At 36.2% G+C, this 131,389-nt stretch overlaps 2 protein-coding genes across 3 annotated transcripts; both read right to left on the reverse strand.

The window, feature by feature from the left end:
* Positions 1-6,093: 6,093 nt before the first annotated feature.
* CDK17 (cyclin dependent kinase 17) lies at positions 6,094-121,250 on the reverse strand. Of its 2 annotated transcripts, none has more exons than XM_047739410.1 (17): positions 121,126-121,250; positions 46,984-47,130; positions 40,565-40,729; positions 36,313-36,446; positions 32,980-33,105; positions 23,326-23,382; positions 22,161-22,275; positions 21,325-21,419; positions 21,006-21,068; positions 19,876-19,999; positions 15,929-16,049; positions 13,778-13,875; positions 13,038-13,143; positions 11,087-11,129; positions 10,033-10,123; positions 8,366-8,443; positions 6,094-7,839 (listed from the first exon to the last, which is right to left on the reverse strand). In XM_047739410.1, exons 2-17 carry the CDS (start codon positions 47,099-47,101, stop codon positions 7,802-7,804), a joined length of 1,572 nt encoding a protein of 523 aa, XP_047595366.1. In that variant the 5' UTR covers positions 47,102-47,130; positions 121,126-121,250; the 3' UTR covers positions 6,094-7,801. The 2 variants fall into 2 exon arrangements, with proteins under 2 accessions (XP_047595366.1, XP_047595367.1); XM_047739411.1 differs by having other exon boundaries at positions 6,094-8,193.
* Positions 82,883-83,110, reverse strand: LOC125106003 (60S ribosomal protein L38-like). The gene has a single exon (XM_047739414.1). The coding sequence runs from the start codon at positions 83,108-83,110 to the stop codon at positions 82,898-82,900; it is 213 nt and encodes a 70-aa protein (XP_047595370.1). The 3' UTR covers positions 82,883-82,897.
* Positions 121,251-131,389: the final 10,139 nt, after the last annotated feature.

Genomic DNA, 131,389 nt, shown 5'->3' on the forward strand with positions numbered 1-131,389 from the left:
TCTTTTAGCTGCAACTAATATCATACTCAGTGGTGAAAGATTGAAAGTGTTTTCCCGGGCGCCTGGGTGGCCCAGTGGGTTAAGCCGCTGCCTTCGGCTCAGGTCATGATCTCAGGGTCCTGGGATCCAGTCCCGCATCGGGCTCTCTGCTCAGCAGGAAGCCTGCTTCCCTCTCTCTCTCTCTCTGCCTGCCTCTCCGTCTACTTGTGATCTCTGTCAGATAAATAAATAAAAAATCTTTAAAAAAAAAAAAAAAAAAAAAAGAAAGTGTTTTCCCTAACATAAAGAGCATATTGCCAATTCTACTTCAACATGGGACTGAAAGTCCTAACCAAAGTAGTCAGGCAAGAAAAATAAAAGAAATTCAAATTAAAAAGGAAGTAAAGCTATCTCTATTCATAGATGGCATGGTCTTATATGTAGAAAACCTTAAAGAATCCACAAAAAAGTTAATAAAGTCAACAAAATTGTAGGATACAAAATCAGCACAAATATTTCTATTTCTACACATCAGCAAATGAAAAACTCAAAAAATAATAATTCCACCTAGAATAACATCAAAAGGAATAAAATAAGAATGAATTTAATCAAGGAGGCATAAGACTTATACAATGAAAAACTATAAAACATTGCTAAAAAAATATTAAAGCTATCCTGAATTCATGGACTGGAAATCCCAATAGTCACAAAGGATCTACAGATTCAATGCAATTCCTATCACAATCCTAATGGCATATTTCCTAAGAAATAAGACAACCCCATCCTAAAATTTAAATGGAATTTCAAGGGACCCTGAATAGCCAAAACAATCCTGAAAAAGAACAAAGTTGGAAGACTCACTTCTTGATTTCAAAACTTAGAAAGCTACAAGTCATCAAAACATTGTGGTAGTGGCAGAACGACAGAGTTGTAGACCAATAAAATAGAATCGAGAGCCTCAAAATAGAACTCTCACATTTATGGACAACTGATTGGCAACAAGGGTGCCAAGACTATTTAAGGGGAAAAGGGCAGTATTTTTAACAAATAGTGCTGGGAAAACTAGACATTCACCTGCAGAAGAATGAAGTTAAGATCCTTACTTTACACCATATACAAAAATTAACTCAAGATTGATCAAAGCCCTAACTGTAAGCATTAAAACTATAAAACTCTTAGAACAGCGGAAAATATTCATGACCTTAAATTTGGCAGTAGTTTCTTAAATATGCCACCAAGACCAGAAGTTAAATAAAAAAGAAAAGATGTTGGATATCATTAAAATGAGCAACTTTATGTATTAAAAGGACACCATCAAGAAAGTAAAAGACAACCCACAGAATAGAAAAAAATAACTGCAAGTCATATACCTCATACGCATCTAATATCTAGAATATATAAAGAGGAGCACCTTGGTGGTGGCTCAGTTGGTTAAGCATCTGATTCCATTTCAGCTAAGGTCATGTCACGGTCATAAGATTGAGCCTCTCATGGCGATCTGTGCTCAGCGGGCTTGGGATTCTCTCCCTCTGCCCTTCCCCCACCCCATTCCTGCACGCCTCTCTAAAATGAATCTTAAAGAAAAAGTAGAATATGTAAAGAACTATAGTTTAAACTCAGCAACAACAATTTAAAAATGGGGAAAGGACTTGAATAGACACTTTTCCAAAATGGATAAACAAATGGCCAATAAGCACATTAAAAGATATTCAATAAACTACTCACTAGGGAAATGCAAATCAAAACCACAAAGAGGTACCATGTCATATGTATTATAATGGATAGAATTTTTTTCTTTTTTTTTTTTTTCCACAGAGAGAGACAGATCACAAGTAGGCAGAGAGGCAGGCAGAGAGAGAGGGAGAAGCAGGCTCCCCACTGAGCAGAGAGCCCGATGTGGGGCTCGATCCCAGGACCCCGAGATCATGACCTGAGCTGAAGGCAGAGGCTTAAACCACTGAGCCACCCAGGCGCCCCTAATGGATATAATTTTTTCTAAAAAGGAAAATAAGTGTTGGCAAGGATGAGAAATTAGAACTCTCATACTTTACTACTGGGAATGTAAAATGGTGCAGTTACCATGGATCATCATTTGACGGTTCCTCAAAAAGGTAAACATAGAATTACTAAATGACTCAACAATTCAACTCCTCAAAGAATTGAAAACAAGGACCCAAACAGATGCTTGTACACCCATGTTCATGGCAGCATTATTCACAAAAGCCAAAAAAGCTCATGTGAAACCAACAGATAAATGTTTAAATGAAATATACATTTGAAGAGTATTATTCAGCCATGAAAATAAGTAAAATTCTGATACATGCTACAACATACATGAAACTTGAAAACATCCTTCTAAGTGAATGAAAAAAGCCAGACACCCAAGGATGAGTATGGTAAGACTCTATTTACATGAAATATCTACAATAGGCAAATTCAGACACAAGAAATAGAGGCATATCAGGGGTACCTGGCTGGCTCAGTTGGGAGGAGATGCGACTCTTGATCTCAGGGTTGTGATTCCAAGCCCCATGTTGGGCGCAGAGATATACTGAAGTAAATAAATCAAAATAAAACTTAAAAGAAAAATTACAGGCCTACCTTGGAGATACTGCTGGTTTGGTTCCAGACCATTGCAATAAAGCAAATACCATAATAAAGTGAGTCAAATGAATTTTTTGGTTTCCCAGTGCATATAAAAATTATGTTGATACTATACTGTAGTCTTGTAAGTGTGCAATTATTTCTAAAAATATATATATATTTTTGTTAAACACTTTATTGTTAAAAAAATGCTAACCCATCTGAACTTTCAGTGTGTCCTTTTGCTGCTGAAGGGTCTTGCCTTGATATTGATAGCTGCTGAATGATCAGGCTGATAGCTGCTGAAGGCTGGAGTGGCTGTGGCAATTTCTTAAAATAAGACAACGAAGTCTGCAGAAAGGATGGAAGAGTCTTTTCATGCTGTTATTTGATAGCAATTTACTCACAGAACTTCTTTCAAAATTGGAGTCATCTTAAACCCCAATATTGCTTTATCAACTAAGTTTATTTATGTGATAGTCTAAATCCTTTGCTGTCATTTCAACAATCTTCATAGCATCTTCACCAGGAGTAGATTCCACCTCAAGAGACCACTTTGCTCATCCATAAGAGGCAACTTCTTGATCATTAAAGTTTTATCATGAAATTGCAGCAATTCAGCCACATCTCCCAGCCCCACTTATAATTCTAGTTCTAGTTCTCTTGCTAAACACATCTGCAATTATTTCTTCTGCTGAAGTCTCAGAATCAGCTTCTTCCAAACTCCTGTTAATGTTGATATTTTGACCTCTTCCCACGAAACCTCCATGTTCTCAATGGCACCTATAATGGTGAATCCTTTCCAGAAGGTTTTCATTTTACTTTGCCCAGATCCATCAGAGGAATCACTACTATGGCAGTTATAGCTTTACAAGATGTATTTCTTAAAGAGTAAGACTTTAAAGTCAAAACTTCTTGATCTGTGGGCTCCAGAGCAGATGTTGTGTTAGCAGGCATGAAAACAATATTAATTTTAGCTGTCCGTCTCCATTAGTGCTCCTGGGGGATCAGGTGCATTGTCAGTGACCAATAATATTTTGCAAACCTTTTTCCCTGAACAGTAGGCTTAAAATCTTCAGTAAATCATGCTATAAAGAGATTTGCTGTCATCCAGGCTTTGTTGTTTCATCAACAGAGCACAGGGAGAGTAGATTTAGCATAATTCCTAAGGGTTTTCAGTATGGTCAATGAGCACTGGCTTCAACTTACAGTCATCAGCTGCATTAGTCTCTAATAAGTCAGTCTATTTTTTTTTTTTTAAGATTTATTTTTTCATAGAGAGCGGGGTAGAGGGAGAGAGAGAGACAGAGGGAGAGAAGTAGACTCTTCACCAAGTGTGGAGCCCAATGCAGGGCTTGATCCCACAACCCTGAGATCATGATCTGAACCAAAAATCAAGAGTCAGATGCTCAACCAACTGAGCCATCTGGGCATCCCATTCAATCTTTTGAAACTTTGAAGCCAGGAACTGACTTCTCCTTTCTAGCTGAGAGAACCTGATGGCATCTTCTTCCAAGAGAAAGCTATTTTGCCTACATTGAAAATCTGTTTAATGTAGCCACTTTCATTAATTATCTTAGCTAGATCTTCTGGATAACTTGCTGCTTCATCGTGCTCTTTTATGTTATGCAGACATCTTCTTTCCTTTAACCCCAGGAACCAACCTCAATTAGCTTCAAACTTTTCTTCTAGAGCTTCTTCACCTCTCTAAGCCTTGACAGAACTGGAGAGAGAGAGGGCTTTGCTCTGGATTAGGTTTTGGCTTAAGGGCGTTTATAGTTGATTTGACCTACCCACACCAATAAAACTTACTCCGTATCAGCAATAAGGCTGTTTCACTTTATCATTTATGTGTTCACTGGAGTAGCTCTTTCAATTTCCTTCAAGAACTGTTCTTTTGCATTCACAGTGTGGCTAACTGGACCAAGAGGCCTACCTTTCAGCCTATGTTGGCTTTTGACATGCCTTCCTAACTAAGCTTAAATTATTTCTAGCTTTAATTTAAACATAGAAATGTGTGACTCTTCCTTTCACTTGAACAATTACAGGCCACTTTAACTTCAGGGTTATTAATTGGCCTAATTTTAGTATTACATCTCAGGGAATAGAGAGGCCTGAGGAGAGGGAGAGAGATGGGGAATAGCCTATTGGTATAACAGTCAGAACACACACAACACTTATCAATTAAGCTCACTGTCTTGCATGGGTGCGATCTGTCGCACCCCTAAGACAATTACACTGGAATATAAAGGATCATTAATCACAAACCACCATAATAAATATAATAATAATAGAATCTTAAGTACTGTGAGAATTGCCAAAATGTGACACAGAGACACAAAGTGAGCAAATGCAGTTGGAAAAATGGTGCCAGCAGGGTTGCCACAAACCTTCAATTTATTAAAAAATGCAGTATCTAGGGCACCTGGGTGGCTCAGTGGGTTAAGCCTCTGCCTTCGGCCCAGGTCATGATCTTGGGGTCCTGGGATCGAGCCCTACATTGGGCTCGCTGCTTGGTAGGGAGTCTGCTTCCCCCTCTCTCTCTGCCTGCCTCTCTGCCTACTTGTGATCTCTCTCTCTCTGTCAAATAAATAAAACCTTAAAGAACAATGCAGTATCTGCAAAGCACAATAAAGTGCAGCACAGTAAAATGAATTATGCCTATACATTAGAGGTTACTAGGTGCTGTGGGGAGGGGGAAATGAGGATTTTTTAATGGGTATAGCATTTGTTTGGAGATGAAAAATTCTGGACAAAGATAATGGTAACTGCTATACAAAACTCTAATGCCACTAAACTGAATACTTACAATGGGTAAAAATGGCAAATTAAAACAAAACAAAACCGTAAAAACAGAAGCATACCAAAAACAACTTCATGAATTTTCCTGGATCCAAAAGATAGATTATTGAAACATGTTAACAAGTAGTATTCCAAGTGTAATAAAGCATCAGATAGAATGGAGCCACTTCTATAGACCTAGAGTGACATATTCAATGTGTGTTAACAACATCACTTGGAAGGAAAACAAAAAAGGTATCCTCTCTTACCTTTCAAACCATGTCAGTTTAAGTGTTCAAGGTTCAAAATTTCTGAGATTCAATTCTCTTCACTGCAAAGTTTTCAGGATCTGAATGGTGGTGCTCAAGTATCAAAAAAAATATCAAATTCCTTAATAAAATGAAGAACCATCCCTAGGACTTCCTAGGAAGAAGAATTTTATATAACTACTGGATGTATTTCTTCACCTTTTATATGTAAGAATATCAAACTTATGGATAGCTATATGAAATTTGTAAAGTATCATTTATATAACCTATGAAATGAAAAATCTCACAGCTTTATAACTGAGTACTATCCTATAAATTTACAGTGAAGATTTCTAAATGAATGGCCAGCACAAATATAAATTAAATATCGAAACTGGCACAGTGAGACTTCATGATCTTAAAAATGAAACCATAAAGGAAAATGATCCCATTCTGCATAGCTTTCTTCCCCCAGAAAGAACTGTGACTCAACAAAACCACATTTTAACAACATGAAGATCTTGTTATAAATTTCAAAACAAAATGGAGGAATTTCCACATAATATATATAACCTTCAAAGTACAATATTAATACATGTCTGTCAGTTAGAAATAACAGCAGTTTGTTAGGCTACAGGGTTTAACATAAAACCAATTTACAATTGTGAAAAGCAGTAGTGGTCTAATATTCACCATTACACATGAATCTGTTTCTTCCAGAAAATTTTTTTAAAAATTAAAATTTCTGTATCATGAAATATTAAAATAACACCCAAACATGCCACAATCACTATTCACAAATAAAGTTAAAATGAAATATACAAAAGTTCACTTAATACTGTTAAATAGCAATAAACTACAAGATTTCCTGAACAGAAATGGTAGGACCCCTGAATGTTTTACAGTGAATATCAGGAAAAAAAAATTAAGTTATGATTATTTTCATGATATATAAGCCAAAAATTTACATGACCATTTCAAAATATACCAATTAAGATTTGTAGTTTGTAAGATGCACTAAATAAACAAACGTCCTTAAAAGTTAACACAAATGCTTAAAACACTTACCAACACCAAGGTGTGTCTATGATGTTCAAAGAGATGCATAATTGAAACTGTAATATTTACTATCTCTGATAAACACATTAATACCCACAATGCTTTAAAACAATCCTCTAAGTTCTTGTTTCTCTCATTTGTATTTATCATGGCTCATTTCAAAGACATATTACAGCTTTTAGCTGATTCCAAGTGAAGGTTATTAAAACATACAAATACACACAGAGCACCCCCCCAAAGGAAATAAATGGCTCCCCAAAAAAGTATCATCCCTTCTAATAAAAGAATCGTATTTAAGATGAAAACAAGACCTCACATATTTCAATGGACTTGTATGGTTTAGTTTTAACTAAATTAAAACACAATGGAAAATAGGTAAGTGTATTAGTATACACATATCCAATAATATGCAGTAAATATATCTAAAATGAGGACAGGTAAAAATAAATAATTTCGGTGCTTTAATTTACTGGTATCTAATGTGAGATCCCCAGAAAGTCAGGTATTCACTTGCTTGAATCAACTTCTGCATCACATGCTTTCCTAAACATAATGTGCTCATCAATTTCTTAGCTACTCTACTTGCAGATGTTCAATAAAAAATTATATAGCATGAACTTAGAGTGTTCAAGATGGCTCACTTATTTTACTGTTAAGCAAAGCTAAGTTTACATTCCAGGAAACACTGCAGTTTAATTTTAAAAACAAACAAGAAATGCAGCAGTAAAACAATTCGTGAGGAGAAACAGATGCATTCACATCTAATAAAGCCACTGCAACTTCTTCAGGCATTTAACTGTTGTGTTAAATAAACAGACAGTAGTTATTTAGCAGCAATGATTCCGCAATAAATAATGCACTGTGTTTCTCAGTCCTGCACAAAAATTGCAGCTACAGTTACATCAACAGCTGTAACCTACTGGCTCTAATGGCAGAGAAGACCTTAAAACCAACTGTACAAAAAAATTGTCACACTGTGACAACAAATATAAAAACAATCTGTAGGTCTGAAATAAAAAGACTCCACTGTGAAGAGGACAGTGTAGACAAACGGAGATTCCAAGTCCACCAAAAGAAATAATTGCCTTCAGATCTGAGTCCTTGATTGATAAGAAAGGCTGGGGGCTGGGCTTGAAATCATTTTATCAGACTTAAAAGAGCATGCTCTGTCTTCTGTTCTTCCCATGTCCTAAAATATAAAGTCATTTTATGAGGCAGTTCAAGGTTCAGTTTTATCCCACATACAGTATTTGATGACTCTAGGAAGCTAATGTTCCCACCAGCAAAACTAATGTTCCACGATAAGAGTGATCAGCACTGTCTTAAATGACCCTTTTGTTGATGGGGTCAGTCTACAGCTTCTATGCTTCGAAGTGATGAACCTGAAGACTAGGGGAGCACAAGATGTGTCTTCTGCCTCAGGTACCAGGGATGGCGTGTGAAGTGATCAAGCCAGGCCACTTGTAAAAGGTCTTTGTGCCATCTGCAGCTTTCAGGATCCCTGACTTGACTGAGTCAGCTTTCTCTCTGAAGAATTACTGAGCTGCCCACATCATACAGAAAAGTGAGTACGTGCAATGCTAAACATACAGTTGTGGAATGCACTGTACATTAGTTTTTACATCAATAATTTTACTGATCAATTTATAAACCAAAAACTTGTTTCCACGCAAAATTTCATGATCGACACGTGAAATGGTTTATGACAAACACACCTGTCTCTGGATAAGAAGAATTTCGAAAACCCGGGTCCTTTTGCAACTGAATCTCTTTCAAACTGAATATTGATACACCTAAAATGCATAGACAAAAACTGTCAGGTGAAGGTCTAACATTATTAAAACAAATATAACCCAACTACACAAAGAACGTTTAAAAATGTACATTGATTCAACATGAAACATTTATTATACATTTACAATGTTACGGCACTCCTGAACTATTTTCCCCTTTGTGCCAATGTTTTGAGAAGAAAACCAAACAAAATAATCTCCCCTCAGAACATTTTCTCTCCAACTCTGTAGGTCTGAAATAAAAAGACCTGTCAATAATGCTTCTAATATGTTTCTTCTCAAATATGTACATACAGAGAATATACGCTGTCTCTTTATAGGACTTACTGGGGTTGGGAGACCTAATCAAAAGGTATTTCTTGATTTTTACTCTCTCTGTCCTTTATCTGTCTTCCTATAATGGCACAAAGGTATCAGGGTGTCAACATAATGACAGACTTTCAGAAAAAAACAACAGGAGGGTTCCATACAACCCTAACTGCCCACCTCAAACTATGAAACTGAGTACTAAGTAATGAAATGTAAATACCATCTTAAAAAACACTTGTAATTCATCTTTCTCCTTTCCATCTCTGCCAGAGAAGTAATCTTTCATTAAAAAAATCCATGTAATTTCTAAGTGAGAAATCTTAAGGATTCTTGATTCCAATTAGCAAAACTCAATGAATCAATATTCTTGAGTTATAAATCAGAATGGGAAATTAATGAAAGCTTTTGGAATCTCACTTCCTAAATATCCTAACTCCCCATTTACTTTACTTGGTTTTAAAGTAAAATGTTGGAGTAATCTTTGAAAAGGAGGTTATGAGTAAAACGAAGCAGTTAACTCAGGCATGAGAAATCAGCTCTTTTAGTGACTGACAATATACTCACCACTATCATGAGGATAGTAAAGTCAGAGTGACCATAGCAAAGAAAAATCATCTTTATATCTTCAAAAGAAAATACTTTCACAAGAAAGCAATTTTATGTTTCGGCTATGCTTCATTACTCTTTGCCTGAAACCATTTTTAGAAACTGAATCAAAGCAATCCAGAATGGGCCTAATGACAATGTCTATCATCAGATGGCATTTTCCAATTTACGTCCAGTAAGATTAATAACCCATGCCTAAGTACTAATGATTTCTTACAGAGTAGTGGCAATGTGCTTAGTGTTAAAAGAAACAAATTAAGGGGGTGCCTGGGTGGCTCAGACGGTTGGGTGTCTGACTCTTGGTTTCAGCTCAGGTCAAGTTCTCATGGGTTGTGAGGTCAAGCCCCACTCCAGCCCCACATTAGGCTCTGAGCTCGGTGGGCAGTTTGCTTCAAGACTCCCTCTCCCCCTTATTCACAGGGGCACATTCTCACTCACTCACTCTCTCTAAATTAAGTAAGTCTTAAAAAAAAAAAAAGAAAAGAAAAACAAAAACAAATGAAAACATATGCAAATGAGACAGTTCCCTTCAAGGAATTCTGATCTGTTTACAAAAAGACTAAAATTTTATGCTTAAAAACCAACAACAATCTCTTCCACCCCTAATTCACCACAGTCTCCAACACTGAACAAATGAAAATGAGGAGGCAAGGGGAATTTAGAATTTCTCTTACTTTCAGGTAAAGTATGTATTCTTGGTCCCAGACTTCGAAAGTATACATGTTTCATGGCCTCTTCTGCTGAAATCCTTTTCTTAGATTCGTACTGTGAAAAAGCAAAGAACTGCTTCATTAATGTTTTCTCCACACATATGAAGGGAGGCAGATTAGCATTTAGAACTACAATGACTGCTTTTTCAGAATCAATTTGGAGTACACCAGACACACACTAATGTGAGTTGTTACTGAGATTATGTAGTAAAGACTGTATCTCAGTTCCAAATTTCCAAGATGAAGTCGGATCTTCACTAAAAATTTAGATTACCTGTATTTTCTGAAGTGATAAAAAAATTAAAATATCTCACCTTTGCTGTTCCTTTTCCTCATGAACACCAAGGGATCATTGGAAATATATCCAATACTTTTATGACATATTATTAAATTACCTATTGGATACTCATTTCCCTTTTTTCTTTGATGAGATAATCTAGATTTGTTTAAGGTGTCCATGCTTCCAAATCTAGCAGATCAATCATGAATCATGACTGTTTTAAATTTAGGCTAATTATGATAATCTTGCTCCCCAATTCCCAGTCTCTCTTACAATTAATGTTCTGGCCAATGAGACTTAGGAAGAAGCTTTGCAGGGGTTCTGGAAAAGCCTTTGCTTTCCAAATACAAATGGACTATTATGGCTGATACCCTTATCCTCTCTTCTTACTGCTTTGAATAGAAGATATGAATGGTATTTGTAGGTCCAGCAGCCTATTAGGCTGTAAGTATAAAGAAAAGAAAAAGAACCTAAGATACTATGAACTGCAGAGAACATGGCCTTGACATAGTTGATCAATGCCAGGAGGGGACTACCTCAGACTGTTCTGGGTCACAATGAGAGACCCATACACATTAAGGGAAGCCATCATTTATTATTATTATAATTTTACTTAAGCATATGCCTTAAGCATGCCAGATACTACCATAAATAATCTTATTTAATGGTCATGACAAATACTTATTATTGACCCCATTCTATGAGGCATAGTGATTACAAAGTTAAGATGTAACTTACCTGAAGAAACTTTGTTATTAGCTCGATTCCCTCAGAGTCTAATCTAGAAACAACAAAAAACAAGTAGCAATTTATTCTTTTATCTTAGCCAATAGCAACTTTTCAAATAAAACTATTTTCCAAGGTTTTAATCTGCTAACTTCAAGTGCTCTTAAAACAGCCACCCTTACTACTTTCAAATAGACTCAAATCTGTTTTATCCTTAGAAGACTTATCTTGACATTTGTTTCTTAAAAACTGGGCTTCAACTCAAATTTTCAATAATGAAGAACAAATTATATAATTAAAATAATTTTTTAAAATCACCATCTGTCTCAAAATAACCCCTATTATCACAAAAGCTTAAGTTAAGTGTATCGTTTTCATAGTGTTCCACTATAGGCAAGATATAAAAGCATCATTTTCTTACTGTATAGGTGAAAACAAAGAGACAAGTGACTCCAAATGTATCACTGTGGTTCACAATAAACACAGATGATTCATTCAGTACATTTTTATAGGGTAGTCTACTGAGAACTGGGTACTAGACCCTATAAAGTTCAATTTAAATATGTCACAATGACATCATAAAACTTAATTAAAAATTAGGGCTAGAAAATCAATGAGGTAGTCAATAAAGATAAATAATTATAGTGATGAAATCCATTTAATAAGTAGTAGAGGGCTTAGGGACTATTTTAAAGGGATAACCTCTTGATCAGAAATCACAGGTTCTATTTTGCATGCTTTTCACTGGAAAAAAGCACAACTGTGAATAAAGAAATATTTCCCAAGTGCTCTTAGTGGGTACTGTGGATGCTGTGGCCTAGACATTCTCCAGACTCTTTTAATTCTTTGTAGTTTGCCATCTGACAAATATCCAGAGCTCCTTGGACACAGACAAACTAGGGGTTAAGGTCATGGAGAATCTGCTTTAAAGAACAGCTTCAATTTTCTGCACTGGACACTACAATAGCAAGCATTATATAAATGACAAAAATAGGATTTATGCTACTTAGAAGGAAGAGATATGCACAAAAAGCCCCGCACATAGTGTTATTCTTCCTAAGAAAGTCTACTTAGAATGTTATTAGTTGCTATAGTAACAATAAGAACATCAATTCACATAAATATTTGGAAAAATATTTTTGGTATCAGAACTGTTTTTTCTACTCTCTTTAGCTTGAGAATAAATGGAACTAGAGCCAAGTGTGTTACATCATGAGCAATGTGAATGGCTTTTGATTAAAACAGAGATTGACCTTATTTGGTATGTATGACCTTATTTGGGTGTACTCTATTTTTTTAAGGGATCATGAAAAAACACAAAGGGGTTAGTTATTCTTTGTTACTTATTGAAAATATAATAATTCTATAGCAGAAATGTTCTGACTGAAATTTTAATGGGGGTTTTAAACGGATCTGGGGGTAGATTTGAGAAACTTTAATGAAATGGCCAACATTAAGGATATGAGGGGTCAGAGAATTTACATCCCTCAAATACAAATCATGTCATTAACACTGGCCAAATACTGATGGGTTATCTTGGGTCAGAGTCAAGATTTCACTTCTAACACTTAGGTTTTTTAAGAAAATACAGAATAATTCTGTAGGAAGCAAAACAAAAATTTCATCATGGTCTTTGTGGTATTGGTACTGAATACGGCATTAACCAATGTCTTCTTTCTGACAAAGTGAACAATCTACATAAACTCTAGAATTCTAATATGGATGTTCTATATTCATTTTATTTATAGCTCAATTCTGTGAGTTATGTACCCTGGTCTCTGAATTATAAAATTAATTTGACAAAAGGAAGAAATTCATTTAAATTAGATCCTAAAATATTTAAGAACTCTGTATGTGTATTATATATTTTTCCCTGAATCCTTATTGTGGCTAATGTTTCAAGACACTGGAAAGAATCATGTGGGTTTTCCCCACTTTAACTTAAAGATAAAGAAAAAAATACCTGGGTGCATGGTTAATTAGAGGCTGTGGTTTGTATTTTGGGAAGTTGTAGTTCTTGAACTCATCATTTGAAGAAACACCTGGCCAAGTTTCCTGAGATGGTGTTCCTGAATTTAAAAAAAAAAAATTTCTATTTGTAAATATATAAAAATTTATATATACACAAATATACATAAATAAGGAGAACTAAGAAAGTATCTTAAAGAACAATTTACATTTAGTGGCTGATTTGACTATTTCAACTGAAAGCAAAATGAAAGAGATAATAAACACATACTGACTTTTTTGGGGACTATGCAATGATGCCATAAAAATGATAATGCCTAATTGATACCTAACCTAGAAATACTTCCTAATAAGCTAAAGATCAATTTTATAGTATTTCTCTTCTCTGTTCTTGCATACAATTTTTAATGCAAAGGCAGAACTTAGTAAATGAAAAGGAGAAGTTACACACAAGCCTCTATAATTACACAGATTTTAAGTCTTTTCTTCTTAATCAGTTTGTTTTTTAAAGATTTTTTAAGCAGTCTCTACACCCACCATGGGGCTCGAACTCACAACCCAGAGATTAAGTGTCCCATGCTCCACTGAGACAGCCAGGTGCCCCAACTAATTATAATTCTTGCGACAGCTATCCTAGTCTCAGTACCAATTTTAAAAAAATTTTTTTAAATATATAGTCTTATCTAGCTAGTCACAAATGCAGGAAACAAATTACTGGGAAAATATTTCTATTACCTAGCAGTCGGAAAATCAAGTGCAGTTCATCTTCCACCGTTGAGCCTGGAAACAGAGGTCTTCCAGAAGCCATTTCAAAGAAAATGCAACCAACACCCCTTTAAGAGATATCATTAAAAAAAAAATAAATAAATAAGCAATCCATTTACATATTATGAAGAAAATTATCTTTTCCTTAAGATTGCCTCTGGAGATGGACAATTTTGTATTAGCCAGCTAGAAAACCTCCTACAGAGAGATTTTTTTCAGCTCGAACTAAGCTAGTTTGTTAATATGTAGCCTTTTTATCTCAACTTCTATATTGCTTTGTCCATTCCTCCATTTCCCCTCCTCTGTCCTGCCTTAAAATGTCCAGCTCTCTTCTGCATGACCCTTAAAGAAAAATATCGCTAATAGCGATTTAATGCCTATTATGTATTAGATAGTAGGTAGCAGGGATAGGAAGAATCATATGATTCAAGATACCTCTATGCAGGAGCAGAGATAGAACATTCAGGTGGCAGGATGGGGAGTATGTTCGTGTGTGTGAGAAGGGAAAAAAAATGGATGGTGTTCAGTGGATGAACACTATCTTCAAGAATCCATGTCAGTACCTTTAATACACAGTCCCTTCTGTTAAAGGACTCACAATCTAACCACTATATGTAAAATTTTACATATTAAAACGGTATACAAAAAGTTATGATTATGGAGCCACTATGTAAAATAGTATGGCTGTCCCTCGAAATAATTTAAAATAGAATTATTATATGATCCAGTAATTCTACTCCTAAGTAAATACCCAAAAGACCTGAAAAAGTCTCAGAGACATATTTGTCACTCATGTTCATAGCAGCATTACTCATAATAGCCAAAAGGTAGAAACAGCCCGTACAAATGGATAAACAAAATGTAGCATTCATGTATCATGATTATTCAGTCTTAAAGTCAAATATCTCTACAACATGGATGAAACTTGAAGACAATTATGTTATGTGAAATACACCAGTCACAAAAGGACAAATGCTATATCATTTTTCTCCTATGAGGTGCTTAGAAATGTCAAATTCACTGAGACAGAAAGTAGGAATGGTGGTTGCCCGTGGCTGGAGGGAGGAGGAAATGGGAAGTTGTCTAATGGGTATGGAGTCTCAGTTTCGCAAGATGAAAAAATTTCTGGAGTGTAAGGTTGCACAACAATGCGAACGTACTTAATGCCAAAGAACTGTACAACTAAAATGGGTTAAGATGGTAAATTTTCTGTTATGTATATTTTACCACAATTTAAAAAATAAGTTTAAGATGTTACATAAAATTATATATAATTGTTCAATGTAAGACAACAGAAGAAAGCATATGACTTATCATTGCATTAGTCAATAAATGCAACCACATTTCAGAGCAAGGGATTTGTCATTGGATGCTAGGTTGTATTCAGGAAGGATTTATGAAAAGCTGCATTTTTAAGGTTCAGACACAGAGATGCACAGCAAGCATTCTGGATGGGTGGATTGGTATGAATGTAAGTGCAAAGGTGGGAAAGCCCAGGTTATTTCTGAGGGAATATTCATATAGACGAACAGTCTAATGTAAGTTGAAAAAGATAGTTTAGAGATGTCTTATGGAGATCATTAAGTATCAGATTGATGAATTATACACCTTACTCTATAGGTAATAAATGGGGAGGCAGCAAAGGTATTTGAGTAAAGAAATGTCATGATCAGAGTGGGATATGAGGAAGATAGCTACAATATTTTATTATTCTTAGATTAATTTAAGGCCAAGTGGATTTTTATGAATATTAAATGGTAAGAATAGTTTTATTTTAAACTACAATGTACTAAACATTCTTCTAAATGCTTTATATGTATTAGCTCATTTGGTCTTAACATTATCCACAGAACAGCCTTTTAAAGTAGTTATTATTATTATTCCCATTTCTTTAAATGAGGAAACTCAGGCAAGTCCAGTAATTTGAGTAAGATTATTATATAGTTGTAAGTGGTAGAATTGGTAAACCTAGGTAATCTTACTCATGTGTCAAAACTTTTAATTATTGCTTATATTGTCACTCTTTAAAGTAATATCTCCTTAAAAGTCAAATATCTATTAGCATGCCCTATGTTAATGGCTACATTCTTTCAAATGGCAATAACATCTGCATGTATTTACCACATGTCAATCTGTGTTGAGTACTCTGAGGAACCGAGAAGCACATCAGGTGGCCGGTACCACAGTGTGACGACTTCATTGGAGTAGGTCTTTGTGGGAACTGACTTGGCTCTGGCTAGCCCTTCATAGGGAAAAGAAAAAAATTTAAAAATGTCTATAATGGACTTTCCAACCCATATCTTTTCCATGACTTCAGTCAAAAGGATGTTTGAGACAGCTACTGTCTAGTTTCCTAAAGTTTAAAAAATCAGTTTTATGAATTTTTTCCGAATGTGCATAGTTTTGTGTAAGCAAATCCTTATGTAATTAAATAATAACAATTCCACAATCAGAGACTATTTTTATTTTTATGCATGTGACTGTACCTGATATAGTGCCTGGGTTAATCTAAACTTAAGATACTTGCCTTCTATGAATCATGGTGCCAAAATTATTTCCAAGTGGAACTTAAATTAATGCTAAATAGGCCAATGAGACAGAGATAAAGAGTTTTACTTCTTATACCTACAGGCTTCTGTTACCTTTTTTTAACCTGATTCCAACTTTCACTTGTTATACCAATTTTAGTTTTCTTAGACTAAATTACACTACTATTGTGTACTTTAAGTTATATTTAATGATAATTTTAAATAAAACGGACCACACTGCATTTGGCTAACTGATGAAAACCATGTGCCATTCCTTTGCAAATTTAAAATGGAATTCTCTGATTATCCAGAAATAAAGGCAAGAGTTACAACTTCATCTCTTGAGCCACTGGTGTGAGAGTTGTTTTTACTATCTTTAAGCCTCCAAATTCTGATCACCTGAAGAAGTAACTATGAAAGATACCTGAATATGAATTTATTCTAACATATAATCTATTTCAAATAACAAGGAATAATTCATTTTTAGGCTGTGATTTGTTATGTATAACTTTTAATATTTGATTAAAATATTAAATATAAAAAATATCAGTAAAGAATAATTATTTTATTAAACTGGATAAAGGCACTCAAAACCAGAAACTGAAATAGTTAGGCAGCACTCATACTATTTTTGTTTAGTATAACAGCTAAATGGTGTAACTGGAACAATGCTGACATTATCTTATTTAATTACAAGTCTTACTCAACCAACCCAACTTGGTAAAATAAGTTCAACAAATTATTTTCCTACCAATTTTGGTAGCAAGATGTGGATAGCTTTCTAATATCTCTTCCTGATATTAACAGTGGGTTTTGTGGGAACAAAAGACAAGGCCACAAGTTTGCTTATTGTATAACAAAATAAGCATAGCATCAAAGCAACTACAAGTTACAGTTTTCACAGTACCTTACTCTCTTGCTCCTGAGAGATTCTGAACTAGGGTGCTTGTTCAAACAGACTCCTGGTTCACAATTAGAATTTCAATATTGATATGAAATGAAATAATCTCTTCCAAACCAAATTAATTGTGATACAGCATATTTACAGAAGCCATTTTCTATTATTAATGAAAATGTTTGTCTATATTAGTACTTCCCTAGATCTGAATTTCATCAATCACAGCAAAAAGGATAAAATTTTCATAGAGATCAAGAACAATTTACAATAAAATACTCAAAGTTATATGACCCTCCATTACTTGCGGTCAAGTATATTTACTATGTAACCAATAAAAAATAACTAAAAGCAGAGTTGAAACCGATTGTACTATCTCATGGAATAATCAGAATTTCCCGGTGGCCTGTAAAAGGTAAGATTTGCGTGGCTTGCTTTGTTAGAAGCAAAATTTAAAGCACTCATAGCATTCCCTCCAAAAAGTAAATTTTTGCATTTCTAATAGGCAAACAGGGTTTCTCTATCACTGCTATTCATTTTAGGATTTAGGAATAAGGAGCAGTAGTAAATGCAGCTCAGCAAACAAAACAAAACAAAAAAAAACACAGAGCGAAATAAAATAAAAATTACAAGGAAAGTAACATCAACTGTGCTCAAAAGACTATATAATATACGTGAACATATGCAAATATGCTACTTTATAGCATACTTTCAAACAAACAGTAAAGTTAAATGAGTAAAAGTTAAGAATTTCCTGAACAAATTCACCACTTAGTGAATTTTTAATGTTATTAACCAAGCAATACTTGAAACACTTATATTTTCAAATGTAATGCAATATTCCATAAGTAAAACTACTATTATCACTTACGAAAAAGGATTAAGTGCTAATTGTGAAAACTGCACTGGCTTTTTAAGACCATGTTCTATTACAGTACTGAAACTCTCAAAATGTAGAATATTAAAAAAAACAAAAAACAAAAATTACTATACAGTTTCAATATAAAAAAAATTTACTTCCTAGAAGCAAAAAGAACATGTAATCTCATTAAGATTGGGTTACCTAAAAAGACAGATAAACAGCATTAATTAGTTAATAAGCATATAAATACAAAGTCTTGGTGGCCAGCATATTAAAGAAACAACCTTTCAGTACTGACATTTATACTCTTTAGTCTCAGGACCCTTTTATTAAGATTTAAAATTACTGAGGGCCCAAACAGCTTTCATTTAAAATCACCAATTATATACTGACATGAATTTTTATGAAAAAGATTTTTTCTAAAGGAAAATAAAAATTAGTACAAATGGTCCTATTCATATTTTTGCAGTCTATTTTAAAAGATGACTCTTATATTCCCACAACTGCTTTTGCATTCAATCTGTTGTGATATGCTGCCTTGACTGAATTATACAAAGAGAAGCAGATCTCACACAGATCACACAGGCATGAAGCTGGAAAGAGGAAGAACATTTAAAGAGCCTTTTCTGAAAACTGCATATTCTTCTCTGAAACTACACCAGTTTTAATTTCTTAAAGATTATGTGGCAACTGAAATTATATTAGTAAACTTCTCATACTCTTGTTTCATTCAAATTCATTGGTCTATCTTGCACTTTAAGTGGATCTTTTACCCAAGCATAATTCTGTAATATCATATAAGTACTAGTCATTTGGGAAATATTGATTCCCTATGTTATACAGGTATTCCAAATGCTTAGATTTCTAAACATATCAAAAAAACCGTATTTGTTAGTATCACCACTGATCTTACTAGTAAACTCTTCAAGTAAGGGGAAAATACTGAGCTCAAAGGGGCAGATTCAAATTTCCAAAATCTGATTTTTGCTTGAAAACTCAAACCTTCCTATTGGCAAGAAATACTTTCAGTTGTTTTCCTTGAAGTGACAGGCTCACTTCATTTCCAAGAAAACGTGTACCAAATATACCTAAGTCTGACACCCCAGTTTGTCCATCAGTCATTTTTGTCAAGTAAAAATAATGTTCCTTAAAAAAAAAAAAGGTTAGTTCAGTTTGCACTCACACAAGCACTATTCCTAGAGATAACCGTAGTATTACCATGTATAGTAGATGGGTTTTATGTATACTTCTCATTTCATCACATAAAATACTAAAAAGACATGTACTTAAAGATGGAAATTTAATAAACTTAATGAGTTTTACTGCTTCATCAAATACCATTTTATATGTAACTGACACTTTTTTCCTCCAAGTGTATACAGTGGTGAAGAACACAATGACTACTAAGTACAATTTGGTGCCCCTGTCTTAATTTATACTAATGTTACCTACCAGTAGCTTTACCCCTTACTGCTTTTGGACCATCACGGCAAATATTAACACAGTGAAAAAGTCAAGTAAACATTTAGTATAATTTTGGTAATATATACCTTTGGAGATGCCCTGAAAGGGTGTCAGGATGCTTAGGGGTCTAAAGACCATACTTGGGAATTAGTGCCTTCTGGCATCATGAACGTAACTCACCCACCAAAGTTTTATCAAGCATCTTATTCAGTGGCCTACAGAATTTCCAAACCACATAAAAGCAATCACACAGTGTCAACAGTTGTTCTTATAAATGTAACCACTTGGAACTATTTATAAATATCTCATACATCCATACCAAAATCTGCTAGCTTTAATTCTCCTTTTTCATTAATGAGTAGATTCTGTGGTTTCAAGTCTCGGTGTAATACCTTTCTTCTGTGGCAATATGCCAAACCACGTAGAATTTGGTATAAAAACAGCTACAGAAACAAATGAATAGAAATCAGTCTTAGAAGTAATAAGATACACTTTGGTAAGCATGTTATGGTAAACAAAAAGCAACTGGCCTAGAAGAGTCAAAGAAAAAACCTGCATTCTTAAGTACAAAGCCTTTCCTTATATAGTTGTTCTCCAAATTTTACAATTTATTATTCTATTTGAAGCATCTATCTATTTTTCTAGTCTGACAATTTCTACAAAAATAAACACTGAAAATGAACTGAAATGAAACTTTGTATAATAATAGTCCATTTGTTATAGAAAATGATTTAAAATAAATATATCCTGGTAAGTTTATAGGCCTACTAAGGCTTACAATTTATGATATTCTGACAAAACAACTAACCAAAACTCCCTCCCACCCCCCCACCCCTCACCAAAAAAAACCTGTTCTGGGACAGTGTTGTTAAAATAAGGCATTGGAACTGGTGGTTTTATAAAGATTCTGAGGTGTCAAAGAGAATGGTGCTGCATAGCTCTGGCAAATTATGTGCTATAAAAATAACCTAAACCAGCTTCTATCACCCACCCTCTGGGTACTTTACTTTCTGCACCTCCTACGCAGCCTTCAAAATCTGCTATGATTCAGAAAAGGGAATTAGCACTGTAGAGCTCTGAATGACTCTCTGAAAAAAGCAATTCCTATAAAGCTAATGGTAGACTTTTTTTTTTTTTTTTTGGTAGAAAAAGGGATGTGGAACACAGAAGGTCTTCGATTCTATGGAGTTGACAACAAAGAGCTTCAAGTACAGAGGATTCAAGAATGTATCTCCAGTTTACTTGTAGGTGAAAAGTAGAGCATTAGGACATTAATAAGCCAAGGCAGGAAGCTGAACAACAGGCCTGAAGAAATTCTAAGCAGCAGTTTCCAACACACTACATATTTGCATGTTTTGAAAACTCTAAAATTACTATTTCTATATATTCCTGTTACTTTCTATGTTTGAAAAATATAAGGGCTATTTAAAATGACACACTAAAACATACCTTTACATTGTGCATACTCATGATGTTTCCACAGTCGTCCATGTACTGTTTTAGGTCCTTATCCTGAAAAAATACAGTACTTTACTATGTGATACATACTTCTCAGAAGGCATGGCTGATTTACTCAATACTATTTAATTTTTAAAAGCATTTTTTCCTTTGAGTAAAGATATTAAATGTGCAACACATAATTCAATTATGTGCAACACAAAATTAATTAAATATCAATAACTCAACAGCTATGCCCTGGAGCTGTTAACTCAATTTCCTATGTCTTATTATTGTAAAAGTACATACTGAATTTTCGTTAAATGCTTACCAGATACTCAAAGACCAGAGTCAAAGATTTATCTGTATGAACAATGTCATGTAAGGTTACAATATTTGCATGTTTTAGATCCTTTAATAGTGAAACTGCAAAAAAAAAAAAAAAAAAAGTCAATTACTCAGTCTGTGGTAGCCATACTATAAAAATCTGAAGTTTAGCACATGAAGTGAGTTTAAGATTCTCTTAAGTGTAAACTAAAACTTCACCAATGCGATCTATAGCATAAATTATACTATCTATAGTATAGTATAAATTTTAACAGAATCATTTTTTTTCTTTCATTTTATGGCTTTGGGTTTATTTTTAATACTTCAAACTGTTCCCAATGTTACAATAATATTCTCCATAATATCTTCATCTGTTTTTTCCTCAAATATTAACTTATTGAGACATATAAGATTAATTTAGATGTAGTTTAGGATACCATTTTTTCCCTCCAAACTGCTCATGAGTTGCTTCAAGCCATTTTCTGGATAATCTAGCTTTAAAAAAAAAAAAAATGGTATCCTGGTATTTACGTTCTGTGTATATTAATTTATAGTTTCCTTACCCCATAGATAATACATAACATTTCCCAATGTCAAATATTTACCCAGGATAATAATTTTTAATGACTTCATAGTATCTTACTATATGATAATAATTAATACTGTTAAATATTTTGACTTTAAATATTAGCTTTTTAAATGTCTAAATATATCTCCCAGTTATCTATCTCTGAGCTCTTTCTACTTACAAAAAAAATGAACTCTTGTTATGCAGCTTTGGTTTTAAAACATTCTATATAAATTCTTTTATTCATTTTGCTCACAAAGATCAAATTTTACCTTCTCTTATAGCTGTGCAGGGTGCACCTTCTTCATGTTCCAACCGGATCTCTTTTAATGCCACCAAATTCTCTGTCAATTTACTTCTTCCTTTATATACTGTCGCATATGTACCCTGTAAAATATATTTTTGAAAGACACATCAAAATATCCTGAGTCCATCTATAGCATCTACACAATAAAGAGCCCTAACTAAATTCCTAATTTGTAATCATACATTAAAGTCCATTTTGCAAGGAAAACTCTACAATGTTTTGTCTTGGTTTTCTTATAGCTAAGAGGACTTTCAGTACCATATGCAGAGCTTTCATATTCTTAGAATCCTATGGAGTGCCTCAAGGTATGAAAACCTAGAGAGAATATCTGATTAGCAACTGGATCAGTAGCTTTAGAATCAAAGGTACTTTACCTGCAGTGGTATGTGGACTTTGAGGCAACTAAGTGAACATATTAACTGAAAACTGAAAATGTAATTGACATAATGTTAAATTAGAAAAATTTAATCAGTTCTCAGAATTCTCAGAATTTGTGTACATTCACTCTCCTTTAAAGAGCAAGTATATTCAAATATATTCTACAGGAGATTTCTTCTATCATTGCCAAGATAGCCCACAAATTCTCTTAAGCTTCTCCTATTAGCTAATTCCATTATCTTCTGCCTGGCCCTTTCTCAGCCTAGGAGGAAGACCACTTCGAAATTAGTCAGGACTACTATCAAGTTCAAGAAAACCAAGGTCTTCTTAGCCAAAAATTTCCTTAACTTTCAATAAGATGTGTCTTCATCTTTAGAGATAAAATTTTGATTTCTCATAGGTTTGAACTCATTTAATTTTCCATATGACAGCACAGACGACAGACTACCAGGAGGCTAACAGATAGATGTCTATTTTGTTACCAAGAAAGCACAGTATTTTTTGCTTCAATAAAAGATTACAAACTAAAAAAACTCATTTCCTTTCAAATTGATGCCATAATTTCAAGAATTGAAGGTTTTCTTCCTTCTAACATTCTGTGGCCTTTTCTGTACAAGATATAATCTTTTAGACAACAGTGCTTACATTTTTTCCCCCCTAGGTTGTAAAAATCTGTGGACTAACTGTGGACTTTGGATAATGAACAAGAAAAAAAAAGGTGTTTTATATTATTGAAATAAATATTTGCTTACCTCTCCAAGCTTTTCCAATTTGATATAGGTTTCCATTTTTCCAAACCCAATTTCTGACTGAAAGCAAACAATTACAAATTTAGTATTCTTTTTTTTTTTTTAAGATTTTATTTATTTATTTGACAGATAGAGATCACAAGTAGGCAGAGGCAGAGAGAGAGAGGAGGAAGCAGGCTCCCCGCCGAGCAGAGAGCCCGATGTGGGGCTCGTCCCAGGACCCTGGGATCATGACCCGAGCCGAAGGCAGAGGCCTTAACCCACTGAGCCACCCAGGCACCCCACAAATTTAGTATTCTTAAAATTTCAATCTGTTCCTTCCCCAATTTTTTTTTTAAATATTATCCTTTTTCTTTTTAAAAGAGTGCACTTTATTTTTATTATTTCTTCTAAGGTAAGCTCTACACCAAACATGGGGCTTGAACTCATGACCCCAAGATCAAGATTCACATGATCTACCAACTGAGCCAACCAGGCACCCCTCTTCCTCAACTTCTGAAACTTTCCTGATCTAAAGAGTGTCTTGAAATAGAAAAATATGATTATAATTAAATTGTTGAACATCTGTCAAGTTTTAAAATACATCCAATGTTGGAACATTCAAAGGTTCTAAAACATCAAAGTTCACAATTAAAAAAAAAATCATCTTTTTAAATAGATTGGTTAACATTCTGCTAAGAAAAAAATGTTTTCATTTAAGGCCCTGAGATTTTAAGACACCACAGGCATTTTAAGATACTAAAGAACTTTATAAAAGACAACTACATGATTTCCTTTTTAGCAAAACTGCAAAGTAAGTAATTTTCCTACATATTTTCCTTCACTAATCTTCGACTTCCCTAGGAAAGACTGCAAACAACAAAATACTACTTGTTTCAGGTTTCCTAACCAAAATGCAATGAAAAAGACAAGTGCAAGTCACACTCCATTATGGATCAGGAAACTAACGCAGAAGTAGTAAGTCTAAATCTGACACCCCTACCCTTTCTCAAAAAGTCCTTAAAAATAAGTTTGTAAAACCACTGCTTTTAAACCTTGAGCTTGTTTGCCTCATTTCTGTATGGAGTCAATAAACGAAGTAGATGGAATACACCCAAATATGTAATGGAAACTTAGTATTTAAAAACTAAAAACAAAAAGCCTCAACAAAAAAATTTAAGGAAAAAGAAAAAAATGCAGAGATGAAAACTCAGGGATTGAGAGAACAGCAACAGATAAATTAAGAATTTTCTTAAAATTGCTTTCTCTTACTCCTTTGTAGGTCCTAGAAAAGGCAACAGTCTAAAGATTCACTTCTCACTGAGAATGGTGATCATGCCCTTAAACAAATAGCCAGTGAAAGGAAACAATATTTTTTTTATACACAATCTCAGCTCTCAAAGTTGTATAAATAACACTGGGTCCTTAAATACTATGTTTTAGACCAATTCTAAAGGTTCAAATATGCAATTTTTCCACAAGTGTTGAATAAAATAAAAACAGTACTTGACAATTTGACTTAACATCACTTACCATGTTGGTAGGGTAAATTGCCCAAAGTTGAAAGGCCAAAAATAGCACAGGTCCCCCAAATAAGCTGTTATCTTTTTAAATTAAATTTTACTGTTTTTAGTAAAGCATAATTGAAACGTTTTTAATCCTTTTGTTACAATGATTTATATCATGTTAAAAACCATGAGGAAAACTGTATGTCTAATAGTACTTAATTCAATTTTGCTAAACTAATAAAAACTTCAGTCACAGGTGGTATTAATGGATGACTGCAAAACTTTTTGCCCTCTCTAAAATTCTTCTCACTATGTGGTATTTTTAAGCAATTTTATTTTTTTTAAAAAAATGAGATTTTGGAACCGTCACACACCATCCACCTATGTACACTGTCTTATATGTGATTGAGAGATACTAAGTCCTTGCTTTCTATTATCAGTAACTGCAGAATAATAAAAACTACAATAGGTAACACTTTCCAAATACAAATGGAGTTTTTTAACTTTAATAGGGAAAATGTGGCAAATCGCCCACTATCTGGTACATGAGAGCCTGATCCTGAATAGTCTTTTAGTGTTATCTATTGCCTATTGAGCTAGGATCACAACTACTTTGAAAAAAAGCTAATTGCTAGGGTCACATAAATTATGGTAGAATGTGTTTATTTTCTTAGACCTATCTCTAGAATTCATGAAACTCACAAATATGGAACTACTGCACTTCTGCTATGAATTTTAAGTTTTGTGTCATATCTTACATGAAGGGGAAAAAACTATTGATAATAAATGGAAACTAGTATAAACAAAACAATGAATGACCCTGAGAAAAATAAAAATATCTTATAATAATAAGAACCATGAAGAAAAATATGACTGCAAGCTAGAAACTTTTTCTTAACAGGAGTTGGGAAATTTTCTTGTTCACTCTTTTATTTTAGGTAAATAAATACTAGCACTCCTTTAAAACATTAAATACACTTTGGTCCAATGGTCTAGTGGCTATGACAAAAATGCTGATATTTGCTTTAAAGAATATGTAAATGGACTACAAATTCCCTGTAAAGATAAAAATGTTATAGAGATTACTATATTATATGAAGTATATAAGGAATAAACTAAGGGATAATCAAATACTGACATAACAAAGTCATTCTTCAGAGAATGACATTTAGTGAGATCATTAAAATATTCTGAAAGTCTGCTTTTTAAAAAGGTAAATACTGTACTATAATTATAAAGTTGAATTTAAATTTGAATAATCAATCTATAAGATAAAGAGCATTACTGAATTTCATCATGCAGGCAGGCAAGGAATTCAGACAAAAGGTACAGTTACACTAGTGAATTATCTGCCAGAATAAAGTGTAACCACCTCATTTAATAATTTCCAGCCTCAAGGCTTTAATAATTACATGTCAATATTACTTACTGAATCTTTAAATGGAATTTTTAGAAAATTTTGCTTGCATTTTTATCTGCTGAACATGACAAGATTAACAATAGATATAATGACTAGCTTGTTGACATGCTCTCCTACAGAAATTATTCAGAGGACAGAGGACAAAGCTCATTTATTCAACATTTACCAAGTACAATGTTAGGTACTGGGGATACAGTGAAGACGACAGAAATGATTCCAGCTTTCCTGAGTTCACAATCTAGACTGAGTTCCGTCATTAGATTACTTTATGATAGTTTAAAAGTTTCATAAAAACAGAAATAGCTAAAGGAATCAAACAGCAAGTTTTATATTTTATTTTTTAAAGATTTACTTATTTTAGAGAAAAAGAGACAGAGAGAGTGCCACCACAAGCTGGGGTAGGGGCAAAGTGAGAGGCAGAGAATCTCAAACAGACTCCCCGCTGAGCACAGAGCCAGCGTGGAGCTCAATCCTAAACTCTGAGATCATGACATGAGATGAAATTAAGGGTCAGATGCTTAACTAACTGAGCAACCCAGGAGCCCCAACTTTATATATACTAGTAAAATATAAAATCTCCTTAATTCTACTTTCCAAACAAACAAAGAAAATTTTTTGTTATTTCATTGCTCCACGAGAATAGCTGGCTTTCTTGGCAGCCCAAATCAAATTCCTGTTCAGATGACTCCATAAGCACATGAAAACTTTTTAAAAATCCAAAATAAATTATATAGCCTTTCTATAATTAAATATAACCTGTAAGTAGTATTGAGCATTATGGGAGATTTCCAGATTACTCTGGCTCTGCCAACATAATCACCATATCATAGCTGTAAATATTTTTTTTTCAAGCTTTTATTTAAATTCTGGTTAGTTAACATATAGTGTAATATTGGTTTTAGGAGAATTTAGTGATTCACCACTTACATGTAACACCCAGTGCTCATGACAAAAGTGCCTTCCTTAAGAGGTATTAACATGCTAGCAATGTAGTCTGAGCTTAAAAACAAATGAAGTATGTGCAAAAGTTCTACAGATGCCATCCTAAAAGTGAATGCATATATAAGAAACACAGGGGACAAAGGGAGATTTTTTTCAAACATCCTATTCTCTCCTTGTGAGAATTATGGAACTACTGTTACTGATAGAAATGTCCGGGGCAGAAAAGAGATTGAGAACCTTTATTCTACTTGCTAATTTTGTCTTCCAAAAATTAATGTTACCATCAGTATGGTACTATCTTAATTCTGTTCATAATATACCAAAGGTACATTAAATTGTGAGTGGACTTTGAGTCTCACTTCCACACTCCATGATATATTTACTATTTCTAAGAGACATCAGGACTTGATACACTACTTTTTCACCTACTCTTACAAATAAGAAAGGACATAGGATATATATTGCTCAAGCCATAAACGAGGAGTCCAAATCATTGTTAGGAAGAGCAGATTCTGTGAATGTGTAAAACCTATAATTTAAATATAATGAGGCATATTTTCATATGTAGACTTTCAGTGTACTAGAGCTGCACTTAACAGTTTCACAAAAATTCCACTGAGCATGCCATCATTCTAAGCGAATCAATGCTCTAATGAATCTTGTCTACTGGCACGTGGGCTTTCCATTCACTAATCTAATGTGTAACTAAATATGTTAAGAGTTAGAACAGCTCACTTCTACTTAACCATAAATGAATATTGAACAGCACTTCACCAATCCAATACACAAGATAAAAAAAAACTAAACGTAATGTGGTATCTTAGATGGGATCCTGGGACATAAAAAGGACATTAGTGGAAAACTAGGGAAATAATAAAGTGTGGAATAGCAGTAATATAGAAAATGCTGATTTCCTTAGTTGTGACACACTAAACTAAAACGTTAGTAACAGTAGAACCTGGGTATATGTATGGGAACTCTTTATATAATCTTTTAAATTCTTCTATAAATCTAACACTCTTCTAAAATGAAAAGTGTATTTAAATAAAAATAGGGAGAATTCAGTCAAGAGAAGGAAACTGAATATATATGAGTATACAGGATGGCAAAAATATTCTAAATCATCCTGAGGAGAAGGGATAGGAAGAAAGACAATTCCTCAAAATTAAAGGGAGGAAAGAGGGTGCCCGGGTGGCTCAGCTGGTTAAGTATCTGCCTTTGGCTCAGGTCACAATTCTGGTATCCTAGGATCTAGTCCCACATCCGGCTCCCTGCCCTGTGGGTAGCCTGTTTCTTCCTATGACTCGCTCTCTCTCATGAATAAATAAAATCTTTAAAAAAAAAAAAAAAGAAAAGGCCAGAATGTGTACAAGTGGAGACAGATTTGCATGTTTGTTATTCAAAAAAATGAGGGCGGTTTCTGGTTAATGGCTTCTCTCTTCTTTATCATATAGGACATCTGTGTAGAGTGAGAGGGGAAGGATTAACCAGAGAAAGACAACATAGGGCAACCAAGCAATACTGAAGGTTCATTTTAGGCTGCTGCTACTGCTGATGATGATCATACACTTATAGAAGAATCAATTAGCTCTACTATAGGTCTCTCTTCATCAGAAATTGTGATTTGTTTCTTAATTGCTACTCAAAGGATTTATATTATTTTTACTACTCTATTGGTTTTACATTGCTATTAAATATGCAAAAATATAAAGTTTTATACTTTTAGAAAGACAAGGTTAAAATTTTATATTTTATCTTGAAAATATATTTTTTTAGATAAAGAGTGTATTATCCAGGGATGCATGGGTGGCTCAGTCAGTAAAGCATCTGACTCTTAATTTTGGCTGAAGTCAGGGTGTCTGGGTGGCTCAGTGGGTTAAGGCTTCTGCCTTCGGCTCGGGTCATGATCCCAGGGTCCTGGGATCAAGTCCCGCATTGGGGTCTCTGCTCAGCGGGGAGCCTGCTTTCCTTCCTCTCTCTCTCTCTGCCTGCCTCTCTGCCTACTTGTGCTCTCTGTCAAATAAATAAAAAATCTTAAAAAAAAAATTTTTTTTTTTTGGCTGAGGTCATGATCTCAGAGTTGTGGCATTGTGCCCTGCGCTGGGCTCCGTGCTCAGCACAGAGTTTGCTTGAGATTCTCTCCCTCTCCCTCTGCTCCTCCCCCAACTTATGCACACTCTCTAAAATAAATAAATTTTGCAATAAAAGGAGTGTATTATCCATGGAAACATGCTCTAACACAAGTGAAGAATGTATTTCTTCTCCCATCGCCTTTCCATCCATTCCCTAACCCTTCCACTTCATACAAAAACCTAGCGAAGAATAATTTCCTAATATACTTCAAAAGAAACCACATGGTTTAGTTCAGCAAGGTAGATAAATAATGAAAAGGGTGCATTAGTAGAAACCAACTGGCATAATTAATCTGAAATCTATAAACCACTTTGGATCAAAAAGCAAGGAAGATGAGTAGGAATACTCAACCACAATAAAAACTCCATCACTTAACATTCATTAGAGGGCACTGTTCTCCTTAATTTCGTGGAGACTGGAAAAGATAGCTCATAAAGGACAGCTTTAAGAATTATGTGGTAATTAAATCATACCTTTAGTCCCAATGTGAACATTCAATAACTCAAAAATTTACCCTAAGTACTAATCTTTGATAAAAATCGATAGCCAAAGAACACTTTCAAATGGGTACTCAAATGGCAAAGCTACTTTTTAAAAAATGTCTCAGGCAGTGAAACAAAACTACGGTGATCATAAACCTACATACCAAAATCCAGCTGGCACTATACTTTTACTTTATTATACAATGATGAATGTCAAATAACAATGTGCTCATGTGAGACACAGCATAAGGTAATTTTATTCTTTAGAATATGTAATCAAACACAAGTTTTTGGTGGATAAAAACATTTCATGATATAATATGCAAAAAGAAAAATAACAACTGCTAGCAATCCAGGAATCCTCACCAAATGCTCTTCCTTCAGACACAAAGTTCAGCTGACTACCAGAGGTCCTACCTATTTTATCTCTATGGTCTGAGGATCTGGGTTCTACTTCCCATTTCCACATGACTGCCACATCATCCCAAATTTTGAGTAAATTCCTAATCTATCTCCCTGCCTCTAGTCTTTCTGTCCTTCTACTTCATTTACACTTTTCCTGAAGCCACTGTTATGAAACAAAAATGTGATTACGTCAGCCCTTCTTTAAATCAATACCTCTGAGGTCCATTACATAGGATGAATGAAGTTCAGACTTCCACCTGGCCTGATAGCCAAAGCTTTTTACAGTTTGGATTTATCCTATTCTTTCAAGCCCTATTCTTTAATCTTATTCCACATTTACCCTTCATATCAGTTATAATTTCCCCAACATACATACATTCATACTGTGGGTATTAGTACATCAAGTTTCCTCTGCTTAGAACACCCTTCTACCTGTTATCAACCTGACAAGTTCCTACCCATACTTCTAGAGCCAGCTCAAGCACTCTCTCCTCTCTAAGCGTGTGATATGCAAAGTCATTTTACTTGCTTTCTCTTCTGTTGTTCTACAGCACTTTAATATGCACTCATTCTATAGGACTATAACCATCTGAAAGAGATCCTTACATATACAATCACCTGAACTTATGTCAAAGGTGACACCGCAACAGGGAAAGCTGACCTTTCAATCAGTGACGCTTAATGCAATTGCAAAGGTCAACAGCCATATGCTAGAAGATACCTGCAAGACCTACAACTCAGTTTCTTTATACAGAATGTATAAAGAATTTCCATAGATCAATAAGAAAAAGGCAGAAAAACCAGAAGAAGAAAGATGACAGACTTCAGCAGTTAAATAACAAAATACGGTACGTCTAAATGGCCACTAAATACTAAAAAGGTGTTCAGCCGAGAGACGCCTAGGTGGCTCAGTCGGTTAAGCCACTGCCTTCGGCTCAGGTCATAATCCCAAGATCCTGGGATAGAGTCCTACATTGGGCTCCTTGCTCAGCGGGGAGCCTGCTTCTCTCTCTGCCTCTTCCTGCCACTCTGCCCACCTGCTTGTGCGCTCTCTGACAAATAAATAAAATTTTTTAAAAAAATAAATAAGGGGCACCTGGGTGGCTCAGTAGGTTAAAGCCTCTGCCTTCGGCTCAGGTCATGGTCCCAGTGTCCTGGGATCGAGCCCCACATCGGGCTCTGTGCTCTGCAGGGAGCCTGCTTCCCCCTTCTCCATCTGTCTGCCTCTCTGCCTACTTGTGATCTCTGTCTGTCAAATAAATAAATAAAAAATCTTAAAAAAAAAAAAAAATAAAAAAATAAAAATAAATAAATAAATAAATAAAAAGGTGTTCAGCTTAGTCATCAGAAAAATGCAAATAAAACCACAATAAGGTAACACTACACACTCACCAGAAAAGCTAAAACTTTTTTTTTAAAAAAGAAAGACAATATCAAAAATTGGCTAAGGAGAATAAACAGAACTGTCAAATAATGATGCGAGTGTAAACTGATATGACCACTTTGGAAACTCTTTTGACAGTGTTTAGGAAAGCTGAATATATGAACACAATCTGATCCAACAGTTCCACTCCTAGGTATGTACTCAACAAAAATGCTTACATATATTAACCAAAATACATGCACAAGAATGATGATAGAATCACTATTTGGTAATAGCCAAAAACTAAAAACAGCCCAAATATTTAAGTGTCCATCAACAGTTTATTAGTTTATTAGTTTATTCAACTAAACTGAATAAAGTATAGTATACAATGGAATACCATGCAATCATAAGAACAAATGAACTATATGCAACATACTAGATGAAACATGAGCATAACATTCAGCAAGAGGCCAGCCCAAAAAAAGAATACAGTCTATTCTTCCATGTATATTGTATAATATAAACGTGAATATACACTTTTATATATTTGTATAAAATGTATTTTAATAATTTATATAGCCAATTAAAGTTCAAAAGTTTAAATATGAATAATCAGAAGTAACAAAAGCATCTTTTAAATAAGAATGTGAATGTATATGAAGATTTTAAAAAGTCTTGAGATATTAAAATATACTATAAGCATTATATAAACAAAACAATGGAAAACATAGGTAAACCTAATCTTTGGCATGAGAAAGCAGGGATGTGGTTACAGATGAGGAAGTGGGAGGAGAAAGTGAACAGACAGGTGGCAGGAGGGAGTTTCTCAGATTTGGGTTAATTTTTTTTTTTAAGATTTTTTATTTATTTAGTTGACAGAGATCACAAGTAGGCAGAGAGGCAGGCAGAGAGAGAGAGAGAGAAGGAAGCAGGCTCCCTGCTAAGCAGAGGAGCCCAATGCAGGGCTCAATCCCAGGACCTGGGGTCATGACCTGAGCCAAAGGCAGAAGCTTTAAACCACTGAGCCACCCAGGCGCCCCTTAGATTTGGGTAATTTTCTTTTATTGATTTGGGTACTGGTTACAAGGTATATTAACTTTGCAAAAATACACTGAGCTATACAATTATGGTTTATGTACTTTTCTGTATTCCTAGTATACATTTATATATTCAATACTTATTCTTTACTTCTAGCATATATCAATAAAATTTTTCCAAAAACTAAAATAGACTATAGCTTAAATTATATTTCAATATATATCTTTTAACCCTTAAGAACTGGAAAGCAATAAAATCCAAAAAGGAATGTAATAAAATTTAGTTATTCAAAAAGTAAATATAAAAATTAATGTAAAATGTTTACACCCAGAAAAATCAAATGAACAGATTTGATAGCATAGATATAGGAGACTGAAAACTTACTAAAGAAGCTCTACGAGACCTTCGGCTCATTGGTTGATCAAACGGTGGACTGTTTATCTGCAATTTTTCAAGATATCCATCAGGTATTCTGATATCTGCAGGCAGTGATAACCGCTTATTTAAATCCTTTAAGAAAAAAAAGGAGAAAGAAGGTATTTGTAGGTAATCACAAATAGAAGAGACAAGAGCATTTCACTTTTGAATTCATGGGCTACTATATTATTTATTAATGATAAGTAACTAAGTCTTATTACAGTTTCAAAGTTATCCATGTTGACTTTATATAATATCTGAATGTAAATGCATTTACTGTAAGCAAAAGTATACAACATAGTTCTACAGAAATGGTACTCTGCAACCCAGTTATTTCTCAGTCCTTTCACTGGTAAATTCCACATGGAATTTACTTAGACATTATTATACCATATAGGAAGATGCAAAGACTACCACAAAATGTGACCAGTTTAATAACTAACCAAGCAGATACTGTAAGGTTTTGTACACAACATAGTGAGACAACTGAAATCTTTTATTATAGCTGTATCAATGGAAAGAAGTAAAAAGCAACAAAAATCTCAACTAAACAACCTAACTTTACACCTAAGGAAGCCAGAAAAGAACAATGTCCAAACTTAGTAGAAGGAAATGATAAAGATTAGAGTAGAAATAAATGACATAGAGGCGCCTGGATGGCTCAGTGGGTTAAAGCCTATCTTCGGTTCAGGTCATGATCTCAGGGTTGTGGGATTGAGCCCCACATCAGGCTCTCTGCTCGGCGGGGAGCCTGCTCCCCACTCTCTCTCTCTGCCTGCCTGTCTGTCTGCCTACTTGTGATCTCTGTCAAATAAATAGATAAAATCTTAAAAAAAAAAAAAAAAAAGGAAATGAAATAGAGACTCCAAAAAAAAAAAAAAAACCAGATCAATGAAACTAGGAACTAGTTTGTTGAAAAGATCAACAAAATTGGGGCACCTCGCTCAGCTGGTTAAGCATCCAACTCTTGATTTTTGGCTAAGGTCAAGAGATGGAGCCTGGGCTTTGTGCTCAGTGGGGAGTCTGCTCCAGATTCTCTCCTCCCTCTGCCCCTCCCTTGTGTGTGTGTGCATGCTCTCCCTCTCTCATATAAATATTTAAAAAAGGAAAGATCAACAAAAGTGACAAACCATTACCCAGACTAAAAAAAATTAAAGAGAGAGAGGACTCAAAATCATAAAGGAAAAACAAGAAATAACAACTGACTCCACAGAAAAGCTAGGGATTGTAAGAGAATATTATGAAAAATTATAAGCCAGCAACTGGACAACCTAGAAGAAATGGATAAATTCCTAGAAACATGTAACAACCTCCCAAAACTGAATCAGGAAGAAACAGAAAATCTGAAAAGACCTATTACCAGCAATAAAATTGAAGCAGTTATCAAAAAACTCCCCAACAAACAAAAGCCCAGGACCAGACAGTTTCACAGATTCGTCCCACCAAAAATTTAAATAAGAGTTAATACCTATTCTCAAACTATCCTAAAAAGAGAGGAAAGCAAACTTCCAAATTCATTCCATGGGGCCAGCATTACCCTGATACCAAAACCAGATAAAGACAACACACACAAACACACACAAATAACTGCACACCATTATCTCTAACATAGACATAAAAATACTCCACAAAACATTAGCCAACCAGATCCAACAATACATGAAAAAAAATCAGGGGTTCCTGGCTAGCTCAGTTGGTAGGGCACTAAACTCTTGATCTGAGGATCATGCGTTCAAGCCCCACGTTGGGAACAAAGCCTAATTTAAGTATGAATATTAAATTTAAATATATATACACATGTCATTCACCAAAATTAAGTGGAATTTATTCCAGGGATACAAGGGTGGCTCTTAAAAGGCGGGGGGTGGGGGGCACATTTCTATTCTACTCTATTTACTTATAAAATGTGAACTTCGGAGAAACTTAAAAGGGAATCTTGCATATACGGTCACACGGAGAAACATAAATCCTATAAAACATAAATCCCTATTATCTATAATATAACCAAACTATAAAACAAAGCTGAGATATATAGGAACTATGTAAATGTTTACTGAGAGATATATGACTCAAGTACAGAAATATATACCATATTCCCAAATTGTAAGACTAAATAATGAAAAGATAATTGTTCTCCCATATTAGTTTTACATTTTAGATAATCCCAAACAAATCACAATAACATTATTATTAGAATATTTAAAATCTATCTAGAAGCATACACAGAAAGTAATATCCAAAACATTCTAAATAAGAATACATATGTGTATGCAAGATGTGGAGGATGTTAAGAAAGAAGTCTTTTCTGCTATAATAATAAACAAAAGTAAGAATATCATCAAGAGACTGTCACCTTTGGGGCAAAATATAAATACAGTTCAATGGAAGAATGAGAAAGTTCAGATAAAAATCTTAGTAATAAAAAAACTTTTAAACCTATGATTAAATTATATTTTATATAATCTGATAAATGTATTCAGATATAATTTACAGTGATATGAACAGATATCAAGTTGATCTCAAGAGCTGAAAATATTAATTTATCATTTAGAAAGCTGATACTGTTTTTACTGCTCTTTATCTGATTTAGAAGCAATATTTTATCAATGAAAATGCAAATCAACCAACAGGACAGATACCCCAAGCACTATAATCTCAACTCAAAAGCACCAAAAAAATTTAATAATATTCTTAATTCAAAACAAGCTCAACTGTTTTGGAGAAAACTATTTTAATCTATAATATACACTGAAATAACATTCATAATCAATTTCGATATTAAGGTTATACATGAGGTATTAATTCTTTTATATGAAGACATAACTTGTATGTTCTATAGAAATTAGTAGGTATAATAACCCATAAAGGAAAGGAAACCTATATTTATAATATAAAGCAAAAAAAAAAAAGCTGGTGCTTATTTTATGTATACATTTTAAAATCTGAAATATTTATAAAATATTAAGTATCCAGATGAACCTAAAGAATATAATTAAAATCCTATTTTCTGAAAAGAAAAAAAAAAACATTTTGCTAAAGTATCATTCTGAATTTCCAGTATTTTTGAAAATTCACATTTCCCTTACAGGGACCCTACATGTGTTTTGCAGACTGTTAAATACAATTAACGTATACTTGCCTTGGGATAGTAGATAATTAGAACAAAGGAAATATTCACAAGACTATTCTTTACTAATACAAAGAAACAATTTTCTTACACTGTCATGTGCCTTCATATTTACTATTAGATGTATATGTGTATTCATATACACAAACACACATACGCAGGCATATGGTTACCTCCATTGAGATCCGTCTATGTATACGATTTCTAAGACAAACACCCGTAGGTGACTGTACTTCATCAGATGATGTTCCAGAAGCTTGGTCACTCTCACCATCTGATCCCATTTTTAGATTTTCATGAACAATATCTGTATCACAAAATGAAACATCATTTATCTTCAAAGAGAGGCATTATACCTTACTATATCACAATTTATTATCACTATAATAGACAGCCAACACATAAAATCATAAAAAAGTTTTTTACATTCTGGTTGCTCTGTGTAGCTAATAGATCCAAATGTAACTCAGATGTCTTGAAACACTAGTTAGAAACCTTTCACACTCTGATTATGAAAAACTATGCAAACAATTAACATCCAAGTTATTATTAAGAGCTGAATAATAAAATTACAGACTAGAAATACCACAAGGATTATTTAGTCAGTTCTCTCATTTTCCAGATCCTGGAACTGAGACTTTGAAAGGTTAAATGATTTTTCAAAGGTTACACAGCCTAAAGGCAGAGCTAAAATAGAAACCTGGTCTTCTGCCTTTTATTTAGCTTAGTATTTTTTCTGTAAAATAATGTGCCACTGGGTCTACAGTCAAATGATCTACTTCTTTGAATATGCTTTAAAAAAAAAAAAAAGTTTTCAAAGCCACTAATGCAGCTTCCCCTCTCCACAGTGTTAAAAATTTAAAAAAACTTAAAAATTCAAAAATTATTTTCTAAATATCTATTTAATTATAGAAATAAGTTTGTGACCACCAAAAACCTGTTTGGAGGAAAAAAATACATTTAAATTACAATACAAAGTGTCATCATTCTTTTATTATTATTAAAGATAAAAGTTAAATGGGAGAAGAGAGGAGGAAGATTAATTCCATCTGGTAATATTAAAAACAAACTTATATACACGTATATACCTGCTCCCTATTTGCATCTGTCAATCATCCTGTAATTCATCTAGCAAGAGTTCCACACCAGAAACAAATGCTAGATATCAAACACATCTCTCACCACAGTTTTCTTTATACAATTATTCATCCTCCAAAAAGTATCATATTGCTTCATGCTAGAGTGCTTGGACACAATACACTCCCCCCCCTCTTTTATCCATAAGAGATGCCTTTCCCCAATTTACCAATTTAGTGAACTCATACTTATTTTTCAAAACTATGTTCATTTGTCATCACTCAGTGATATCCTTTCTACTCTCAGACACAGATGACTATTGTGTCCACACTTACCACATCCACTGCACTGAAGTGCATTTTTTGGTTTCAGATGATTTTGTACCAAGTTATGAGATCCTTGGGGGCAAGATTTAGCTTATTCACTTTTATATTCCCCAAAATGAACAAAGTTCCTGGTGTTTAGAAGGTGCTCAACAAATAATCCAATAATGAATATTAACAAAAAATCAAAGAATGCACTAGGTAAGTGTACTTCTTCTTTCAACGAAATGTTATATGAAATACCAGTATGTAAAACAAAATAGTATTTTATAGTTACAAATTTGTATTTTTAAAGAATACATGCTTTATGAAAATGAGAACTGTTTAACAGAAAACTGAACTCAAGGATCTTATCAAATCAGACTTAAAATTCCTATATTTTTGTTTTTTGTCTTCAAACCATTATGGTTTTTTTTTTTTAGAGAGAGAGAGTGCATGGGGGGGCAGGCAGAGGGAGAGGTAGAATCTTAGGCCGATTCCACACCCAGTGCAGAGCCCAACAGAGGGCTCGATCTCGCAACCCTGAGATCATGACCTGAGCTGAAATCAAGTCAGATGCTTATCCAACTGAGCCACCCAGGCACTCCTTGATAACCCATTATTGAAAAAATTCTTACACTGATAAGCAGTTGCAAATATGATAGTTTATAATAGACTGATACGTAATTTCAGAATATACTCCAATTACATAAAGATCTCTAGAGAAATTTTATGTGAAGATTTGAACAAAAAATTAACTTGGCAATAAAATGTAATGGTAACTGATTCCTAATTTGATGGTATACAACACATAGGAGTCCAAGTATTCTTTTCTGTCACACTTTTAAAATGTTAAAGATAATTTAACCATGCCTTCTATTTCCTTCCTCAAGGAAATGTTGAGTAAAATGTAATAATATTTTAAAATGTATAGCTGAGTTTGCGAGCATTTGTGCATAATACCAAGGAAGAAAAGACAAAGAGAACTGAGAGTCAAAAGCTGTTATGTATAGATTAACTCTTGTTATTCTCTCAGGGAGGGGTCGTAGATCTTGGTAAGAAGGTGTCCGGGTTTAGCTGCCAAACTGGGATAAAAGGGGAAGTGTCAGATGTCCCAGGTGCAAGTGAGAGTTTCCTAAAGAAAGGCATGAGACTCTCAAAGTAATAAAAGGGCAGACTTAAATCTGTTCTACTGCAAAAGGACTACAAAGGAGCATATGAACCTCAGACTATGAATAAATACTTGAGTACCACCTGACTCAACCAAGAAACTGTTCAAGTCATTAACAAACAAGTATAGTTCCAACATGATTATCAGTATTTTAATTTCCATTAATAAGAGAAAAGTGAAACAATGAAGGCTTATGTCAAAATTTCACTCATTTGTCACTGGTGTGAGCAACTTCTTCGCTGAATCAGGTAATAGTTTTTGAGTACTGAAAGAATATTTACTTCTCAGATGGCTCAATTTTGTGCCATTCACAACTGTAAAAGCTACAGATACAACAAACACTTTCAATATTATTTTCTTAAATTCAGAACCAAAATCAGCAAATATGACCTATTTTTATATAGTTCCTAAGCTAAAAATATTTTCTATATCATTAAAGAGTTATTTTAAAAAGAAAAATATGCAACAGAGACCATATGTGGCCCACAAAACCTGAAAAATTTTACAATCTGGACCTTTGCAGAAAAGTATGCCAATCTAAACAACATAACAAGAAATCAAGTCCTGATCTGAAGTATTATCCAATTTCGGTAAGGTAAACACTCCCTTCATGGCCAACTTCAAGCTACAATATGACCATCCCTGAGTATGGAGTTGGGAAGAAATGTATAAACCATTACATAAAATTTTCACTATTACAGATACAACAGAAATAACCCCAAAAGTAGCGGTATTAGTAAAGTGTAGTAAAATAATTTGGAAATAGTGACTTTTAAAGATTCATTACTTTTGTTTTTAATTAGTTTACTTAATTACAGGTTTTTAACATTTAAATTTTAATAATGGCTATATTTAACAACCAGCTTGCAAAATTCCTGAAAATTTAACAATCATCCCTCATGAACCCACTGTGAGCTAACTCCAGCACACCATTCCATAGGGTTAAACCTATAGGGCTACATACATTTCCCCATAGGTGAAACCCCACTATAAATAAAAGCTCATATTCCCCAAATTAACAAAACACATGAGGAAATAACCTGCCATTGCAAAGGAAGCAGATAAAGCAAGGAGTAAAATAAAAACCTCAGAAACTTCAGTAAATATCAGGAGACTATAAAACCATTATTTTAAAATGATTTTAAAAATCACAAGGTGATAGTAAAATGCTATCAAAAAAGACCAGAGAGATAAACAGAAACTTGCAGGTATGCATTTTTCCTAAATACTTAGAATAGAATAGTGACTTCAGAATAGCAACTCAGGGGACAATCATGTATACGAATCATTGCACTGGGCTATTGTACGGTGATAATCTGAAGTTACTATGGTATGACCCTAAATTAAGTACCATCTTGAGATGCCATTCATCTTGAAATCTGGCATCCATCTCCTAGGGGTTTTGTTTTCTTCCTGATGGACGGGTTTTCAAATATTACTCCTCTGTAGTGTCAATACTAGTACCTTTCTATAGCCTTCCATCTTTCTGCTATCTCTGTTATTTTCCACTTGATCTTTATTTTACAAAAAGAAAAAAAAATCAGATAATGAAGGCTGGATGACTTCCATACAACCGCAACAATAGCCGGGTGCCTGGGTGGCTCAGACATTTAAGCGTCTCCCTTCAGCTCAGATCATGATCCCAGGGTTCTGGGATAGAGCTCTGCACTGGGTTCCCTGCCCAGCGGGAAGCCTGCTTCTCCCTCTCCACTCCCCCCTGCTTGTGTTCCTTCTCTCACTGTGTCTGTCAAATAAACAAATAAAATCTTTAAATAACAACAACAATAAAAAAAAAATAGCTACATTCAGTAAATTCAGAAAGTTTAAAAAACTAGAGTCAGAAAGTTTAAAAAAAAAAAAAGACCATTAAATTACCTAATCTGCTTCCATTTCTGGGCATTGCCATGAAGGATCCAAGGCTTCCTCCAATAACGCTATGTGGTCTCCGCAATGGGGGCTTCTTGAAGGACCCTGTGTACTGGTGGAGGAAGGAATGCATACTGTGAGAGGTTGGAGGCCTGCCATTCTTCACAATAGGCTCTGTGGTTCACAGTATCCAAAATCATTCCATTAACAGCCCAAGATCCAGGATCACATGAGAAGGATTGAGAAAGCAAAACAGAAAACAAAAGGTTTATGAGATCAGTAACATTTAAGAATTCTTTGGCTATCTATACAAAGAACCAGAATTAAAATAATTTCCATGAAAAAATACTTAGAGAAAATGCTTTAATATTTGAAATTGGTTTAATCACTTAAGTATCCACTTCTTTTATAACCAAAATTGGTTAGCATTCAAAACTAACACAGCCCATAGATTTTATCCATTTGCTTATTTTAATATATCCCAAGCTTGTTTCCAAACTACCCCCACATTTACTAACTGCCTCATATATGCCTTATAATTAGGCATGCTATAGAATATAAAGACATAGTCATGACCTAAAGGCATTTATATCCTTCCCTTCTAGACATTCAAAAGGTATATCAGTTAATAGATAAACACAGAAGTACTTAAGCACATATCAATATAGAGGTTCTGAAATTTATTACCCAAAATGTGGGACTTTTAATATAAAGTTTTTTTTAAGAAATTACAGACTTATAAACAAGCAGAAACATTTACAAAATATATAATACTTAAAAGTTAGTTAATTATAAATGGGAGAAATCCCGTTTTGTAATGCTTATGAGGAATTTCATGATTGCTTTCCACCTCTAAAGAAGAGCTCTAATATAGGTTAAAGACATGATGAAGTCTTCTATTACAAATAATTAGCCTTTTGTATTATAATTATGTTTTATTGGTAGTAGCTAAGGAATTTTAAAAGGAACTAGGCTTCTCTGAATATCTTTTCTCTTCTAAAATGGAGCCAGCTCTTCTTTTGTAGCTGATCATCAGAAGTAGGAATATCTCCTGATGTGGGTATTTCCCTACCTGTAAAGCTTTATCAGACACCAAGAACAAGACGACGAAGTGGCCTGCACCTCTACTGATAATGGCTGCATAAAAGAAAATGGGAAGAAGAAGATGGGGCCAAAGCATCCTTAGGGCTCAGATAGAGCCCAAATTATCTAATTTGTGTAGAATACCAGACTGGAAAAAAGTACCTAACTCGTAATAGATAACATCTGTCCAAAGCATCCCATGGTTTATATGTTCCTTGGCAGTTGCTGGCTGATCAAGGATGTGGGGGATCTTAACTTAAGCCTAGTAAAATAACCAATGATTTAATAATGAATGGGGAAGGGGCATCTGAAACAAATGCAAAAATTGAATATTCAGTGTAGGATACAAGCTAGAATATGTAAGAAAAAATTTTCTCTTTCTAGGTTATAGTATTTCACATTGGGAATCATAATAAAATACAGAAATAATCTGTCTATAGACATATTTTAGTTGCTCTATAAAGTTATCCTGGGGATTAGAGCTTTACAGTCTTAAGGAATATAGGAGGAAAAAAAGGAGAGCATAAAAACATTCAATTATTAAGGGGACATTTATTTATTGTATGCCTACCATTCCAGGTCCTGGGCATTAACAAGTGAACAGAACAAGCAAGCTACTACTCTCTAAGATTATAAGATCTTATGGAGGGGAAACAAATAAGAAACTAATGAATAATAAAAACATCAGATATGATAGGTAATATACAAAAGAGGTATAAAATATATAAATATAATATATATATATTTATATATATAAATATTTTATATTTTATATAAAATATATAAAAAATAAAGGTGTAGCTATTTTACACTGGATACTGAGTAAAGTTCTCTCTGTAGAAGTATTTTTGACAGAGATAGAAATGCAAGAAAGAGCCCATCTTGGGAAGATAGGTGATGGTGAGTTAAAAGATATTCCAGAAGATAAAGCTACTGCAAAAGTCGACATGTGGCAGGAGTTTGACTTGCTAGATCCTCAAACTTAAGCATGTTTCAGTATCACCCTCAGAGACCTGTTAAAATACAAGACTGCTGGGCTCTACCCCCAGACCTCCTGACTCAGTATATCTGACACAGAATCCAAAAATGTGCATCTCTAACAAATTCTCAGGTGACGCTGATGTTGCTGGTCTGGGGATCAAACTCTGAAAACACTGTGTTAGAGGAACACAAAAAAGGCAAGTGTAGCTGTACTACATATATTTAGTGAGGTCAGAGAGATAAGCATGTTTGTATGTAACCATAAAAGTTCAAATTTTATTCTGAAATTGGAATCAGTTACGGTAGCTTTGAAACAGGCAGTAATATGATCTCATTCACGTTTTAAAAACATCATTCTGAGAGGTCAGGGATGGTGGGAGGTAAGAGGTGGTATAACTATAAAGAGGTAGCGTGAAAGGGATCTCTTTCTGATAATGGAATACTTCCTTTTCCTGACTGCAGTGATGGTTATACAAATCTACATTTGATAAAATGACAAAAACTATACTCCCATTTATTCCAGTATTAATTTCATGGGTTTGATAATGGTCTACAGTTAAGAAAGATGTAACTAAGGGAGGGAACTGAGAGAAGGGCACAAGGAACCTCTTGATACCACATTTGCAACTTACTAGTTGTTTAAAGTAAGTTGTTTAAACTTTTAAATTTTTGAAATTTAAAAATTTTAAACATCACTCTTGCTGCTGTTGGAGAACAGATGAGAGGGAATCAACAGAGGGGAAATGGAAGGAAGAGACTATTATAGTCTGGCCTGGCCTAGAATGGAGAGAAGTAGGCAAATTTAGGATATATTATAAAGATAGAACCAAACGGCTAGCAGACATGGCTGCAAAATTACTTTCATACATACTCTCCCATCCAGCTTTTAGTGAGGATCTATATTAAAAAACATCTATCTAAAGAAAAATTTTAAAGCTGCAATAGCTGGAAACATGTTATCAAGCATATAAATGACTATCATTAATAGTTTTTAAAAATTATTTACGTAGTAAATACAAAGGAAAGTAGAATAGCAGAAAAGGGGAGAAGGGGGAACAGAACAGTGAAGGAGAGAGAAAAATCAAGGATAATTACTGATTTTTTAGTTTTAAGTGGTTTAGGTTAAGTGAAGGAAGTTGGAAAAGAAGCAGATTTGGGGGGAAGGAAATCAAGAATTCTGGTTTGGTAGTATTAAGTTTGACTCTTATTAAACACCTATGTGGAGAAGTCAACTAATATCTGGATATGAATCTAGAGATCCAGACAAAAGTCCTGACTAGAAGTATAGATTTAAAGTAGTCAGTATACACATATTATCAGCAATCATGGGACTGAACAACATCAGCCTAAGGAGAGTGTATAGAAAGGAGAAGGGGGTCCACGAATCATAAAATATCCCAACATTTCAAGAGTATGACAGCAATGAACTGGGCAATTCATGAAGATAATATGTTGCATTTTAAAAAATGGAAATTTAGGGGCGCCTGGGTGGCTCAGTGGGTTAAGCCACTGCCTTCGGCTCAGGTCATGATCTCAGAGTCCTGGGATCGAGCCCCGCATCGGGCTCTCTGCTCAGCAGGGAGCCTGCTTCCTCCTCTCTCTCTGCCTGCCTCTCTGCCTGCTTGTGATCTGTCAAAAAAATAAAATAAAATAAAATAAAAAATGGAAATTTTTAAGACATCATGCTAAGTGAAAGAAGTCAGACACAAAAAGACAAATATTGTATGATTCCACTTATATGAGGTACCTTGAACAAGCAAATTCACAGAGACAGAAGGTAGAATGTTGTTACCAGGGACTGAGGGAAGGAGAAAACAGAGAGCTATTATTTAATGGGTACAGAGTTTCAGTTTGGAATGATGAAAAAGTTCTGGGGATAGATGGTGGAGATGTGATGGTTGCATGACAATGTGAATGTACTTAATGCCACTAAAACCAGAAACTTCGAAATGGTTAAAATAGTAAATTACACATTATGTAATTTAACATAATTTTTTAAAGTAATGGAAATCTATATGAAAAACAGCAGATCTTTCTTATTCTACAAAGTAGTTAGTTCAAAGTAAGACTTCCCAATGATTTTTTTAACATCATAACATGTCAATCACTATGATTTTATGCATCTTATTCACTTGGATCTTTTGATTATGTGAACTACTCTGAGCAGGAACATACAATTTAGTAGCCCATCCTGTACTCTTTAGTAGCCCATCCTAATCCTGCTCTTACAAACACTATTAATATCAGATCCTAATCAGACCCTACACACATCCATAGTCTGTGTTTTCAACCTCATCCTCTCATGGACCTCTGCTATTTGTAGCAGTTAGGCACTACTTAGAATTTATATGTCATCTACTATCGTAAAAAAACCTGTCACTGCTATCATGTATCAGATCAGAAGAAAGGAAACAAACTGGGAGTACAACAAAGTTTCATAATATCCATCAATTAGGCTTGTTGACTCTAAACATTGTAATAAACTGACCCAGTGCACAGACTGAGTAATAAAGAAAAGAAACTGGACTATCTGGAAAATTACATTTCAAGCTTTGTTTGCCTTTTAAGGTTTCTTCAGATTCTAAATAATCATGAGAAGCAGCATTCTGTTAAGTTTTATTATACTTCCTAATAACATTAAGATGCAGTTTTCTTAGTTGAAGAATTTCAGTTGAAAAAAAAAAAGTAATTTTTGTTGTAGCTGCAGTTGAAAGCCCCAAATAGTATATATAAAACAAAACACTTTTTTTTAGTATAACTGTGATTTATTTTCCATCTCTTATTTAAATTGTCACCTATTCCCCTCATCAAATTCAGTAATTTTAATATATCTTCTCATCAGAGTAAGGTTAACTACTTAGACAAGATCCTGAAATGTCTTAACTTTCTAAGCTATGTCTAAAATACTATTAAGACAATCACTGGGGTGGCTGGGTGGCTCAGTCAGCTTAGGCATCCCACTCTTGATTTTAGTTCCAGTCATGATCTCAGGGCAATGAGACTGAACCCTATAGATTCTCTCTTCCTCTCCTTCTGCCACTCCCCCCACCCTCTCTTAAAAACAAACAGACAAAAAACAAAACAAAAAAACCCCACAGGGCTTAATAAAAATACCAAGAATTCAAAGGAGGTTTGAAGGAGAATTAAGGATTTTGCTCCTGGTACAAAAAGTAAGACATAAAACTGTCTTTTGAGTTTTGACCCAAATGCAAGATGTGTCCCCCTCCTACATGTAAGTTATATCCAAATTATTATTAAATTTTCTACTGAACTCATCATCTATTTCTCCTCTCCCCTATTACAACTAGCCAGACAGACTTGAGTAAATAATGATCCTCTGAGAAAAGAGATAAACTGAGGCTTGAGTAAGGTAACTTACTTACTCAGTCAGAGTCATACAACTAATGAGGGTATAAGTGTATTAGTGTACCCCAAATTCTAATCCATGACTTCTAACTTAAAGTCTAGAGCCCTTTACATTGTATCTTTCCCTCTCTCACAACAAAGACATCTACATTCAGCAGAAATGGGTAGGGGTATTCATTCATGTTTTCACCCACAGGCCACAAATTTCTAACAGAAGAATTTCAGGTACAGGCAAGAAAGGCTTGCCAGAGAATGTGTACTTCATGACATACTGGCAGTCATTCCTGTAACTCCTTCCTTGTTATTATTAGGACATCCCTAGGGTTATTTCAGTTTTGAATATGCAGCCTTGTTCTATAAATTTCATCAGGATTTTACATTTTAATCCACTCAAAGAAGCTCTTTTCATTTTATATCAACATCTGTGTACTACTACAGAACTGCCAAGCATGTGAAATATTGTATGTTGATCTACTATTAAGTGTGCTAAATATTATGGATAGACCCTGCAGTAAATATAAAATAAGAAGAGTAAGATTCATTCACGTCGTGAACCTTGTCTTCTATGGTCCACATGCATATACAATGTTAAAAAGCTGCGATGAAGCCTCAAACAGGAATTTCACAAACTTACACTTTTAAGCTGTATTAATTTAAATAACTATTTTTAAGTTAACCTAACAGCCAGGATAATATTATAGAAATTATCCTTATTTAAGAGACAATACAAAACAAAGATAAACAGGATAGGAGAATCCATAAGGGTTAGAGACTAGGTATAGTAACACTCCTGGAGTAAAAATGAAACACTCCAATAAGTAAGTAAGCAAAAGTCACAGTCTTCTGTTTCCTAAGTGAACCAGAGAACAAGACAAAGAAACAAACAAAAGGAGCTATTGAGAACTTATCGGGAAAGTAAATTCACATTCAATTTATAAAGTAATTAAAAGGGGGAAGCATCTCTCCTTCCCTCTCCTCCCCAGCCCCCAAATACTTACCATTATCCTTGCTACTGTTTTCTTCAATAGTCATTTGCTCTGCCAATTCAGACAATGATTCATCAATAGTCTGGCTTCCTCGAAGAGTGAGGGATAGCCTTCTCTTAAATTTTTTCATCCTATCAACTGAATGCGACTTGAAATATCCTAAAAGAACAGAACAGAATGAAAACAAAATTAAAGCTCTTAAATATTTTAAAGCTTAAGAAAAATGTCATTCTGAGTTTACTGAGAATCTTCCAACCAGGAATATAAAAAGAAATTCTCATGCCCATCAATCACCACAAAATCCAACCCCGTCAAGATCTAGTCACTTTGATTAATGCTATATTTATGCCATATCACCAGTAGAGCAGGGGATTTTACAAAACTAAATTAAAATACAGGTTTACAGCAACACAACCGAATTTAGAAGGGTTAGAAATTTTCCTAAAATGTGTTTTTTAAAAACCAATATAGTTAAAATATCAATACTATTTTGATGCGTAGGTCCCATCATTATAAATGTCAACCATCACATTGGAAGTAGTGTTATCTTGATATATAAATGGGGGAATAGGAGAAGTGAAAGGGGCTGGAAAGAGAATAAAGAATGATGTTTGATACTTTATTAAATAGTATAAAATTCCAACAGGAATTTTCTTTTTTAAGTTCTTATGTAACCAATATATTGCATTTCCCCCGCCTTGGTCAGCTGTTAGGAACCTCTCTTCCTGTTATCCTAACAATGCCAAGTTTTAGAAGGAAGAATAAAAGCCAAATTCATAGCACTAAATGCATACTCATTACTATATACACTTTCATAGCGCTTAATTCATTAGGTCTTCTTAACTCTGAAGAGTAGACTATCTATAGCAGCTACAATACCCAATTTTCACAAATAAACTAATAACTTCAAAAAAGTTCCCTGGCTGAAGTCAAATGGACAATAAATAATAGAGCTGAGATTTAAAACTAGGATTATATTTTCCTCCACAATTTAACCTCTCTGAAATTAGGATATAAAATATAATTGGGGGGAAAAAAAAGACAACCTCTTTTTTTCTTAGTGGTACATACAGCAATGGTACAATTCATAGTAGTAGAGTCTCAAATAAAATCAAACAAGGATTTGCTGCCAAAACAAATTCCTCAGTAATTTACTTGCAACTTCTTTTCTAATTTACTATTTCTCACTTGGGATAAGGAACTTTACCAGATTGCAAACATAATATAACCATTAGCCCAACTAAAAGTATGAGCCTTTTAACTCCTCTGTACTAAATACATGTTTTACCATCCAGCTCTGGGCATCTACTTTGAATCTCTAAATATTTTGCTTATTTTCTCACTCTAAGGTCTACAGAAGTAGCTAAATATGCTGAACAAGTGAACTCTACATAAGGTGTTATATGAATAAATTTTATTGGCTCTAAGGCTGAGGGGAGGGTACTGAGTAGAAATTTGTAAGTGACAATATTATATTTTACCAACTTTTTACATGCTTATTAAAAAAATTCATAACAAAAATATAAAAAAAACACACACACTAAAATAGCAATAGTGTAGTATAACTACACTCTAATGAGGACTCTTTTTATCCTTAAGCACTAACACAACTGCTATTTTTTGGTGAGATACTGAAAAACCCCTCTTCCTTAGAAAAGGACAAATCCATAGTACTGAGTATGATATACTAAGTTATCTTCCAGTTGACTAATCCTCTTTTTAGCGTCTCTAATCAAGTTAAAACCATCTATAGTTACTATATTTTTCAGTTCTAGAATTTCAATTTGATTTTCTATAGATTCCTGTTCTCTAGTTACATTCTCCACCTTGCTATCTATTTTTGCGGATAGATTTTCATACTCTGAAGCTCTTGTCTGTAATGTGGAGTCTGCATAACCTATTTCTATTGTTGACTTATCTCTGTTGGTCTTATGTATGCCTAGTAATTTTTAATTGAAGGTTACACATTGTATGTAATGACTGCATGAAAATATGTATGAAAAGTATAGAGGCTCTAGATTATGTTACCTTCTTCCAGAGATTATTTAATTTTTTTCTAACAAGCAGTCAGAGTAGGAGCAGATCACCTTAATCCAATCAAGGACTGAGCTGGCATAAGACTGGGTTTCAAACACCATTAATACTGGTCTATCTCTGATTTGTTCCCACTCTTAGTGTGTCCCCTTCAAAGGATTCCAGCTACAATCCTAGGGCTAGAACAACAACAAAAACAAAAAACTATTGAAAGCGCCACTCAACTTCCTCAGTTGCTTTTTATCCCTTCTACAATGTTCAGCTTTCATTGTCTTACCCAAAATAACTTAGTTAGAAAACACCTCAAGAGGGAAACCAGCATGGAATATATCTCCCTTCCCTCCTGAATCTTAACTCCTTAAGGTGTGACTAACTTCAAAGCTTGACAATGCCTTCACATTTTTTCCCTACATGTCAAATAGTTCTCTGCAGGGCATGTAATATAATACAAGTTGCTCTATAATAGGCAAAATGGAAGTGCAGGTGTGGATTAAAAGAGATAATATATTTGTGACAGCACCATACTGTTTTGATTATTACAGCTTTGTAGAAGATCTTTAAATCTGTAATTGTGTTACCTCCAGCACTGTCCTTCTTCCTCAAGACAGCTATCGCTATTAAGGGTCTTTCGTGGCTCCATACAAATTTTACAATTATTTGTTTTAATTCTATAACAAAATGGTATCGGTATTTGGATAGGCATTGCACTGAATCTGTAGACTACTCTGGGTAGTATGGATATTTTAACAATACTAATTCTTCTAATTGATGAATATGGAATATCTTTCCATTTATTTGTGCTGTTGTCAATATCTTTCATCAATGTCTTATAATTTTCTGAGAACAGGGTTTTCACTTCCTCGGTTAAGTTTAACCCCAGGTATTTTATTCTTTTTGGTGTATAGTTTATTATTTACAATAGCTGAGAGCTGAAAGCAGCCTAAGTGTCCATCAATAGATGAATGGATAAAGAGGATGTGGTGTGGAATATTACATAGCCATAAAAAAGGATGCAATCTTTCCATTTGTAAGAACAATGGATAGACTTAGAGGGTATGGTAAGTGAAATTAGTCAGAAAAAGATAAATGCTGTTTAACTTCACTCATATGTAGAATCTAAGAAAACAAATGCATAAACAAACAAAAAGCAGAATCAGACCTACAAATTCAGGGAACAAAAATGGATAGTTACCAGAGGGAGAGGGGGCAGTGTGTGCAAAATAGGTGAAGGAAGGATGATACAGATTTCTAGTCATGGAATAAGGTTGTATGGTGACAGATGGTAGCTATACTTGTGGTGAGCATAACATATCACAGAGATACTGAATCACTATGTTGTACATGTGAACCTAATATTGTGTGTCAACCATACTCCAATTAAATTTTTAATAAAAAATAAGATAATATATGTATATCACCAAGCAAGGTGAATTTATAGGAGGCAGTCCGTAAAACATAAGAGTTGATTCCAACTAAGAAAACTGTTACTGTAGGGCTGTCCTACATGCTAGATTCTTTACTTCTCAGTCAGCCCTTACATAGTTCACCTTGTTAGTAATTCATGCCATTTGTTTAAAACATATTAGATATTTAACATAAATTGAACTATGGTCAATCTCATCTACCCTTTTGTCACTGTAAGAATTTATACTAAAGACACTCTCCTTTGTAAGGATCCAGGTCACCCTGCATAGTAAAGAAGTACTCTATATATAAGCTTGGTGCAGTGTTGGGAGCAAAGGAACTCAAACTTCGCGCCTTCCAAAGAAAAGACTTAACGGTGATTGACTCCTGAGAAATAACTTCGAACCCTTGGAATATACTGCCTGGTAAATCTCTTTGTTTGCCTAAGATCTTGGGCCACACCAGGCAATTCATGTTAACAATGTAAATTATGGTAAATGTCTGCTTTTGTTATGCCTGGGGGTTGAGTCACACTATCAGATGGACCTTGGAGGAGAAGGATAAGGGAAGCTGGTGGAGACAGGGTAGCTAAGATAGTCATATAGGTACTTGATGCCTCTGTAACTCATCCCCAGTGAAAATCCAGGACACCAAGATTTAGGTAAGCTTCCCTGGTAGACAACACCTTGCACATGTTGTCATACAAGGTAGCTGGAAAAAGGAAGCAGTTTCCATATAACTCTACTAGGAGAGGATAACTAAAAACTTGCACCTGGTTTCCCTTGCACTCCACCCTACACACGCTTTTCCCTTTGCTGATTTTAATCTATATCTTTTCACTGCAATAAATCACAATCATGAGTTTTTTTTTTCCTCTGCTTTTGTCTGATTTCTGTGTCCTTTTAGCAAATCACCAAGCCTAAGGATGGTCTTAGGAACCCCCAACACACACTCCTTCAAGAAATCTGTATGCCCAAACAAAAACTCTTAAGAGCTGATAGCTCACAACTACCAAGTTTTCAACTCCAATATTCTCAAACATAGTGGCATAATCACTGACGTCTATTGAACTATACAGACATCACCACTTTTGAATCTTGCACATCATGTCTAAAAGTTTGTGCCTCTTGTTTCAGATGACAAGTAAGGCCTAAACAACAAACTACAACAGAAATGGTACTACAGAATTAATTCACATAATATAGTAACATCCCATTCTGACCACTTGAGAAGTGGTCAATTCAAACTGTCTTATACTATAAATGTAAAATACAAACTGGATTTTTGAAGATGCAGTATTTTAAAAAAACAAAAAATACTCAGGGAAGCCTGCGTGGCTTTGTCATTAGAGCATCTGCCTCAGGATCCCAAGGTTCTGAGACTGAGTTCTGCATCAGGCTCTTTGCTCAGTGGAGAGCCTGCTTCTCCTTCTGCCTGCTGCTCCCTCTGCTCGTGCTCTCTTTTTCCCTCTCTGACAAATAAATAAATAAAATCTTTAAAAAAAATTCGTTTTTAAATACTCAGTATTTTAGAAGAATGTAAAAATTACTCATTAATTGTTGTATAGGTAACATTAAGAAAATCCCAGACATATCTGGTTATGTAAAATGTATTACTAAAATTAACTCTTTTTAAAAAAAATATTTTTAAATTAAGTATGGAATCCACATATTTCTATTGGACAATGCTGGTATAGAGCACTTAATTGATCTTGGTAGTTCTAAGTGGGTACAATGTAAAAAAGGAGTCACATAACTTTTCATCTTTTCTTCATAAAATGCATTTGAACAATATATCAAGGGACATTCTATTTTTATAACTCAGAATATTTTCTATCAAAATAATTCTGGTCTATAAAATAACTTTGGGTATTTTCTATCCTATCAGCTATAAGAAAGCCATTTCCAGTTCATATTAGCAAGAGAGAAAAAACACTATTTTATAAAGCTAAATCCTACTACAAAATTTTCAAAAACCACATCCTCAAATGCAGATCCTTTTTTTAATCAGCCACAGTATAACTGTAACATTTTAATTGAGTCAAAATGATCAGTAAAGACAGAAGTTAAAGAAGTTAAAGAATTTCATTGTCACAGTCTAGATCAGTATTAAAGAAAAAATACTCCCAAATTAAATAGATTCCTTGACATTTCTAATTACCTTTAAGTAGAATTACACAGGTCAACATTTTTCCTCATTAGGTGAGGACAAAAACACATAAAATGCTATAATAAAAACACCCTTTAAGAAGTAACAATTACTGGGACGCCTGGGTGGCTCAGTCAATTGGTTGCCTGCCTTCGGGTCAGGTCATGATCCCAGGGTCCTGGGATCAAGCCCCAAATTGGGCTCCCTGCTCAACAGGGAGTCTGCTTCTCCCTCTGCCTGCTCTCCTGCTGCTCCCCCTACTTATGCTCCCTCTCTGGCAAATAAAAATAACATCTATTAAAAAAAAAAATTAGGGGCGCCTGGGTGCCTCAGTGGGTTAAGGCCTCTGCCTTCGGCTCGGGTCATGATCTCAGGGTCCTGGAATCGAGCCCCAGTTGGGCTCTCTGCTCGGCAGGGAGCCTGCTTCCCATCCTCTCTCTCACTGCCTGCCTCTCTGCCTACTTGTGATCTCTGTCTGTCAAATGAATAAATAAAATCTTTAAAAAAAAAAATTAATGGGATGCCTGGGTGGATCGGTTGGTTAAGCCGCTGCCTTCAGCTCGGGTGATGATCCCAGGGTCCTGGGATTGAGTTCCAAATCAGGCTCCTTGCTCGGCAGGGAGCCTGCTTCTCTCTCTCCCTTGCCTACCACTCTGCCTACTTGTGCTCTTGCTCTCTCTCTCTCACAAATAAATAAATAAAATCTTTTTTTAAAAAAATTTAAGAATTAACAATTGTTTACATTACCTTTATGGTTGATTAATCTTACTGTAGTGTAATAAAGCAGCACTGAATTACTGACTTCCTGAAATCTAAAATATTTTACCTAGTTTAGTAAAAACTTTTATTTGGGATTGTTGGGATCTTAACCTACCTTAATATTCCTGAAAATGATAGTATAAACAATGTGATTTATGGTAAATGCCTAAATTTTTAGTTTAATGTTTAATTCATGCCATTGAAAAAGCTATTTTTCACCTTAAAAGTAAATGTACCATAATTTAAAATAAACCCTAAACAAAAACTCCAACTGTTTTGATATTTTAAAGACTTAACTACATAGTAAACCATTATAAATTCTCAAATTTCAGCATGTTAATCTTCAGAGAACTTTTTCCTGACTCTGACCCTCTCTATTCCTTTTTTTTTTTTTTACTCACTGCACTTATCATGTATACACATGTACACATATATACTGCATATATATACACACACACATATATATCCCATATATATACACACATATATATCCCCAAATACGTATATACGTATGTGTGTATACAATGCAAAATGTTTATGCTTTTGTAGCTTTTAAAAATATCTCAAGCTTTTTGTTGTAGCTAGATCAAATTAAAAAGGTAAAAGGGCAATAAATGATACTCAGAATGACAGCATGTAACATGCTTTATACACAGATGTATATATATAACTGAAAAAGCTTAGTATCACTTTCCAACTACAAGTGCTTAAAAAAAATCCTTCTGGGCGCCTGGGTGGCTCAGTGGGTTAAGCCGCTGCCTTCGGCTCAGGTCATGATCTCAGGGTCCTGGGATCGAGTCCAGCATCGGGTTCTCTGCTCGGCAGAGATCCTGCTTCCCTCTCTCTCTCTCTGCCTGCCTCTCCATCTACTTGTGATCTCTCTCTGTCAAATAAATAAATAAAATCTTAAAAAAAAAAAAAATCCTTCCTTTATCACCTGGGGCTAAACTGGATCTGGGGCTGTCTGCTGTCAAATTAAGAAAATTTTTTCACGGTTTTTTGGTTTTTGTTTATTGTGGAAATGTAACCATTCTGTTTACTTACAGAATACAGAAAACCATTCGGGAATGCCAACTCAGTTTTGTCCTAAGGATGGGACACACACACATACACACTTTTTTTTTTTTTTTTTTTTTTTAGAGACAACAGCTATATAGCTGTAAACATTCCCAAACTAGATCCTCTACTATGCATATTTACCTGCAAAAATGGTGTCAGATGTGGCTCTTCTGGCACTTGTGGTAAGAAGTTCTTCAGACGTAAATATACATTCTAATTCAAACTTCTCTAATATTAAAGGATTTATAAGAGTTGCAATTATCTGTTTAATGTCTTTGAGATATTCTCAAAATAATTTCTTGTTAAAACTACAGAAAAACTTGAGGAGAAAGCTGAAGATTGTTTATAAAATGCCTAAATTACTTTTCTTTAGGTAAGGAAGCAAAATTTACATGCAAAATACTTGGAGCATTTAAAGTTTGGATTAAAATCCAATCTTTCCCCCCTCTCTGCCTGCCTCTCTGCCTACTTGTGATCTCTCTCTGTTAAATAAATAAATCTTTAAAATAAAATAAAATCCAATCTTAAAAAGGCAGATCAAAGTTCTTAAGTATCAAGTAGAGTAGCATGACTTCACAATAAAGACAGTTTTGTTTATTTCTTTATAACCTTTTCTGTAGGGACTATGGCTTTAAATTAAACCTGTTGTAAATGAGGTAAATTCATTAAGTGGTTTATAAGCAAATTTTTTATTATTTTTCCCTCAACAATCATAATGAACATCTAATGCTTTCTAGAAATGTAAGCTAACCACTCAGTGAGGAATAACTAACATTTAAAAATTAAGTTTTTTCAATAGAGACACAAATTTCTTATTTACATAAAACAAAGTTACTAAACAAAACACCAACAGAGCACTGAAATAAAAGTTCCATAATGCTTATAGGAATGTTCCCCCCCAACACTTAAGTATCTTAATCCTTTATGTGTTAAAATCTGAAGATAATTCTTTTCTTTTCCTTTTATAGTATGAATAATCACACACACAAACCAGAAAAAAGAAACCTACGAAAGGATATTCCTCTATTCATAAACACTACATTAGAAAGCCAATATAAAACCACTGTGACACCTGAGATGAATAGTAGGAAGCTATGGGGATTGGTCCCTCCACCCAAAACAACCAGTAAACTGGAAAAAAACAAACAGAATCAACTATTTCAAAACTCTGGAGCCTGACTGGCCACTCAAAACTACCATTAGTGTTTGCTAAAAGGGACGGACACAGGCTGCTAGGAGAATCTCGTGTGCAAACCAGCTAACATTGCCCATTCCTCAGCCCTGTCCTGCATTCCTGAAGCAGCTGGTTGGTGCCGGAGCAGGCAATGGGAACCTTGATATCAAAAAACTGGGGGGTTACATATTTTCATAAGTCTGGCAGATCAAAGACTAACAAAACAGACACTTCCCTTTCTTAAGGCCTTTGCAGGCTGCAGGGGCTTCCCACAACATCTACTGGAAGATTTAGAGACAGCAACATTTTTTTGTTGTTTGAGCCAGATATTAAAGAAAATCTTCATCAGGGCATTAGCTAACTGCAAAGGTAATGGAAAAGAAACTTCAATGACCACACACCACCAAGAATACATATGTGCAAAAATAGTTTGGGAAAGTCACAAACAGATGGCAGCAGCCTCAACAACAAACACATACCTGCGCAGTCAGAGAATCTAGCTTTTGGAGTTACCACACTGTAATACAATGTCCAGGTTTCAACAAAAAATTACAATGCATACAAACAAACAAAAAAACATGGTTCATTCACAAGAAAAAAAGCATCTGACAGAAACCATTCCTGAAGAAGTACAGAATTTGGAATTAGTAGCCAAAGACATTAAATAAAGTGTCCTAGATATGCTCAAAGGGCTAAAGGAAACCCAATGACAAAAAATAAATAAAATAAAGGAAATAAGGAAAACAATGTATGGGGAAAAAGGAGAAAATCAGTTTAGAGACAGAAATTATAAAAAGAACCAAACAGGGGCGCCTGCATGGCTCAGTCAATTAAATATCTGCCTTCAGCTCAGGTCATGATCCCAGGGTCCTGGAACTGAACTCTGCATCAGGATCCCTGCAAGCCTGCTTCTCCCTCTGTTAGTTGTGATTCCCAAGTAACCATTAAGAAGTTAACTAAAGGGGCGCCTGGGTGGCTCAGTGGGTTAAAGCCTCTGCCTTCGGCTCAGGTCATGATCCCAGGGTCCTGGGATTGAGCCCCACATCAGGCTCTCTGCTCAGCAGGGAGCCTGCTTCCTCCTCTCTCTCTCTCTGCCTGCCTCTCTGCCTACTTGTGATCTCTGTCTGTCAAATAAATAACTAAATAAAATCTTAAAAAAAAAAGTTAACTAAAAAGTATTACAGAAGAGGAAAAGGGGGAATCCGAAAAGTACACTAGAAGAAAATCAACTGTGTAAAAAAAGGCAATAACAGAGGAACTGAGGAACAAGAAACAAGACATATATAGAAAGTAACTAAATCAAAACAGTAAATCCTTATTAGTAATTACTTTAAATGTGAATGGATTAACTTCTTCAACTAAAAGGCAGAGATTGGCATAATAGATTCTAAAAATATCATCTATCTACATACTGTCTACAGAAAACTTAGGTACAAAGACACAAAGAGATTGAACATAAAGGAGTAAGGTATTCCACACAACAGTTAACTAAAAGAACTGGAATTACTATATTTTTGTCATACAAAATAGACTACATAGGAAAAAAATGTTACTGGAGACAAAAAAGGGCTCTCTATATTAGTAAAAGGTTAATACATAACAATTATAAACATATACATACCTAACAACAGAACCTGAAAATATATTAAGTAAAAAGTAACAGAACTGAAAAAAGAAACAGATGGTTCTACAATAATAGTAATTGGAGATTTCAATATCCCATTTTCAACACTGGATTAAAGAACCAGACATAAGATCAATAAATAAAAGACCTGAACAACAAAGATACCTACTGTACTAGACCTAACTGACATATATAGAATGTTCCACCTAACAACAGAAGAATACACATTCTTCTCAAATACAAACAGAACATTCTCCATGACAGACATTAGTAAGACCACAAAAAAAGTCTTAATACATTTTAAAAGATTCAAATCATGCAAAGTATGTTTTCTGATCACAATAAAATGAAACTGGAAATCAGTAACAGAAAACAAAACAAAACAAAAAACACTGGAGGGGCACTATATTCAATAGTAAATGTGGAGGCCAAGAAAAACAAGGCTGTACCCATCTTGAGTCTAGCCCTGACAAAAGTGCAGCCATCTTGATGTTCCAGATTATCACAGAATATTTCTTGGGTTCTGACCTACTCAGGTTAGCACTTTAAACAGTCCCTTTCTCCTTTAATGATTGATTTAAACCCCTGGACTCAGCTGCCTCTGTCTTTCATAACTCCCCTATACATTCCCCAACTGATTAATGTTGACCCGAGTAGGTAGTATAACTCTATGCCCCTACTCAGCAGGAAGAAGTTACAGAAGATGAGACCTTCCACCTTCAACAACCTTAAAGATTTAAGGGTCAAAATTGTTCAGGGGGAAATGTGGAGGCCGAGAAATTTAAGGCCAACCCACCTCAGGTTTAGCTTTAGCATAAGTACAGCCATCTTAGCTCCGGCAGCCTTCTCAGACCCCTGTGCCCAAGGGCTGAACTTTATCCTACTTCGCTTTAGTAACCCCCACCCTGCTTTAGTTCAGAGACCCCCACCCTGCTTTAGTAAGCCCCACCCTGCTTTGGTTCCAGGAATCCCCACCCTGCTTTAGTAACAGGAACCCATAAATACCCCTGCCTTAACTAAGCTCGGGGTCCAAGTCCCTACTCCGCTGTGTCGGTTATACTTGGGCCCAAGCTTAAGCTTGTCGAATAAACCCTCGTGTGATTGCATCGGTGCTTGGCTCCTTGGTGGTCTCTCGGACATGAAAACTCGGGCACAACTGTAAAAAAAAATTGGAAACTTTTCTTCTAAGATCAGGAGCAAAAAAGACAAGGATGCCTATTTTCACCACTCCTATTTAACACAGCTAGAAGTTCTGCCAGAGCAATTAGGCAAGAAATAGAAATAAACAGCATCATAATTGAAAGGAGAGACATAAAAACATTTCTATTCATAGATGACAGAATCTTATATGTGGAAAACCCTAAAGACTCCACATATAAAAACCTGTGTGAGCTACTAAACGAATTCAGCAAAACTGAAGAATGCAAAATAAACACACAGAAATCAGTTGTATTTCTATAAATTTACATGAACAAATGACAAGGACATTTAGATGGCATAAAAAACAATGAAACACTTAGGAATAACTTTAAACAATGAAACACAAGACTTGTACTCTGAGAACTACAAAATGATGGCTTTAACAAAGAAGACCTAAATAAATGCAAAGATATCCTATATTCATGTACTGGAAAATTTAATATTAAGATGACAATATTACCCAAAATGATTCTATAGATTCAATACAATCCCTATCAAAATCCCAAAGGTGTTTTTTACAGAAATAGAAAAACACATAGGTCACCTGGGTGGCTCAAGTCATGATCCCAGGGTTCTGGGATCCAGCTCCAAAAGGACTCAGTGGAGAGCATGCTTCTTCCTCTCCCTCTGCACTCCCCCCACCTGACTTGTGTGTGTTCTCTCTCTATCTCAAATAAATAAAAACCTTCAAAAAAAAAAAAGTGGGATGCCTGGGTGGCTCCGTTATTAAGCATCTGCCTTCGGCTCAGGTCATGATCCCAGGGGCCTAGGACTGAGCCCCGCATCAGGATCCCTGCTCAACGGGAGACCTGTTTCTCCCTCTCCCACTCCCCCTGATTGTGTTCCCTCTCTCACTGTGTCTCTGTCTCTGTCAAATAAATAAAATCTTTAAAAAAAAAGAAAAAAGAAAAAAAAACACATCCTAAAATTTATATAGAATTCCAAGGAACCTTGAATACCCAAAACAATCTGGAAGTAAAAGAACAAAGTTGAAGGACTCATATTTCTTGATTCCAAAACTTACTACAAAACCACAATAATCAAAACATGGTACAGGCATAAGGAGAGACATAAATATAAATGGAACAGAACTGAGCCCAGAAATAAACCTTCATCTCTATAATCAACTGATTATACAAGACCATTCAGTAGGGAAAAGACAGAGTTTTCAAAAATGTTGCTGGGGTGAGGGGAAAAGTGATGCTGGGAAGGGGTGCCTGGGTGGGTGGCTTGATTGGTTAAGCATCAGACTCTTGATCTCAGCGCAAGTCATGATCTAACAAAGGCAGTGTGTGTGTGTGTGTGTGTGTTCACAGATCAAAGGCCTAAATCTAAGAGCTAAAACTATAAAATTCTCAGAAGCAAGCATGGGAGAAATATTCATGGTGTTGGATTTAAAAATCATTTCTTAAATATGACACCAAAAGCACAGGAACAAAAAATGAAAAATAGACAAATCAGACTTCATTAGAATTAAAAGCTTCTAGGCATCTAGAGATAGCATCAAGAAAGGGAAGAAACAATGTTCAGAATGGAAGAAAATATGTGCAAATCATATCTCCGGGTAAGAATTTAACATCCAGGGCCCCTGGATGGCTCAGTTGGTTAAGCGACTGCCTTCAGCTCAGATCATGATCCCAGGGTCCTGGGATCGACCCTCCACGGGGAGCATGCTTCTCCCTCTCCTTCTGCTGCTCTGCCTGCTTGTGCTCTCTTTCTCTGTCAAATAAATAAAATCTTAAAAAAAAAAAAAAGAATTTAATATCCAAAATATATAAAGAACTCTTACAACTCTGTAACAACAAACAAAAAACACAATTAAAATATGGGCAAAGGACTTGAATAGACATTGCACCAAAGAAGATTTACAAATGGCCAGTGAGTGCATGAAAAAAGGGTCAGTGTTACTACTCATTAAAGAAATGAAAATAAAAACCACAATGAGATTACACTTCACACTCACCAGGATGGCTACTATAAAACCAAAACCGAAAACAACTATTGTTCAAAAAAATAAAGAGAGAAAGCAAATAACAAATGTTCATGCGGATGTGGACAAGTTAAACACTGGTGCATTGCTGGCGGGAACATAATATATGCAGCCACTATGGAAAACCATCTAGGGATTCCTCAAAAAGTTAAACTCAGAATAACCTTTCGAACCAGCAATTCCACTCCTAGGGACAGATCAAAAAGAAGTGAAAACAGGGACTCAGACACTTGTATATTTGTATAGTCATAGCAGACTTAATCATAATAAACAAAAGGTAAAAACATTAAGTGTCCATTAACAGAGGAATGGATAAAATGTAAAAGATGCACAGACGGAAGAAAATACATTTCTACAATAAAAAGAAGTTCGGAAACATGCTACATGAATGAACCTCGAAAACATTATGCTAAATGAAGACAAACACAAAAAGAACAAATATGATATTATTCTACTTATGAAATATCTGGAATAGGCAAATTCACAGAGACAGTAGAACAGAGGTTACCAAGGGAAAGAAGGTAAGAGCAATGAGGAGTTGTTACCCAATGGCTGAAGGTTGTTTGGGATGATGAAAATGTTTTGGAAATAGACAGCAGTGGTAGTTTCTCAACATTCTGAATGTATTTAATCCCAATTGTACAATTTTATTTGTCTATATATTCTACCATAATAAAATTTTTTTTACTGTGTCAGCACACATTTAGTATCGGTTTTTCATCAAGACTAAATACGGCCAATACCTTATTTTAGTAAAATTTTATTAAAAGAACTGGCTAAATAATTTCAATGTGAACTGTCAACCAATACCAATTATTTTGAACACAAGAGAGTAAATCCTTGGATTACTATAGTTAGGATGCAGAAACTCACGAAAGACTATCATTGCTCCCACCTCCTCAACAGTAAGAACAAGCCAGAGAGACTATAAAGTCATAGTTTTTTTAAAAAAAAATTCAGAGAGCTGAGATGCAAAGAAGCATAAGTGAACAAAATTCCTGCAAGAACAAGCCCGTGGCTGCGGTCATGGTGAAAATAAGAGTGAACCTACTACAAAAGGGGAAAATCAGCCCAATGTTTAACAGATTTTTAAGGGGAGCATAAGGACTGGCAAGACAGATTTAGCAGACACATTCCCAAGGCAAATCTGCACTTTTTCAAAAGGTTGCTGGAGGGGAGGAGGGTCAGGGTAACTGGGTAATAGACAGTAAGGAGGTCACAGGACATAATGAGCACTAGGTATTATATAAGACTGATGGAATTACTGAACTCTACCTCTGAAACCAGTGATACATTATACATGTTAATTAACTGAATTTAAATTTTTTAAAAGAGCAGAGAAAAAAGGATGCTTTCCAAGTACTAGAGGTGCAAGAGGGGAATAGGGAGGTAGGACCCCAAAATGCTGGGGACAGGGATGCAAAGCTGAAAGAAAAATGTCCCCAAGGGGCATAGGGCCTTCAGGAAGTACAAGGCCACACACTACAGGATGCCTTGAGAGTATTAGGTAAATGCTTTCCCCCAAAGAGAGAAAGCCGGGTGGGGCTAAAGAGAAAAGAAAACGTCTCAGTTGCTCAAAATCCCAGCAGCTGGGCTGTGAAACAGAGATCTCTTACAGTTTTATGAACTGTTGGCTGGGTTATAAAGCATGAAGAGATTTCTGGAGTCTCACAAGTGCTCACATCCCAAGACATAATGAAGGGAAAGTCTTGATTCTGCAATAAGAACATCTGATACCAGTGGTGTACTAAGTAAAACTAAAGCTGTAACAGAGTCGGGACCCAAATTAGGCTGTTTTCCTAATAATAGTGTATTTCAGCTCTTCTCCTTCAACTACGTCATAGATATCTATATACGTAAATGAACAAAGCTATACATCATTTTAAATGACTGTACCATGCAGCAGAAATGTTTTATACTACCTTTTTCATCACACAGAATATTAAGACATATACCTAAGGGTAAGATTTAAGAAAATTAACATACTTAACTGCTTCATCAAAAACCTTAAGTGAGGGGCACCTGGGTGGCTCAGTGGGTTAAGGCTCTGCCTTCGGCTCAGGTCATGATCTCAGGGTCCTGGGATCGAGTCCCCCATCGGGCTCTCTGCTCAGCAGGGAGCCTGCTTCCTCCTCTCTCTCTCTCTGCCTGCCTCTCTGCCTACTTGTGATCTCTGACAAATAAATTTTAAAAAAAATTCTTTAAAAAACCTTAAGTGAAATTGTTTTCTTCCCCACAAATGCATATAGGGGAAGAATGCCCCTGCTATGATCTGAAATAAGGAACCAGTAGTTATATACACCAATGCATATGTACCATCAGAGCAAGTGTCCACAGTTTTTAAAAAGTCAAATGTTTTAGTATTATAAAAATTAAGTTTTGATCTTGCAGGTTCCCTGAAATGGTTTCAGGATCTGTTCCCTGAAATGGTTTCAGGATCTGTTCCCTGAAATGGTTTCAGGATCGTGGATTGTACTGTGAGATCTGCCAGGTTAGTTTCCCAAACTTAATTCCAATTAATTTATCTTAGCAAAATGAACATTAGTAATTAAATAAGGTTAATGATCAGCTATTAATAATAGAAATCCTATAATCCACATTACCAAGTGCTGAGCACAGGAAGAAGAAGAGCAAGTTTAGGAGAGAGAAAATGAATTCAGGATTGAACCAACTGGAACAAATTTAATGAATTAATGAATTTAATGAATCTAGAACTCAGAAAAAAGTCAATTTAAAGTATAGGTCTGAGAGATAGTTATAAAACTGATTAAAGCCAGGAAGAATACAGGTGATAAGAGGGAAGGTCAGAAATAAGAGGAATGCCTATAATTAGTGAGTGGATAAAGGGGAAGTCATCAATGCACTTCCAAAAATAATGAAACAGACACAAATTGTAACAAATGAAATCATGTTAGAGACCATCAGGGTCAACCAAGTCATTTTTCTGGTTAAGGAAACAGAGCTTGAAGAGGCTCAAAAAAAATAATTTAGCCAAGTCTCTGAAAGCGAGAGCATCAGGCCTTAAAAAGCCACTTTAGTTAAAAACCCAATTCAGTTTTCTTTCCATAGTACCAAATTCCAGGGTTAGGTAACAATTCTTTCCTATTCTAGCTAGAGAATTAAAGCCTAGCATCAGGGACAGAAATCAAGGAAAAAATAACATGTATTTCCACTTACTCTAAACCCTGTTCCTCTTAATAGTCTTATCCCACAATCAATGCATCACCCAAACCTGTAGGGTCTTCCTTCAAAATATATCCAGAGTCTGACCACTTCTTACCACCTAAACTGCTAAAATCTTAACCCAACCCTGATCATCTCTATGCCTAGAATATTTAGAGTATCCTACATCTGGTCTTCCTGCTTCTACCCCACCACCTTTTCCCCTTCCTGGGCCACTGACCGCTGTGTATTTTCTATGCAGCAGCCAGAGCAAAAAGACTAAATCATAAATAACATCATCCCTCTTCTTCAAAATCATCCAACTATTGGCACTTTACTCAGTAATTAACCCTGAAGTCCTTAAAGGGCTTACTAGGCCTTATAGGATCTGTCTGCCGTTCTCCTTTTTTAACCTCATCTGCTGCTATTCTGCACACACCTACCCTGTTCTAGTAGCACAGCAGTCTCTTTGCTGATGCTACTTTTGTAATTGCTCTTCTCTGGTGTGTAATGCACTTCTCCCAGATAGTCTCATTTCCTTCTGGATTCTACTCACACAGCACCTCTCTGGTCACCCTGTATAAAAGTGACAACTCTGTACCCAGGTTACACACCTTACCTCCCTTCCTTGTTTTAATTTCCTCAGTAGCCTGCCTGGCTTGACATTCTAAATACTGGTTTTATTGCTCATTCCCTCCACTAGAATTTAATCACCTTGAGAGCAAGGACTTAATGTTTTGTGCGTTATTATATTTAGTATAAAACCCAGCATTTAGTATAAAACCTGGCACTCAACAGGCACCAAACCTCTTGAACGAAAGAAAGAAAGCAAATAACAGAGATTAGTAATCTTTTATAAACTAGGAACTTTCTATTTAAAGTCAATCTATTAACTGGCAAAGTTTTAGATCACTGTCCCATTCTGATGGCTCTGCTTAGGTTTTCACTTTATGCTAAAGTTTTTATTTATTCATTCAACAAACATTAACACAGAGGCCCTATCATGTCCCAGGCAATATAAGGCACCGAAGGCAGAAAGATAAATAACATGAACTCTGCCTTAGTCTTGAAGAGGTGAAACTTAGTCTTAAAGAAGTGTTCTATTGGGGCGCCTGGGTGGCTCAGTGGGTTAAGCCGCTGCCTTCGGCTCAGGTCATGATCTCAGAGTCCTGGGATCGAGCCCCGCATCGGGCTCTCTGCTCAGAGGGGAGCCTGCTTCCTCCTCTCTCTCTGCCTGCCTCTCTGCCTGCTTGTGATCTCTCTGTCAAATAAATAAATAAAATCTTTAAAAAAAAAAAAAAAGAAGTGTTCTATCATTTAGAAACTTAGTCTTAAAGAGGTGTTATATCATTTCCAGAACAATAAAATTGTAGTACTGCAAATGAGGGTTAACTGCTAGTTAATACACTATACGCTGTTAAAATTGTCACAAAAGGCAAACAATTCATTCAACAAAGAAAATACTCAAAATGTACTTTTCATGAAAACTGCTTTACCAATTTGACAACTTACATAAAATCTGACTGGCTAAGACATTTAGTTCACTACATTGGAACATGCAATGATCTCCCCCTTATTCATCTTTAATCATTATCCCTTGGGATCAGTAGCATCTTAGAAAACCTAAACCAGTCACCAAGAAACCTCTAACAGGCCTATTAATGTTGCATCTTAATACATTCACTGGGATAAATAATCCTCAAATCCTTCTGGCTTTTCACCATTAGTTTTTTTAGTTATTTTCTTTAAATGTGTATTTTTGCTGGGGTGCCTGGGAGACTCAGTCAATTACAACTCTGCCAGGGTCCTGGCATCTAGCCCTGCGCAGGTCTCCCCGCTCAGCAGGGAATCTGCTTCTCCCTCTCCCTCTGTCCCTCTCCCACCTCGTGTTCTGCATATGCGTGCACGCCCACGTGCGTGCTCTCTTCCTCTCTCAAATTCTTTGGAAAAAAGAAAAACAAAAAGAAATGGAAAGATATTCCATGCTCAGGGATTGGAAGAACAAATATTGTTAAAATGCATATGCTACCCAAAGCAATGTACATATTTAATGCAATCCCTATCAAAATACCAACAGCATTTTTCACAAAATAATAATCCTCTCCCTCTCAAATAAATAACATTTTTTAAAAAATGCTTAGGGGCACCTGGGTGGCTCAGTGGGTTAAAGCCTCTGCCTTCAGCTCAGGTCATAATCCCAGGGTCCTGAGATCAAGCCCCACATCAGGCTCTCTGCTCAGCAGAGAGCCTGTTTCCCTGCCTCTCTCTCTGCCTGCCTCTCTGCATACTTGTGATCTCTGTCAAATAAAATAATAAGAAAAAAAAAATGCTTAAACACATATTTTTACTTACATTATTGGGTAATACATTGAAATTCAAAATATTAAATTCTGATTTAAAAAAAATCACTCGAAATGTGGATATCTTCATCACAAATAACAATAAATTGATCCACAGATGATAAATGCCCACAGAAAGGGCATTTGTTTGAAACAGCTGTTCGGTTTCAGTGAACTGAGAAAGTCATCTATTAGAAATGTCATATGATGTTTTTGATGATAATGGTCTTACTCACAGCAGAACCAAGAGAGCAATTGTAATCATTTGAGGTAGTGCCTCATTTTGATACACAAGTGGTTATATACAAAAAAGGAAAAGGCCACCAAGAAAGCAGCAAAGATTTGAAAACAAAATGGTATCTGAAAAATATAAGACTTCATTAATTTTTATTTATTCTTTTGTAAATGGATCAAATTCTTTATTATTTATTCCAGCTAAATAAATTTTTACCAAATTCTCCATGATTAAATAAAAAGCTTTAAATTAAATTATAAAACCAGGGGTTCCCTGAAAGATGCAAACTCTTTTCCTTTTTTTTTTTTTTAAAAAGATTCTATTTATTTATCTGACAGAGAGAAATCACAAGTAGGCAGAGAGGCAGGCAGAGAGAGAGGAGGAAGCAGGCTCCCTGCTGAGCAGAGAGCCCAACGTGGGGCTCGATCCCAGGACCCTGAGATCATGACCTGAGCCGAAGGCAGCGGCCCAACCCACTGAGCCACCCAGGCGCCCTGCTTTTTTTTTTTTTCAATGTTAGTTTTTTAAATTTTAAGTAGGTTCCATGCCCAACATGGGGTTTGAACTCACAACCCAGAGATCAAGAGATGATGGCTCTACCAACTGAGTCAGCCAGGTACCCCTACAAACTGTTTTTAAAACACTTGTTCTGCCAATTACCTCCTACACCCTTGAAAAATCAATCATCTTCGATAGCTAGTGAAAAACTACTATCGTAAAAAAAAAAACTTGAACTTCCCCACTGTAATTCAAAAACAAAGAAAGCAATTCCAATTATCATTCTATGTCTCAGTTAAGTGATGAGAGTGCCTAATAATGAATTTGCATGTACATCCTGTATTTCTCAAAGCAGAAATATAGAAAGGATAAAGTAGACTGATTATCCTGGACTCTAAATTACTTAGTCCCTTAGAAACCAATACTTCTAAACAATAGAGGAAGTACTGGGAATTTACAGATTTGTGTTATTTCTGACCTATCTTCCATCTAGAGTAATCCAGTTTATTTGGTTAAGAGTCAATTAGTGAGGGGACCTGGGTGGCTCAGTGGGTTTCAGCCTCTGCCTTCAGCCCAGGTCATAATCTCAAGGTCCCAGGATCAAGCCCCACATGGGGCTTTCCTCTCAGCAGGCAACCTGCTTCCCTCTCTCTCTCCACCTGCCTCTCTGCCTACTTGTGATCGCTCTCTGTCAAATAAACAAGTAAAATCTAAAAAACAAAACAAAAGTCAACCAGTGATAATATTTTAGGACAACGGTTTCAAAGTCCTTCTTAAGAAGGGTAAAGTAGTTTATATAAAATGTTTCCCAAGTATTAGAGAAAATAAACAGTACCCCTAAAAGCTTTATTTCTTTTTTTTTAAATATTTTTCTCTTTATTAATTGATCAGTTAAGGTCTCTCATCACTTAGTAAAATTACTCTCAGATGAAGACATGCACGTGTATTTCAAACTGGAGGTTAAAACTTTAATCCTTAAAACCTTAAAAGCTTTATTTCTAATAACAGAAAATACTGATACTAAAACTAATGAAACAAAACTGATCCAGGCACTTTTCAATTACAAGATTATACAAAGTAACTACATTTACACTCCTGATTCATATAAGGGCCAGAAACTCAAAGATCATTCTTTACAATTTCCATTCCCTCAAATGCCGTATCAAACTGGATCATCAAGTCAAACTGTGTTACTTTAAATCCCTCACAGTTCCCAATCCCATCACCCTCTATCTCCACTGCTAAGCCTTAGTTTAAACCATAATAATTTATTATCTAAATAATTACAACAAGGCTCATAAATAGCTTCCCTGGTTCTTTCAAAAGATTGATAAAATAGGTAAATAAACCTTTAGCAATCCTGGTCAAGAAAAAAAAATTAATGAATAATATTATAACAAAGGTGGAAATTAATTAGGCACCCTTTCATAAAGTTAAATACTGCATACCCTAAGAGTCTGCAATTCCTCTAGCTGCATATCTGAGAGAAATTTTAACACATGTTTAACAGAAATATGAGTAGATGCTCACAACAACACGTCTCTAACAGCATAATACTAGAATCAACCCAAATGTCTATAGTAAGGAAAATGGATCAATTATGATTAAGTCTGCAGAATGAATATTATATACAGTGGTAAAAATGAACTACAACTACATGCAACAAGAATGAGTATTAGTAACACAATATCTAATAAAAAAAATCCAGACATTTTAGCATATTATTTTTATAAAAACAAAATTAAGAAAAAAAATATTGTTGAGGGAAATGTATCTATAATAAAACTTTTATAAAATGTAAGAGACTGAAATACAAAGCTCAGAATGATACCTACCATTTAGGAAGAGTCAAGGAGAGCACACAGGAAGATTGAAGTTATTGGCAATGCTTGAGAAGTTGGATTCACAGATATTAGTTATTTTTCTTAAGTATAAATACATTCTATATAAGATCATGCACAAATCAGTAACAATGTGTCAAGAGCCAAGAATTAGGATTAACAATTCTGTGCAAATTGATGGGAAAATGTTAATTAAGTTTAGGGGGAAAAATCAGGACTGAAAGGCATAATTACAGATTGAGTGGATTAAAAATCTTTGGAGAATAAGTGAAATGTCTTAATAATAAAAAGAAAACAAGGCTAGAGTCAAAAAGTTTTATTTTTTTCCCCCAGTTCTCTCACTAAGTAACTGAGTAATCTCAGGTTAGTCACTTAACTCACTTAACAGATATCCTTCCAAAATAGACTATGCTCAGATGGATTTATTTTCTTAAACAAATGGCCTATATTTAATGTTATCAGGTATGAAATCTGTCACTTTTGAAGGACTTACCATTCCATTCTGGGCTTCCCTTCTTTTCCTAGCCTACCAATGTTATCTAATACTTGTCACTACAGAGGTGCCCACAAATAAAAATAATCACCCCAGCAGATTCTCTTCATAACTTCCACTGATATTACAACCATTTACACTCAACTTCAAAGATATACCCTGGGACAACAGTTTATATCTGACATGTGTTTGCTCAATAAATTTTCCTACAAAAAAAAGTTGCATTGATTAACACCAATTATATAAGTCGGGTTCGAGTGGGTTAGGCTACAATAAGAAAAACCAACAAATCTTGGTGGCTTAAAATAACTAAGATTTTATTCTTTTGTGCTATATGCTCATTGAGAGTTGACTGGAGTTCTCCAAATCTTCAGAAATCTAGGCTAAAGTAGTAGGCGCCATGGGAAGGAGACAGTATGACTAAGTATATACTAACTCTTAGAGCTTCCATCTAGGAGTATCACACACTACTTTTACTAATGCTTTATCGGCTAAATCAAGTCACACAAGCCATGCCTAACTTTAATTTGGCAGGAATATCTACCAAATTCCCAAGAGGAGAGTAAAAATATATGTGAACAATTTTAACAATTTGGAAACATCAAATGAAATATTAACATACTATGATGTATTAAAAATTCAAGAATACAAAGAAATAATCAACATACTCCGTTTTGAAAAGATTTATCATATGTAAACAAACTGGACAACCAAGAAAATATAGTTAATCCCTAGAAACATATAAACTACAAAACTAAAACAAAAAGAAATATAAAATCTGAATAGACTAATTCCCAGCAAAGAAACTGGATCAGTAATTAAAAAACTCCCGGGGTGCCTAGGTGGCTCAGTGGGTTAAAACTCTGCCTTCAGGGGCACCTCGGTGGCTCAGTGGGTTGAAGCCTCTGCCTTCAGCTCAGGTCATGATCCCAGGGTCCTGGGATGGAGCCCCACATCGGGCTCTCTGCTAGCAAAGAGTCTGCTTCCCTTCCTCTCTCTCTGCCTGCCTCTCTGCCTACTTGTGATCTCTGTCTGTCAAATAAATAAATAAATAATCTAAAAAAAACCCCAAACTCTGCCTTCGGCTTAAGTCATGATCTCAGGGTCCTGGGACTGAGCCTTGCATCAAGCTCTCTGCTCAGCAGGGAGCCTGCTCTCCCAACTTGTGATCTCTCTCTGTCAAATAAATAAATAAAATCTTTTAAAAAATAATAATAATTTTAAAACTCCCAACGAACACCAGATGGCTTCACAGACAAATTCTATTAAACATTTAAAGAAGAGTATGCCTAGTCTTCTCACACTATTCCAAAAAACAGAAGAGGAAGGAATAGAAAATTCATTCTATAAGGCCAGCATTACCATGATAACAAAGCCAGATAAACACACCACCACAAAAAACTGCAAGCCAAAATCCCAGATGAACAAAGATGCAGGGCGCCTGGGCGGCTCAGTGGGTTAAAGCCTCTGCCTTCAGTTCAGGTCATGATCCCAGGGTCCTGGGATTGAGCCCCACATCAGGCTCTCTGCTCAGCAGGGAGCCTGCTTCCTCCTCTCTCTCTCTCTGCCTGCCTCTCTGCCTACTTGTGATCTCTGACAAATAAATAAATAAATAAATCTTAAAAAAAAAAAAAAAGATGCAAAAATCCTCAACAAAATATTAGCAAACCAGATCCAACAATACATTACAAAATCATTCCCCACAATCAACTGGGATTTACTCCTGGGTTGTAAAGGCGGTTCAGTCTTCACAAATCAATCAATGTGACACACTGCACATCAATATGAGAAAGAAGGGGTGCCTGGCTGGTTCAGTTGGTGGAGCATACAACTCTTGGTAAGTTCCATCCCCATGCTGGCTATATACATTAATTTTAAAAAAATCTTAGGGGCGCGTGAGTGGCTCAGTCAGTTAAGCATCTGCCTTCGGCTCAGGTCCCTATGCTGGGATCCAAGCCAGCATCAGGCTCCCTGCTCAGTGGGGAGTCTGTTTCTACCTCCCTGTTTCTGTGGGTGCTCTCTCTCTCTCCCTTGCTCTCAAATAAATATTTAAAAAATCAAATCTTAAAGTAAGAGAAAGGGTAAGAGCCATATATCATTTCAACAGATGCAGAAAAAGCATCTGACAAAGTGTAACACCCATTCATGATAAAAACCCTCAAAGTAGTTTTAGAGGGAACATAACTCAACATTATAAAGGCCTCATATGAAAAACCCACAGCTAAGATCATCCTAAATGGGGAAAAAACAGAGCTTTTTCCTCTATAGGCAGGAATGAGACAGGGATGCCCACTCTCCTCACTTTTATTCAACACAGTACTGGAAGTCATAGCTACAGCAATCGGCAACAAAAAGAAATAAAAGGCATCCAAATAGGTAAGAAGCAAAACTTTCACTATCTGTAGATGACAAGATACCGTACAAAGAGAACCCTGAAGACCCCACCAAAAAACTGCTCGAACTAATAAATTCAGTAAAGCTAGCAGGACCCAAAACTAATGTTCAGAAATCTGTTGCATTTCTACACATTAATAATGAAGCAACAGAAAGAGAAATCAAAAAAACACTTGGGGCATGTGGGTGGCTCAGTCAGTTAAGCGTCCAACTCTTGATTTCAGCTCATGTCCTGATCTCAGGGTCCTTAGATCAAGCCCCACATTGTACTATGAAAACTATAAAATACATGAAAGAAATTGACAACACAGGGGTACCTGAGGTGCTCAGTTGGTTAAGCATCTGCCTTCAGTTCAGGTTAAGATTGTGGAGTTCTAGGATTGTGTCAGGCTCCCTGCTCAGTGGGGAGTCTGCTTATCCCTCTCCCACTGCCTCCCCTCTCTCTCTTGCTCTCTTGCTCTCTCTCTCTCTCTCTCTCTCAAATAAATTCTTTGGCACAAAGAAAAGGAAAAAAAAAAAAAAAGAAGTGGAAAGACATTCCATGCTCAGGGATTTGAAGAACAAACATCGTTAAAATGCATATGCTACCCAAAGCAACGTACATACCAGCAGCATTTTTCACATAACTAGAATAATCCTAAAATTTGTATGGAACCACAAAAGACCCTGAATAGCCAAAGCAATCTTAAAAAAAGAAATGCAAAACCAGAAGCATCATAATTCCACACTTCAAGTTATACTACAAAGGTGTAGTAATCCAAAAAGTACGGTACTGGCAAAAAAATAGATACATAGATCAAAAGAACCGAATAGGAAGCCCAGAAGTAAACCCACAATTATATGGTCAATTAATCTTCAACAAAGCAGGTTAAGAATATGCAATGAGAAAAAGTCTTTTCAAATGGTTTTGGGAAAACTGGACAGCTACATGAAAAAGAATAAAATTGGACCACTTTCTTACACCATACACAAAAATACACTCAAAATGGAATAAGGACCTAAATGTGAAATTTGAGACCATAAAAATCCTAGAAGAGAGAACAGAAAGTAATTTTTCTGACTCTGGTCATGGCAATCTCCTTTTAGGTATGTCTCCTGAGGCAAGGGAAATAAAAGAAAAAAATTATTGAAACTACATTAAAAAAAAAAAATCTCTGCAAAGGAAAAGAAATGACCAACGAAACTAAAAGGCAACCTACCTACTCAATGGGAGAAGATACCTGCAAATGACATATCCGGTAAATGGTTAGTATCCAAAATATACAAAGAACTAATACAGCTCAACACCCCAAAAACCAATAATGAGGGGCACCTGGGTGGCTCAGTGGGTTAAAGCCTCTGCCTTCAGTTCGGGTCATGATCCCAGAGTTCTGGGATCGAGCCCCACATCGGGCTCTCTGCTCAGCAGGGAGCCTGCTTCCTCCTCTCTCTCTCTGCCTGCCTCTCTGCCTACTTGTAATCTGTCTGTCAAATAAAATAAAATCTTTAAAAAAAAAAACCAATAATGCAATTAAAAATGGGCAGAAGACATGAACAGACATTTCTGCAAAGACACAAAGATGGCCAACAGACACATGTAAGACACATGAAAAGATGCTCAACATCACACATCATCAGGGAAATGAAAATCAAAACCACAATGGAAATCACGTCAAACATGTCAGAATGGCTAAAACCAAAAACAAGAAACAAGTGTAAGCGAGGATATGGATAAAAAGGAACCCCTGTGCACTGCTGGTAGGAATGCAAACTGCAGCAGACACTGAGGAAAACAGTGCAGAGGTTTCCCAAAAAACTTAAAAATAGAACTGCCCTACTTATTGCTGAAGTGTCCAACTCTTGATCATGGCTCAGGTCTTATCTCAGGGTCATGAGTTTGGGCCCCACATCGGCTCCACACTGGGCATGGAGCCTACTTTAAAAAAAAAAAAAAAAAAAAAAAAGAACTGCCTTATGATACAGTAATCATGCTACTGAGTATTTACCCAAAGAATACAAAAAACACTAATTCAAAAGGATATATGCACCCTCATGTTTATTCCAGCACTATTTACAACAGCTGACCTATGGAAGCAAGCCAGGGGTCCACGAACAGATGAATAGAGATTTTATATATATATATATATATATATATATATATAGAGAGAGAGAGAGAGAGAGAGAGAGAGAGAGAGAGAGTGTGTGTGTGTGTGTGTGTGTGTGTGTGTGTGTGATGGAATATTACTCAGCCATAAAAAAGAATGAAATCTTGCCATTTGCAATAGCATGCATGGTGCTAGAGAGTATAATGCTAAGCAAACTAACCTAGTCAGGGAAAAACAAATACCATGTGATTTCACTCATATGTGGAACTTAAGAAACAAAGAAGAAAAGTAAAATTGACAGACATAGACACAGACACACACACACACACCCCAAAACAGACTCTTAACAAACAGATGGTTACCAGAACGGAGGGGATTAGTGAAATAGGAGCAGAGAATTAGGAGTGTACTTGTTTTGATGAGCACTAAGTAATGTGCAGAACTGTTGGATCACTATATTGTACACTTTAAATAGAGCACTGTGCATTAACGACACTGGAACAAAAAGATTTAGCAACATAAAAACTCAAAAAAGCAAATAAAGAAATGGCCAAGTGACCAAATACCCATCAAAATTCTTAAAGATAAAGCAAAAAAATCCACACCCCTCAACAAGTATAAAGAAATTTCAGGGAAATATTTACTTTTTTCCCTAAAATCTCAGTACTGTAAACCAAGATATTCAAATTATCCAGTTAGCTCATCAAAAGATCCTCTACTACAAATAAGAAGTGGGAATAGAAAGATGTCCCCAAATCTCTCATTTTGAAAAACAGTAACTATAGATTTAAATTGTTTAATATAAACTGAGCGGGAGGGAACCTATATTAAAAGTATAACAATAGGAATGACATGGGTGCCAATAAGGTGTTACCATGATGGAGTTAAGGGTCTGGAACTAGGATATTTGTAGGTCAGGGTGACCCTACTAAATAAATACTGAAGAGAAAGTGTATTGCAATCAAAATAACTCGAAGACTTATAAACCTTCTGGGTGGTCCTGTATCAAGCACTAATAATGCACTAATAACTAAAGTACGGTGAAGTATAGGGTTCACTCCATGAGCACAATGAAGATGGAAGAGAAAGGCAAGCTTAAGTGAGACATGACAGGTAGAGGCCTGATAACTTGAGAAGTATCATGATAAATGGATCTGGATTCTTCCCTAGAACAGGACTGTATAAGAGTTGGTGAAAATGTAGTGAGATAAAGCACATTCAATCTCACAAACAACTGAACCAGAACAACTGAACCAGAAAACCCAAATCAAGCCTTAGATATGTGACTTTTTAAAGAGTATTAAATAACCTTTGATACCATATTAACATCTGGCTTAAACTTCTTAGTATCAGAGGACCTTCAGATGCCCAAAATAATCAAAGTAAGATCCTTCCCCTTCATCCGATAATTTTTGTCATGACTTCTGACCTTTACAACCATATTTACAAGTATGTTAATTAATTAAAATATTTATTGAACATCTAGTTTATACAAATCCTGTGTTAGGAACTAAAGACAAAAAAAAAACAAAACATACTATCAATCATGAGCCATAAGTTGAGAAATACAGAAAAGCAGGCAATGACAATGAAGTGTAATAATGACATATTCTCAAGCAGCTCTGGGACCACAGATAAGGGAGGACATCTGACAGAGAATACAGAAAAGAAAGGCCCAGCACATTACAGAGGTCCAATAACAACTAAATGAAGAATGACCTAAATGTGATCTCCAGGATCTTGGTTTGCAAAGGTCTATTATTTTGACCAGGCTATTTTAGTCAGGTATCAGTCAAAAGGCAAAAATCTCACCAGTAAACTGTAACAGAGTTTAGAGTAAGTTGTTAACCATGAACTGAAGAACTGGAAAGGCAAAAAAGGGACTCATATAATTACAAAGAAAGTAATTACAAGAAGCAGCTAGGACCCCCAGAGCTGAGGGAAACAAAAGTGACTGGAATTACTGGAACTCAAAGGTTTGGAGAAACCACATAAAACTGAAGCCCAGATCTGTAAAAAATAAAGCACTTCTCGAAGAACACAAAGAACCAAGAACTTGAGGAGGGTCCCGGCAAAACTGGGACACAAATCTCTGAGAGAGAGCAAAAGGCTAGTTGAAGTTATCTAGGAGGAACATCATGAGGGTTCTATGAGTGCGGAATAGTGCAAAATGGAGTGATCTGCCACTCCTTTTCTTACCAGGGTGAAGTCCCGTTGCTGTGAAGATAATATTGATAAGAAGTAAATATAAAGGAGCAAATCCCTTGCCCCTCCTCTTGCTTTCCTATTTCCCATCCTCCTACGGGCAGAATTTAATAGGGAATCAGATGGTAAGCAAGAAATATAGTTTGTAGGGTCTCAGCTCCTACACCACAAAAAAAAATATTTAGAAGGATGAGTCTGAAGCTGATAAAAAATACCTTAAAAGCCATCATCACCTATACAATTTATCCTCTCTATATACTTAAGGTAAAATTCTTTAAATATTTAGAATTATAAAACTCTAGTTAAATTCAGCAATTTGATTTTTCTCATGACTTCTGAGGAAATTATATAAAATAAACCACACTAAAATAAAGGTATCTATTTTAGAACCCCAAACTTTGAAAGAACAACCAGGCTATACTCCATAAATTAGGCAATGCACAGATCTTCAAAATAAAATCAGAACCTCAAGAGCTAGAACAATTTTAAGGCTCAAATTTCGTGTGTATATGAAAACTTTAAAACACATATTCAAAAATCATCACAAGATTAATGTAGATTAATGAAAGGCCTGACCTACTAAAATTTTAGATGAGTGCTATTATACTACTTTGAAATATAAGTAGCTTTTTCTTTTAGACCAAATCTTTTCCTAGTGAATAATTTTAATATTTTTATTGCATGAAATATTCTGAATCTTCCTCTGTAATAGCTGACTTAAGAATACATCATTTCAAACATACCGTGTTTCACCAAATTTAAGATGCCATCAACTATAGAACACAGCATTACTGCATAAATCACAAAAGGGGAAAAAATGCTGTAAGTTAAACTATGGCTTCGTGGATTCTTTCATGGACTTTTAAAAATCCCTGAAGGAACTCTACCACATTAATCTAATCTATAATTTAATGTACTGGGACATGCAGGTGGCTCAGTTGGTTAAGCGTCTGCCTTCAACTCAAGTCATAATCCTGGAGTCCTGGGATGAGCCCCAAAGTTGGGCTCCCTGCTCAGAGGGGAATCTGCTTCTCCTTCTCCCCCGCCCTCCACTCATGCCGTCTCTCTAGTAATAAAGAGTTTTTAAAATATAATCTAATGTACTGTAAAGGGTTTTATCTCAGAATATTATTTTAATAACCTTATTGCCAATTTCTCTTATACCAGTTCTTAGAGTGCATGTAAGTATTTTGGCTTCTTAAACTTTTATTTTGATTTCCCTTGTAGTTTTATCTTTTTGTTTACTCAACAAACAGCACAAATATTAACCTTAGTTCATTTCTGTTCATTTCCAACTGGTGGGCTAAATAATTTCATTCAATATTTACAGGGCTGAGGCAGGAGATGGGAGAGGATGGAGAAGAATGGATATAAGGGGGCGCCTGGGTGGCTCAGTGGGTTAAAGCCTCTGCGTTCAGCTCAGGTCATGATCCCAGTGTCCTGGGATCGAGCCCCACATCGGGCTCTCTGCTTGGCAGGGAGCCTGCTCCGCGCTCCCCCTCTCCCCGCCTGCCTCTCTGCCTACTCGTGATCTCTGTCAAATAAATAAAATCTTAAAAAAAAAAAAATGGATATAGGGTTTTTTGGGGGTGGTCACAAATGTTCTAAAATTAAATTATGGTGATGACTGTACAAATATAAGTATATTTTAAAAATCCCTGACTTAAACATTTTAAAGGGGTAAGTTTTACACAAATATTTCAACAATGCTGTTAAAATTATATTTATGATAAATTCTGCTTTCTTACATCAAAATAGTTAAAGAAAACATTTACAGAATACTCCTGAAATAATTGTAAATTAATATATTAGAAGACTCTCTAGTTCAGGAGCCAGCAAACTTTATCTTCGATTACTCAACAGCAAATATTTTAGGCTTTATAGGTCACATTACACAACCTTTAATAATATAAAGCCATACTTAGTTCCAGAGCTACAGCTTGTTGATCCCTGCTCTAACCACATACTACTTTTTTTCGGGGGGGGGGGGGGGGGGGGGGGCGCGTGCAGGGAGAGAAAAAAAATTTTTTTTCCCAGAAAGCAAGCAGTCAAATGTAGCCCATAGTGATGATAATATTAATGAGGAGACACTAAACACAACAGCAGTTTTAGTCTTTGAGAAATTCATTTCAATTCTCATGTACTGTGGCTGTACATGAGGTAGGTATACTAAGAGGTAAAGACTAAGAAAAATTATTTCCACACTACAAATGTTCTATCTTCTCAGCATCCAAGGTACAATAATGGAAGAAGCCAGACTTTAGACATGTATCATTAATAACTCATGTGCTGTTCACCTCCAAAAGATTTGAGGGGACAAAGACTCACAGATGTATACCCTATACACCTAAGCAAAATCCACATAATTTTCAGTTTTGCAAGGAAATATATAGGTCATCAATTTGTATTACTAATTAGAACTCCCAGAACAGACTTTTTCAACTGGAGTTCCAAAGAAACCTAGGGTTCCATGAAGCACTACTTATTCAAGAGATCATGACTTAAAAAATAAACATTTTTTTTTTAACTTTGTACACTTTTGAAAGAGAGGTCACAGTGCTGCAAGGTGATCAAGCAGCTCCCTTAGCAGCTTTCTGTCAGTTCCTTAAAGTAGTATATTCTTTAGAAATTCCACAGAAGTGGAGTCATGTAAGAGTATTTACTCTTACATACATGACTTCTTTACTCAGCATAATGATTCTGAGATTAGTCCATGTTGTTGTGTACATCCACAGTTTCTTGCTGTTGCTGAAAATATTCCACTGTAAGGATGTAACACATTCTTCATTAGCCTGTTAATGAACACTTGTTTCCAGTTTCTGAATATTATGATTAAAGTTCTTATGAACATTCTTGTACAAATCTGTTTTACTGGGTCATCATAGTAGATGTCTGTTTAACTTTTTAAGGAATGGCCAGTATTCCAAAGTGGCTGTACAAGTTTTATATTCCTACAGCAATGTATATATTCTAGTTACTCCACATCATATAAAAACTGGTATTGTCTTTTTTAATTCTACCCATCCAGATGCATCTGTCACTTTAATTTGTATTATCCTAGCGACTAATGATGCTGACCACCTCTTTAATGGGTTTATGATCCATTCATGTAACTTCTTCAAATCTTTTGTCGACTTTAAATAGAGTTGTCTTAAGACTTATGTTTAAGTCCTTTGTCTGGCATATCTATTACAAATATATTTTTCTGTTCTGTGGTTTGCCTTTTGTTCTCCTTTGTTCCTTCTATTTTATGGTTGGTTCTCTCTGCATCCTAAAATTTTTGGTACCAGGATATTATGGATATTTTTTCTATATTTTGTATCTTCAAGTTTTATATTTTTAGTGGTACAATTTAAGACCATTAACCATTTTCAATTATTTTTTGTATTTGGTGTGAGGTAAAGGTCACTATTTATTTCTCTATAGATTTTCTCAGAGAGGTGTGTGAGAAAGGTCTATTAAATCCACAACAATAATAATGGACTTGTCTGATTTTCCTTTTAGCTAAATTTTGCTTCAATATTTTGAAGCTATGTAATTAGGTGTATACAAATTAGAACTATTCTATCTTCCTAATGAACTGACCCTTTTAACATTACCCCTTTTTATCTCCAATAATGTTTCTTGGCTAAAGACACTGTATCTCCTATTAGTATAGTCACACAGCTATTTCTTAGGTACCATCTGCATGGTACATTGTTTCCCATATTTTTACTCTGAACCTGTTTATGCTTTGTAAACAGCACATAGTTGGGTTTTGCCTTTCTGATTCAACCTGATACTCTGATACCTGATACATTTAGTCCATTTGCATTTAATTATTGATGTAGTTAAGTCCATCATCTTTGTATTTATTTTCCATTTGTCCCCTTGTTCTGTCCTTTGATCTTCCTTTTCTATTAATCAAATATTTATCATTCTATTTTATGTAGTCTATAGGTTTATCTTTTAGCATAATTCTTCCAGTGGTTACTGTAAATACAAAAATGCATCTTTATTTTGTATCTTAAATTAGTACTTTTACCATGTCCCATACAAATGAGAGATTATTTTTTTTAAGTTTATTTATTTATTTATTTGACAGAGAGAGAGAGAGATCACAAGTAGGCAGAGAGGCAGGCAGAGAGAGAGTGGGAAGCAGGCTCCCCGCTGAGCAGAGAGCCCGATGTGGGGCTCGATCCCAGGACCCTGAGATCATGACCTGAGCCGAAGGCAGAGGCTTAACCCACTGAGCCACCCAGGCGCCCTCAAATGAGAGATTCTTATAATTTAATTCTATTTACTTCCTCCTTTTGCTATTGTGGTCATATAATTACTTTGACATGTTCTATTGTTTTCCAATATAACATTTCCAATGGAACACTGGAGATTGTTAAAACTACTGGTTTAAGCAATTAACAGCCCTGCCCACAATATTTAGCTATTTCAATACTCTTCATTCCGTCATGCTTCTACCTCAGAATTTTTCTTTTTTTTTTAGTGTATTTCCTTAATATTTCCTGAAGTGTGGGTATGTCATTGATGCCTTCTCTAAGCTTTTGTTTACCCAAGAATATATTTATTTCATTTCTGGTTTTGAAGGATATTTTCACTGAGTACAGAATCACTGGTTATCAATTTTTCTGTCAGCGCTGTAAAGGTGTCATTCCACTGTCTTCTGAGTTACACGGTTAAAAAATCATCTTTGAATATTCTTATTTCTCAGCGCGCCTGGGTGGTTCAGTGGGTTAAAGCCTTTGCCTTCAGCTCGGGTCATGATCCCAGGGTTCTGGGATCAATCCCTGCCTCAGGCTCTCTGATCAGCGGGGAGCCTGCTTCCTCCTCTCTCTCTCTCTCTGCCTACTTGTGATCTCTGTCAAATAAATAAATAAAATCTTTATATAAAAAAAGATTCTTATTTCTCTGTAACTAACATGTCTTTTTCCCCTTCTGTTTTTGTTTTTTTTTTTTTTTAAAGATTTTATTTATTTATTTGACAGAGAGAGATCACAAGTAGACGGAGAGGAAGGCAGAGAGAGAGAGAGAGAGAGAGAGAGGGAAGCAGGCTTCTTGGTGAGCAGAGAGCCCGATGTGGGACTCGATCCCAGGACCCTGAGATCATGACCTGAGCCGAAGGCAGGGGCTTAACCCACTGAGCCACCCAGGCGCCCTCCCCTTCTGTTTTTAAGATTATTCTGTTTATATGTGGTTTTTAGCACTGTGATCTGGAACTAAGTGCTGAGGGAAACATAGCAATAGCAGGCAGACATAGTACTACAAACTCCTACTACTAAGTTGTTAACTACTAAATAAATAGAATTATTAATTATTTCTTTTGGCTTAGTGGTGTTATGAAAAAGTTTCTAAAACACTAAAGGTAAATGTTTATTATTTATCCTGTGTTGGGTTCACCGAGCTTCCTCCATCAGTGGTCTTAACAGTTTTGAAAAATAGCCATTATTTCTTCAGATACTGTTTCTGCCCCTTTCCCCTACCCATTTCATCAATGTCTTAATCTGCTTGGCTACTGTAACAAAATACAGACTACACAACTTATAAACAGAAATTTATTTCTCACAATCTGGAAGCTAAAAGTCTGAGATCAAGGAGCTTTTGATCCCGGTTCTCTTCTGTGCTGTAGACTTCCTGCTATATTCTCACATGGTGAAAAGTGCTAGGGAGCTTTCTGAGGATCTCTTTTATATAAGCATCAATTCCACACATGACGGCTCCACCGTCATGACCTCAGTACCTTCCTAAAACTTCACATTCTAATACCATCACACTGGGCATTAGGATTTCAACATGAAATCTGGTGTAACAAAAGTTCAGACCACAACACTTAGGGACTCCAATTATACATCTGTTAATTACCTGGTTAAGCTACACTTGTTTTTTATGTTGTTCTGTTTCTTTCCATTTTGTTTCCTTAGTGCTTTAAACATATCCTTGCAATAACCCTCTCAGTGGGTACTAGAAAGAAATACAGCAAGTATTTTAAGAAAGCACCTCAGTATGCTTGGTCTACACTACTTCTTAAATGGGGAAATGAAAATATTTTCCTCTATGTTTCATAAATAAACCAAAAACTTCCTTGAAAAAAAAAATTAAGTTTAGCAAGTTACTCCTCCCTTTTAGGGAAAATGCTAGGAATTCAGTTCTACCTTCAGTCTCATCCATGAAAGCTATTAAATATGTTCAAGAACTTAGGAGGTCATCACAAACAGGAGATAGAACAAGGTATACAGGAAGGTGCTTAATTTGCAAAAAACATCACTTGGTTATGATAAAATCTTTTTCAGACACCAAACCTTTGTCTTTTTGCCTCAAATACTTTTTGTCAGTTTAATAATCCTCTGAATGTCTATACATTGTATTAATATTTATTATGTATTTATCCACAAAAATTTTAAAGCTTTAAAATTATCCCTAAATATATCTAAATGAAATTACTTTTCCAATATGTACCTGGCCCTATGGAGTTTATAAGCAGTCTTCACATCTTATTTGAGTCTTAAAATGATTCTAGTAGGTAAAAAGGTGTAATTATTTACCATTCATGTTATACAAATGAGAAAACAAAAGCTCAAAAGTGGGTCACCAAAGAGTCCTTAAGCTACTAAGTAAATCCTGATAAAACAGAAGTTTAAAAACTACGTGCGCCTACCATTAATCTGCTCACAATAAATTGGCCCATGTGCGGATTACAAGTGAACCACAAACTGCCTTTCCTTATAATTTCTGTAATATTCTTGAGTAAAATTAAGTCAAAGCATGCATGATCATCTTTTTCAAAAGAAAAGCCACACCTTAAAGCAATTTTAGCAATATCAAATTATCTGTAAGTCGCCAAATTTCATTTAGCTACAGCAAAATGTGCTTAGTAAGTTATTTCCTAATGATGGTATTTTAATTGACAATTTTTAGAAGTATTTTTAGAACTAGGTTTACACAAAGCAGATAACTTGTAAACATGTAGGCAGGCAACTTGTAAACATGACTCTTTCCTCCTTCAGTAGGCCTCTGAACATTTCTCCTTGGGCAGACTCATAAATACAAATTCCAGACTCAATATCACAAATGGTTTGTAACAATTTTCAACTATTCCTTCCTTGAATCCTGGTTTTATTTCAACACTTCTGAGAGGTTGTTTCCAAAGTAAAGGACAAAAAAACCTCCAGCAAACCTTCCACTGCCATCCAGCCTTTCCAGATCAGCCTGTGTGTGTGTGTGTGTGTGTGTGTGTTGTGTATGTTTTGTTTGTTTAAAAGATTCTTAATACAGTGCAAATTAGCATGCCAGGTTCATTTCAGCTCCTTCACTGCCAGACCTGGAGGACAGGACTGCTTTAGTTTCCCTGCCTTCTCTTTATCTGTGATGACAAATGTATAAAGGTATCTCCTGTATCCAATTTTAAACTTCACATTATCTTTATTTTTCTTGAACTTGACAGATTTGGCATCCTTTAGCCTGGCTGTGAGAAGAAAGTCCTTGATTTCTTCCATTTTGTGAGGCATGGCTAAGAGGGGTGCAGAGGAGTGCGTAGCTTCCACCACCCAAAAGACCTACCCAGTGTATATTTACAATTATCAATAAACTCTTTTTGAGAACAGTACTGTCAAGTGTTAGCCATTCCATCAGAGAAACAGGCCACACTCTTTTACTCAATGAACACAGATGTTATCTTCCTACATAACAAGTCATCTCTGTGATTACATTTATAGGCAGTATAACCCAGTCCTTCAAATACGGGTAAGAAAAATAAATATCCATATGAAAAGTCCCTTAGTTCTAATAAACCACAGCCACTAATATATTACAATAACATTACATATTATATAATATCTGTTGTTCTACTGTACTGCAACAGATAGGACAAACAAGACATGAAGAAAATAAAAATCATCTCTGAAAAATAAATGGAATTATAAGCTGCTATTTAAATTCAACTATTCAGGGGCATCTGGGTAGCTCAGTCAGTTAAGTGTCTGCCTTTGGCTCAAGGCATGATCTCGGAGTCCTGGGATCAAGCCCCATGTAGGGGGCTCCCTGCTCAGCGAGGAGTCTGCTTCTTCCTCTCCCTCTGCGACTCTCCCCTGCCTGTGCTCTATCTCTATTGCTCACTTTCTCTCAAATAAATAAAATCTTCAAAAAAAAATTTTAAATTCTATTATCCAAAAAAAAAAAAAAAAAAGTCAGTTAATGGTAACTCGTACTTGTTTAAAGTAACTGGCTATGGCCAAGAGCCATAATTTGATCTTTACGTTAGTCAATTAACTTTGCGCTACCAGGAAAATCACCTATCTATAACTCTAGACATTCAGAAACGGTAAATATATATCAGTGGTCTTATGAAGATTTAGCCAAGATGATAGGTGGTTTAATGCCATCAATCATCAGGAAGATATACAGCTACAAAGGCTGTGATGTTGTGTGGAAATCTGGGTCCTGCTGTTTTTTTCTAAGTAGAAAGATACTTAAGTCAACAAAATTATAATACTTATAAAATATCTCAATACATTACTTTCATATTTCCTTTTTTCCCTCTCATTTCATGACATTTTTAATGACCGCTGCTCTTCCTCCTTCTTTTGTTCCAACTCAATACATCTTCCAAGAATTAAGCACAGAGACTTCTATCATGGCATGTATCATGTATCAGGCAGACTTACAAAGTAAAACAGTAGTTCTCGATTCTGTAGTTAATTCTTTCAATAAATATTCTATGCTCACATTGTAAGCACTTGAATTTCTTACTAACAGTCAAAGTAAGAAATTTGGGAACTGTATTTAATGTACGAGAATAAATTCAGGGTTATTCTTATAATAATGTCATTCCCAAAAATGAATAGGATAGGAAGTGGCTTTGTAGTTTAGGAGTTAGAAACTGCTCTCAATTGGGGTGCCTGGGCAGCTCAGTTGGTTATGTATCTGACTCTCGGTTTTGGCTCAGATCATTATTCCAGGGTCCTGGGATCAGGCCACCTGTTGGGCTCTGCAATCAGCATGGAGTCTGCTTGTCCTTCTCCCTCTCCCTCTCCCCCTTGCTCTCTTTCTCAAATAAATAAAATCTTTTTTAAAAATTGCTCACAATTCTCAGTCCCTCTTATCTATCCAGTAACTTACAGTTTTCCATATATAAAATTATCTATTCTGTCATGTGCATTATAGCAGAAACAAAGTTGAAATCTCTAGAAAATAAAGCTCAATAAAACCTGGTTGGAATATGTGGAGAATAATGGAAGGCCTAGATTTACCAAGAGCAATGATCTGAAAATGTGTTTATCAAGAAACAATGATCTGCTGTCTAACACAGACCAGAGTTGTCACACTCGTGATATACTTTCTTTGGAAAAGGGTGTTTGCAGGCATAGTACCCAATCTATTTCACCTATACTGCATCTATAGGAATGGCCTAGAAAGATTTCAATAGGAAAAAAAATAAGTAGAGGAGGGGAGGGATTATTTCTCTATTCAATGAAGAACAGTAGGTTAAGACTATTGTTTCTTTTATTCTGAATCCATCTGTATAAAGGGTTAAAAAAATCAAAAGGTCACAATCTTTAGATGTGGCTATATGTTCCCATGCAATTTTGTGGTTAGAAGTTAGGAAGTGACTAGAATTGTTCCTGTTTCAAAGGTAGGAAATGAGAGGTTATCCTGAGGTCAGGATCTTCTAATGTGGCTCTTGATCTAAATTGTGTTAACTTGCCCTGCTCCAGGATGAAAGCAGTTATGACTAGATCAATGTGCTCTGCATCTGGTTAGTCAGCTGCTCCAGAGTAGGCAGCCAGCAAAACAGCTTTGGGGTCCTCTCTGGTCACTGTGCCCCTCCTAAGATTTGGGTATAGGCCAATCCTGTTGCCCACTAATTCTTAAAAGGTATTTTCAGATCCCCCACTAATTCTTAAAAGGTATTTTCCCTTTTACTTCAGATCCCCAAGATAAGAAGTAAAATAAACGTAAGTAGAAAATACCCTTTTAATTTTCCAAGTAAGCTGTAACCGAAGTGTTCCGCATTTCCATCTAACATTCACTAGAAAATGAATTATTTTTTAAATTTATTTATTTGACAGAAAGAGAGAGAGAGAGATCACAAGTAGGCAGAGAGACAGGCAGAGAGAATGGGGAGGAAGCAGGATCCCTGCTGAGCAGAAAGCCTAATGCAGGACTTGATCCCAGGACCCTGAAATCATGACCTAAGCAGAGGTTTAACCCACTGAGCCACCCAGGTGCCCCCAAAATGAAATATTTTAACAACTCTATATGAAACCATTATGCTGGCTCAACTATCTGCCTTAGAAAAATCAACTGATTCCTTGGAAGAGGAAATTTAAAAGGAGGCCACTGTTTTTGTTTTTGTTTTTTTAAAAAGGGGTAAACAATGCTAAAAAGGAAAAGAGGGTCCCAAAACCTAGGGACAAAATACTACAAAATATTCTTAAAGGAAATGGCTTGAATACAAAATTTTGGAACTGTTGCTATAACCACAAGGGATCCCAACTACGAAATCCAGTTCCACAGAATATTTTTTAGCAACCTGCCTTTATCAAGTCTTTCCAAAGTTTTCACAGAAATGACTCTACTTATGCACTAGTATTTCATTGGTTTAGGTAATATTTGATTAAATTATATAATTACAATAACAAAGCTGGACTATAACTGTTAAGAACATAAGCTCAAACTAAAGAAAAGCCTACTGCCTACGAGTTAGTACTAAACAAGTCATAGCCATCAATCAGTAGTCTTACAGAAGGAATGAAGGCCAAATTAGTCAGATCTTTTACTACATACTCTCACCTGCTTTCTTAAATGCTATACACAAAGGTCTCTGCAAGCATGCAACCATCTATGCCATCCAAAATACTTTGTTAATAAATTTCTTAATTGCAGTACAGGATGATTTGAACTTTCCTTTCTAAATGGAGTATTGATGAACTATAATAAAATTTCCATGCAAGTAACATTCTTAACTTAGCAAAGAAATAAACAGATATGGGGCGCCTGGGTGGCTCAGTGGGTTAAGCCGCTGCCTTCGGCTCAGGTCATGATCTCAGGGTCCTGGGATCGAGCCCCGCATCGGGCTCTCTGCTCGGCAGGGAGCCTGCTTCCTCCTCTCTCTCTGCCTGCCTCTCTGCCTGCTTGTGATCTCTCCCTGTCAAATAAATAAATAAAATCTTTAAAAAAAAAAAAAAAGAAATAAACAAATAAAATGGAAGAACTAAACTCAGTGTTACAGTTAAATGAAAATTTTGTCACATAATCTTTTTCTATTACTTTATCACTCGATGTCTGTACCTCTTAATTCCCTTCATCTATTTTGCCTATCCACACAACTCTCCTCCCGTCTGGCAACCACTAACTTGTTCTCTGTGTTTATGAATCGGTTTCTGGTTTTCATGTGTTTGTTCATTTATTTTTTAGATTTCACATATAAGTGAAATCATAGGATACTTGCCTTTCTCGGTCTTATTTCACTTAGTGTACTAATACCTTCTAGATCCATCCATGTTGTCATGAATGGGAAGTTTTATTCTTTTTTAAGGAAGAGTAATATTCCATTGTATATCTAGATAGATAGATATATGCCACATCATCCATAACTGTTCATTTATCAATGGACACTTAGGTTGCTTCAAATATCTTGGATGTTGTAAATAATCCTCCATAAACAAAGGAGTGCATATATCTTTAATTAATGCCCAATCTTGTTAGCCTAACTCTGTGAATGTGATATCTTCTTAAAAAAATAAAGCTAAATTGCATATGAAAAACTTTCCCAGGATGCCTGGGTAGCTCAGTTGGTTAAGCTGCCTGCTCTCAACTCTGGCTCAGGTCATGACTTTAGTGTCCTGGGATTGAGCCCCACATTAGGCTTCACACTCAGCGAGAGTCTGCCTGATGATCCTCTCTCTCCCTGTGCCCTTCCCCTCACTCTCTAAAATAAATCTTAAAAAAAAAAAAAAAAAAAGAAAAGGAAAGAAAAAAAAGAAAAGGACTTTTCCTATTTACTCTTACAACAAATAAATGTTTGAAATATGTAGGTGTCTGCTAAGATTTGTTGATTATTTTATATAGAAATTAAAAATAAATACTTACTATAGGATTTGATCTAATTCTTAAAAATGTTTTTTTCATGATTTGGGACAAGGTTTATAGTGAGTTTCCAGGCACTTGAATACATATTTATTAAATGACCACTTTCTTAACAGCAGGCTAAAATTTTTATTAAAATCCAAGTCATTAGGTATGTAAATAATCAATATGAAAGAAAACCTAATGGTACACTAAGGTTCTCCATAACTCATGAATAGTAAGTACAGTAAAATAGGTCTGAATTCATTATTACTGAACTCCAGAATGTATTTTGCTCTAATTAACTTTACTCAAATACTGGGGGATTGGGAGAGAGAAATCATCATGAAACTACAGTGAGAGAGAATGTTAATAGATTAAAAAGAGCCTAGAGCATTAAAATTCTTCTCAATGAGTTCAAAACAGACCTCCTTTGCGGTTTCAACTGCTTCCAAATATATGGATTATTTTGCCCGGAGAAAACAAAAAGGTCTTTTTTGACGCTCAATTTGATTTTTAGGAAATTAAAAAGTGGCAGCATAAGTCTCTTGTTTTAAGCATATCACTTCAATTAAAGTGTTCCCTGGAGCTCTAATGCGTATTTACCCTCTGTGTACACATTTCATTAGCATTAGTATCTATCCCTCTGACATCCTCAGTGAGACAAAAGCACAGAGAATGGTTTCTATTTTTTTTCTATTCTTCCTATATACAAAAGAGATTAAATTTGATTATTTTCACTGATGCTTCAAAAGACTTGGGTCTCACTAATCAACACCCTAGAATGCAGTAATATTTATAGCTTATTATAAAACCCGACACTGGTTTTTACATGAAATTTATTAAGCACCAACTTGAGACAGATTTATTTGAGCAAATCTCTTAATATTATATGAGCAACCTTTTGTTTATAAAGTTAACCACGCAATTCACAAGTTTATGTCCCTATATCCTAGCAACCATATCCTTCAAAAAGGATTACAAATGTACATAAAATGACTAGTACCTAGTGATATCAATGATTTTTTTTTCCTCAAATGAGGTTTAAGTTTATATACTTCCCTACCCACTAGTTTCTCTAGCAACACCATGTAAGGTGTCTATCATGAATTTAAGGGGGGGAAAAGTACTTTAAAAAAATCATTAATGTGAATTTAGGTAAAATACATTTTAACTGGGTGCCTGGGTGGCTTAGTGGGTTAAGCCTCTGCTTTCAGCTCAGGTCATGATCTCAGGGTCCTGGGATCAAGTCCCCCATCCGGCTCTCTGCTCAGCAGGGAGCCTGCTTCCCTCTCTCTCTCTCTCTCTCTGCCTGCCTCTCTGCCTACTTGTGATCTCTGTCAAAAAATATAAACAAAAATCTTTTAAAAAAAATTTAAAAATACATTTTAATTGCTGAAAGATCTGTTCTTTTATCAATTTTCTCCTCTTACACAAGTCATAGTAAAATGTGCTATAACAATAACAAGGGAATAAAAAAAGATAAAATTAACATTCCACATTATATAATTTTTCAGCAACCATTTTAAAATATAAGATCTCTATAAAACTACAAGAAGTCAATATAATCAAGGAAATGTCTTTTCCCCTTTTTATGTAATAAACTAGTAAACAGAACAATCTGCCTATCTGTTCTAGTTCTCTACTTACTTTTAACCATCATAGTAACTCTGTAAAATTAATTATACTCACTTTACACATCTAAAGAAACAGTCACTGATGAGCTAAAATTTCACTGTTATAGCAAGTAAGCAGAAGCACAAGTGGGAACCCGAACAGTAAAATGCCCTACCCAAGTCCATGTTTTCGCTGCTACATAACATCACCCATTTAGCACATACATTCTCTCAATAAATAAAAGCCTGGCTGCTTTATAGTTTTTCTTCTAGGAGTTACAAAAGTCAGTGATTGAGAAATAAGGCACAATGTAATTCTTTTTCCTTTCCTTTTTCTACTTCTCTACCTACAGAATTAGGTATTCCTCACACTATGCTCTTGTAATCATGTGTATACACACACACACACACACACACACACACACACACGGACGCATTATATAATGTATCTTTTATATAGCATCTTCCTACCTAATAAGTTTAAGCACACAATTTTAAACACTTTCAGAGAAGGAAGGACATTTTGCTGTGTGTTTTGAACTCCCATTCATTTCCTAGTGAAGCGCCTAGCTTTAATAAGGCCCAAGTACTGGACAGAACAGAATAGAGGGCAGTGGGGGGGGGGGGGGGGGAGTCTCTCTCTAGAATAACTTATAAACAAAGGAGATCCACATCTTATTGAGTTTAAAATATTTTGCATATTTAATCAAATAGTCCAAAATGTATGCAATAAAATTGGAAAAACTGTTTTTCACTAACCTCTAACAACATTAAGATTTTATTAGCAACTGAATGTAAGTCTTATCTTTTTTGATCCCCATGAAAGACATGAGTTGATATTGCTCTGCCACTTTACAAATGAGGAAAATGACTCAAAAATTTTAACAAATTTACCTGAGATCACATAGCTTGCAAGTCTGACCATTTCTAATTGATAGTGTCCAAGTGACATTAAAAAGGAGGGAGGGGTACAAAAGAACCAAAGGCTAGAGCTCTGAGGCTATTCGAAGTAGAAGATACCCAGGAACAGATTTCAAGTTGGAATTTGCTGAGTTACTGGAGCTTAACAAAAATTGCCCCTAAGAGTATCCAACTGAGAGGGGCGCCTGGGAGGCTCAGTGGGTTAAGCCTATGCCTTTGGCTCAGGTCATGATCTCGGGGTCCTGGGATCGAGCCCCACATCGGGCTCTCTGCTCAGCGGGGAGCCTGCTTCCCCCTCTCTCTCTGCCTCTGCCTACTTGTGATCTCTCTGTCAAATAAATAAAGTCTTTAAAAAAAAAAAGAGTATCCAACTGAGAGAGGAAGGTCAAGTGCAGAATTAGGATCCAATTTGATTTTGATCTAAAGCAGAAGTTCTCAAAGTGTAGTCTGCGTAATCTTTACAAGAGGGTTGTGTCTTGAGATCAAAATTATTTTTACAATGATTCTAAGACGTTATTTGCCCTTTTCACTTTTATCTCAAGTATACAGTAGAGTTTTCTGAAAAACACTGCAACAGACTGAAAGGCAAAAGTAGATGTAAGAATCCAGCTGTTTTCTATTAAGCCGGACATGAAAGAGGTTTACAAACATGTAAAAACAATGCTAATACTCTTGCCATGTTTTTAGAGTTATTTTTCATTTAAAATATGTGCTGTGATATATTAATTTGTATGTTTCTCAAGTAAATTAAAGAACATAAGATCCAGGAACCAAAAAGGTTGAAAAGCTCCTACTCTAGATCGAGAATGAAAGATGGTGGCACAGTATGAAGACCCTGGGCTCACCTTGTCCCATGAATACAACCATGTAACTATCAAATTATCCAAAATACCCCAGAAGCTGACCCAAAGACTGGCAAAACAAATTCCACAGCTAAAAGCAGAGAAGAGGCCACACTGAAGAAGGTAGGAAGTGCTGAGACACGGTTTGGGAGAGAAACAGATCTTGGCCACTGAGGTGGGAAGAGAAGCACAGCTGCAGAGAAAGGTGAAAGAGCCCAGCACCCAGGGGAGCACACAAGGAAAATCAATCCCCACAACAAGTGGCTTGGAAAACAAGAATGGACAAATATTCTGGGTTCTCGCAACTAACAGGGTTAATGCCTGGAATTTTAATGGTCAGCAGGCTTGGCTGGGATAGACCTCCAGGGCAGTCTTGCTCTTGATAAGAATGCAGGCAAACAACCCATGAACACACAGCATGGAAACAGTAATCTCAAGAGCTCCTCAGACACACAGTGGGAGTTTAACTGCTCATCCTGGAGCACGTCACAGAGAGGCAGCCTTCGTGAAGAGGCTATATTTACCTCCCCCACACTTCAGTATAAGCAAAGGCCCCCTGAGGCTATCAGTGCAGTGCCACCACTGGCTACCTAACCTGCTTATACCAAGCCCTGCCCTCTGGTGCTCCAGTGGAAACACCCTTTCCAGTCTCACAGTGCCTCACTCAGTCCCAGCAAGGTGGGCCCCTTCCCCAACAAGACCAGCCCGAATTCTTGCCCACACCCAGTCTCTCAACCCAAGAATTTTGTGGTGCCTCGGTTCTGGTGGCAGTGGCAATAAGTCTCATTTCACAAGCAGACCAGAGCACACCTAGTTAAAACTCACCACATTCAAGTAAGGGACAAAATACTGCCCACAGCAGGCAAGGAAAGCTTCCACACACAACTGACCTGAAGGATAGAGTAGCCAGAACACAACAGCAGAGTGCACACAACACACACTAGAGGCACTCTCTAAAGTGCCAGGCCCTGGGGAATAGGGAACACTACACAGCAGGACATTACAGCATCTCTTTTCATAAGGCCATTAACTTTAAAAACAGGAGACCTAAGCTGACTTTCCTAACACACAGAAATAGGCACAAAGACTTAGACAAAAATGAGAAGACAGAAAAAAGTGTCCCAAATGAAAGAACAGGAAAAGGCCATGGCCAGAGAGCTAATCAAAACAGATATAAGTACAACACCTAATGCAGAATTTCAAACAATGATCATAATGATACTCACTGAAGGGGCACCTGCATGGCTCAGTCAGTTAAGTGTCTGCCTTTGGCACAGGTCATGATCCCAGGGTACCGGGATGGAGCCCTCCACTGGGCTCCCCACTCAGTGGGGAGCCTGCTTCTCCCTCTCCCTCTGCTGCTGCTCTGCCTACTTGTGCTCTCTGTCAAATAAATAAAATCTTAAAAAAAAAAAAATACTCCCTGAACTTAAGGGAAAAGTAGAGGACATAAGTAAGACCCTTAACAGAGAGAAGAGATAAGGAATAACAGAGCAGAAATAAAGGGCTCAATAAACAAAATAAGAAACACTTGATGGAATGAACAGCAGGCTGGAAGAAGCAGAAGAATGAATTACTGACTGAGAAGGCAGAGTAATGGAAAGTAATCAAGCTGAACAAGAGAGAGAAAAAAGAATTACACAAAGTGAGAACAAAGGGAACATAGTGACTTTATCAGATGTAATACCATTCAAATTATAGGAGTCCAAGAAGGAGAGAGAGAAAAGGGGACAGACTATGTATCTGGATAATAACTAAAAACTTCCCTTATCTGAGAAAGGAGACATATATACGAGGCACAGAGAACTTCCACCAAAATTAATAAAAGCAGATTCATACCAAGGCATATTGTAAACTGACAAAATATAATGAGAAAGAAAATTTTAAAAGCAGAAAGACAAAAGGAGACAGTAACTTAAAAGGGAAAACACACAAGGTAGCAGGGGATTTTTCAGCAGAAACATTCCAAGCCAAAACGGCCTGCCATGATACATTCAAAGTGCTGAATGGGAAAATCTAGAAGACTACCCAGAAAGGCTATCAATCAAAATAGGAGATAAAGAGCTTTCCAGACCAAAACCAACCAAACAAACAAAAAAAACAAAACAAAAACTAAAGGAGTTCATGACCACCAAACCAGCCCAGCAAGTAACACCAAAGGGGACTCTCTGAGTGGAAAGGAGAGACTAGAATTGACAGTATAAAGGTAGGAAACACAAAGGCAGTAAAAATGAATACTTCTGTAAAAAACAACAACAAAAACAACAGTCAAGAAACTCACAAAATAAGAGTATGTAAAATGTAACAAAATATACCTAAAATGTGGGGAGAAGAGGAATAAAAAAATGGGTTCAAACTTAAATGACCATCAACTTAATACAGATTGCTATATGCAGAAGTTACACACAAACCTGACGGTAACTATATATCCAAAACCACTAATAAATATGCAAATAATAAAGAGAAAGAAATCCAAATATGTCATTAAAGTAAATCAGTAAACCATGAAAGAGAGAAAAACAAGAGATTCATAGAAAATCTTCAGAAAAAAACACAAAACAATAAAATGACAATAAATACATATCTACCAATAATCTGAATGTTACTGGATTAAAATCCTATCAAAAAACACAGGGTGACCTGGCGATTCACAGACCTATACCCCTAGGGCTAATAATACATTATATGTTTATTAAAAAAAATTTTTTTTAATTATAAAAAGAGAAAAAAAACACAAAGTGACAGAATGGACTAAAAAACAAAGCAAGACTCATTTTAAAAATGAGGCTCATTTTCGACCTAAAGACACCAGCAGACTGAAAGTGAGGGGACAAAGAAACATTTACCAAATGGATGTCAAAATAAAGCTGGAGTAGCAATACTTATATCTGACAAAACGGAATTTAAAACAGACTAACAAGAGACAAAGGACATTATATAATAATAAAGTAGAACAATCCAACAAGATATAAGAATTGCAAATGTTTATTTTTTTTAAGTTTTTTTTATTATTATTTATTTGAGAGAGAGAGAGAATGAGAGAGAGCATGAAAAGAGAGAGGTCAGCAGGAGAAGCTCAGCAGGGAGCCTGATGTGGGGCTCAATCCTAGGACTCCAGGATCACAACCTGAGCCGAAGGCAGTTGCTTAACCAACTGAGCCACCCAGGCACCCAAGAATTATAAATATTTATGAACCCAACATGGAAGCACCCAAATACATAAAACGGTTTAACCAACACAAAGAAACTAACTGATAATGATACAATAATGTAGGGGACTTTTGGAGTGCCTGGGTGGCTCAGTCGTTAAGCATCTGCCTTTGGCTCAGATCATGATCCTGAGATCCTGGGATCAAGCCTCACATTGGGCTCCTTGCTCGGCAGGAGGCCTGTTTCTTCCTCTCCCCCTGTTTGTGTTCACTCTCTCGCTGTGTCTCTGTCAAATAAATAAAATCTTTAAAAAAAAAAAAAAGAATACTTTTTGTTATAATTACGTAGGGGACTTCAATAGCCCACTCATATCAATGGACAGATCATCTAAACAGAACACCAATAAGGAAACAATGGCTTTGAATGACACACTGGACCAGATGGATTTAACAGATACATTCAGAACATTGCATCCTAAAACAGTAGAATACACATTCTTTTCAAGTGCACATAAAAAATTCTCCAGAATAGATCATATATTGGCCCACAAAACGAGTCTCAACATATGCAGAACATCAAAGTCATACCATGCATCTTTTCTGACCACAAGGCTCTGAAACTAGAAGTCAACCACAGGAAAAAAATCTGGAAAGAGTACAAATACACAGAAAGAAAACATGCTACTAAGTAATGAGTGGGTCAACCAGAAAATAAAAGAAATAAAGAAGTACAAGGGAACAAATGAAAATGAGAACACAATGGTCCAAAACTTTTGGGATGCAGCAAAAGCAGTTCTAAGAGAGACGTTTATAGCAATACAGACCTACCTCAAGAAGCAAGAAAAATATCAAACAACTTTACACCTAACAGAGCTAGAAAAAGAACCAACCAAAACCCAGCAGTACAAAGGAAATAAACAAGATTAGAGCAGAAATAGTATAGAAACTTAAAAAAACAAAAAACAAAAAACAAACAAAAAAGCAACCACAGATCAATGAAATCAGGAACTGTTTCTTTGAAAAAAAAAAAAATCAATATAACTGATAAACCTCTAAACAGATTTATGGAGAACAAAAAAAAAGGGGAATGACTCTAATAAATAAAATCACAAATGAGAGAGAAGAAACAACCAACACCAAAGAAATATAATTACAAGAGATTAAAAAAAAAAAAAAACTACATGCCAACATACTGGACAACCTAGAGAAGACAGGTAATTCATAGAAACATATAAACTACCAAAACTTAAACAAGAAGAAATACAAAATCTGAACAGACCAATTCTCAGCAAAGAAATTGAAACAATAATCAAAAAAACCTCCCAACAAACAAAAGTCCAACACCAGACGGCTTCACAGGCAAATTCTATTAAACATTTAAATAAGAGTATGCCTAGTCTTCTCACACTATTCCAAAAAATAGAACATTACGTGTTAATTAAAAAAATTAAAAATTATTAAAAAAAGAAAAAGAAAAAAAGGAAGCTGAAAATACCAGGCACTTATTATCACAGCCATGCTTTCCCTATCTAGAGAATGGTTATAGGTTCCATTCCAGGCTGGTGGGATCTAAAAAGTCTGCAGCTGGAAGTCTAAGAAGGCTTCTTCCTCTTGTTAATAAAATAGAAGACACAGGGGGAAAAAAAAGGAAGGAACAGAAAATTGATTCTAAGAGGCCAGCATTACCATGATACCAAAACCAGATAAAGACACCACCGCAAAAGAGAACTGCAGGCCAAAATCCCAGATGAACTCAGACGCAAAAATCCTCAACAAAATACTAGCAAACCAGATCCAACAACACCTTATAAAAATCATTCCCCACAATCAAGTGGGCTTTATTCCTGGGTTGTAAAGGTGGTTCAATCTCCACAACTTATCAATGTGACAGATCACATCAATATGAGAAAGAAGGGTGCTTGGCTGGTTCAGTAGGTGGAGTGTGCAATCTCATCTTAATAAGTTTGAGCCCCATATCAGGTGTATATTACTTAAAAATAAAATCTTAAGAAAAAAGAGAGAGAAAAAGGATAAGAACCATATATCATTTCAATAGATGCAGAAAAAACATTTAACAAAGTACAACACCCATTCATGATAAAAAAAAAAAAAACTCAACAAAACAGTTTTAGAGGAAACATAATTCAACATAATAAAGGCCTCATATGAAAAACCCACAACTAAGATCAACCTAAATGAGAAAAAAACACTAAGAGCTTCTTCCTCTACAGTCAGGAGTAAGACGGGGATGTCTACTCCCATCACCTGGATTCAACATAGTACTGGAATTCCTAGCCACATCAATCAGACAACAAAGAGAAATAAAATGCTTCCAAATAGGTAAAGAAGAAGCAAAGCTTTCACTATTTGCAGATGACATGATACCATATAAGGAGAACCCTGAAGACCCCCACCAAAAAAATGCTAGAACTGATAAACAAATTAAGTAAAGCTCCAGGATACATAACAAATGTACAGAAATCTGTTGCATTTCTATACATTAATAATGAAGCAACAGAAAGAGAAATCAAGAAAACAATCTCATTTACAACTGTACCAAAAATACTAAGATACCTAGAAATAAACCCAACCAAAAAGGTGAAAGACCTGTACTCTCAAAACTATAAAACACTGATGAAAGAAACTGAAGTTGATACAAAGAAATGCAAAGACATTCCATGCTCAAGGACTGGAAGAACAAATATCATTAAAATGTTTATACTACCCAAAGCAATCTCCACATTTAATGCAAACCTTATAAAAATACCAACAGCATTTTTTCACAGAAGTAGAACAAATAATTCTAAAATTTGTATGGAACCACAAAAGACCAAATAGCCAAACAATCTTGAAAAAGAAAAGCAAAGCTGGAGGCATCACAATTCTGGACTTGAAGTCCTATTCAAACCTGCAGTAGTCAAAACAGTACGGTACTGGCAGAAAAATGGACACACAGATCAACAGAACAGAACAGAAAACCCAGAAATGAACCCACAATTATATGGTCAACTAATCCTGACAAAGCAGGAAAAAATATCCAATGGGAAAAAGACAGTCTCTTCAACAAATGGTGTTGGGAAAACCAAACAGCAACATGCAAAAGAAAGCAACAGGCCCAATTTCTTGCACCACACACAAAAATAGATTCAAAATGGATTAAAGGCCTACATATGAGACCTGAAACCATAAAAATCCTAGAAAAGAACACAGGTAGTAACTTCTTCAACAAAGGCCAAGGCAACATTTTTCTAGATATGTCTCCCGAGACAAGGGAAATAAAAGCAAAGATAAACTATTGGGACTACATGAAATTAAAAAGCTTCTGCACAGCAAAGGAAACACTCAGCAAAACCAAAAGGTAACCTATGATATGGGAGAAGATATTTGCAAATGACATATACAATAAAGGGTGAATATCCAAACTATATGAAGAACTTAAAAAGCTCGACACCCAAAACCCAAAAAATCCAATTAGAAAATGGGCAGAAGATGCCTGGGTGGCCCAGTCAGTTGAGCATCTGACTTGGTTTTAGCTCAGGTCCTGATCTCACCAGTCATGGGATCCAGCCCTGTGTCCGGCTCCATGCTCAGTGGGAGTCTGCTTAGGTATTCTCTCTCTCTGCCCCTTCCCCTGCTCATGTGCTCTCTCTAGAATAAATAAATCTTTAAAAAGAGAAAGAATGGGCAAAAGAAATAAACATTTCTCCAAAGAAGACATTACAGATGATCTACAGACTCATGAAAAGATGTTCATCATCACTACCATCAGAGAACTGCAAATGAAACCTACAATGAGATATCACCTCCCACCTGTCAGAATAGCTAAAATCAACACAAGAAACAATGTGTTCGCCAGGATATGGAGAAAAAGGAAACCTCCGCCCTGTTGATGGGGACGCACATTGATGCAGCCACTGTGGAAAACAGTACAAAGATTCCTCAAAAAGTTAAAGATAGAACTACCCTATGACCCAGGAATTGCACTACTGGGTATTTACCCAAAGAACACAAAAATACTAAATCAAAGGGATACGTGCACCTGTATGTTTACAGCAGCATTATTAACAATAGCCAAATTATGGAAGCAGCCCAAGTATCCACTAAGAGATATATGTATAAAGAAGTGATATACATATATGTACATATATATAAAGGAATATATATATAATGGATCCATATATATAATGTAATATTACTCAGCCATAAAAAAGAATGAAATCTTGCCAATTGCAAAAAGATGAATGGGACTAGAGAGTATAATGCCTAGTCAAACAAGTCAGCCAGACAAAGATATATTTCACTCACATGTGGAATTTAAGAAACAAAACAAATCAGCAAAGGGAAAAAAAGAAAGACAAATCAAGAAACAGACTGAACTACAGAGAACAAACTGATGGTCACCAGAGGGGAAAGAGGTGGGGGGATGGGTTAAATAGATGAAGCAGAATAAGAAGTGCACTTGTGGTGATGAGCACTGGGAGGTATGTGGAATTGCTGAATCAGTATATTGTACACTTGAAATTAATATAACACTATATGTTAACTACCTAGAATTTAAATAAAACCTTTAAAACCCAGAAATATGGGACGCCTGGGTGGCTCAGTGGGTTAAGCCGCTGCCTTCGGCTCAGGTCATGATCCCAGGGTCCTGGGATCGAGTCCTGCATCGGGCTCCTTGCTCAGCAGGGAGCCTGCCTCTCTCTCCGCCTCTGCCTGCCTCTCTGCCTGCTTGTGTGCTTTCTCTCTCTCTCTTTCTGACAAATAAATAAATAATAAAAAATAAATAAATAAATAAAAATAAAACCCAGAAATATAAAAAATAAATAAATAAAACACACCTGGATTAAAACGGAAAAAAAAAAAAAAAGGCTGCTGCTCTAAGGACATTTTCTACCAATCCTCAAATCTAAAATCTGGTCTTCTTTTTTTTTTTTTTAAAGATTTTATTTATTTGACAGAGAGATCACAAGTAGGCAGAGAGGCAGGCAGAGAGAGAGGAGGAAGCAGGCTCCCTGCCAAGCAGAGAGCCCGATGCGGGGCTCGATCCCAGGACTCTGAGATCATGACCTGAGCCGAAGGCAGCGGCTTAACCCACTGAGCCACCCAGGCGCCCCTAAAATCTGGTCTTCTAAACTGATTAGAATTAAGTGGGTTATATAAATGTAAAGTTTCTGGGTTTCACCATACTATAAACTCCTTAAAGACAGAAATATTTTTTTTAAATCTTTGTGTACCCCCCTCCCTACCCCCATCCTATCACTCCTTATCCCCCCAAAACTGGTTATATCAAGCAAGATTATTTCTCATTGCATCTTTCTAAATTAATGCTACACTTTACCCTTAAGCATATTAAGGATTCTACAGTCCCACGTCACCTCAAAATGAACTGTTCAGGAAAGTGGAAAGATCAGACTTTACCACGTGGAGATACATGATGACCCCACTAATGTAAATATATCCTGTGAGGCTCAGCTAGTCATTCACTTTTTTAAACACCTCCTAACTCCAACAGTAAGAAATTCAAAAAGCATTACGGGACCTTGTTTTAATAGAAAAAGATAAAAATATTTAGATATTTAAAAGGTCATATTCATATAAGTACAATAAGAATGAAACTTTAATTCCCTTCAAAAATAGCTAATTAATTCTATTCACATGATACATTTTTCAATTACCACAAAATAATTATGTATTATCTTCTATAGACTTTCAAAGCTCAAATCTCACAAAATCTCCCACTTTGTAAATATTCATAGGTTCACTGAGAATGTTCTTACCCATGCCCGGCACAAGGTAAATATGAATTTACTCTTAATGTTTTAAAAAAAAAAGCATGTAGGCAACTTCTAAGTTTTCTCACCAAAACATAACTGAACTGAATGTGCTACTCCGTCACTGATGACACAATGACAGTTTATCACATTTTTTAAAAACTAGCTCTTTATTAAAGCTTTTGTAAGACAAATCCTACTGGACAGTGACCAACTGCGGAAGACCTGGCAAGATGTTAAAAATGCCAGGACTCCAACTTTTTGGTAGTTTTTGTTTCTATGAAGTGCTAAATTAGACTAAGATGAATGAAGAGAAAAGAGGACAAAATGTGCATACCCATGAAGAACAATGACTTTTTAAAATAAGATTTCCTATGAGGATAGAGAAAAATACTTAAAAAAAAATACAGTAATGTCTGCATTAGCCAGAATTCTGTTAAATAGGATACTGTTCAAAAAACAAGAACAAAGGGTGCCTCGGTGGCTCAACGGGTTAAAGCCTCTGCCTTCGGCTCAGGTCATGATCCCAGGGTCCTGGGATCCAGCCCCGCATCTGCTCTCTGCTTGGCGGGGAGCCTGCTTCCTCCTCTCTCTGCCTGCCTCTCTGCCTACTCATTATCTCTGTCTATCAAATAAATAAATAAAATCTTTAAAAACAAAAACAACAACAAAAAACAGGATACTGTTCTCCAACCTGAACAGCTCCCTTAAAAGGAATTAAAGAGATTATAGTTAATAAAAGATTCTAGTTAATCAAAGATGAGTATATGGGCCTAGATCCTTTCTTCTTTGCTTCACTATTACTTAATACCCATTCAATCTTGTTCCTCAAAAGCTGAAAGGTAACATATACCTACATTTAATTAACATCTGGTGAAATGTGAATTACATACAACCGCAGCACTAGCTGACCAAAGGTTTACGGCATACAGGAAGTCGATTTGGTTCAGCAAAAATTGAGACTAAGCCTAACTCCATTCAAATCCTGACGCCTTCTTATAGACACTGGGGAAAGTTAGAATTATGACACTGAGAAATCCAACCTCAGTTATTCCCTCTTTGGAGAAGAAAATAAACTACCTCAAAAAGGTGAGAGATATAAATCAGAATGTATGGACTATGCCTAGCATAATGTAAGCATTCAACAAATGTTACCTCTTCCACTATTCACTCCCAAAGTATTAACACCAAATATATGTACTGTCAATAAAATCGCAGGCTATACACCACTGACCTATCCTCACAGTCAAAATGAGAGTTTAACTTTTACCGGGTAATGTGGGAGCAAGTTAGTAAAATTATTTCTAAGAAAACATTCTCAATTTCAAATAACTACCCTGCAAACAGAATTTCCCATTAGGCAATTCTTATGTAAAGAATGTCATGAAAAACTGACTAGTTCAACTATGGAAAGAACCTAGATGTCCATCAACAGACGAATGGATAAAGAAGATGTGGTATATATACACAATAGAATACTATGCAGCCATCAAAAGAAATGAAATCTTGCCATTTGCGACGACGCGGATGGAACTAGAGGGTATCATGCTTAGCGAAATAAGTCAATCGGAGAAAGACAACTATCATATGATCTCCCTGATATGAGGGAGAGGAGATGCAACATGGGGGGTTAAGGGGGTAGGAGAAGAGTAAATGAAACAAGATGGGATTGGGAGGGAGACAAACCATAAGTGACTCTTAATCTCACAAAACAAACTGAGGGTTGATGGGGGGAGGGGGCTTGGGGGGGGTGGGGTTATGGATATTGGGGAGGGTATGTGCTATGGTGAGTGCTGTGAAGTGTGTAAACCTGGCGATTCGCAGACCTGTACCCCTGGGGATAAAAATATATGTTTATAAAAAATAAAATTTAAAAAAAAAACTGACTAGTTCTGTGAACAGTCTGTATTTTGTACAAGCACAGAACTACTAAGCGAAAACTCATCGCTAGGTCAATAGATCTTTCTCCACCTAGACATGTAAGGCCTTTGTGTTCTGACCCTGCTAGTTTTCAGCCACATCTCCAGAAATCACATTACTATACCCTGGTTTTCTTCCAACCTCTCCAGCCACTCCGTTACAGGTTTGCACACACATGTGCGTGTGTGCGCACACGCGCGTGCACACACACACACAACCACATATAACTATTAAGCACTAGAACTTTTAAAGCCAAAGTCTTTTTCTTCTCACTCTATACTTCCTCATCAGGCAAACTTAGCTTGGTACATGGATTCAATATAAACAGTAACTTCCTAATTTCTATCTCTGATCCTTTTATAGCTCTTTTCTTAGCTGCAGAATCCTGTATCCTACTGCCATTTAGGTATCTCAGACACCTTAATTATCAAAGTTAAGCCTCATTCTTTAGGGGAAATCATTCAATGTCAAACCTCTCACCAAGAAAATACACTGAGTAGCTGTTCCTAAGAATCATACTTTTATTGTAGTTCTGAATGGACAGTGAGAACTGAAACCATCTAAACCCAGACTTTACAGTCTACATTAAAATCACTATTCAGTTGTCCTGGACAACGTGACTTTACTATTCCAGGAAACTCTTGTCCAGGCAGATAAGAGTTGCAAATAACTTCATTGTTCATTTCAGGAACTTCCCCAAAACCCCATATAAACCAACAGCAGACTATTCAACTTTTTAATAAATAGCAGCAAATGATTGTTCACTTTCCAAGATACTTCGAAAATCTCACCTCAAAACCCTTGCTTTGCTCTATCAATCCTGAATTATTACATCGTGATCCCAATTCTAATCAATCAGCTCCTGCACTGAAATAGCGGTCTTAAAGACTCCAAACCCTCAATAAATACCCCAACTTTGCTCTCCCTTCATACTTTGCTATTCTTTTTTTTTTTTTTTTTAAGATTTTATTTCTCTGTTTGTCAGAGAGAGAGAGAGAGGAGCAGCAGGCAGAGGGAGAAGCAGGCTCCCCGCTGAGCAGGGAACCCGATGCGGGACTCGATCTCAGGACTCCAGGATCATGACCTGGGCCGAAGGCAGAGGCTTATCAGACTGAGCCACCAAGGCGTGCCCCATACTTTGCTATTCTTTTTATTCACACACCCTTCCCTTGCCCTAGCAGATCCTACCAACTCTGTAGGTAAAGGTAGTTCTCTCCTTTATGCAATAAACTCACCAGGTAGTTTCTGGTGCTACTTTCTAAGTCAACATTCCACAGTACTACCAGAGTTTCCCAAATATCTGAAAATTCAGTTCAGCAATACTAGTTTCATCACAAGTAATGTGAGGAAAACATGAATACCTTTATAAAAGGGCATAAGAAATTATTATCCTACATTAGGCAGCATCTGCTGACACTATTGGTTCCATTTTTTTAATGAGTTAAAAGAGGTATTTGGCCCATAAATAAAATTTCTAAATAATACCAAATAAAGAGATTACTATCAGAGCAGCCACAAAACAGTAAGAAGTTCTGAGGACAACAGAAGGTAAATCACAGACAGGTTTAATAACTGAAGCAGAAATCTTAGGAGAAGGGGCGCCTGGGTGGCTCAGTCGTTAAAGCCTCTGCCTTCCGCTCAGGTCATGATCTCAGGGTCCTGGGATTGAGTCCCGCATCGGGGTCTCTGCTCGGCAGGGAGCCTGCCTCCTCCTCCTCTCTCTCTCTGCCTGCCTCTCTGCCTACTCGTGATCTGTCAAATTAAAAAAAAAAAAAACAACTTAAAAAAAAAATCTTAGGAGAAACAGAATAGGGAATGGAACATGAATAATTCACAACACTAATAATCAGTAGAAGAAAAAAACCTGCTAAATTTACTACAATTTAACAGTAAAAAGAAACTTAAAGGAATTTTCATTACTGTAAAATTATTTTTAAACCATGATATGGAATTAAGACACAATGAAATGCTTAATACATTTTCCACAGAGTTGAGACATTTTAATCCACCAAGAGTAAAATGTATAAGCATTTCTTTTATTATAAATCATTTAAAGCACCTATAAGCCCACAAGGATGCGTACATGGGAGTAATTTGAAAGAAAGTTAAACATTCAGAATGCCTCAATGCTTGGGAGGAACTGAAGGATTCAAGTATTAAGATCTAAATGTAAAAATGGAATCCACAAGTACTGGAAGAAAACCTAACGTTTTTATAATCTTGGAGTGGTCAAGACTTTTCTAACTATGTTTCAAAGTCCAGAAACATTAAAGAAAACATAATATTACCATATAAAAAAGGAAAACTTTTGCATAAGAAACACTGTAAAAAATGAAAAAGTGTTTTTTGCAACCCATATTATAAAAAGGGCTAATCTCTCTATAGAGAACTCCTGAAACCAGGAAGAAAAGGCCCAAACCTAACAGAGAAATAAAGAACGTGAGAGTTCACAAAAGGGAGAAAAAAGTAAAGTGTCCATTAAACATACAAGATAAGACTCAACATAATTCATAATGAGAAAAATACAAGTCTCAGTTACACCAGTTCTAATCTATCAAATGGGCTAAATTCCAAAAGTCTGACAACACATTCAGCTGGTGAGGGCTTGGGAAAACAAGCCTCTCAAACATTTAGGTACATAATGGCAATATGGCTATACCTAACAGAATTGCAGAAGCATCTATCTTTTTTAGAAAAATAGTTTTAGATTTACAGGAAAATTGCAAAGATAGTACACACAGTTCCTCTACACCAAACACCTAGATTGTGCGATTAAGATCTTATATTACTGTGGTAATAACGGTCACAATTAATGAACCAAAACTGATGCATTATGATCCATTCTATTTAGATCTTACTTTATTGTATTATCATGTCTTAAGCTCCTCTTGGCTGTGACAGTTTCTCAGACTTCCCCTGTTTCAGATGACCTAAGAAGTACTGTTCAGAATATCCCTTGATTAGAACTTACCTCATGTTTTTCCTCATGATTAACTGGGATTATGTTTTTTTGGGGAAGACCATATTAGAAGTCAAGTGCATTTGCCACCACATCATATTAACATGATTTATCACTGTTGATGTTAAACGTTAGTCTGTTCAGGCTGCTATAACAAAATACCTTAGACAGGGTGGCTCAGAAGCAACAGAAATTTGTTTCTCACAGTTCTGGAGCCTGGGAAGTCCAAGACCAAGTTCCCTGCAGAGTCAGTGTCTGGTAAGAGCCCACTTCCTCGTTCACATATTGCCATCTCCTCACTGAGTCCTCACATGGCAGAAAAGGTGAGGTGTGAAGTACCTCTCTGGGGTCTCTTATAAGGGCATTAAATCCATGACATCCTGATGTAACCCCCTCCCGAAAGCCCCACCTCCAAATACCATCCCATTAGGGACCAGGTTTCAACATATGAATTATGAGGGGATACATTTGGTTTACAGTATTAATACTGTATGTTTAAGTATTTAACCTTCGTGACACAGCCGAGATCATGTTTGTCAGGTTTTTCCCCATGTCAAATTACTCTTTTCCATATTTTTCCACTCCTTAAGAGTCCTGTTGTACCTATTTGAAGGCTGAGTAGCTACATAAATTATGTAGAATTCCTCTGCACAGGAGATCTGTCTATTCTTTCCCAGTCATTTATTTACATCAGTATTGGGGATTTATAGATATTATTTTATAATTGAATTATAATCCAATTTTTAAATTCTATTTTATTTTGTTCCTCAAATTATTCTATTATTAGCCCTTGGGAGTTCTTTGAGTTGGTTCCTGTGTGCCCTTCACATACCTATTTATTTTATGCATTGTTTTTGTTAGAATACTTCCTAACTTTATTAAACATTTATTTCCTGTCCCAGTCCTAGAATCAGCCATTTTTCCAGAGTTCTGGTTCCTTTTATGAGAGTTACTAATACTGTTAGTATTAGAAACCAAGATCTGGGTACTAGCTGTGCTCACTGCTACCGGAGTGTCATTTTCTTCTAGGCCTCCCAGCCAGCAGAGCAAGGAAACGTGTACAGATGTATTTATCACTTGATTGATCCTTGTTCTTAGAATCTAAATCATTTATTTGCTTATGTAAGTACAAAATGTGCTGTGTATATTATTCATTTGCTAATGTAATAGCAAAAGATAAGGACCCAAGTGTCCATAAAGGACTGTGACTTAACTACCATGTATCCACAGAAGTAAAATTCAGCTATTAAAAATAAAAGAAAATAGGGGTACTTGCGTGGCTCAGTGGGTTAAGCCTCTGCCTTCGGCTCAGGTCATGATCCCAGCATCCTGGAATCAAGACCCATATTGGGCTCCCTGCTTGGTGGGAAGCCTGCTTCTCCCTCTCCCACTTCCCTTGCTTGTATTCCCTCTCTCGCTGTGTCTCTCTCTGTCAAATAAATAAATAAAAACTTTTTAAAAAATAAAGGAAGGAAGATCTTTAAGTAGACACTGAAAAAAAAATCTCTAAAATAAAATACACATGTATCTGTTTATATTTGCAAAAAACACACTGGAGGGCTAAACAGGATACAAAAGGAAATGTCTACCTATAAAAGGTATGGGAGGAAAGAGAGGCTAGAGAAAGCAAAAGGGAAAAAAGACTTCTCTGTCTCTCTCTACATGGTTTTAAGTTCATCGTATCACCTATTCAGAAAAATCAAGTTTAATTTTTTAAAAAATATTCAATGCCTACAGAAATGGAAGGATTTGAAGAGTTCAAATTAAGAAAGGAATGGGCAGAGAGATGATCATTTGTGAAGAGTAAATACAATGAGAAAAGGTACCTCCAACTTGGGAACAATTATGTAACAAAAATTCTTTGTATGCATTAGTAAAATGGAAGTACAGCTGACCCATAAACAATGGGTCAGGGGTTGGGGCACTGACCCCTGTGTGGTCCAACACCTGTATTTAATTTTTTGACTCCCCAAAAACTTAACTACTAATAGCCTGCATTTACTGGAAGCCTTACAAATAACAAAAAGACTCAATTAACACACATTTTATATACTCTCTATATATACATATATATAATACACTGTATTCTTACAATAAAGGAAGCTAGAAAAAAGAAAATGTTACTGAAAAAATCTTAAGAGAATCAAATCAGTGCTGTACCTTCCGCCCACCAAAAAACAGGTGTATAAATGGACCAGTGCAGTCAGATATGTGAGGTTCAAGATCAGCTGTAGAGTCAAATTCAGTTGACTTTAAAGTACTGAAACACTGCAGCTGCTAAAATTAGCCTATTCTCTGTACCTGCATATAATGTAACTGAATTACTGTTAAATGGATAGTGTTACATGGTTACCTATAGTAGCACAGAGGTAAGGTCTAAAGAACTAAATAATCATTTGTAGAGGCACAATTAATATTTGTATCCTTCATTAGATGCTAACATTTATAGTTAAATAAAAGGATTATTTCAAGTTCATTGTCATAAACTTACTATTTTTATCTATTTCCCCAACAAAATGGTGAAACCAATTTCTAACACTGGAAGATAAAAATGGCTGGCTTGCAAATACATATTTCTAAATGCTCCTAAGAGACAGTAATTTTCTTTTTTTTTTTTTTTAAAGATTTTATTTATTTGAGAGAGAGACAGTGAGAGAGAGCATGAGCTAGGAGAAGGTCAGAGGGAGAAGCAGACTCCCCATGGAGCTGGGAGCCTGATGTGGGACTCGATCCCGGGATTCCGGGATCATGACCTGAGCCGAAGGCAGTCGTCCAACCAACTGAGCCACCCAGGCGTCCCAAGAGACAGTAATTTTCATGTCTTTGAAATGAACCAGACCAGAAAAAAAAAAAAAAAAGGTTCAAATAGCTCCTTTTAGCATTCCCAAAGTAGGAAAGCAATCCCTTGAAGCTGCTTCTCAAAGATCAACAGATCACAAAAGGTTGTCCATTCAACATCCAGAAGTAGCTCATTTGTAGCTGTTCAAGAAACTTTCCCAATGACTTCAATGTAGAAAAGAGTACATTCTGCCTAAAATCTATTCAATAGCTCAATTCTATAGACGAGTAAAATCCAAGCTTCTTACTGGCATAGCTGCATTTTTTAGCTAATCTACCAGCCTCCACATGCAACCTTTATTTCTCTATTTCTACTACATGCAAATACTTAATAGGCTGGAGGAGAATAATAATTATTTTAAAAGAATGTAAAAGCTTTTTTCCTACCTCCTTAAAATATACTGCTTTTATCCTAGGAAGGGCTAAAGCCAATTAAATTTAGCATCATCTCCTCCAAGAAATCTATCTAATACCATTGGCTGAATGTCATTCCTCTCTTCTCTTCAGGACAACTGTTGGGATGCCTGGGTGGCTCAGTCAATTAAGTGTCCAACTCTTGATTTCAGCTCAGGTCATAGTCTCAGGGTTATGAGACTGAGCCTCAAATTTAGTTCTGTGCTCAGCAGGGAGTCTGTTTGAGATTCTCCCTCCTTCTCCCTCGTGAACCCTCTCAAATAAATAAATCATAAATCTTTAAAAGAAAAAAAAAAGGACAACTGTTAAGTCCATCTTTGGTGACAGCATGAATAAATGGATAAAATCATAGGTTACCTAATTTTTGCTGAGATGCTCTTTACATGGTAGAACCTGGAAAATGAGGATATGGAAGTCTACCCTGATTCCTGATGCAACTCTTACAGAAGTACTGACATATCTAGGATTGAAGTTTTATAGTTGGAGATCAACTTGAAAGAAAAAAATGGAGACACTTATTCTACATCTTTTTTGCCTGCTGTTTAAAAATAAGTAAAAGAGAATAAAAATAGATATAGAATATCAAAATTATTTAGAGGAAAAACTGTTTTGCCATACCAGATATTAAGATATATTACATAGCAGTGATAAATACGCTGAAGCTAGAATAAGAACAGATGAACAAAAACAAATTATTTCAAATTAAGAAAAAAAAGTATACATAGCAATATGATATTAAAAAAAAAAGATGGTATCACAAAATAATGAAAAATGAGGCTGTCAATATTCAGGGAATGGCAATCATTACCTCCTAAGCAACATGAGTGGAGATTACAGAAGGGGAAAAAAAAAAAAAAAATCAAGCAATCAAAGAAATCCAAACACAAGCAATAACATCTTTCTACAAATTATCTAAAGCAACTATTTTAGAGTAGATGTGACAAGTGGCACTGCCACAACAAGCATTACCTGAAAAGGTTCACAGGTTTGATGTGAGAATTTCACTTCTGAATATCTAGCTACCCTAAGGAAATGTAAAACGAGGGTGAAAGGATGATGTGGTCACATGCTACAGCCTGTCCCAGCACAATTTAAAATAATGAAAAATGAAAAGTAGTATGTTAATTACCAACCACTATGAAACAGTTAAACTTCTTTTGATAGACTGCTATAACCACCGAAAATGATAGCCATAAGAATTATTTGGGAACTTAAAAAAACTTTTAAAAAGGATCGTGAACAAAAACATTAAACGCTACATATGAAAAAAGACAAAGGGAATATTTGAAGATGAAAACCACTGCTAGGGAATTAAGATTATGCCCTATTTTCTACATTATTATGTCCTTGTATTTAACAAATAATTTTCAAAAACATAGTACTTGAGGGGCACCTGGGTGGCTCAATCAGTTAAGCATCTGCCTTCAGCTCAGATCACGAACCCAGGGTCCTGGGATGGAGCCCCATTTTGGGCTCCCTGCTCAGTGGGGATCTGCTTTTTCCTCTCCCTCAGCCCTGTCCCTGCTTGGGCTCTCTCTTGTCTCTCCCTCTCTCACAAATAAAATCTAGAGAGAAAGCAGTAAGACACTCAAGTTGTTAAAGTAATTAAATAAGAAGGCCTTTAGACTAAAGTGAGTCCAATGCCTTGGTATCCTAGGTAAGCAAACCAAAACCTAAGCCAGAGTCACTGCACAAGAATCTGAGAAAACGAAACTTAAGAACAACCAATCACAAACAACCCTCTAGGCTTTCCAAATAAGACAACTGCTTAGACTATCACCAATCAAATAATTCCCTTTGTTTCGCTGTCTTCTCTAAAAAAAACCTCCCCTCTTTCCCGCCCGCCCTAGGTGGACAGGTAAAAACCTTTGGCTTGATGCTCCATGATTCAGTTAACGTATATGCTCATTAAACTCTGAAAAATTTTAATATGCCTCAGTTTACCTTTTAACAAAACTAAAACAAAAAGATACTAAAAAGATAAAATATAAATAATTGGAAGACTTTTATAAAGAAACCCCCTAAAACATGATAAAACTACAAAATTCAAAAAAGAATAAAAAGAGAAAAAAATAAGATGCAATGATGTAAAGTTTTAATCACTTTGCCTACTTTAATTTATAGATGAGTGGTTGCTCCCTTTAACACTGTGCCAAACCTTGAAACAGTGTTTCTAGACACCGCCTTTAACATTTTAAAAACCAAGCTCAGAGATTCCACTTCAGTTGTTCTGGGACAGAGCTTCAGATTTTACAACACACACACACAAAGAAACATGCACACACACACACACAGAGGCATCTAGCCGTTTTTTATTTTTTTAAATCACAAGAGTGCTTCTGAAGTTCAAGTTAAGGCCATTGACCTAGAAAAACATAAGATAATAAAAACCTAAAACAATAAATAGTATACACCCAAGCAGACTTCATCACAAAAAAAAAAAAAAAAAAAAAAAAAAAACGCAAAACCATTTTCTTTGTTTAATGGATAAGCTATATGACCAGTTATTCTGACTTCAGAATACCTGAGTCACACATAAAAGTCATCAACAAGAAAAACAAATACTGTCTAGACTGTTAAGATGTCAAACAAGCAGAATAGCATAGGTTTGAAGAAGGGACACAGGGCAAACAGTTACAAGAAAAATTTGGTTGGTCCTAAGAAAAAGCTTATTAATGTGCTTATCAGGAAGACTGTAACAGCCATTATTCCTAATGGGCATTAGATAAGAAACAACAATGAATATCCTACATTATTTGGTCCAGTAGTCTACAGTATCCTCCCCACAATGTACCTAAAGCATGCAACACATTCTGATTAGTAACACTGATTCTCAAATTAGATGGAAGAAGGCAGGTGTATGAGAAAATCCAATAGGTACATATAGTTTTAAAAGTCAAAGAGATGATTTTGATTCAACTGTCCTTGTGAATCACTTATTTAACCTGAAGGAATCAACTTGAAGGGATAGATCAGCAAAACATGTCTAGTACCATTACCAATAATTCTCCCTATTATATCAAAGAGTAATATTTTAAAAATTGCTACTTGGGAGTGCTAACTGCAAGGTTCTTTGCAAAGTGCTTTATACATATTTAATTCCCACAACCCCATGAAGAAGGTTCTGCCACTTCCCAATTTTATAGAAGAAACTGACCCTTAAGAGTTTAAGTAACTAGCTCAAGATCACATGGTTACTAGTTACAATGGAAGTAGTTTATGGAAAAAAAAAAAAAAAACACATATAACCAATTCTAACTTTATATAATAAAAATGAGAGTTCAGATTTTTTTCCAAAAAATTCTACATAAAATAAAAAATGTGTCAACCATTTTATAGTTTCTTGGGAAGAAAAGGGATTAGAGGAAAACAGAAATGAAATAAGAATATCTGGAGAAAGAAGGGGAAAACCTATGCTCAAGAATTTATGGACAGGGGCTCCTGGTCAGGAGAGTACACAACTCTTGACCTCAGGCCCTACTGTGGGCATTAGAGCTTACTTTAAAAAAATTTTTTTTAATTAAAAAAAGATTTATGAGCAAAAAAACTACTGCAAAAGAGGTATGACTCCACTGTTACTAAAATGATAAAATGTCAGTATATAAATCATGATCATGAAAATGTAGTGGATATAAAATGTTTTAATGTTTTAAGACCACATAAGTTGAGAAATATGAAAAGCACAGTCTTACAAATTATTAAAAATTCATTTTTAAATGTCACATCTCAAGATGTCACAAACCTTAATCTCTGATTTCTAAAGTACATCTAGTTCTTACAATAAAACAACTGTAACAAGTATAATTTTAAAAAATCAATGTCTTTAAATTATAAGTAGACGATAAAGCAGTTTTTTAAATTACAGTAATCCCAATGAAAACAAAATTCCTGGCCAACTGTATACATTAACTATCAGGGTAAAAGAGATGACAGTAAATGCACTGTTCTGTCCTTCTGAGTGCAATTTTGTACTTTACTTCAGTAAATGCATTTAATTCTAGTACTATACACAGCTAAAGAGCTCAATTTCATTAATTTTATCAGCTAAACCAAATTTTATTTGATATTGACCAGTTTTCAGATCTTTTGAAATAGGTATTTTGTTTACATATAAATACTGTAATTTTATATTTCCAATTTGTCTAAGATAACTAGTACAATTTACATGAAATTAAAAAGGCCCACTAATAAGAAGTTACTGTCCCTCTAAGTTGGCCTACAAACTGCTTCTAGATTGCTCACACACAAATACCACCTACATGTAACAATACTCAAAACTTTTGATGACTTTTTATTTTCTCCTGTATCAGAACTGATTCTCGATTCTTGATTCTCGATTCTTTCAACATGATGACTAATCTGACCCTAAATTACCAGTTCCTAATCCCATCACTTTCTCATCCAATTATGCAATACCTAATTTGGAGGGAATCCCAACAAAGCATGGTCCCTTTGGAGCACAAAGCCAACCAGAAAGAGAAATTTCTAAATAATTAATTACAAACAATGTGTTAAGTACTATGATAAACATAAATGCTACAGCAGAATCATAACTCCACCAGATTAGATCAAAGAGGACTTAAAAAAAAAAAGATGACTTCAAAGGAAGTGACATTTGTCCTCAAATATGAGAATTTCTCTCAAGTGTCCCAGCACTATAACACCGATATACCAGTTTCCCCATCTTTATCTCCTAGCACAGACCATAAATGCTAGTATAACATAGGCAAGTGCACTTCAGACATGGATACATGGATGGACAGACAGAAAGAAGGAAAGGAAGGATAAAAAGACATATACATAGAAATGTAAAAAAGAATGAGTAACTGCTAGATTAAAACGGGCAAAATTAGACATCATAATTCAGATAAAGCATTCCTAAACCCAACATATGAAAGTAACAGGAAAAGATAAATCTAAAAGATATTTAGGAAATAAAATTAAAATTTGGTGTGACTGGACTAAGGGGAGGAGAGAATAGAAAAAATAATCTGCCAAAGGTTTTTAGCTTTAATGACTAGGCTCATATGGTACATTAGTGTTGGCTGAGAATAAAGGCATGGGTTAAAAAAAAAGTTCAGTTCTGGTAAAGGAGCACTAAGAGGCAGTATCTGGGAGGTAGCTAGGAAGGAAGAGGTCTGGATTAGAAGAAAAGATGTGGAAATCCTCAACATATAGGTAGTAAGAAAAAAAGCAGTAAATATAGATAAGATTGCCCAGGAAACATGTAAAACATGAGAACAGGGCCAAGAACAGAACATTCAATTAGTGTTGCTGGTATTTCACATGTTATAATACTACCTCACAATACCACCTCATTGTATACCATATACAACTGACTAGCACAATGCCTAGGACAACAAATGCTTTAAAATACTGATTATACATACCGCTGAATTGAAAAAACAAAATGTATTACATATAATGAAATCATAAAGGATAATTTCTTTAAAATATTTCAATAAAGGGTGCCTGATCAAGGAAATACAAATCAAAACCACAATGAGATACCACCTCACACCAGTCAGAATAGCTAAAATTAACAAGTCAGGAAATGACAGATGCTGGCGAGGATGCAGAGAAAGGGGAACCCTCCTACACTGTTGGTGGGAATGCAAGCTGGTGCAACCACTCTGGAAAAGAGCATGGAGGTTCCTCAAAAAGTTGAAAATAGAGCTACCCTATGACCCAGTAATCACACTACTGGGTATTTACCCTAAAGATACAAATGCAGTGATCCAAAGGGGCACATGCACCCAAATGTCCACAACAGCCAAACTATGGAAAGAACCCAGATGTCCATCAACAGATGAATGGATAAAGAAGATGTAGCATATATATACAATGGAAAACTATGCAGTCATCAAAAGAAATGAAATCTTGCCATTTGCGATGACATGGATGGAACTAGAGGGTATGATGCTTAGCAAAGTAAGTCAATCAGAGAAAGACAATTATCATGTGATCTCCCTGATATGAGGAAGTTGAGAGGCAACGTGGAGGCCTGGGGAGGGTAGGAAGGGAATAAGTTGAACAAGATGGGACCAGGAGGGAGACAAACCGCAAGAGACTCTTAATCTCACAAAACAAACTGAAGGTTGCGGGGGGGGGGGGGGGGGGGGGGGGGGGGGGTGTAGGGGGAGGGGGGTTGGGTTATGGACACATGCTATGGTACGTGCTATGGTGAGTGCTGTGAAGTGTGTAAACCTGGCAATTCAATTCACAGACCTGTACCCCTGGGGCTAATAATACAATATATGTTAATAAAAATATTTAAAAATTAAAAATAAAGAAAGAAAGAAAGAAAGGGTGCCTGGGTGGCTCCGTCTGTTAAGCAATGGACTCTTGATTTCAACTCAGGTTGTGATCTCAGGGTGGTGGGATGGAGCCCCACGTGGGATTCCTGGGGCTCTGTAGTGAGCATGGAGCCTGCTTGGGATTCTCTCTCTCCCTCTCCCTCAACCTCTCCCCCTCCTCACTCTCTCAAAAAAATTTTTTTTTCCATTAAGACTGGCTCAAGGGGCTCAAGTCTACTCAAGGAATCCAAAATTTTTCAAAAATCAACGAAAGGCATCCTTCCCACCAGAAATAGCAGTACAATAAAACATAAAAATCTGGAATTATGGTGGCATCTGGGTCACTCAGTCATTAAGCATATGCCTTCAGCTCGGGTCATGATCCCAGGGTCCTGGGATCAAGCCCCATGTTGAGATCCCTGCTCAGCAAGAACCCTGCTTCTCTCTCTCCCACTCCCCCTGCTTGTATGTTCTCTCTTGCTGTATCTCTCTCTACCAGATAAATAAATAAAACCTTTAAAAAATAATTAAAATCTGGAATTATGAAAAAGATTTAAACATAATACATAAAAGTACATATTAGCTTATTTTTTTAATATTAGATAACTTAAAAGATAATGCCTCTAAATTTGGAGTAATAAGAGCTTCAACGTTGTTACCTAATTTTTCATAAATATTAATTTTTACCAATCTTTAACATTAACTCACACCATTAACAAATATTAACCATCAATTTTAAGAACAGAAGGACTAAATATATGTTTGAAAAGACCAAAGTGAGTTAGTAACTAACCCAGAATATAGTGAAATTATTCTTGGGTCCTTTCCCCACTGTTTACAAATATGCATATGAAATTTAGAGTATTCTTGAAAGTATTTACACTAACAAGTGCATAAAAAGAAACAAGGATATGGTATTTTAAGGCTGACAAGAGACACAAGGATGGATCAGTTGGTATAGAATATGTGACTCTTGATCTCATGGTTGTTGAGTTCCAGCCCCATGTTGGGTATAGAGCTTACGCTAAATAAGCTAAAGAAACAGAGCGCCTGGGTGGCTCAGTGAGTTAAGCCTCTGCCTTCAGCTCAGGTCATGATCTCAGGGTCCTGGGACTGAGCCCCACAACGGGCTCTCTGATCAGCAGGGAGCCTGCTTCCCCCCTCTCTCTGCCTGCCTCTCTGCCTACTTGTGATCTCTGTCAAATAAATAAATAAATAAAATCTTTACTAAAAAACAAAAACCGCTGACAACTTTTATGACAACAAAACAAAGCAAATCTTTTTTTTCCCCACTTTAACAAACTACCTTTAGGTCAAGTCAATAACATTTTCTATTCTTCAAATGGAGTAAGAGATAGGATATAGATCAACAATACTAATTTGCAGTATTTTCATCATAAGGGTTGGCTTTCAGTGTAAAAACTTATTGCCAAAAATGTATAATATAATCTAATATTTCCATTTTTGGTGATACACAGCTACCTATCAATAAAAAATTAAGAGGCAATATCTGGGAGGTAGCTAGGAAAGGAAAGGTCTGGATTAGAAGTAAAGATGTAGAAATAAAATACACAAGATGTGGAAATAAAAAACACAAGATCAAAATTTATGCTCTCCTTAAACAATACCAAAACCAATAGGTAATTATGTGTGTACACATATAGACAGAAATTTTATCTACCTTAAGACAAAATTCTTACCTAATACTGAAGCAACCTACACAGCATGCATCTGGACTGTCTTTTTTATGGCATATGCATAATGCAAACTAATTTTAACATATATAAAATCAAAATCAGTAAGTAAACATAAAAGTAAAAATGAGAGTAAATATGCAATATAATTATTTTTGCTTTTCAATACCTATATTCATTTTACTTTGTGCTCAACAACTAACTGATAAATCCTTGATTAAAAATAAATCTACAAGGGGACACCTGGGTGGCTCAGTTGGTTAAGCGGCTGCCTTTGGCTCAGGTCATGATCCCAGCATCCTGGGATCAAGTCCCACATTGGGCTCCTTGCTCGGCAGGGAGCCTGCTTCTCCCTCTGCCTCTGCCTGCCTCTCTGCCTGTGCTCGCTCACTCTCTCTCCCTCTGTCTCTGACAAATAAATAAATAAAATCTTAAAAAAAAAAATAAATCTACAAACATTTTCAGTATCATTTTAGTACCTTTAATTCATTTGGAGCTATAAGTATGTCCTCTTATACATTTTGTTTAGATCAATTTTTTTGTATGTAGTGAAACTAATTCAATGGAATTTAAATCTAATTTTGATGGGCTTTTTAATTTACCACTTTTTAGTTCTTGCTACAGCAGACACTTAAAAAGAACTTTTTAACATCACATCCCCATGGAAACATTGTAATAAAGCGGTTTGAACACTGGAACTGGAACCTCAGCTTCACCACAGAGGTAGAACCTAAGAGACAATTAATCTAATGCATCTGTGTCTTTATTTGAAAAACAGGCGCAATATTCATATAGGATGGGTTTACTATGGGGATTTAACAAATTAACACCTGGCATGGTACTTAGCAAAAGAAGTAAGTTTAATTTCTTTCACATGTTTATATCAAAAAATGATTTCAAAAGGAGTCTTTGGGGAGCAAGATAATTTTCATTCATCCCAATATGCCATGGATTTGTAAATCTACCTCCTCACAAACAGTATTATGTTACTGCAGAATGTTATTTATAGGAGGCACCCCCCATTAGAGTTATTGGTAGATATTTATTGGTTTTCCAAGTTGGCCAACAGAGAGGAAACAGGCCAGGAAAGGTAAGCCACACTCAGATATATTCAATACAATTTCCTGGCAATTACTCTTTCCGGGTCAAATTTTGCAGATATTAAAGACTGTCAACTAAAAAGACCGGGAACAAAATAATGACAAAGAATCCACTAATGACAGTAAGAATTCTTGGCTTAATATTGTAAATCTCTCACAAAATTTTGTTTAAAAAGGTCCTCCCCCCCCAACCCCCGCCGCCAGTTCCGAGAAATTGCCAAGACTGTAAGTTGAATGCCAGTCAACTATACCAAGTTTCCTATTTGGGCAATTTTTTAACCTCAAAAATACTACATAAAGTTTAATTTTAAAGGCCACAAACCTATTATTTTATCTGTCATTTAAAACACAAAATGCCATAATCGATTTATAAAGTGCATTTTAAATAAGTTTCCCACTTAAAAATTTAAGCAAAGGGGCGCCTGGGTGGCTCAGTGGGTTAAAGCCTCTGCCTTCGGCTCGGGTCATGATCTCGGGGTCCTGGGAGCCTGCTTCCCTTCCTCTCTCTCTGCCTGCCTCTCTGCCTACTTGTGATCTCTGTCTGTCAAATAAATAGAATCTTTAAAAAAAAAAAATTTAAGCAAAAATTACACATTCAAAATTCAAAGAACCCAAAACTAGTCTTTCTTCACATTATATAAAGGAGACAATTTTTTAAATAGATAAAATACTCCAATGAATATTTTTATAAACTGAATTTAACATATAATGTCCTTTTTCTACAACACAGCAACATATTCGCTAAGTAATTATCCCCCATGGAAGTATAAAAGCTATTTAAAAAAAAAAAAAGGCGCCATGACATGATGCTGCAATTTTTATAAAGATTAGAGAACGGTAATAAAGATCAAAATGTAATGTCTTATAAATATTCAGCACTATTAGACAATAACCAAGAAAACACCAGGGAAAAATTTTGTGTTCACAGATAATTTTTCCTAATATTAAAGGAAATCATCTTCACTTCTGAACATCTTTCTCAGTTGCCATTATAGTTTCTACTATTCACAAGAGTTGCAGTTATTTAGTATTATTTCATAAATAAAGAGAAAGGAGGAAAATATTGCTGAAAATAACAGGAAAAACAAAAGCCTCAACAGAGTAAATTATTTTATATGCCATCTCTTTCCTCCATAATCACAGGACTGGAGCAATATCTGAAAACTATATACATTAAGATCTGTTTAGTCAACAACTATTCTGCACTACAGAAAATAAAACTTATTTTTTCTATTTTTTGTAAAACCAATGACTTATTAGAACAAGATTACCGGTGTACAAAGCTACCACCATATATTGGATCACTACCATACACTGAATCAATTATGCCAATTATTCCAATTCATCTTTCCTATCTTTCTCCCTTCAGGTCAGAGCACATCTAACAACCTGCACATTTCAAATAACTAACACCTGCAAGTGACTTTATTAGTTTCAAGGATGAAAATAAATTATTTTATAGAAGCTTCTTCTAGTAATAGGAAAATTAGGTTATTAACAAGGCTTCCTATTTCATACTTTTTTTTCTGATTGCAAAATGAAAGTAAAAATTTTGAAAATACAGAACCGTATTTTTTTGAATAGTTTTTTTTTTAAAGATTTTATTTATTTGACAGAGATCACAAGTAGGCAGAGAGAAGGGAGGAAACAGGCCCCCAGCTGAGCAGAGAGCCCGATGCAGGACTCGATCCCAGGACTCCGAGATCATGACCTGAGCTGAAGGCAGAGGCTTTAACCCACCAAGCCATCCAGGCACCCCCAGAACCGTATTTTTATTCATCCACAGATCTCACCACCCAGAAATCTTCGGTAACTGTCTGGACTTCCTTCCAAGAATTAAACTTCAATAATCTAATTAAATACTAATAAATAGGGGAAAAAACAATGTACCTTCTTCATTCTGGCCATTTGATAACTTATATAAAACACTGATTACTAATGATATGACCTGTTAATTTCACAAAGATATCTGAGAAGTGCTGTGGGTGGGGGAGGGAGTCCCACAATTCGGAGACTTGTCCCTAGACTAAAATCCCTTTCACAATCTTTACAGCATCAACATTTTTAATGGCAGCAATATCTGACGGTTCTTAGAACGGTATCAATAGTAACTTCGCTATATCAAACAGACTGTACTTTTAATTTCTTTCTCATAATTCAATGTCTGTTTTCGGGGTAAGAAATAATATTTTAAAACAGCTTAAATTCAAAGACTCAACTACTTTCCTTGAAGTCCAGCATTCAAATTTTAGTATTTCTGGGTGGTGAGACAGTTCACCAGATAAAAGAATAACGTTTTTATATTCCAAAATTCTGTCATAAAAAGCCTATTCCTCAAATATAGCCACATTTTTTCTTTTGTTACAACCATTGTTTATGGAAGTATGCAGATGTTAGAATTACAAAGACTGATATGACTTCATTAACAACAACAAAAAAACCAATGATACTACTGCTAGCCAATTTTTTTCTTAAAATTTGAGACTGAACCTTACTTCTAGCTTCAACGGAGGCTTTTGTCGACTCAAGGCATCAAAGATCTTAAAATCCCATTCATTTTCTGCTGCTCAGTGGTTAACAAGTCTAAAATACAGTAACTCATATTTGTTACTCTGACCTTACACAAGCGCCTTTTAAAAGAAATCCCGCAACAAAGATTCAAGAAAGAATCCGCAAAGTTTGAGGAAAGAATTGTCTGTAAATCAAGCATTTCCTGATAAGTGACAGAAGGTCTGGCTGCCAGGAACACACCGTTGACCCTAGGAAGAGCCAAAACTCGAAACAAAATTTGCCACTTTTGTTACCTAGAAAAATTGGCTAAGAGGTGATAATGCATAACCAACGACGTGTCTTTAGTGGACGAATCAATATAAAGAAGGAGCGCCACGGATTTCAGCTTTGCTTTTGCCATTTTTGAAGAAAAGCTAATTGTTAGTGGCCATGTGACACTGTAAGATCCCAGAAAGGAAAGGGTGGGAGGAAGAGAGAGGAGTTCAAGGCAGTTCAGGGTCAGAACAAGCTCAGGCATCCTGTCATTAGCAAACGTTCCCCCAAGCTGAAGGCAAAATACCGCTTACCCGAAAAGGAGTGGGTGAAAAGTAGGGGGGAGAATGAAGGGAAAACCACAAGGGAGTCCATGTGGCAGTGAGGGGGTGACAGGAGGCAGGGAATCTGGAGCTATCCAGCTGAGTTGGGGCGCAAAAGCGTTGGGCACAAAAATGCTGAGAAAAGAAACTGCAACGGAGACGACAATACTTGGCAGGTCCCCATCTTCCCCCTCCCCACCGGTTCTTTGGGTTTCCCACACTCCCTCCACCTCAGCCCTTGACCAACACTCAGGGGTGTGACCCGCCAGCGGGAGGCTGCGGTGATCTTTGTCTCGGCCGGCTCCCCACGCGAGGGCTCCTCCTCCTCCGCGCTCGCCACCCGCTCACACTCCCGGTGTCTCCAAGGAGCTGGACGCGCCGCGGCCGCCACCGCCTCCTCGCCCACCTCCCGCGGACTCGCGCCCTTCTTTCCCCTCAGCCGCCCGCGCCCGCGGCTCCTCCCCCGCCGAGGGGAATCTTTGTGTCTCGGGGGACTTTCTGCCTCTTCCCTCCCGGGCCTCGCGGGGAGACCGGCCTCCCCCGGAGACCAAATGGGCAGCACGCACCGGGGGTGGCGGCGACTGCAGGCGCCTCCCGCGAAGGAGCCCGTCGGATACCCCACCCCACCCCACCCCCGGAAATGCCTGGGCGACCCGGGTTCGCGCTGGACCAGAGGGACTACAGGCACTCGCGAGCTCCCCGGGCCGCGCCTCCCTCTCTCAACTTCCCGGCCGGGCCTGAGCCTCCGGCGCCCGCCCCAGCCCTCCGTCCCAAGCACCCTCCCGCTCCCTTGGCTCAGGGTCCGCCGGACAGCAGGAAAAGCCCCGCGCGGTCGCCAGCCGCCAACTCACCAGCAAGTGCGGGGGCCGCGTCGCGAGGCGAGGCGCTGAGGGTGAGCCGCTCCGCCGACGCCCGCGGCGACCGGATGCAGGTCCGGGTCCCAGCGGCTGGCGGACCCAAGGCGCCTCCGAGGCGCAGGCCTCCGCAGCCGCCTTCCGGCTCTCGCCTAGGGTCCGGAGCCTTCGGGAGGGGCCGCGGGTCCCTCACGCGTTGCCAAGCCCCCCGGACAACATGGCTCCCGGGCCGCCGAGCCGCGCGGGCAGCCCACTAATCCCCTCCGAGGAGCCCGGGCGGGAGCGCGGCTGGCAGGGAGGTGCCGACGCCCGGCTGAGGCGGCCCGCCCGGACTAGGGCTCCTTCTTTGCTGTGGCCGGACCGTGAGGCGCTCAGGAGACGGCGGGCGGCCGCTTTCGTTCTCTGCGTGTGCGTCGTCTTCTCACTCGGCGGCTGCGGATTGACGCCTCCGCCTGTTCCCCGGAGGAGAGCGAGCGAGCGAGAAAAAAGACTTATATTGAAACGATCCAACCAGCAGCAGCTGAGAAAAGCGACCCGCCGCGGGAGCTTTCCCCACCCCCGCCTGAGCAGCTCGCCGCGGGCAGCGCGACCCCTGCTGGCGGCGGCAGAGGGGCGGAGCTGGCGGTCCAGGGGCGGGGCCTACAGGGCGGGGCGGGGTATCCCCGGGAAACCCCCCGCCCCGAGGTGGGGGCCTTGTTCTCGCCTTCCTGGCTTGTGGGGTGGCGGGAGGGAGGTGAGGGGGGTGAATTGGTTAGGTAGTGCCACTCCACAGCAAGAAATTACCTGGGTAATTCCGCTCCTTCATCCTCTCCCACCCCCCAACTAAACAAAAACTCTTGCCTAAATTATCCAATTATGTAATTCAGACACCAATGCCGCAGTTCTCTACCGGTTTTTTAGACAGTTGATGTCAGAGGGTCCGCACCTGATCATGTTCTTTGCAACTTTCCTCCTTTATTAGGGGTGGTTGGATGGGTACCTGTGCAGCAGTCATTCACGCACGCAGCATTTATTCATTTAATTTCTTTACATGGTGCTCTTGGCAATACACTAGGTCCTCAAAGAATGGAAGAGTCTAGCTTGGATGAAAGATTCTCAGTAAGCAGTTATAATAAAAATCTGAGCTTCATGAGAAAGTTAACACAAGGTGCTATAGGAGAACAGAGAGGAACTACTGTTGCCCTTGGTTAGGTTTTGTTTTCTTGGGGGGAGGAGACACCAAGAGGTTGGCCCAGTTTCTGTAAATATTTTTACTTTGTTCTTTCCCAGAGGCTAAAAGCTGGTTCAGGAATGAACAGCAGAGTGAAAGTGAAGACAAACTAAAGTAATACTGACCCATTTTTTTTCCCACTAATAAGGATAAAAGCAGAAACTAAAAACAAACAAACCCCTAGAGGGAGATAATGAGAGGATAGAAAAAACAAGAATGGGGACCGGATGTGGACAACCTAAACAAGAAAAAATTTTAAACCACATAAAAATCTGCTAAAGTGAGATATAAATATTTTTCCATTTCAATACTCAGCAATAGACTTTGTAAGTTTTTAATGCAATTTCAAATCACATTATGTCCTGAGGATGTCTGATAATTATCTTCTTGGATTCCTGGATGAATCCTTTCCCTCTGAAAATAATGTGTCCTGACTTCTTTCTCTTATTTTGTTGGACAAAGTTGAATGTATCTACTGTAATATCCAACAAAAATCATACATTTCAGTCAGACTTCTCCCATGCCTCTAAAATTACCAGGATCCGTAAATTAGCAACATTTATGCTCTGCACATATTTAATACTTGCTTATCATTCTTATATGAATGCAAATATGGAACAGAACCTTTCCTTTAGAACAAGTGTGCTTTAAAAAACAAAACAAAACACTGTTAATGATGCTCTTCCAATTGGTCCAAGTCAGAGAACTTTGTAACATATGAAGAATATAGCATCAGTGTTAGATAGCATCACTTTTAGAGGTCTTTTAAAGTTAGAGAGTTAGAAAAATTGGTATTTATATAAGGCCTATTTACATGCCAAGCATTTTTCACATACTTGTCTTATTTTAAAAAAAAATTATCCTTTTTTGGTCCCTTAGTATTAAAAAGTATTAAAAATCATAATAAAAGTGACTCTACAGAAGGACATCCTGACTTTCACATTGATAATTCCCCTTTTATAGTATTAGATCAGAATTACTCCTTAGAAATCTAAAGATTGTCCTAATTGCCTCATCTAAAGCTGCTAAAGAGCATGCTTTCTTCTTCCTACATGTTTTATTACCAAAATAAACATTTCATAATTAGAACTGAGATAATGATTGTATTGATTTATTTATTCTTTCCATTAACAAATATGTACTGACTGCATATGACGTGCCAGGCTCTGTTCTTAGGCACTGAAAATATAGAAGTGAACAAAACAGGCAAGATATTGCCCTTATGGAACTGTTTTCTAGCAATAAACATGTAATTTAAGGAATTCATAAGAACTTATAATCATGAGAAATATACTGAAGTAAATGAAGAACTAATGGAAAAGAAATTGGGCAAGAGGAACAGGACTTAAACGGTGAGGTCCAGAAAGACCTGTTGAGCAGCAAAAGCTAAAAAGCCATGGGTTCTTCCTTTATATTCCTCAGTAGTTTATTTGGTCACAAAAAGGTCACATGAAAAAAGAAAATGTGGCATATACACATACAGGAATATTACTCAGTTGTAAAAAAAAAAAAAAAGGAAGTGGTACAAAAACATGGATGAACCTTGAGAACATTATGCTAAGTGAAATAAGCCAATCACAGAAGGACAAATGCAGCATAATTCCATTTATATGAAGTATCCCAAATAGTCAAACTCAGAAGCAGAAAGTAGAACAGTGAGTGCCAGGGGCTGAGGGGTGGGTGAAATGGGGAGTTGATGTTCAATGGGTATAAGGTTTCAGTTATGCAAGATGAACAAATTCTAGAGATCTGCTGTACAACATTATGCCTATAGTTAACAATGTTGTAAAGTACACTTAAAAATTTGTTAAGAGGGTAGATCTTATGTTATCCAGTCTTATCATAATTTTTTTTTAAAAAGTCACATACAATCAAAATAATGAGTACATTTATTTAGTTACTTTTCTAAAGTGATTTAAAATTTGCCCATAATGTTTTTGGCATGCTAAGTTGGCTATAGACTTCCTTAACTTTGTAAAATAAATTATAAAATTACTTACGGCATTTTCCAAACTATGGTTAATAAATATTCCCTGGCATATTCCCTGGTGAGAGAGAGAGTTGAGGAAGAATTCCAAGATCAAATCCATTGGGGAAATGCCACATCATCTCCCTTCGGGAAATTCACCACATACATTTGCATATTAAAAATTCTGAGAAGTTCTGAGATGGAAAGTAATGTTCATTCCAGTTAAACCAGTGTATCCCAAAATGTTTTGACCACAGAATAGCTTCATCACAGGATGTATATGAACATATTGAGGGAAACATGTGCTGATGAGCACAATTTGGGAAACTGCTCTCTTGGAGATTAGGCATTTACTCTCCAGCCTTGGTAAGGGGGCTCCTTGAAGGGGGAGAATGTGAACATCATTGAACTTTGGACAGAGAAAGAGTAGAAGGGGATACAGTCAGAAAATCTGTTGTGCTTCACACTTTGGGAATGACAGAAGTCTGGAAACAAATGTGGAACATACCCAGATAAGATATGGCAAAGAAATTTTGAAGCTTGTTTTCGGTTACTCTCCATCAGTGGTTCTCAAACAACGATACCTGAATCAGTGGCAGCAGCAATATCACCTGGGAATTTCTTAGAAATTAAAATTCTCGGGACAGCTGGATGCCTCAGTGGTGAAGCATCTGCCTTCGGTTTGGGTCATGCTGGGATCGAGTCCCACATTGGGACTTCCTCCTTGCTCAGCAGGAAGCCTGCTTCTTCCTCTGCCTGCTGTTCTCCCTGCTTGTGCTCTCTCTCTTGTTCTCTGACAAATAAATAAATAAAATCTTCAAAAAAAAAAAAAAAAGAAAGAAATTTAAAAATTCTCAGGCTCCACTCTAGACCAACTGAATCAGAAACTCTGGGATGGAGCCCAGCAAACGGTTTTAACAAGTCTTCTAGAAATCTGCTACACAGTGAAGTTTGATTGAGAACCTCTGCTCTGTATAGCACCAATACATAACTTCATCTATTTACAAAAACAGTTTCCCACATATCTGAATTTCTGGACCATTTCCAATTATTATGAGCTGTAAAAAATTCTCCAAGAAATGAGTTAAGTTACCAAATTGGGATAAAGCTTTTTCTCTGGTTTAATTCCCTATTTTGTTAGGCTGAACCATATGATAAATCTATTTGCTTGCAGTGAGAGTGAAGCAATATAAGCTAAGGGCAGCAATTAACTATCTACCCTGTAATATCACCTGAGCAAAATAATTTTACTTTTCGTAAAAATGAAACTGCAGATGAGGAAAGAGTAGTATCAAAGGATTTTTTTTTAACCTGCTTTGAAAACAAAACAGGTAGCCTTACCTTAACATTTATTTTTTAATAAATATTTTGTACCATCTCAACGTTTGCAAAATAACTTTATGCCATTGCATAATGATACAGCTGTAGCCCATCACTTTCAGGGTTAACTACAGAGATTTGACAGACCCAGCCCTATTTAAAAATCATCAAAGTATCTCCATAGACACGCAAGCTTCAAATTTGGGGAGAGAAATTTCCTTACTGTCTACATCTAAAATTTCTAATTTGCAGTACTAGATTTATATAAAGGCTTGGTAACATCTGAGAAATTTGGTATAGTCCAGGGAGCATTATAAAAAGCTTTCAGGAAAGTGATGTCATGTGTCCTCACAAAGGAAATGAATCCAGGAACCAAACTCAGTGTTGGCAGTTAAGGAAAACATAATTTTCAAACATTCTGTTTCAAAATGAAGTTGTTCTCTAGTTGTTGACAAAATGCTTGGGGAGTGTTTGTCTCCAGGTTTCCAGTAAGGCTCCACATGAGTCTCTATTAAAAGACTAAGGAGGGATTAAATTATTTTTCTTTCTTTCCTTTTTAAACCTTGTGATATTAACTGCTCTTAATTAGATTGACGTTCTGCCTCCTGAAAGAAATCAGAGGTGGACTCTTCATCAAATAAAATATATTTAAAGCTGATTTGAGCTTCCTGAAATACAAAGCACAACATGAAGCCATCTTTAGATTTAACAAATTTCTGTCTTTAAAAACAAATGTTGTTGAAAAGTGGGAGTTAGGGCAGTACAGGTTTTTTCCCTCTTAAGCGTGTTAAAAAGGAGGATGTGGCAATTAGCCATTTTCCTGGGGGCTTGTCAGAATGATCACTGGCCTTTCATTCTTTTAAAGAATGAGAGAAGGGAGGGAGTACAAAGAGGCCTTATGGTTTTGTCATCTTCAAAATTTGCCCCCGCGATTTCCTTCTAAGAATGTTTATCAGACTGATGTGTAGAGAGATGTAATCCTAATCTTCAGCTATTAGTTAAGAAGGGCAAGTTTTTTCGTAAACTAACTTTGCCTTGCCCAAGTCAACATGACCATGGGATCATGTATGAAGAGAAGAGTAGAGCGAAGATTTGGTATTTAACATTGGAAAAAAATGGAGAAATTAAAAATGAAAAAGTGGGAGAAAAAGAATAAGAAAGGTAAAAAGGGGGCAGAGAAGAATTAAGCCTTAGAAATATACTTTTATTTCGGCAATGTGGAAGCCACAGATGTTTATAGTATTAAAGTTCAGATACTAGAAAGAAAGAATAGAAAAACACAAAGCTAAGCAGGTCAGGGTTCCAGCCCCGAAGCAGTATTGCATAGGAACTGAGCTTTGCAATAGTTGGGATTGGATGGGCGTCTTAGTTTTGCCACTGTAAGATTTTGGTAAGTTACTTAACTAAGAGTTTCCCCATATATAAAATTAGGAAAGTAACACACCTGCCAGGTTTAAGTATTGGATGAGATATGAACGTAAAGCATCTATATTGCAACTTTCTCTTTTGTAAGCGACATGAATAGCTACTCAAATAACTTATACAGAAAAGGGATTTTGTTTACAGACCTTCCAAAACCAGGGTATTGCAGGCTTCAGAGACATCTTATCCAACAGCCTGCACAATGTCATTGGGACCTGGATTTTCTCCTTTTGGTTCTACCTTTGGCAGTCCTGGCTTATCTACCCATTAGCTCAAAAGATGGCTAGCATATTTGTAGCTCTGTACTCTCTGGTTGAAGTCTTCCAGAAAAGAGGGAGCAGTATCCCCAGCAGCACAAACATTAGCTCTAATTAGCCCAACTTGAATCGATCAACTATCACTGTGACCAAGGTAACTGAGTGATGGGCCACATATGCTCTGTCCTTAAAGCTAAGGTGGAATTTGTTTCACCTGAATCACATGTGCTGAGAGTATGGGAAGAAAGCTTCCCTCCAGAAAAAGGAGAAAGAGGAAGAGGGGGAGGGAGAGACGGGGGGAGGGGAGGAGAAGAAGAAGACACTCTTATTGTCCACTTAATTAAAATGTGGATAGTGAGGAATAAGCAGGCTTTTTTGTCAACTGGATCTAGAAAGTCTGCCTCAGAACAGTCACTTTATCTCTCATCTGGGCTTCAGTCTGTGGGCCAGCCTCCTTCCCCTGGTCTTCTTTTCATGCTCACTAACATCCCTGGGACCATGCCCTCATAATGCTTAATCCAAAGGAAAGGCAATCTGTTCAGAAAATTCCAAGGAAGGACTCTGATTAGTCCAAGCTGGGTCATATGTACTTCTAATCAGAAGAGTTCCACCAGATCACCTGGAGTGGAGGAGATGCACTTGTTCAAGGAACAGAAGGTGCTATTAGCAAACATAAGAGGAAAGGGATTCAGGGCAGTGAAAAACCACAGGTGTCCACTATAACTGGGCAAATGCAAAGGGTATAATCAGAAATTGCAAATCAGAGAAAGTGATTGTGGTAAGGAGAATAGGGTCAACCCAGAAGAGCAGGAAATACATGAATAAATGGATAAACAAATCGTGGTGTATTGATGTTCAGCAGGGGATAGTACTTGGCAATAAAAAGAAATGAATTACTGACATATGCAACAATGTGCATGAATCCCAGAGTAATTATGATGAGTAAAGCCAGATCAAAAAGAATGTACACACTGTACGGTTCCATTTCTGTAAAATTATAGGAAATGCAAACTAATCTATAGTGACAAAAAGTAGATGAGTGGTTGCCTGAATCTGGGGGAGGGAAGGATTAAAAAAAGCATGAGTACACTCATGGGGATAATAAATATGTTCTTTTCCCCTTCATTGTGGTGATGGCTTCATCAGTGTGTGAAAACATCAAATTGGATGCTTTAAATATGGGTAGTTCATTATATGTTAGTTGTACCTAAATACTGCTGTTAAAAAAAGAGAGCAAATGTGATCCAAAACAAACACTGTCCTGTTTAATGGCATTTGAAACTATTATCTGACCTATCTGTATGAGTCTCAATTTTTCAACATTGTTATAAATGCTTTCTGTAAGTATATTTATAGAGAAGTCACATCATTCAACCCATAGGTGTTTTCTAGCCACAGGCTCGTAAGAGAGGTTAATAAAAGCCACAAGCAAGATCATATTTTTCTTGACAGATTACTCGTCACGGTGAAAAAGAGTGTAGCAGTGGGCATTACCAAATGGGCCGTGCCTCATATCTACTTGACCTTATATAAGATATTGACCTGGTGAATCCAAAACATCTCTTCAAAGCAGACTGTAGTACTCAGCAGACGTCAGCTCCCTTTCTCTCTCTTTTTAAAAAGACTTATTTATTTGAAAGAGAGAGAACATGCACATGCATGGAACGGGGTTGGGGGCGGGGGTTAAGGGAGAGGGAGAGAGAGTCTTAAGCAGACTTGCAGCTGAACGTGGAGCTCAAAGCAGGGCTCCACGTCCCGCTCGACCTCACCACCTAGAGATTACAACCTGAGCCGAAACCAAGAGTCCAATGCTCAAACTCAACTAACTGTACCACCCAGGTGCCCCATCAGCTCCCTTCTCTTTCCACCTTCTCAATGTGAAAAGCATGCAAAAAGTTTGAAATAGTATTCATTTCTGTGTTTACTTATAAATATTTTCTGTTTTTATACTCTAAAATGTAGATCATTAGTATAATTTTTTTTTTGAAGTAGTCTCTGCACCCAATCTGACACTTGAACTCACAACCCTTAGATCAAGAGTCACATGTTCTACTGGCTAAGTCAGCCAGGCACCCCTGTTTGTACAATTAAAGGTTCTTTCTCTCTAGGCAAAAAGAAGCTTGCACTGGCCAGGACATTCTGGTTCTTTAGGCACCCCGAAAGTTATTAGGTAGGTCACAGTCAGAATGGCTGTCTAGAGCTCATAACAATTTGATTGGGAGGCATCAGAAGTGCTAAATATTTCAGTATTATCTCTCACACAGCTAGAAATGAAAAGACATTTTACAAAGGCTGCTTTTGTTGTTTAAAAGATGGTTTTTTCATAATGATCAAAAATTTTAGTAATGTAGCCTATTCAAAATGGTATTTTACATCTTGGATAATTCAAATTGCTTTAAATAAACCAGTTATTAGCCAGTGTGTACATTTATGCTTCTTTCCTTTACTACCTTCTATCCACTATTAGGTACAGTGAAGTTAAATATTCCAACCTTCTCTTATTTTGCATTAATGTTCACAGATTCAGTAGAAAGACTATAGGATTCAGGGGTACCTGGCTGGCTCAGCTGGAGGAGTGTGTAACCCTTGATCCCAAGGTCTCATGAGTCCCACACTGGATGTAGAGATTGTTTAAATAAATAAATAAATAACTTTATTTATTTTAAAAAGCAAAAGACTATAGGATTCAACTATATTCAACCCAGGTTTAAATCCTAGCTCCAGGGCGCCTGGGTGGCTCAGTGGTTGAATTCTCTGCCTTTGGCTCAGGTCATGATCTCAGGGTCCTGGGATTGAGTCCCGCATTGGGCTCTCTGCTCATCAGGCAGCCTGCCTCCTCCTCCTCTCTCTTTCTGCCTGCCTCTCTGCCTACTTGTGGTCTGTCTGTCAAATAAATGAAAAAAATAATAATAAAATAAATCCTAGCTCCACTGTTGGTTATAAGACAAGGAGAAAGAGGGTCAATCTTCTCAAGCTTAAGTTTCTTTGTACATAAAATGGCATATCTCATAGTCTCTTTCATAAGGATTGACCAAGACACCAAATATAAAGTTGCCACTTACCTGGCAATGACTAAATGTTTTTTGGGGTTTTTTTTTTAAGATTTTATTTATTTATTTGAGAGACAGAGATCACAAGTAGGCAGAGAGGCAGGCAGAGATAAAGGAGGAAGCAGGCTCCCTGCTGAGCAGAGAGCCGGATGTGCGGCTTGATCCCAGGACCCGGGGATCATGACCTGAGCCGAAGGCAGAGGTTTTAACCCACTGAGCCACCCAGGCGCCCCAATGACTAAATGTTAATGTTCTTCCTTTCACTCTCACACACCATGACTATAAGAGTCATGGAAAAATACTTTGATAAAAAATGCATCTAGGAAGAGGGGCGCATGGTTGGCTCAGTGGGTTAAACCCTCTGCCTTTGGCTCAGGTCATGATCCCAGGGTCCTGGGATTGAGCCCCACATTGAGTTCTCTGCTCAGCAGGGAGCCTGCTTCCCCTCACCCCCCACCCCCACCCCCACCCCCGCCTACTGTGATCTCTGTCTGTCAAATGGATAAATAAAATCTTTTAAAAAAATGCATCTAGGAAGGCAGAGATTTAAGTTTATAGTGCTCAAGAGAAATAATGTGTCTTCTAAAAAGAGAAACTACAATATTTAGAATAAAAGGAGTCGAGACAAACATTTTTGCTAGAAGATGAGCAGCCCCATTTACAAAAGAATTAGATTAGCTTGAATCCTAGCGTATTATTTGTCATAAGTATTACTTCCCGTTCAGAATGTGAAGGGCCAGTAATAGCGTTATGAATAAAATACATGTAGTTTGTGATGTGTAAAGACTTTCCTGTAAGGGGAACAAAACACATGAGTACAGATTCTTATTTATCTACTTTCTACACCTTGTATTTACAAGTACAAATATAATCTCCATGTATTTTATCAGAGATGCTCAAGCAATTTTAGGGTATGGAGCTAGAAGTCCTCCAACCCTCCTATTTACTTTTCAACTATCATTTCATTCAAATATTCCTCCAACCAATACATGCTTGGTGTCCACAATGTAACAGGCACTGTAAGGAATAGAAG

Source organism: Lutra lutra, chromosome 8 (assembly GCF_902655055.1).
Source record: "Lutra lutra chromosome 8, mLutLut1.2, whole genome shotgun sequence".
NCBI lineage: Eukaryota > Metazoa > Chordata > Mammalia > Carnivora > Mustelidae > Lutra > Lutra lutra.

Coding starts and splice junctions, on each gene's coding strand:
- CDK17 (XM_047739410.1), bottom strand. CDS start 47,101: ATGAAAAAATTTAAGAGAAGGCTATCCCTCACTCTTCGAGGAAGCCAG. Junction 36,447..40,564: donor CAGAAATGGAAGCAGATTAG/GTAATTTAATGG, acceptor TTTGTGATACAG/ATATTGTTCATGAAAATCTA. Junction 20,000..21,005: donor TGAGTATGCACAATGTAAAG/GTATGTTTTAGT, acceptor TTGTTTCTGTAG/CTGTTTTTATACCAAATTCT.
- LOC125106003 (XM_047739414.1), bottom strand. CDS start 83,110: ATGCCTCACAAAATGGAAGAAATCAAGGACTTTCTTCTCACAGCCAGG.